At 42.6% G+C, this 144179-nt stretch overlaps 1 protein-coding gene across 1 annotated transcript; it reads right to left on the minus strand.

Moving 5' to 3' along the window:
* Nucleotides 1-6823: 6823 nt before the first annotated feature.
* Nucleotides 6824-119202, minus strand: LOC124789150 (cytochrome P450 4C1-like). The gene is made up of 6 exons (XM_047256444.1): nucleotides 118985-119202; nucleotides 82460-82661; nucleotides 58367-58579; nucleotides 45527-45748; nucleotides 24455-24655; nucleotides 6824-10636 (listed from the first exon to the last, which is right to left on the minus strand). The coding sequence occupies exons 1-6, from the start codon at nucleotides 119200-119202 to the stop codon at nucleotides 10199-10201; spliced, it is 1494 nt and encodes a 497-aa protein (XP_047112400.1). The 3' UTR covers nucleotides 6824-10198.
* Between the last annotated feature and the right edge of the window lie 24977 nt (nucleotides 119203-144179).

Consider the following 144179-nt stretch of genomic DNA (forward strand, 5'->3'; position numbering starts at 1 on the left):
AAGAGGGCATCTCAGATTGTCTCCTAAGTCGCTTATATAGATTAGAAACACCAGAGGGCCTATAAAGCATCCACGTTTAGTGGCGTCAGAATGGTCAATGTCTATGGGCCATCTGGTTTGGGTCGCTGAGTTGAAAGTTTCACCTTCTTTTCAGAGACAGTCACGCCTCTTTTTCATTGATGATGGGAGGCGATTTAAACAGCACAAAGGCACCCAAAGACCAACTACCAAGTCACTCTCCATGCGCAGCGCTAGTGACAATTTTCCTGCACTTTTTAGCAATGTGGATTCTTACAAGGGAACCTCCCCATCGCAACCCCCTCAGATTTAGTTATAAGTTGGCACAGTGGATAGGCCTTGAAAAACTGAACACAGATCATTCGAGAAAACAGGAAGAAGTTGTGTGGAACTATGAAAAAATAAGCAAAATATACAAACTGATTAGTCCATGTGTAAGATATGCAACATCAAGGATAACCTGTGCTGAGAAGTGCCGTGGTCCCGTGGTTAGCGTGAGCAACTGCGGAGTAAGAGGTCCTGGGTTCAAACCTCCCCTCATCTGAAAATGTTTCTTCCTTTATTTTCGCAAAGTTATGATACGTCCTTTCTTTCATTGACGTCTCTGTTCACTGTAATAAGTTTAGTGTGTATGTTTTGCAACCGCACCGCAAACATACAGTTCGGAAAACATTCATTGACCTTGTTATTGAAGTCGCGAGCTATATTTGCTGGATTCATATTGCCCACGGAATACGTCTCACGTATTTAATGCACTCCCGTCCAAAGTAGCGAACAGTCAACTGCCAGCCAGGGAGCCTCGTTAGCAGGAATACTCCTCTTCCGTGCGCTGTTGTCGACTGACGTCGTGTGTTTCGATGTTTCGCAGTTATCTCGCATCGGACGGACGGAGGGCCAGATAATAATTGTCTGAAAATAAACTCTTCCCTCGAGGGTAGATTTGAACCAAGGACCTCTTGAACCGCAGCTGCTCACGCTGACCACCGGACCACGACGCTCCTGAGCTCACTTCCTCCTTGATGTTGCCTATCTTGCACAGGGACTACTCAGTTTGTATATTTTGCTATTTTTTTCATAGTTCCACACAACTTCTTCGTGTTTTCTCGATTGATCTGTGTTCAGTTTTTCAAGGCCTATCCACTGTGCCAACTTATAACTAAATCTGAGGCGGGTGCGATGGGGAGGTTCCCTTGTTAGTAGCAAGTTCATGGGGATCATCCTGGGTTTACACATTTCACTAGCCACTCTTCAAGCCACATCGATCGTGTTTACTTATCCCATGATATTGTCAGTGGGGTACAGGCTGCTGAAGTCTGGCTCATTGCGTTCTCTGACCATTACACATACATCCGCCCCACCAATCTCTGCGGTCAAGGGTGTGGCGCGGCCGTGGACCGTGGATACTGAACACGATCCGTCTTATTTCAATCGACTGCTGGCAGCTCATTGAGACCACGTGGACAGCTTGTCGTCGGCGCTGTGATGACCATCGGTCTGCCCTGTCTTGGTGGGTGCTCTGTGCAAAGCCTGCCCTCTGCAAGGCCTTGATTGGTTCTGGAAGCCCACATCTCTCTCTCGCCGCCTCCTTGAAGTAGCTATGGTCAGTGCGCGCACACACTATGGGCTAGTGCAGGAGTGTCCAGCTATGTATCATGTCATAGTGGAACGGCGCCACTGTCGGAAGACATTGATTAATGTTCTTGCGACAGATGATGGGCGGCGTTTTGATACCCAACTGCATATAGGGTTTGCCCTCCATGCACATTATGTTATGCTGTACTCTGAACAGTGTCACCATTCTGCCAACATCACAACGCTTTCCAGACTATCCTTTCTCTCTGTTCCTGTGGATGCAAGCATGAAGTCCATCTTGCTATCGAGGCGGATTCTACAAACACGTCGCCTGGCACTGACGGCTTCCCAATGGAGTTTTAACGGACATTTCGTTCCCTTCTGGCGCCAGTGTGGAAGGAAATTTGTCAGGACCTTACGTCACCTTTCGGACCGATACCAGACAGTTTTCTTGATGGTTTTTGTTGTGGCTTGGCAAGACAGCCAAGCCACTATGAGGAAGCCGAAAGGCACGCGTTAAAGCTCACGCAGGCTGGCGTGAGGTCTGGAACAGGACAAGGTAATTAATATAGCCAATAACGTACGTAGCTGCTGGAATACTTAACTTTAATCCACAATTGGTGAACATCGCTCGTGATGGTACATGTTTTACAGCATCAGTAGTAACTGGTAATGGCGCCTTGCTAGGTCGTAGCAAATGACGTAGCTGAAGGCTATGCTAACTATCGTCTCGGCAAATGAGAGCGTAATTTGTCAGTGAACCATCGCTACCAAAGTCGGCTGTACAACTGGGGCGAGTGCTAGGAAGTCTCTCTAGACCTACCGTGTGGCGGCGCTCGGTCTGCAATCACTGATAGTGGCGACATGCGGGTCCGACGTATACTAACGGACCGCGGCCGATTTAAAGGCTACCACCTAGCAAGTGTTGTGTCTGCCGGTGACACCACAGTTTTCTCATCTCAGCTTTTGACTTCTGCCAGGCGTTCGATAGGGTCGATCACGAATCCCTGGGAGGGGTGCTCCGCAGTATGGGACACCGTTATACTACCGCTGACGTCGTAATGCGTCTCCTTCGTGGAACTACGTCTCGTGTACTCTACAATGGCCGTCTCACTCCTCCCATTTCGATCTGTCGATCTGCGCGTCAGGCTGCCCACTCTCTACACTGTTGTATGCTTTCGCCACAGAACTATTGCTCCACGGCCCCCGTCCTTGCCCCTCTGGGATGTCTCTCGGTGACCATGTATTTAGCTGTAAAGCTTATTCAGACGATACCGTCATTGTTCTTCGCAGCGGTGCTGAGGGCAGGGTGTCAAACTGGCGTGGGTTACCACCTACAGCGAAGTCTGTGGTAGCTGCCTTAATGTCCATGGCTGTAGGTATAAGACTTCCTGCGTACAGCGGTGCTCCTTTGCGTGTAGCTGATTTTATTCGATTTCGCAAATGAGATGTGTTGCACAGTTGCTCTCAAATACCGACGCCTACTTTCCCAACTACGAGCTGGGTTCTTAGATGACCTTTTACGAGCAATCGATCTTCTGCAACGGACACAATATGTAAATTTATATTTGGCATCACGTGTCCCCCATATGGCACAGACATTTCCCGTTCCACCTTCCATGGCCCGCAGCATGCTAGTGGCATTGGGTTCATTTATTTAACATGGCTTGATGTTCAGGATACGGTATGAGACCCTCATTCTCCCACGGTGCAGGCGAAGTTTAGGTCTGTATCAAGTGCCTGACAGAGCGATAGCCCTTTTTATTGGCTCTTACATAGCGTTGTGGCACCGTTGCTCTACGTGCTTTATCAGCCTATTGCTGGAGGCCCTTGTACCACTTTCTCTCTCAGCTCCTATTCCACCGCCCTTCTTTTACTCCCGCCACTTTTTCCTCGACCTGAGCTACGTCCATACTGCACTAATGTCAGCGCACTTGTCACCCACGAAGGCGATCTATAGCTTTCTTCAGCAGCACATGTTACCGAATGTGGTTCAGGGAAAGCATTGGTTCAGGGGAAGCTTCCCCAATTCGACTGGCGTGCCGTTTCGCGATCGGTGTGCGCTCCTTATCTTAACACTGTCGTCAAATCTGCATGCTACCTTACTGGGAAGCAAGTATGCCAGTCACGCATTCATGAGCTTCACTTCACAGACACCCCGTTGTGTGTCGCCTGTGATGTTTTGGACACAGACGAGCGTGGCGTGGTGTGCAGATTGGCAAGAGGTGTCTGCCACACCAATAATCAAACACCCATGCGACTCCTCATCACATGCCTATCCAACTGCTCCTCTTTCCGCATTGGTACTTCCCAGAAGGGAAGACGAACTCTGTAAGCGGATTTGTAAACACGCAGCTAATTACTTATTTGCTGATGGTGGGAAAAGTATCCTTGATTTTTGGCAGTTCCTTAATGAACGTCATTGTGCAGTTGTCCACAATCCAAATTACAAACAAGTTTTCTCTAATTACCTTTGCAGTCCAGAATGAGAGTCACTCTACAGTGGAGTGGGCGCTGATATGAAACTTCCTGGCAGATAAAAACTGCGTGCTGGGCTTTGATACGAACTCGGTACCTTCGCCTTTCGCAGGCAAGTGTTCTACCAACAAAACTACCCAACCACGACTCACGATCGGTCCTCAGTACATCGTCTCCTTGCAGAGACATGGCTTAGCCACAGCCTGGGGGATGTTTCCAGAATGAGATTTTCACTTTGCAGCGGAATGTGCACTGATATGAAACTTCCTGGTAGTTTAAAACTGAGAGCCACACCCAGACTCTAACTTGGGACCTTTGCCTTTCGCGTCCTCACAGCTTCAGTTCTGCCAGTACCTCGTCTTCTACCTTCCAAACTTCATGGAAGCTCTTCTGTGAACTTGCAGAGCTAGCTCTCCTGGAAGAAAGGAAGTTTTAATCTGCGAGGAAGTTTCATACCTTTGCAGTGTCTTCCTTAATCCCCCCCCCCCCTCCCCCTCCAGAGCTGGAGTGATTCCTGTCATGCAGAGTTGATCCCCACCTCTTCCACACTTATAACCGATATATTCTCTGGTCATCAGAATGTTCTTCTTGGAAGAATTATACATCCATAGTATCAATAAGTCGGATGTCTTGCTGCTCCCTTCCGCTTGCGACTCCGGTTTCCTGTTATTCTCAGTGTTATTGCTGTTAATTTAAAAATAAATAAGTGAATCATTTATACTCATTGGAGTTCTACTCCACGTTCCCTATGCTTTCCTTGGTTCCTGGAGAGTACGAATGGGACATGGTGCCTCGGGTTGCGACCTCTGCCCATTTTTTCCCCGCCTCTCTCACTTTGGGCGTAGGAAGACTCCTATATAAAAGAAGCCCAGTCAGTAGTGTGTTTGAAAGTCATACGGCCTATCTGTTTTAAAAATTGATGTTGTATGGTCTCACTTTGGATTTTTAATTGTTTTAAAAATTATGACAACTTTTAAATAAATGCCTACGGTACCATCCTCACGTGATAGGCATCACTGGATGTGTATATGGAGGCGTATGTGATCAGCCCATAGCTCTCACGGCTGTTATTGTTTCTTGTGACTGGAGTCAGTATCCCTCAATCAAGTAGCTTTACTTCTATCATTACCAGCCAGTAGAGCCAGTCCACTAATCAACGAGGCCACTGGGCAGTAGTTATGACATTACGTCAAACACCTCAGCCAGACATGTTTGTGTCACTGGGGTCATGGGAAGAGCGTAGCACAGCTAGGGCTGCAACACAGTGCGACCAAGAGAGAAGTAACATCTTATAACTCTGAGCACCTGCGTGCAACCAAAAGGTCACATGTTGTAAGTATGACTGCACCAAGAACCAACGCTTGATGTGGAGCCAGGAGCAAGCCGGGGAATGTGGAAAGATGCACTCATCCCCCCCCCCCCCCCTCACTCAATCCCACAGTACATCAAAAGCGTTGCAGTGAGTGCATAAATAATCGAGCCTAGATGCTCAGAGTATTAAAGTCTGCCGCCATTCTGTCTGCATCTTGAATTGGAGAGAACGATGCTCTGCTGAGTTTCAGAGAAACTGCGACTAACCCTTTGGTGATGAAGGTATGCTGGCTGGCTGTCTACTTATCAACTTGTCAAGTTCCAGCTCAAGGCATGCCACAGTCGTGGCGTAAAGCTGCTGAACTTGGAAACTTCACTACTGCAATAAGCTGGTGTGAGGCCAGCATATGCTCTCTGAGGGACTTCGGTTGATGGAATTCATGCTGCCTACATTCCCTTAGGGAAGACATGCCCTCGTGGCTTCGTAGTCAACTAGACGTCGTCAGTACCACGTGGTCGTTTTCAAGCTGGTCACTGGGGCCATTGCTGCTTGGCATCGAACGTCTAGTGCTGGGTACCACACCAAAGTGCACAAAATGGGGACCACAAGTATGCCCATCGCTGCATAGCCAGCTGAACGCCAGATCCTCTGAGAAGATGTCGCTCATTTCCATGTGGGGGCCCTGCTGACATCAGCACATTGCACAACCGGTAGCATTTGCACATGCCCTGACGGCCTAGAGGAAATTTGTGATGCTGTACATTCTCCTGGGTAGAAACACTTGTTAATGCTACCTCTGTTTCACTGTGCACCCTGGAGGACAGATGCTAAGGGCACTCTCTTGCCCTTCGGTTGGAAAACGGCGCCCAAAAGTGGAAGAATCAGCAACAATCAACGACATGATGATGCAGAAGGCAATGGAAACCACTGCATTAAAGACACACATGTGGCCTGTAATTGAAAAAGTGTCATGATGATCTCCCTACTGACAAATGAAGATTAAAGGACCAGAAATCTTTGACTTCTTTTCATTTCACTTCACTAACCCAAAATATACCTAGATAGAACATTAGCATTTCCGTTTTCAGATTTTCTAGCTTCCCTAACACGTTCAGACTTCTGACAGTCCGTGCACCGACTCGTAGAATATTATCCTTTCGTTGGTTATTCGATCATGGTGACCTCTACCACTGGTAGTCCCGCTCCAAAGATCCGAATCGGGGACTTGTCCATAACTGTGTGTGTGTGTAATAGTTTGAACCATGTCTGCCACCTCCAGTAGATACTCAGGTCTAGATGGTGGTTGATGTGATTAATTTCGTATTGAAACGTCAGATGTGTACTATGTTCATAGGACCTGAAAGGATATATTGTGATAGATTACAAAAATTGTTAATGATCTGTTTATTACATTATGATAAAAACCTTAATATAATGTACAACGAAATGTTGTTCAAGAATTACAAAAAATGGTTCAAATGGTTCTGAGCACTATGCGACTTAACTTCTGAGGTCATCAGTCGCCTAGAACTTAGAACTAATTAAACCTAACTAACCTAAGGACATCACACACATCCATGCCCGAGGCAGGATTCGAACCTGCGACCGTAGCGGTCGCTCGGTTCCAGACTGTAGCGCCTAGAACCGCACGGCCACTCCGGATGGCTCAAGAATTACAAATAAATTATCAAAAGATAATGTGCATAGGGTATGCCATAATAGTTTATGGTGGATACTCGTAACTCAAGTGTCAACCAAGGCATTGATGCAAATAAGAGGTATTTTTAAAGGAATGATATGTTTTATTTTAACAATTTTCGAAACATTTTGAAAAGACAAGTACTGTGATATCAAGACAATGAAATTCTTCAGAAAATAATCTGACAAATGTGCTAAATTGAGAGGCAAAGTGCTCAGAATCCTCTACAGCATTGTAAACACCACCAAGCGAGGCTGTTGTGCAAGGCACCATCATCATGTGCTGCAAGATGAGAAATGTTTACTTCACAAAAGCGGCTTACCAGGCTTCTCCATCTTGGCGGAGAATGATTTCAAGAAGAACAATGAGATGTGGTCATACTGTCATTGGTGAACATGCAGAGCTCTAAGAGTACTACAGCTTTCTGACAAATGTTATGACCACAAACATAAAGTGGTGTTGACCAGACGATGGAATTCTGCCCTGTGCAAGCAACAAGTACATATGGACCGAATGGTTGTGACTAACAAGCCTGACAAATGAATGGCTCTGAGCACTATGGGACTTAACATCTATGGTCATCAGTCCCCTAGAACTTAGAACTACTTAAACCTAACTAACCTAAGGACAGCACACAACACCCAGTCATCACGAGGCAGAGAAAATCCCTGACCCCGCCGGGAATCGAACCCGGGAACCCGTGCGTGGGAAGCGAGAACGCTACCGCACGACCGCGAGCTGCGGACTAACAAGCCTGACATAGCATGTTAGCCAGATAAAAGGTCATGCCTGTCAATCAACATCTTAGTCTAGGTGACTGAATCTATAACGTTTAGGTGGCTCAGAATAAACTGAAATACGAGGATCTGACTTTCGAGTTCAGTGGAATTTGGAATATGAAACCTGATCATATCATTATACTTTGTGCTCTGCTATCAACACTACGTAATCTGAAGAGCACTCATCTGTTTCCTAGGATTTACTAAACACAGTCAAATAAAAATTATTGTTCAGAAATAGCGTAAAATATTGTGTGAAGTACTGTAAAACTCTGAGTTACCAGAGATACTCCTGAGGAAGCTGGACGTAACCTGGGCAACTCCTACAATGCAATCTCTGTTGTTAAAATAAAAAAGAACAATTATTGTTTTTACTATGGTTGTAATTATTCATCTTACAAAAAGCTTTTGAAAAGCACTAAGAAAGTGTATTGTTTGATTTTAAAACACTAGTTACTTCAATATTTCAGTTCATACAGTAACTATGAAACTAAGCACACAGTTGTTCAGATGTAGCATTGTCCTTGAATATTTATAGTTATGCGCTTGCATTGATGAGTGTAGTGGGGCATCTACGCCGCATTTCTTGCTTTTTCGCTGACTATGCTCTAGCGATGAAGGTAAGAGATAGTGAGCGCATATGTGTTGCAAGCAAACAGCTGTAGCATACAGGCACGGTGACGTTACTGTTAAGTATTTTAATGTGGTTTCCAACACTGTAAAGCATCTGACTTATTTCACAAAAGTGCTCTTTTATAATGTCTGATAAATAGAATGTGAGAGATATATACATGCACCAATGTGATACTGCCAGATCGACAATGTGAAATATGTTCGTAATATGATCACACAGAGAAAGTGTGTCCAACTGGGTCGGGTCTGAATTAGACATTAAGATTTTCGTAACAAAAAATAGAACCTTTCATACATATCACAGAATATTCCGGGCTTATACCTACAGTAATGGTCAGTCAATAGTCTGCTGTGACCACTAGTAAATCAATGTGCATGCAACTGTGTGAAGTGTAGGTGAGTACTTTGCATAAAGCACTTTAAAAATATGTGCAAGTGTGTTCGTAAAATGAAGAATGTTATGTAGCATGCTGTGCACCTATGGAGTGTAGTCAAATCGCAGGTGCTGTGCAGAAGAGGAGTTGCACGTTGCTGTAATCTGACTCGACGCAAAAGTGAGTGACATTCACGAACACTAATGTATTTGTTTGAGTGGCCATTTTCCGCAGCAGCTGTTAAAATCAGTTGTTATTGGTTTTTCCGCCTTAAGCTTACTGAAATTTAACTGAAGAGAATTTTAGACCAGACGCGTTTCGCTTGTATTTATAAAACATGTTCTGTGCTTATTCTGAAAATTGGATATATAAGTTTGTATATTTTTCGTTGTTTTAGATTAAAAACAGGGTTTTGTCTATAAGGTTGGAGCGCAAATTACTTACAGTGTTGCAGCCTGTTATTTACACATTCTGTATTTGTGTTATTTACACTTCACCTCGCTTTTGCAGATCAAACTGAAGTTATGTGTGTTCTCACTCAGCACAAGAAAAAGTGCAAAGGGAAAAAATTGCCGAGTGTGCATGTGAAACGTAGTCTTTCGATATCAACTGCTGCTAATGAAAGGGAGTAAGCAGTGGTTTGAAGAATGTGTAAAGAAGAGGCTGGAACACTGTAAGTAATTTCCACTGTAACTTTATAAACAAAACGCTGTTTTTAATGTAAAGCAACTAAAAATGTACAAACATATGTATACAATTTGCAGAATGAACACAGAAGATGTTTTATAAATAAGAGTAAAAGGCGTCTGGAGTAAAATTCTCTTTGATCAAATTGCAGTAAGCTTAAGTCGGAAAAACCAATAACAAATGATTTTACCGATCTCTGAATGATGTTATCACCCTCTAGACTATCTGTAGGTCCACATGAGATTGAGGCACACGGTCCACATACCGCCCAAGTGAGGACAGGAAATGCTGAACTCGTGCATTTGTAAACGGTTATAGGCGCTTCAGTCTGGAACCGCGCGACGGCTACGGTCGCAGATTCGAATCCTGCCTCGGGCAGGAATGTGTGTGGTGTCCTTAGGTTAGTTAGGTTTAAGTAGTTCTAAGTTCTAGGGGACTGATGACCGCATCAGTTAAGTCCCATAGTGCTCAGAGCCATTTGAACCATTTTTTGTAAACGGTTAGGGAACATACACGACTATATAGCATTACAATCCCTCTTCGTACTCTAATTTGGCGAAACCTCGTTTCGGTATTTTGAACAGTTCAGGAAATGCAAGGGTTCTTCATACTCATCCTGTTCATACGTTCAGTTTTAGACGGCAAGCTAGGAAGCTACTGGTACATTATCCCGTGGAACAAAAGAAACACGATAGCCGGTGAGTGGGTGTGCTGTGATGGAGTAAGGAATCTGCTCCAGCTGCTGCCTGGTGGAGCCGGGTCGGATGCGGAACCTGCGCAGCACTGCAGCCAGCGCAACCCGCATCTCCAGGTCGGCGAAGCGCGCGCCCACGCACTTGCGAGGTCCTGTGCCAAACGGCAGGTAGCTGCCCGGCTGCCTGCTGGTCGCGCTGCCTCCGGGCAGGAAGCGGCCGGGGTCGAACAGGTCGGGCTCAGGGAACAGGTCTGGTCGGCGGTGCATCAGCAGGAACGACACAAGCACGCAGCAGCCCCTCGGCGCCAAGTAACGACCATCGCACAGCGGCGTGTCCTCGGTCACCAGGTGCGCAATGTTGGGGGCTGTCGGAAACAGCCGCAGCGACTCCTGCAACAGCCGTACACGCACATGTGAACCGTATCGTATTGTAAGGAATTTCCTGAACAGATCTTGCACGGGACGCTGAAGTCCAGCACACAATATGTATCCCATAATTGATCTTATTCGTGTAACTCATTTGTCGAAACTACATCAGTGCTACACATGTACAGAACCTGGGCAAAGTATATGGTAACACCCAAACTCAGGACACTACTATGGATTATACGATGTAGGGAAACATCTTGAAGTCGTCTCAGAATGGATCATACAGGTCCTTTACGGTTTCCGAGGGCATCATATACCACTCTTCCTGTAAAATAGGGGCCAGTTCAGGTAATGATGATGGAGGTGGATAGTGACCATACACCCTCCTCTTCAAAGCAGTTCACAAAGGCTCGATAACATTGAGATCTGGTGACTGTGCTGGCCAGGTGGGATGTTACCATTAATCCTCGTGCTCACGAAACCAGTGCTGAACGATGCCAGCTTCGTGAACAGAGGCCCTACAGCCTTGGTACAACACTTCACCTTTGAGGAACAAGCGTTCTGCCATAGGATGGACCTGATACGCCAAAGTGGTCACATAACATGTGGCAATAATGCGACCTTGCAGAGTAGCTGTGAAGCCCATTGTATACCACAATACAGCTGCCCAAACCATCACTAAACCCCAGAAACGTTTCACTTCTGAGATGTATACTTGGCCAGAAAGGTTTAAACAGCGTGAAACAAGACCCATCTGAGCAAATTATTTTCTTCCAGCACCCCATAGTGCAGATTTTATAGGTTTGGCCCCACGTTTTCCTGTTAAGGGTATCTCCATCAGTGATGAGCAGTACAGTACAGCTGCCCAAACCATCACTGAACTCCACAAACGTTTCACTTCTGAGGTGCATATTTGGCCAGAAAGGTTTAAACAGCGTGAAACAAGACCCATCCGACCAAATTATTTTCTTCCAGCACCCCATAGTCCAGATTTTATAGGTTTGGCCCCACGTTTTCCTATTAAGGGTATCTGCATCACTGATGAGTGGTTTTGGAACTCCAGCTCACTCTACAATTCCCTGCTTGTGGAGCTTCCTCCATGTTGTTTTGGCACTGACAGGGTTAGCCAGTGTGATGTTCCACTCTGCAGTGACTTTCGCAGCTGTTATCCCACTACTATTCTTCAATGACAGTCTGTCACGATCACTCAACCCACACTTTCGTCCACATTATGACATAGTGGATCAGGGTTTTCTGCTTTCCCTGTACACAGTTTAAATTTTCCGTAAGTTATCTCCTGAAACACCAAACATTTCGGCTCCCTGGGTTTTGGGTGCACTTACCATGAAAGCATCAACAATTACCCCACCCTCGAATTCAGTTAGCTTTGATATAACTGACTCACAGCTACACATAACACTGTTCTGACCACGACTGACAATTGCAGTATGTTGAGCACATTGCATAGGTGCTTTTCATACTGAAATTCAGCAGTTTAGTCAGTAGGCCTCTACAGCATCTTCGTTTATGCTGAAGCATACATTTTCGTGGTGTTTCCATGTTTTCGTTCAAACACTGCATGTTGCGATTAGTACACTGAGGTATGAATTAGTCTTGCAACACACTTGTAGATTTGAGCAGGAGAAAATTACACTTTGAGACGTGGCATAAGCCCCCTCTCATATTTCTATCTTACTCTGAGTAATTCGATTTGGGGAAGGACAGCCGAGTATGGTCATTACAAGGGTAGTATTGAGAACTCAGAAGATATGAATATTTTCCTCTCTAAATGCACACAGAGAAAAGTTGCTATTCCTTCACACGTGGACTTCCCACGTAGCGTCTCTCGTCACCCGGGTGGTCCGGTGACAGGTGGGTTCTGCTGATCTTGAAAGGGTTCTGCCGGCGGGTGTGAGGGAGTCGAGTGGATGCTGTCCAGACGCCGACATTGTCATAAGAGCGGGGGCGACACGCCCACAGGGGCCTGAAGGAGCACGGCTGGGGCTACAGATTCCATTACTTCGCAGAAACTTAGTAAAAACACTTTCTGACGGGCTACCAGCAAGGTGTGGGAATGACTTGTGTTACCAGGCAGTCTTGGCGGGCAAATTCCCGCGTTTTCTGCAAAATCATAACTGTGATTGGCTTGCTCAGGGGATAGCTCCGTGACGTAGCAAAATCGGCGCAGAAATTGGCGCTAAGTATCTCCATTGGTGGAATAGTAGCGCTTCGGCAATAGAGTGGAATTTTCCGCTGGTTTTCGATTTGCTGATTGGAACGTTTTAACCATGGCCACTGTTGTGGGGGCGGGAATGTTCTGTGTTCGGCTTGCATGGGTGCTCTTGAGAAAGTCGCCTCTCGCCTTTCGGTCAGAGTAGGTTACAAGACTGAGCTCTCGCTGCTCTGGACAGCCTGCCTTCCGTTGGCTGTCTAATATACTTTCATTTAATTGTAACTGTTTGACGAATTTGCTGAAGTTCCGACTTCAGCGTAACTTTCCAAGTACAGTTGGCAATTGAGCGTTCTGCGTACAAGCGACCTATGTTGTCCTTCTTGAACAGTTTTGGCTAAAGTTGACTATCAGAGTTACCGTGTGACTTCGCTTGTTAAAATCAACAATCACTGTACTGTCTGTGATTGTGTAGCGAGCCTTCTTCGTCTCCCTCAGAGACGCATTTGTGTTGCTAGGAAGTGTTTAGTCTGGAACAACCAGACCAGGATAATTTGTTTTGGGCTATACTCGCGACATTATCATCACCACGACGGGACGCCGAAGCAACCAGGCATCGCCTCCGGTATGCCAGCCAGATTGTGTCCTTACAGTTAAGAAGACAGATTGGTAATGTATGTCTGCAGCACCGACAAATTAGGGAATTTTGCTACGTGACAATCAGAGCTCAGCAGAACGCACCTGTTCCCGTCTTTCCTAACGTGGTTCTGTCTTGGGTGTTCATTGTCTGAGTTGTCACTACTGTAGCAGCAATTAATGTTGGGTTGGCTGGGTGTTTCTGTTAAGATTTGAGTTGCAAGGAATTGGCTCCACATACCACTTGGTCGTAAATGTCACAATCTAGTTTATGCTACAGCATCTTTGTTTATGTTGAAGCATACATGTTCATGATGTTTCCATATTTTCGTTCAAACAAGCACTGCATATTGTGATTAGTACACTGAGGCATGAATTAGTCTTGTAACACACTTGTAGGTTTGAACAGGAGAAAATTACATTTTTAAATTAAATGTTGATTGCATCTCTATAGACCGCATAACAAACACAAAATTTGTGGCAATGCATATTGATTTTTAGTTTAAGTGATGTGAACATGCAAAGATATTGTCCTCGCAAATTTAATGTGATCAGCATGTTTTGTACGTAGAGTCCTGTCATCAGTGTGTGATGGCCAATGTTGTTTAGTTACATACTCTTCATATGTACACTCGCTTCTTAGTTTTGAATACTTTTCTTGAGCACTAGGGTGCAAAATCTGAACAAAAACTTTTAATTGAGCTCATTGCAAACATATGTTTCAAAACACTGGGAATTTTGAATACACCATGTGAGAACGTTTGCCAATCAGCCATGCACATCAAAAGTAACATTGATCATTACTGTCTATGATACAAGTTCTGCAAGATTTGGACTGAATTTACATTTACCATAAAAAAGTAAATAAGACTCAAAACACCATTTCGAACTAAGAAATCAAAGAAATTACTAAAACAAATTTATTTAAAAAGGCAGTCAGAAGTACCTTCACAATTTAGTCATATTTCATAAAAATTACCTATTAAGCAAAACATTCTATCATACTATGCAGCGAAGGATTACGTATCTTACATGGAGTAGCTGCTTGGTAAAAAAAAGTAGGACAAATAAATACTACAAAACATCCATCATTTCACATAACATTTTCACACTATATTTTTCCTTCTTTTTTATCTTTTCTGGAAGAACTTAGTCCCAAAGCTAAGCAACGTATGACACTAAAACTTCGTTTTCTTTCTAAACTCAACATCTCACTGTTAATAGAGGCATGCTCACTCAGTCTTTCAGACTAGCAAATAAGAAGTCGAAGAAAACAGAAAGGAAACCAAACACAGTCGCTATAGCCTTGACATCGACTAACGGCGTGTGTAGTGTCACATTATGAAACAACATGCGTATAGTGTGTGTAGCGTGTGACTGGGGATCAGAAATGAATGAACGGTGCAGAACTATACTTTGACAATATTGTAATGATCTAATAGTGAAAGGTTGCCAGCCGAGAAAAGAAGAATCATGTAAATATGAATATTAGTTGTAAGCCGTTAACAGTGCAAGCCGCTTTCGTCAGTACATTAAGAGGTCATACGAGTCAAAAAACCGCTGATTGGGAATTAGAGGTAAAAAGCGATGCAGTCATGTCCCATATATAAGCAAACAGCTCAAGATGCCGTACATAGAAGACCTGAAACGTCAAGCAAGGCAGAGTTCCAGAGATCAGCAGCAGCAGAGTTCCACACTGGCAAGAGTTCCAGATCGAGCAGCCTCGGATGACGAAGAGCCAGCAGCAAATTCTACGTAGGTGAGCATTATCTTTAGTTTAGCTTGTACACCAAGGACACCTTGCTTGCCTGAACATACCTCTGAACTAGGGCTATTGGTTTCCATCGTACATTTGTCTACATGTACCTATGTTTATACGTGACTTTCTTTGCAGCGAGTACTTGAACCTAAGGATCCGATTGGAGCAATAGAATCTGACACTTCCATGGTCCGTGATCTGTAGCACCATATGTTGGTGTGTATTCCCGACTCTTGACAAGGTTATTGGCTATGGTGGATACTTTTTGATTAACTTGAGATTGTAGTAGGCCTCATCTGTGTTTTTATAAACTACCGTCTGTGCTCTTCTGCATTTTTATTGCAGACACACGAAGAAGCAATAAAAAACAGAACAGGAAGCCAAGCCAGAATCTCACTTCCTTTCATCACCATGTGCATCTTTAACACTATTAACGATACGGCCTATATAACTTATATAACTTCTCTGTTTTTTTCCACAATGTGACTTCTGTATCACCAAGCTGGTTCGTGTAACATCTGTGTAAATGTTTTATTCGTTATTTATGACCATTTATGTAACCGTAATAATCTAAGGATGTGTTTTCAAAAGTATTATGGTGTAAAAGAATGGAAATGTTGAATCTTTACTTGCCATACTGGCTCATGAATAGAGCTGTCGCTTCGTAATCATGTACGAGGGCAGTTCAATAAGTAATGCAACACATTTTTTTCTGAAACAGGGGTTGTTTTATTCAGCATTGAAATACCCCAGGTTATTCTCCAATCTTTTAGTTACACAATACTATTTTTCAACGTAATCTCCATTCAATGCTACGGCCTTACGCCACCTTGAAATGAGGGCCTGTATGCCTGCACGGTACCATTCCACTGGTCGATGTCGGAGCCAACGTCGTACTGCATCAATAACTTCTTCATCATCCGCGTAGTGCCTCCCACGGATTGCGTCCTTCATTGGGCCAAACATATGGAAATCCGACGATGCGAGATCGGGGCTGTAGGGTGCATGAGGAAGAACAGTCCACTGAAGTTTTGTGAGCTCCTCTCGGGTGCGAAGACTTGTGTGAGGTCTTGCGTTGTCATGAAGAAGGAGAAGTTCGTTCATATTTTTGTGCCTACGAACATGCTGAAGTCGTTTCTTCAATTTCTGAAGAGTAGCACAATACACTTCAGAGTTGATCGTTTGACCATGGGGAAGCACATCGAACAGAATAACCCCTTCAGCGTCCCAGAAGACTGTAACCATGACTTTACCGGCTGAGGGTATGGCTTTAAACTTTTTCTTGGTAGGGGAGTGGGTGTGGCGCCACTCCATTGATTGCCGTTTTGTTTCAGGTTCGAAGTGATGAACCCATGTTTGATCGCCTGTAACAATCTTTGACAAGAAATTGTCACCCTCAGCCACATGACGAGCAAGCAATTCCGCACAGATGGTTCTCCTTTGCTCTTTATGGTGTTCGGATAGACAACGAGGGACCCAGCGGGAACAAACCTTTGAATATCCCAACTGGTGAACAATTGTGACAGCACTACCAACAGAGATGTCAAGTTGAGCATTGAGTTGTTTGATGGTGATCCGTCGATCATCTCGAACGAGTGTGTTCGCACGCTCCACCATTGCAGGAGTCACAGCTGTGCACGGCCGGCCCGCACGCGGGAGATCAGACAGTCTTGCTTGACCTTGCGGCGATGATGACACACGGTTTGCCCAACGACTCAACGTGCTTTTGTCCACTGCCAAATCACCGTAGACATTCTGCAAGCGCCTATGAATATCTGAGTTGCCCTGGTTTTCCGCCAAAAGAAACTCGATCACTGCCTGTTGCTTGCAACGCACATCCGTTACAGACGCCATTTTAACAGCTCCGTACAGCGCTGCCACCTGTCGGAAGTCAATGAAACTATACAAGACGAAGCGGGAATGTTTGAAAATATTCCACAAGAAATTTCCGGTTTTTTCAACCAAAATTGGTCGAGAAAAAAAATGTGTTGCTTTACTTATTGAACTGCCCTCGTAGAACACGGAGGGAAGCCCCTCTGCAAAGACACTGGCTTGGCAGGAACAGAAAAGGTGGACCTGGCGGTCGAATTGCAAATTTCTTTTGCGATAAGAGTCAGTCGGTGGCTAGCAGGTAAAGTATTCCCATCTCTTGAACTGAACAAGGCAAGAAGAACTGCAAGATTATACACTATGAGATCAAAAGTATCCGGACACCTAGCTGAAAATAACTTACAAGTTCGTGGCACCCTCCATCGGTAATTCTGGAATTCAATATGATGTTGCCCTACCCTTAGCTTTAATGAAAGCTTCCACTCTCGCAGGCATACGGTCAGTCAGGTGGTGGAACATTTCTTGGGGAATTGTAACCGATTCTTCACGAAGTGCTTCACTGAGGAGAGGTATCGATGTCGGTCAGTGAGGACTGGCACGAAGTCGGCGCTCAAAAATATCCCCAAGGTGTTCTATAGGATTCAGATCAGCCCTCTGTGCAGGCCAGTTTATTACAGGGATGTTATCATCGTGTAACCACTCCACCATTGGCATTATGAACAGGTGCTCGATCGTGTTGAAAGAGGCAATCGACATCCTAGAATTGCTCTTCATCAATGGGAAGCAAGAAAAAAGTGCTTCAAACAACAATGTAGGTTTGTGCTGTGATAGTGCCACTTAAAAAAAAAAAACAAGCAGTGCAAGCCCAGTCCATGAAAAACACGACCACACCATAACACCACCGCCTCCGAATTTCACTGTTGGCACTACACACGCTGGCAGATGTTCACCGGGCATTCACCATACCCACACCCGGCCATTGGATCGTCTCATTATGTACCGTGATTCGTCACTCCACGCAACGTTTTTCCACTGCTCAGTCGTCCAATGTTTACGCTCCACCAAGCGAGGCCTCGTTTGGTATTTCCTGGCGTGATGTTTGGCTTATGAGCAGCCGCTCGAACGTGAAATGCAACCTTTCTCACCTCCTGCCTGTCATAGTACTTGCAGCAGATCCTGATGCAGTCTGGAATTCCTGTGTGATGTTCTGGATAGATGACTGCCTATTACAAATTAAGACCGTCTTCAACTGTCGACGGTCTCTGTCAGTCAACAGACGAGATCGGCCTGTACGCTTTTGTGCTGTACGTGTCCCTTCACGTTTCCACCTCTTTATCACATCGGAAGCAGTGGACCTAGGCGTGTTGAGGAGTGTGAAAATCTCGCGTACAGACACATGACACAAGTGACGCCTTATCATCTGACCACGTTCGAAGTCCGTGAGATCCGCGGGGGGCCCCATTCCGCTCTCTCACTATGTCTAATGACTACTGAGGTCGCTGATATGGAATATCTGGCAGCAGGTGGCAGCACAGTGCACCTAATATGAGAAACGTATGTGATAGGGGGGGGTGTCCGGATACGTTTGATCATAGAGCGTATAATACAGCTTCAGATGTGGATGTAATTTGGCTTATTATTCATGGCATACTCTTGCTAAAAAGAGAATTTCCAGAGCTAGTTAAACAGCAAGAGCCACAGATACTTTTGCCGCCTTTTATGGACGGTAAAGAAGACCGAATTTGCCATTATCTTCATCTCCAGTTGAGTATTAGGTAATTGTATGGTCTATTTATGCGGTTTCTTTTTCAATTTTAAGTTTGTGCCCTATACCTTTGTGTTTATCAGTCATATTTTATCATTAGTCGTTTACCTAGACAGGGTCGTATACCAAGTGCTACCATATTCCCGATTATCCTATTTTATTGAGCTGAAAAGCCATTTCATTAAACTTTCACTACAGTTAATAAACTCTGTGGAGTAGCAGATTTCATTATTATTCACTGAGCATGATTCTTAAAGGACTCCACGTATTTTTCATACAAAAATAATTAAAGTTTCAGCATAGTTCAGCTCCCTGGATAAATTTATAATATTCAGCTAAAAATTGATCTTATTGAAATCTCTGTACAGTATTACTGTTGCATGCAAAAACGGCGGTGGTCATGAATAGATACTGCCTAGTAGACTTTGAGGGGCCAACATAAGAATTAATTATTGTGCAGATGTACAGGTGTTTTTTTTCTCATATTGTATTGTGAATAAAATATTCAGCTTTGATGTAAATCCTGGGGCACATTAGTTTCTGGTCCTCATTGCTAATTGTTGAGCCAGATGTAAGTTTCATATTACAATTACAGCATTAATGAAGTGCACATGTCAGCTAGCTGACTTTTGTGTGCTGTAATGAGAAACGGGCTCAACTATACTAGATCCAGGTACCACATGTTCTATTTGAGCTAACTAGATAAGGAAGAAAATGCGCCTTCAGAATGCAAATAGTAACAGGAATAGAGAATATAATTATCTGACAGCCATTTCAAGGACTTCTTTTTTCGAATAATTAAGCTGATAAAAGAACCTCTTGTCCAAACTTATGTTGCTCCACAATTACTAATTATTTATCTATAATAATGAGATGCTTTCTTCCTTAATATGCAGAAAGTAAGTGTTATTGAGAGCCAGTTGCTGCAAAAAAGGGTAATATTCCTTCTGTGTCGTTCATGAGAAACTAATTCTACCTTGCTTGATAAATTGCGGCAGTGCTTAGTATCTTATCTGCAAAAAGTATGGTCAATCCCAATAGTAAACTTTTTCATGAACAGAGATAGTATTTGGTACAACTTTGCCTAATTAGGCTGGAGACCATTTCTTTTCAAGTAATTACAGTTTATCTGATAACTAATGGATCACTGGTTCGATTCCCGTTTGTTCTGCTATTACTCCCTTTCAGTAGAAATCTTCAGAGAAACAAAATCAGTCGGATACCTTTCCATTACGCATGATCATGATCAAATAAGTATACATTCCCAGGAATAACATTGTCGGTGGTTGGCAGTTCAGTAGTAGCTGATAGTGTTGTACGCATCCTAACATCCCAGACTTTCTGTACTGTCTCCAGTGACAGAGACTTGATAAATCTCAGTGTGACCCCGTCGTCGTTTCACTTCTGTACACAGCCGCTCGTGCACTAAGAAACGAGTGGCCAAAAATTCCGCGTCACCTCTGGTCTGAGAGTGAGGTTCTAGGAAATTATGTTGCGGTTCATACAGGCTTACAATATTATTAAACAACTTCTTTGAAAAAGCGCATGTGTATAGGCATAAGGCGAGTGAGGTAACACTGTTTTAAGCAGACTGACCTTGTATGCGGGAAGGTAGAGGCTACATTTTTCATTTGGCCATCCTTATTTAGGATTTTCATGGACTTCCTAAATTACTTCAGGCAAATTCTGGTGAAGATCCTACTATAAGGACACAGCAGACTATATGTCCCATCCATGCCAAACTAGCACTGCAAGTAGGTAATGTCTGTATCCATGAATCATGTTATTTTTGCTGGTCTTAAATTTTAATATCAATTCTTGTAAAAGTGATCCACGGATAAACGAAATTACTACAAATGCTAATACTACGATACTGTAAATCACACTACTTATTTGTTACTAAACAGTGGAGATGCCTCATTTAAGCTGCAGTCTAAGTCTATTGTCAGAGTAACTTAAATAAGACAGTCTACGCATCAGTAAATAATAATTTGAAGTTTGAAAAGTTGCTTTATTTAAACAACTGTTCTAACTGCTGCTCGAACAGATGGCAGTTACGTGTAGACGATAGCCTTCTATTGTTAACAGTCGACATTCGATGTTGTTTGATTGGACTAATACAATTAACATCACGTAGTAATGTCTAATTGTTCTCATAAGTGAGTTAAACGCCTATGTGTTTCTTTAGAAAGACGGGAAAATTAATAAAATATTTTACACTAAGCTAATTGTGCATGTCTTTTGCTTAGTAAAATTACAGCTCATAGGGGTAAATTTTCTTCAGTTATCACTGGTGTCCGTTATTAGGTTGTAGAATTTGGCAACTTTAGTCGTACCAAACTTATCGACTTGTACTCTTTTGCTTATTAATATTTTCTTTAAATTATAAAGTTGATAGTCAGTCAAAAGAACTTGTGTCGACGGGATTACCGTCTCCTGAAACTCTAAAACTTACAGAAGAAATGAAATAAAACAGGAAGCAAAGAGACGCCCAGAACTAGTACGTAAAACGGATTGTAGTCGTAGTGGTACAAGCACATGGAATGAAGGCAATAATACGAAGGGAGTAAGCCAGGGCTGTAAGCCATCTACTACGTTATTCAGTCGGAACGTAGAGCATGCACTAAAATAAACCAAGGAGATATTTGGAAAAGAATTAAGGATCAGGGCAAATATGTAAAAACTTTAAGGTTTGCTGGTAACGGATAACATGGATCACACCGCCAACCAGTTGCTTGTTAACAATCTACTCAAACCTTTACTTAGGTTTCGACAGATATAAACCTATCTCCTCAGAAGATGTAATGACACCTAAAAAAGTATACATTGTAGCCAGTACATGGAAGTTATATGTGCAGCAAAAAGGAACATCAAAATTATATAAAATAAACTTACGTGTTACACAATGTGTGAAAAGAGAAACGAAGTCACACGGCTTAATCAACGGTAAAATGATCCACATAAATGTTATAGCATAGGGTTTCGTCATAAGTAAAAATGATCCATGTACAATCTAAGGCTACATTCTAGCGTCTATAAAGTAAGGTCTAATAATCGTCCTTGTTTCTATAAAGGGCAGACAGGAAGAACTGTCAAAGTTAGAGTTAAAGAACATTTATTGGGTAAAGAGGACGGTAGCGTTCATAGGTCAACTTATGACGAATATCTCGTACAATGTGTACAATCCCCTATGAATCTGGAAGACGTGGTTCTTCTGTGTAGGGAGGAGAAGGGTTTTAGATTGCACTTGCTGGAGGAACTGCAAATTTTTAAGCACAATTTCAGTTATAAGGATTTTATTCAATCAATGATCGATTTCAGCTTAAAAACAAACTTTTTCGATTGGATTCGGCTTGTTCCTAAATTGACATAGCAACTATAATGGCTCTTCCGCACTGTTTCAACATTTTTTTTTTCAAATACGTAATCTGTCATTATCCTACTTTTTGTTCACAATTTGCATAGGTTTATATCCTTTTTTGTAATTTTTGTTACATTTCTGTTTCTGTAACATTATTTTAATGTGCACTGAACAGCCAAAGAAAGTGGGACACCTGCCTAAAATCGTGTAGGGCTCCCGAGAGCACGCAGAAGTGCCGCAACACGACGTGGTATGGAGTTTACTAATGTCTGAAGTAGTGCTGGAGGGAACTGACACCATGAATCCCGCAGGGCTGTCCATAAATCCGTAAGAATACCATGGCGTGGAGATCTCTTCTGAACAGCACGTTGGAATGCATCACACATATGCTCAGTGTCATGTCTTGGGAGTTTGGTGGCCAGAGAAAGTGCTTAAACTCCGAAGAGTGTTCCTGGAGCCACTCTGTAGCAATTCTGGACATGTGGGGTGTCGCATTGCCCTGCTGGAATTGCCCAAGTCCGTTGGAATGCACAGTGGACATGAATGGGTGCAGGTGAACAGACTGGATGATTACCTCTAAGAGTCGTTTCTATACGTGTCAGGGGTCCCATCTTACTCCCACTGCACACGCCCTGCACCATTACAGAGCCTCCACCAGCTTGAACAGTCCCCTGCTGACATGTAGTGTCTACGAATACATGAGGCTGTCTTCATACCCGTACACGTCCATCCTCTCGATACAATTCAAAACGAGACTAGTCCGACCAACATGTTTTCAGTCATAAACAGTCCACTGTCGGTGTTGACGGGCACAGGCCAGGCGTAAAGCTTTGTGTCGTGCAGTCATCAAGGGTACAAGAGTGGGCCTTCGAGTCAAGAAAGGCCATATCGATGATGTTTCGTTGAATGGTTTGCAAGCTGAGACTTGTTGATGGCCCACTACTGAAATCTGCAGCAGTTTGCGGAAGGGTTGCTCTTCTGCCACGATGAAGGATTCTCTTTAGTCGTCGTTGGCCCCCATTGGTTCAAATGGCTCTGAGCACTATGGGACTTAACATCTATGGTCATCAATCCCCTACAACTTAGAACTACTTAAACCTAACTAACCTAAGGACATCACACAACACCCAGTCATCACGAGGCAGAGAAAGGCCCCCATTCTCGCAGGATTTCTTCCCTTTTGCAGCGATGTCGGAGATTTAATGTTTTACCGGATTCCTGATATTCACGGTACACTCGTGAAATGGTCGTATGGTAAAATCCACACTTCATCGCTACCTCGGATATGCTGTGTCCCATAGCTCGTTCGCCGACTATAACACCACGATGAAGACCACTTAAATCTTGATAATTTGCCATTGTAGTAGCAGTAACAGTTCTAACAACTGCCCCAGACACTTGTTATCCTATACAGGCGTTGCCGACCGCAGCGCTGTATTCTGCCTGTTCAGATTTCTCTGTATTTCAATACGCATTTCTCTACAGTTTGCTAGGCGCTCCAGTGTAATTTTATTGACATGTAAGGCGAATGCCACCGCTTCTTATGTGAGCTCCACCTAGGCGTAAGATTCGTGCTGGCTTGTTGCTTCTGGCCTATTAGTTGTCTGTTTGTGTGTATGGTGCACGATGCATTTTTACTGTTGACTACGCCATATGACTTCATTTCTCTTTTCACACAATATGTCGCACGTCGTTTTATTTTATATTTCCATTGCATGTAGTCCGCAGCTCGTGGTCTGCGGTAGCGTTCTCTCTTCGTGCGCACGGGGTCCCGGGTTCGATTCCCGGCGGGATCAGGAATTTTTCCTGCCCCGAGATGACTGGATGTTGTTGTGTTGTCTTCATTCTCATCATTCGTCCCCATTACGGTCGGAGGAAGGCAATGGCAAACCCCCCCCCCCCCCCTACGACCTTGCCTAGTCGGCAGGTGCGGGTCTCCCGCATCGTCCCCTACGCTCCTCGGAGTATGGGACCTCATCATCATCATCATCGTATGTAATTTTCATGTTTCTTTTTGCTGCACGCTGTACTGGTTGAAAAACATCCTGTTTGTGGGGATGAGGGTTTAGATTTGTCGAAACCTAGCTAAAGTTTTGAATAAACGTTTGACATGCAACTGGTTCGCTGTATGACTACCCTTATATCCGTAATTCTACACTTGCTGACTACTGCCATGTTTAAGATTTTACCGAAAACAGTGTAAATCTGTCAGACAGCTCAGGGCGTGGTGCTGCCTGCGTGGTATCACAGTAAATGCCTGCAAAACGAAATAAAAGCTACAACTGCGTGCTATCCAGAGATGCTGTAGTATTCCATACCTTTACAATAGCGTCTATGACCGTGAGCCGGGAGAGATCGGCCGCAGTGGCTGGCCTGAGGTAGTCGCCTCCAGAGCCGAACACGTCGTCCAGCTGCCTCTGCGCCGCGTCCTGCCACTCTGGGTGCAGCCCGAGCAGCGCCAGTGTGAAGCCTATGGAGGCTGCCGTCGTCTCCACGCCGGCCACAATGAGGGTGCGTATCTGAAACAAAAAAAAAGGAGGCCACGGTTAGTGTTCTATCGGCTTCATAGGACAGGCAAGGGTGTGGGCGTCTCAATTTTCCAATGAACGAATTAGTTAAAAATTAAAAGCTCAGTGTATTCACTGTGTCGGGTATACTGGTGAGAAAAATAATGAGACTGACAGCACTGCGACCGAGCTGGTAACGCCCTGTGTGTAGACCTGTGTGTTCAGCCCTTCCAGATGCCCAGCAAGAGCTTCAGCTTCGTACTACCATTACGTGATTTTGAGAGCGCCATTATCGGAGCTGTGTTTTTGTTATGTGTTACGAAAATCGAACAGCAGAGCTTAGAAAAACGTTACGCTATCAAGTTTCGTGTTAAACTTGAGGAATCCGAGGGTGTGATTCTTGAAAAGTTGAAACAAGCCTATGGGGGATATGGAAGCACAAGTTTATAGCTGGTGGCACAAATCATTTTTGGAAGTTCGAGAAGACGTTGAAGACAATAAGGATGACGGGTGATATGTTACACACTTTCAGCGAACATCAAATTTTGACCGGATACTTGCATATGATAAAGGTTTGCGCCAAAATAGTGCCGAAAATCTTCACAACTGAACAGAAGGGCAATCGTAGAAACGTGTGTGTTGCTGTCCTTGAGAGGACTGCCAGTGACCACGAATGGTTCAAGAATGAAATTTTCACTCTACAGCGGAGTGTGCGCTGATATGAAACTCCCTGGCAGATTAAAAGTGTGTGCCGGACCGAGACTCGAACTCGGGACCTTTGCCTTTCTGGTGAAGTGCTCTACCAACTGAGCCAACCAAGCACGACTCACGCCGCCTCCTCACAGCTTTAATTCTGCCAGTACCTTGTCTCCTACCTTACAAACTTCACACAAGCTTTCCTGCGAACCTTGCAGAACTAGCACTCCTGGAAGAAAGGATATTGCGGAGACATGGCTTAGCCACAGCCTGGGTGTTGTTTCTAGAATGAAATTTTCACTCTACAGCGGAGTGTGCGCTGATATGAAACTTCCTGCCAGATTAAAATTGTGTGACGGACCGAGACTTGAACTCGGGACCTTTGCCTTTCGCGGGCGAGTGCTCTACCAACGAATAGTTCAGTCAGGTGATCACAAGTGATGAATCCTGGATTTATGAGTACGATCCTCAGACAAAGTGGCAGAGTGAAGAGTGACACACAGATATATCTCCTCAACCGGAAAAGGCTCGAATGAGCTGATCAAAGAGCAAACCAATGCTTGTTTGCTTTTTTGACATTAGGTGTGTCGTGCATAAAGAATCTGGTCCTCCAGGAAAAATTGTCAACATAGTGTTTTACAAAGATGTACTTTAAAGGCTCAGTAAGAAAGATTAATTGAGTGAGATCAGATATTGCAGACAAGTGGATGTTGTTTCATGACAACGCCCCATGGGACACGGCCACTTCTGTCACGGAATTTTTGACCTCATAAGGCGCTCCTGCAGCTCTACAGCCTGATCTGGGTCCTTGTGACTTTTGTATTTCCCCAGAATGTTTTGTAAAGAAATAGAGTAAATGATGATTTACATCTGTGTGATATTCTGTATAATGCAGGAGGCACAATACCTTATAATTTCGAAAAGACTCAAGAGAAAGGCAGAAAAGCACACATGCAAACATCACCAAACACATTCGTGTAAGCAAATGCACAAATGCACTTGAAAATACGAATACGTTCTCGAAACGCGTTGTGCAAAGCAGCGAAAAATGAGTAACATGTGCTGTTTTCATTATTTAAAACAGACATATGTCTATTAATTCCCATTATTACAAGGTAGTTCATCTTTCTCTATTTATGGACGTGATGTAAGACTTCATGTTGCACTTTATTGCTATGGCCTTCCTTAAGCAGACGATCTGCAAAATCTGAGTCTCCTTTCCTAAGTTTCCAACGGCTACGCTGTCACTTCAAGTGTATGCATATAGCCCTACCAGACTGACCAATTTAAAATTTGCCACAATTGCAAGCGATTTTGCATGTTACGCTCTTTTCCAAAGTTACCTTTGCGCAAAAAGTGACCAAAACTGTTGTACTCACAAAATCATGTTTCAAAGTTCGTGGATTTAAGCTTTGTGGCTACGTTCAGAGAGACTTTTCCTAATATGGAATTCCACATTACTTACTGAGTTCTAGGGATGGTGGATTGAGAACCGGGTGAAGAAGAATGCGCCTGTCTCTGTTTTCTGTGTGTCATGGAGTCCATCAAGGCAGGAGAGTAGCCACAGTTTGATGATATTCGTTTGATTGTATTTAATTCAATTTGTAAGTTGTCATCAATCATGGTGATGGATATCAGATGGTGTATAATTGATTGGAAGGCAGCATGTTTACGGTCACCGGGAGTTGGGAATTGGCAGGTATTGCAATGTATGTGACGGCGGTTTCCTATGGATCTTGAAAGTATGTAAATGATCGCTGATGTCCACAGATAGATTAAAATAATTTATGCAATTAACCCCAAATGCCAATGTGAGTTTTTTTATTGTTGTGTTTAGAATTTAGGTGCTTGAGGAATGTTTGAAGTTGTCTGGTAGTACCCGTTCGCAAGCTCAACACCTTATCGACGCGCTACACCAGTATCCAACCTTGGAAGGGAGTGTGTTATTTTCCAAGAAATGTTTTTCAAAACCCTCCAAGAAGATTTAAGCAAGGACAGGACTGAAGGGGAATTCCGTATCCAGACCGTCCAACTGTTTTTATATCTTGCCGTTGAAACAGAAATAATTCTGAGTTAGGCAATTGCTTGTAGCTAAAATTATTTCATCTGTGACAACTGGGTTAACACTTGATTTATCAGGTGCGATTCCATATGGAATGGATTTGCTCAGCGACTGTGTTTATTCGAAGTTGGGAAAATGTATAGCAGTCAGTTCCTAGTAATCTGTTGATTGCAGACCTACAATGCCAAAAAAAAAGTGGCAACGACAAGAAGAAGTTGTGCGACATAAAGGAAAGTTCGTAGGCTTGTTTCTAATTCTGAACGATGATGTCTACTCAGATTTCGTACCAGTTGCATAAGAAAATTTGGAAATTTGTGGTAAGATCTTATGGGACCAAACTGCTGACGTCATAAAAAAAATGGTTCATATGGCTCTGAGCACTATGGGACCTACCATTTGAGCTCATCAGTCCCCTACAACTTAGAACTACTTAACCCAACTAACCTAAGGACATCACACACATCCACTCCCGAGGCAGGATTCGAACCTGCGACCGTAGCAGTCGCGTGGTTCCGGACTGAAGCGCCTAGAACCGCTGGGCTGAGGTCATCAGTCCCTGAGCTTACACAATACTTAGTCCAACTGAAACTAACTTACGCTAAGGATAACACACACACACACACACACACACACACACACACACACACACGAAGAGGAATCGAACCTCCGGCGGGGGGAGCCGCGCGAACCGTGACAGAACGCCCAAGACCGTGCGGCTACCCCGCGCGGCCAGTTGAATAAGAGTGGCTTTAATAGCGCCACTACGAGGATGCAAATCAGGTTGGCTTTAAATCCGCACTGTATTGGCTGTGAGCGTTAGTTACATTTAAGACTGGACGTGTTGGTGAGTTGATGTTAGTCAAGAATGTCTTTAAGGTGAAAAGGATGCCTTTATCATCACTTCACTGAGTTTGAATGAGGTCGTTTAAGACGGCTACGAGAAGCTGCATATTCCTTCTGCGATATTGCAGAAAGACTTGGCAGGGGTGTAGCCACTGTACATGATTCCTTGGACGGTGGTCACGAGAACGTACAGACGCGAGAAGACCGTGCTCCGGACGGCCACATGGTAGTACTTACACCATCGTGTTCAGTGTATGACTCTGGCGCATCATACTGTATCTAAAGCAGTAATTTGAGCAGCAACAGGCACCACAGTGACACAATGAACTTTTACAAATCGGTTACCTCGAGGACAGTTCAGAGCCATACGCCCTGAAGCGTGCGCTCCACTGACGCCAAACCACCACCATTTATTATTATTTATTTATTTATTTATTGTTCCGTGGGACCAAATTAAGGAGAAGTCTCCATGGTCATGGAACGAGTCAGTACATGAAATTATAACACGATAGTAGAAACAGATAAAATGAAATATAAGAAACATATTCAGGCGACAATTCGTAAGTTTAAATAAAGAAAATCAACAATGTAACACTGGAATTTGCTTAATTTTTCAGCTCTTCCAGGAGATCCTCGACAGAATAGAAGGAGTGAGCCATGAGGAAACTCTTCAGTTTCGACTTAAAAGTGTTTGGGCTACTGCTAAGATTTTTGAGTTCTTGTGGTAGCTTATTGAAAATGGATGCAGCAGAATACTGCACTCCTTTCTGAACAAGAGTCGAGGAAGTGCATTCCACACGCAGATTTGATTTCTGCCTAGTATTAACTGAGTGAAAGCTGCTAACTCTTGGGAATAAGCTAATATTGCTAACAACAAACGACATTAAAGAAAATATATACTGTGAGGGCAATGTCACAATTACCAGACTATTGAATAGGGGTCGACAGGAGGTTCTCGAACTTACACCACAAATAGCTCGAACACCCCGTTTTTGAGCCAAAAATACCCTTTTTGAATCAGAATTACCCCAAAAAATAATACCATACGACATAAGCGTATGAAAATATGCGAAGTAGACTACTTTTCGTGTTGAACTGTCACTTATTTCAGATACTGTTCTAATGGTGAATAAAGCAGCATTTAGTTTCTCAAGAAGATCCTGAACATGGGCGTTCCACAACAGCTTACTATCTATCCGAACGCCTAGGAACTTGAACTGTTCCATCTCGCTTATAATATGCCCATTCTGTCTGATCAAAATATCGGTTCTTGTTGAATTGTGAGTTAGAAACTATAAAAACTGAGTCTTACTGTGATTTAGCATCAAATTATTTTCCACAAGCCACGAACTTATTTCATGAACTACATTATCTGATACTGTTTCAATATTACAAGCAAGATCCTTCACCACCAAGCTGGTATCAACAGTAAACAGAAATATTTCTGAATCACCAGTAATACTAGAAGGCATATCATTTATATAAATAAGAAACAGCAGTGGCCCCAGCACTGACCCTTGGGGAACGCCCCTCTTAACAGTGCCCAATTGGGACAGAACTTCAGTGGTATCAAGCGAGAGTTCATTTCAGGACAGAGTCGAGATATGTTGTGTTTCCTGATGAAACCTATTTTGCCTTGGTGCTGTGTGTTGATTAGAAGGAGCCCAGCTGAGGACCTGCACCCAGCCAGTCTGCATCCTAGGCACACTGTACCTACACCTGGAGTGTGGATGTGATTTCGTATGACAGAAGGAGCACTCTCCTGGTGATCGCACGCCCCTTGACTGCAAAACTGCACGTCAGTTTGGTGATTCGACTAGTTGTGCTGCAATTCATGAACAGCATTCCAGGGAGTGTTTTCCAACAGGATAACGCTCGATCATATACGGCAGTTGTATCCCAAAACGCTCTATAGAGTGTCAACATACTGCCTTGGCTTTCTCGATCACCAAATCTGTCTGCAATCAAATGTATGTGGGACATCATCGGATGACAACTCCAGCGTCATCCACAAACTGCATTAACCTGCCTGTATTGACTGACCACGTGCAAATAGGCATGGAAATGCATCCCACTAACTGACATACGGCACCTGTACAACACAATAAATGCATGTTTGCATGCTTTCATTCAACATTCTGTCGGTTACATCGGTTATTAGTGTACATGCATTTCAGATTTGCAATGGCTTATCTCGTGCTTACATTAACCTGTGATCCTGCAATATTAATCACTTAAATATGTTACCTACACAAATGTACTTCCGAAATTTAATTAGTCCATGTTAATTATTTTTTGTATTGCGGCTTTTTTTCTTGACAATGTGGATTTCAACCACTGTGTAGCTACTATCAATGCTAAAGAAATAAGAATATATTACAATTACACACAAGCATGAATGGAAACATACTATAGTTCTATAGGCTTTGCAGAAGAATAGACGATAAAGTAACATACCACAAAGATTTAACTCAGATCGTTATCGCTTGCCCCTACAAACAGCCCCTACTATACTATCCATTTCAATAATTCAGCTCACACCAAGGCCGCTGTTTTCAATTATTACACGGATAACCTGAGTTATACTTGTAATTCTGTAATCTAAACTAATCTTACATCTCATTTTCCCTGAAATAATTCCTCTCGTCTTAGTCTTAAAACAAGCATTAACACTGACATCTTTGGAAAATGACAGACTCTGTAGATGTACTAGTTTAAAATCTTTTATCCTAAAAAAATTTCTCTGCTAAACATTCTTATCTTTGGACCTGATGATGGCAGAACATCCAGAAAGAGGTTTGTATAATAAATAGTAAATATTGTAGAATGGTAAGTAATGGCTCTAAGCACTGTGGGACTTAACTTATGAGACCATCAGTCCCCTAGAACTTAGAACTACTTAAACCTAACTAACCTAAGAACATCACACACATCCATGCCCGAGGCAGGATTCGAACAGTAGCGATCGCGCCTAGAACCGCTCGGGCACTCCGGCCGGCTATTGTAGAATATTATGTCAATGTTGTGGGCGTTTTCGGTCAGTTTAAAAAGATCACTCACCTTGACCGAAGGAAACCAGTAACCCAAACCATGGATGTGAATACCAAGCCAACTTTGTGTTTCAGCTGATTGCAAGATGTCAGAGGCATTCTACTACAGGAAGCCATAAAGGTATCAATTGTGGAAGTGGCAAACAGAAGTGGAAATCCGTCCACATATGAAGGGAAAGTTGGTGCGCAGTCCAATATAGATGTCACAACAGTTAACGAACATTCAGTCAGGAACATCCGAACCTGAAAATTGAAAGAGACTTCATCTTGAGTGAGCACAATGTCATAATCTTTTTAGTTGACTCCTGGAGAAATGAACTCAGAGATAACGCTGCACTAAATACATTAACAACACGATAAAACATAAGGGAAGCCGAGTGGTCATTTGAGGAGTATTTTCCGTTGTCAGTGCCTGGTGGAAGAATGTGACAATGTGGACACAAAAGCTCAAGAGCTCGTGACCGTAATACAAGAGGCCAAGAAATGTGGAATACCAGTCATAATACGAACAGGCTGGATTTCAAGAAGAGTCTTACAGAAATGCCACATCGCAGAAGACGGAGCTCGCAGACTGGGAAGATATAGAACTTAAGCGGCAATGTTAAGGCCACCTGCGGCAGGAAAGAATAGAGAGCTGGAGTCTATTCGTTGCACGGAACCTTCTTGAACCATGGGGTACGCCATATAAAATCGTCTGTCAAAAGATTAAGTCTCCGAGAATGTTACCAATTCTAGAACGAGCAGACGGCTGCACGACAGAAAACTGGCAACAACCTGCGTGATTACTGATGGACACACTCTTTCCAGATGACACGGCAGAAGATGAATTTGATGAACATCGAATTAAGGAACAAAAGTATGGAAGCATACTGTGGCGGCGGGATAGTTCGTCCTGTTTCGGAAGAGGAAGTGAGGGAAGGAATCCTGAAACCGAAAAGGAAGAAATCATCTTGTCCTAAAGACATCCCTGCTGATGTTCTATATGCCCTTCATACGCACATAAGTTTATATAAGTGCCGACTCTACAACGCACGTTTACTGCAGAGAAGAATACCGGGTAGACGAAAGCACACAATATTACCTAGAAAAACGGTGAAGACAAGATACTCTAGCTCCAAGTCCTACAGACCAATTTGTCTTCTCGGTACCTTAGAGAAAATTCTGGAGAAACTTCTACGTGTTGGACTTCAAGAGAAAAGATTTCTTCATGGAACTAACTGCCCACAATATGGTTTCAGAAGGGAAAAGTCAACAGAAGACTGTAAATGAGGCTGCAACAGTTGCAAAATACGCTCCGTACAAATTTGTTGTAGCCTTAATAATGGTCGTGGCCGACGCCGATGCCGACCTTCAGTGGCCAGCACTCAGGGATTTGAACTGCACACGAGCGCTGTACAACTGTTCTAACAACTACTGCCAAAACAGGAGCACCTCTGCCGTGACAAGGAGAAACCCTTACAAAATACGAGGGTTGTCCAGAATGTAAGTTCCGATCGGTCGCGAAATGGAAACCACTGGGAAAATCCTGTAAAGCTTTGCACAGATGTGTTGGACAGTGTCTCTAGTATGCCCGTAGATCGTGTCGCGTCGCTCTTTTCAGTTTTGTGTAAACAGTTAGCACGTAAAGATGCGTAGGGTTCAAATGGTTCAAATGGCTCTGAGCACTATGGGACTTAACTTCTGAGGTCATCAGTCCCCAAGAACTTAGAACTAATTAAACCTAACTGACCTAAGGACATCACATACATCCATGCCCGAGACAGGATTCGAACCTGCGACCGTAGCGGTCGCGCGGTTCCAGACTGTAGCACCTACAACTGCTCTGCCACCGCGGCCGGCTCTGTTTTTGAATACGCATGGCTATACCAGTTTCTTTGGCTCTTCAGTGTATATGACCATTTTTCACTAGATACTATCACTATTTCCAGCCGTTCAGAGACTTACGGAGACGTTTCCTGTTCCGAAATCCTTCTTCCTGTCACCCTCCCCCCTCGCCGCTTCCCCGCGCCTCCACAAAGGAAAAAAGACGCTAGTGGCCCTCAGCAATTTTTTTATGGTCTCCATCAATTAGATAAATGTAGGACATATCCGGTCTTTTATTGGCATTTTCCATAATTATACCAGCCACTCTGTTATTTTATTTATGTACTACATTCCCTTCATGATGCTCTTCGACATAGAAAAGTTGACGATTTTATGTCTTTGAGGGTGAAAGAAAGATTAGTTCAGATGGCAAATGATGGTTATTCATCTAAGGCGAGAGAGATTAAGTGCCATGTTCTGAGTATCTGAACACATGAATATACTTGTTTTAATTAGGGCTACAATATCCATCACCCCAAGTCCATCACTATCATCCCTTCTGCCTTCCTCGCCATCTTAACTTTGGTGTCACCTTCACCTAAATATCTTCATTAAAATCTAAAATTGTGTTCACCGAAATAACCTCCTCTAGTCAAATCACAAAATGAACTGAGAGGTACAAATGAAATCCATTAGAAGAAAACACTACAAATTATTTGTAAAATAACGAAGTTTTTAACTATCTTCAATTTTTAACTTTATTTCAAATACAATAAAGGGATGCGAGGTGTATCAAGTTTACAGTAGAGGGCAGTAACAGCAGAACGGCTCGGTAAGCAGAGTTCATTGACTTGGAACGCGGGCTGGTCACTGAAACACAACAAAACCGTCTGGCATTTCAGCTCTTCTAAAACTGCCGAGTCAGTTGTTGCTGCTGTGATCGGGAAGTAGAAACCTGAAGGAACAACCACATATAAGCGAAGACCAGGTAGACGTCTTGCGCTCTGAGGGTTACAAACTTCATTAAGTGGTGACAAATAAGAACTGATATTATAACAGTAGTGGACATAGGACTTTGTAGTAGGTTTAGTTTATATTAGTGGCAAAATTAGTTACGGTGATGGGAAGTGCTTGGCCCAAGTGCTACTACTCACTGCCTGGCAGCAAAACGTGGTAGATATGCTAATGTCTTAATGCAGAACCGACTTACACTAGAAAAAATTAATTCCAGTTTTGGCCACTGGGTCGAAAGCTGCCGCTGCACACAGTTTGTATGGTTGTATGACATTCACACTGTCCCTTGATAAGCTGTAACATGAGTGAACAGTATGGGTATCAATAAGACAGACCATATACTGTTAGTAAAACTGTTTTACATGGACAGCGGCAATTGCACTGCTGTGGTGAGAGAATATCGCGAACTGAAAGGTCTGAGGAGTGTCATCACGTCAAATGGCTTAAAAAATATTGTACTGAAATTCGGAAACATAGGTGAGCTTGGTGTGGCACCTGTAACAACAAGGCGTTCTATTCACGAGGTTGCTGTTGCTGTAACTGACCGTGCAGTATGTGGTCCGGATAGAGCTAGTGCTCATGCAGAGTCACGGGAATTGGCCTACCCATGGTCAACAGTGCGGAAAGTTTTGTGGTCTATTTTACACTGGTACTTGTACAAGATCCAGACGGTGCAACAATTGAAACCTCATGATATGCAACTACGTTTTGAATTTGCTCTTCGGTTCGTCGCACTTATCGAAGTTGATGACTTAGAGGTAGGACAATATTCTATGGAGTGACGAGGCATCTTCTGCATTATAGTGTGCAGTGAACATACAGGACTGCCTAATTTGGGACACCGATAAACTGCATATTGTGCACGAAGAGGCATTGCACTCATCGTTTGGGACTGTGTGTGGATTCACAAGCACCTTTATTATCGGTCTGTTCTTCGTTGAAGAGAATACACCCAGAGGTCCTGTCAGGTGTTCCGTGATGTCCGCACATTATCGAGACCTCCTTGTACGGTATGTGTTTTTTGCTTTGGGAGAGACCAACTGCATGGAAACCTCTGTTTTCATGCAACATGGGGCAACACCTTATGTCGCTCACCCAATGACAGATTTGCTAATGCAACCTTCCACGAACGTGTTACCTCCAGAGGTTCACCAGATGCAATATCAGTTGATACAAAAACATACGAATTTTGGCCCTGGGGATATCTAAAAACGCGTTTGCCAGTGACATGTTTAGTCTCTACCTGATCTACGGGGCAATATACACGAACCCGTAGTTCAGATTCCACTTGAATAGCTGCGAACAACTGCTAATCATGTCACTGCATGGATACAGCATCTCGTTAATGTCTCCAGTGCTCAAATTGAACAAATCGTGTTAGCAACTGTTAATAATAACATCGACTTTATGCCATCCTCACATGTTTGCCTTTTTCTGTCCATGTCCCATCCCTAATCCATTACATTTGGAAACTTTTCTATACGTCTTTCTTGCATTCACAGCGCCAGATTTGTACCTGGTGGTCAAAATGGGAACTAAGTATTTTTCCAGCTTCCGCATTAACGCATTAGAATATGTACCAAGTTTCGCTGCTGTACGACAGTTACTGCTGGCAATGGATCTCTGTGAGTGGCTGCACTTTTATTTGTAACAACCTGGTATTATGTTGGATGTAATGATGTACAGAAAAAATTGTTGGATGTACTAATTTGTGTAAGAATGAAGACACTCTGTATTTGAATAATAGGTAACAGGCATGCAGGCACTAATGTTATACATAGATTAATAATAATAGTAGTATGGACACTGTTGCGTTGGTCACTTAGTACTTACATTTGTAACATATCGTTCCTTTATGTACTGTGGGGTAGTCCGCATGGCAGCTAGAAACGCCAGAGCATCTGATGGTAGGGGGGCTCTGTCTACCGTGGAACAGATGAACTGGTCTTTTCATATGTTGACAGCGGTTTGCGTTTCAGGCTTACTAGGGTGGCCCAAGGCCTCGTGACTATCCCATGATGGCATGTCATTTGCAGCATATGTTGGAAATAAGCTAGCAAAACGTCGTGGCATGATACAAACTTTCCAGAGGAAAGGTATTAGCAAGAGTAAGAAATGACTCTTGAGAATGCCTTCGTTCCGTTTCTGAGGTAGGCTGCTTGGAAGGCCAAGTGTTAAAACAATTTACGTGGAGAATCAACGAGTTGATTTTCGCGTATGGTATGATGTAGATTCTCAGTGGCTGGACGTCAAGTATGTACATAAGCTATAATGTATGTGGTTCTCCCACATTCATGATAAACATTCTGCCCCAAGCCCGTCTTGGCAGCCGCGCGGTCAGCGAGACCCATTGCTAACCAAAGGGGTCCGAGTTCAGTTCCCAGCCATGCAGGGATTTTGACACTTCTGCGACTGGTTGTAGTGTCGCCCTTACGTTTTTATCGACATAACCGGCACTGTATGGGGGCTTTAGTAAGGCCAGTAAACTGAAAGGAAAAAAGAAAAAAAACATTGGCTTGTGGCGAAACGAGCGTTGTATCATTGTGAGAGATACAGCTAGGCGAGTGAGTGTGCCGTGACTTATCCCAGCGCCACGTCATTATAACGAGCCGGTGGTTAGCATAAAAAGGATTGCACCTTAAGCTAAGAGTGAAATTAGAAAGTAAAATAAATTTTCCAAACACTGTCAGTGAATGCTTCAGTATATTAATGTTAACACTGTGAAATCTCAGAATGATATAATGAATATCGTTCCCTAAATAAATTATTTTAAGAAGAAACCAAGCGGCGCTATATAATGAAGCTTATGCGTAATACACCACTGGCCATTAAAATTGCTACACCAAGAAGAAATGCAGATGATAAACGGGTATTCATTGGACAGATATGTTATACTAGAACTGACATGTGATTACATTTTTACGCAATTTGGGCGCATAGATCCTGAGAAATCAGAACCCAAAACAACCACCTCTGGCCCTAATAACGCCCTTGATACGCCTGGGCATTGAGTCAAACAGAGCTTGGATGCCGTGTACAGGTACAGCTGCCCATGCAGCTTCATCACGATACCACAGTTAATCAAGAGTAGTGACTGGCATAATGTGACGAGCCAGTTGCTCGACCACCATTGAGCAGGCGTTTTCAGTTGGTTAGAGATCTGGAGAATGTGCTGGCCATGGCAGCAGTCGAACGTTTTCTGTATCCAGAAAGGCCCGTACAGGACCTGCAACATGCAGTCGTACATTATCCTGCTGAAATGTAGGGTTTCGCGGGGATCGAATGAAGGGTAGAGCCACGGGTCGTAACACATCTGAAATGTAGCGTCCACTGTTGAAAGTGCCATCAATGCGAACAAGAGGTGATCGAGACGTGTAACCACAGGCACCCCATACCATCACGCCGGGTGATACGCCAGTATGGCGATGACGAATACACGCTTCCAGTGTGCGTTCACCGCGATGTCGCCAAACACGAATGCGACGACCATCATGATGCTTTAAACAGAACCTGGATTCATCTGAAAAAATGACGTCTTGCCATTCGTGCACCCAGGTTCTTCGTTGAGTACACCATCGCAGGCGCTCCTGTCTGTGATGCAGCGTCAAGGGTAACCGCAGCCACGGTCTCCGAGCTGATAGTTCATGCTGCTACAAACGTCGTCGAACTGTTCGTGCAGATGGTTGTTGTCTTGCAAACGTCCCCATCTGTTGACTCAGGGATCGAGACGTGGCTGCACGATCCGTTACAGTCATGCGGATAAAATGCCTGTCATCTCGACTGCTAGTGATACGAGGCCTTTGGCATCCAGCACGGCGTTCCGTATTACCCTCCTGAACCCACCGATTCAATATTCTGCTAACAGTCATTGGATCTCGACCAACGCGAACAGCAATGTCGCGATACGATAAACCGCAATCGCGATAGGCTACAATCCGACCTTTATCGAAATCGGAAACGTGATCGTACGCATTTCTCCTCCTTACACAAGGCATCACAACAACGTTTCACCGGGCAACGCCGGTTGACTGCTGTTTGTGTATGAAAAATCGGTTGGAAACTTTTCTTATGTCAGTACGTTGTAGGTGTCGCCACCGGCGCCAACCTTTTGTGAATGCTCTGAAAAGCTAATCATTTGCATATCACAGCATCTTCTTCCTGTCGGTTAAATTTCGCGTCTGTAGCACGTCATTTTCGTGTTGTAGCAATTTTAATGGCCAGTAATGTAGATTAAATATCATTTCGGTTCGTAATAGAAAGTTCTAGTTACAGCACTCAATTACAATAATGACTTAATACATCTGCACCAATTTTCAAGAATTTATTATAAATAACTGTGAATACAAGGACTCTTAAAGAGGCAGTTCAGAGGTCATATTCTACTGTCGGTTGCATTCTAGAAATTCTAGCTGCTAAAGTCTAAATACAGCCGAGCTAAAGCAGTTTCAGTAACTAAAGCAAACTTAACTCCATTCATATAAACATTAAGAAGATTGTAAATTGTTTAACGACAAAGGTATTAAGTAATACGTGCACGAGTAAGGAGCCATTTAGATTCTGCTACCTGTGGCTAGAGCGATCGATAGCAGATGTTCCGTTCAGCAGTCCACCGCACCCATATACACAATGTGATCAAAAGTATCCCGACACCAGGCTGAAAATGACATACAAGTTCGTGGTTCTCTCCATCGGTCATGCTGGAATTCAGTATGGTGTTGGTCCACCCTTAGCCTTGATGTCAGCTTCCACTTTCGCTGGCTGAAAGATTTCTTGGGGAATGGCAGCCGATTCTTCACGGAGCGCTGCACAGAGGAGAGTTGTCGATGTCGGTCAGTGAGGCCTGGCACGAATTCGGCGTTCCAAAACATCCCACAGGTGTTCAGCATGTTGAGGTCAGGAGTCTGTGCAGGCCAGTCCATTACAGGGATGTTATTACCGTGTAACCAATCCGCCACAGGCATTGCATTATGAACAGATGCTCGATCGTGTTGAACACCTCTACCACGTACAAAATACAAATATTATCATCATGCAATAGTTTACAAGTCTTCCTTGTTCTAACACACAATGGTTTATCAATAAAAAAAATTGTCGATGTTTCTCCAACACCACGAACATGAGACATAGTGATCATGAACGTCCGGTAACCGAGAACATCACGAGGAGGTATCTGCTCCAATGACGTAGCTGTAGACTTAGTAGTAGTATCAATACGAATTATGGCAACAGTCAACCAACATTGACCGACTGGATTTTCAGTAACAGAAAAAGTAAAATCAAAACTACCTCCTCGAAAAGCAGTCTGTCCTTTCAAGACATCAATCAAAACGGACGAACTCTGCTCTTCAACAGTGGTAAGCCATAAGGTGATTAAAACATCGTTGTAGGTCTGTGCTGTGATAGTGCCACGCAAAACAACAAGGTGTTCAAGCCCCCTCCATGAAAAACACGTCCACACCGTAACACCACCGCCTCCAAATTTTACTGTTGGCACTACTCACGCTGGCAGATGTCGTTTACCGGCATTCACCATACTCACACCCTGCCATCGGATCGCCACATTGTGTACCGTGATTCGTCACACCACACAACGTCTTTTCACTGTTCAGTCGTCCAACGTTTACGCTCCTTAGACCCACCGAGGCAAAGTTTGGCAAACTTACAATCATTTTCTGATGGTGATGTAATTGAAGCTGGAGTCAAAAAGGAAAATGCAGAATTAATAGAATTAATGAAACTGACTTCAATATATCTAGCCGGCCGCGGTGGCCGAGCAATTTTAGGCGCTTCAGTCCGGAACCGTGCGACTGCTACGGTCGCAGGTTCGAATCCTGCCTTGGGCATGGATGTGTGTGATGCCCTTAGGTTAGTTAGATTTAAGTAATTCTAAGTTCTAGGGGACTGATGACCTCAGATGTTAAGTCCCATAGTGCTCAGAGCCATTTGAACCATTTGTATCAATATATCTGAAATACAGCCAAGTTAGGAAATGCTAGAAACTACTTTGAAACCGGCTGAAATGCCAAGTGGCAAGGTAGACGCAAATTAGATGCAATTGCCATTTTCTAAACTTGAATTGCATCATAAAGAACTGAAAAATAAGATGAACTCAAATAATAAACACTTATATAGTAAGATTGAGTCTATTAGTAAAGAACTAAAGAACAGTAGTAAAGTACTAAAGGATGAAATGATCTCAAAACTGAATAGCTTAAATTAAATAATTGATTCTAACACCATGACTTGCAAGACAAAGTAGGAAAACAGCTAACTAAAAATTGGAAATTTATGGTCAGTTTCTATGGGACCAAACTGCTGAGGTCATCGGTCCTAGGCTTACACACTCTTTAATCTAACTTATGCAATCTTATGCAGAGAGAACACACATACTCATGCCCGAGGGAGGAGTCGAACCTCCGACGGAGGGACCCTCGCAAACCGTGACAAGACGGCCAAGACCACGCAGCTACCTCGCGGGGCAACAGCTAACTAAATTGTATAACCGAAATTAGTGAAGTGCGGAAACATTTCAAAGAAGCACATGATCTTCTGGGATGGAGGTTATCGGAAAGAAGAGGTAATGAATCCAAACTTTGTTCTAATCGATTTGAGGAAGTAAGTAATATGGTTGAAATGGTTCAAATGGCTCTGAGCACTATGGGACTTAACTTCTGAGGTCATCAGTCCCCTAGAACTTAGAACTACTTAAACATAACTAATCTAAGGACGTCACACACATCCATGCCTGAGGCAGGATTAGAACCTGCGACCGCAGCGGTCACGCTGTTCCTGACTGTAGCGCCTAGAACCGCTCGGCCACTCCAGCCGGCAGTAAATAATAAAGTAAATGCCTGTGGAGAAGGATATTAAGGAAGTGAAATCGGATCGTGCGAAATTATTTGAGGATGCTGATAAAAATTATTCTAACAGACTGGAGGCAGTAGAACTACACGTAGAAGAACTAAATACTCGTATTACTAACATAGAAAATAGAGTAACCTCTGGTAGCTCTTGTAACACTTCTGCGCAGCATGTCGCTTCAGCTGACGCCGCTTCCATCGGATGTTGTCAATTTTCGAGTTTTGATGCAGACAGACAAATTCACCCATTAGAATTATGTGATAATTTTGAGGATTTTGCATGCTCAGAACGTGAGAAAATTTCTTTCATAAGAAGTCATTTATGCTTTGCGATGCTCAGTTGACGCAATTATGAGATGTAAGACTCTTTCTGAATTTAAAACTGCATTTATTAATGAGCACCGGTCACACAATAAACAAAACGATATTTTGAGGAGTTTTCGAGTGGTAAAATGTTTACTGCAGGTCGTGAATCAGTTAAAGAGAGCTCTAGAAAGTGGGTTTCACAGGTGTCACATCTGACAGAAAAAGATGAAGCAGGGAATGATTGTTATTAGATTAGAACGTAAGCTGCCTTGGTACTGGCAGAAGAGAACCTTTTTCGCACCAAGAGACAATGTGGATAGATTCACTGTGTATCTGCAGCGAGTAGAAAGAGTACACTTCTGTTGAGGAACAGGTGTAAAGTAATAATAGGTCTTCTAACAATCATGAAAAGAAGAGAAATAATGACAGTGTAAACATGAATGTTAGACGTATTGAGGTTCAGAAAACTCTACCTAATTATCGCGATCAAGGCCGTCGTACAGGAAGAGGAGGTAGACAGCCACCGCGCTTTCGCATCAATTATTATGCCAGAGGCTGAAATGTAGATAATTTGCCGTTAAGACGAGATGGAGAGCCGAATGCTGCCCAATCTGATTCTGAATTGAATGAACATAGCAGACCGCGTTTGGGAAACAAAATCCCGTCCACGAAGGAACTGGCGCTTACCAGGTGAAAATAGTAATACAACCAGTAAAAAAACACATACTAGCCAGTCAGTCAGCACTCGCAAACCGATAGTAGGGATGATAAAATAGGAACATACAGTACCAATAGTATGCTGAACCACTCTGATTATGTAGTTGACATCACTTTGGACACATTAGAGAAATGGGCCAAGAAGGAAAAAGAAAACGCTACGGATAATAGGGAGGAACAAATTAACATGTTTGAATGAGACAATAATGGCAACCTGAAGGCTAAAGTTTCGGTAGAGGAAGTAGAGTTAGTTTTGCAAGGTTCTGAGGAGGAGGAGTTGTTAGACAACGGGTGTAGCAGTAATAAAGAGGTCATGGAACCTGTCAGCTGTATTGACTTGCCACAAGTTGTAAAAGCCGACAACGGTATTGTAGATAGCAATGCAGGGATACAGTTGCTCAGAGGCAGAGAGCAGTTTAGCTGATGTGCAGCAAACGAAAGTAGAGGTAGTCGTCAGGTGCTTTGATATAAAATTGATGGACAGGTTGGAAAAGCCAACTGAAAATGTAGAGGTTGATGACCCCGTGAATCTGAGTGTGAATGTATTTCCAACTGAACAAAATTATTTTAGCTGGAAACAGATTGAAATGGGTTTATTAGAAGGCTTTATGAGGAATCTGTTCAAACTAGAATAACTAACCTTATTATAAAAACTAGCATCTCAGGAGTAACAGTGCGTTGTCTTCTTGATAGTGGCAGCAAAGCAAGTGCTTTGTCCCAAGTATCCTTTGATTCTATTCGTAATAAGAATGAGCTGTCATGAAAGAAGGGGTTTAAGAGCAATAGGTGCTACTGGAGAAGTTTCTAGACCCGTACAGCACGAGGCTTTGATACTGACTGGTATAGGTAACGTAATAATAGATCATCCCTTTTTAATCATTCTCAGTTTGTGTTGAAATGTTAATTGGTGCAGAACTTTTAACGAAATATCAAAAAAAGACTGACTTTGATCAGAGCCACTTGGTATTAACTTTAACAGATGTTCTTGTGATTACAGAGCCTATCATTGAAAATTATGTAGACAGTAATAATGAAGCATGGGTTCTGCCTATTAGAGTAATGAGGAATAAGGGATACTTGCAGGAGGGTATCGAATTTGGGAATAATGTGCAAGATGCTTATGAGGAGAAGAACTATATCTTCGAAGAAATAGAGCCTAAGGGACAGTGAATAGATCAAATTTCTGATAAGAGAGCCTTGGACAGAAAAAGATGACACGAAGCAAAATCTTTCCCCACTAGTTTTAACGTTGGTTAACTAGTACTCGTCAAAACTGAAGAAAAATCTAAGAAAAATTCATCGGAAACAAAGTAGCTTATGCACGTTTATCAAGGGCCATTCAGGATAAGAAGTAAGCCTCATGCAAATGTATACTGTTTGGAATACCCGAAAAGTAAGAGAGAACCAGATCTGGGAAACATTTTACGTCTGAAGCCTTTCAAAACTGACAGTAATAGGTTTCTGTAGGTAGTCTGCCACTCTTTGGCGGATACACAGTTTGGCGTACTGCGTGGTTCCAGCTGGATGAAACTTTATTTCCCTTTCAAATTTTTTCTGTTCTGTCTAATGTAGGCAAGGAATATATACCTTCTTGTTGTACATATGCTATTAGTTTGTTATCTCTACCTAGTAAGTAAGAATGATTCACAAAAATGACTATACCCAAATGATGACTTACTTGCAATAGTAAATTATAAATGCTAAAATAACAATGGATAACTTTCGAGCACCAATGACAGAAAAATAAAGCTAAAGTAAAGAAATGACAAATTAGGTTCATAAACAGGATTAGTAACAGTAAAGTACAGAGACTTTGCTTTAACACCGGATTGCCACCCCTTTGCATGATTGCCTAGAGTGCTGAATTTCTGTGACTTTTTATGAAATAAGGTAAATAGGCGATTATACTTAATTTTAGATATAATGGGGAAACAATATAATAGAAATATGAAGATTCACCTAGAACCGCGGACGGGTCATTCCTGATCCCTCTTTTGCAGCCGCTATAACAATCACATTTTTCGTATACTTTCATGGTTATCGTTCGATTGCGTTTGGTCAACAATCACAATACTCCTTCTTATCTCACTGATTGATGACTTTGAAGTTTTACAGCAGGGGAAGAGAGGGAGAGCAGGTTGAAACATGTATGACTGCGTACGCAACAGTGCTTTGTTTCACGAAATACGGTCTTAGTAGTGCATTCTGACTGTATAAATAGTGCGTGCGACATATAAATTTATTATGGCCAAACTTCTACGAACAGAAGAGGACATTATAAATGTCCTAAATGAGATTTTGGATCATGAACCTGACGGCGAGCCGCTGGAGTCTTGTTCTGAGAAAGAATTACTGCCAATTGTAGTTCCAGATTTTTCATCAGAAAATGATGTTACTGCTCAGGATGTTCTACTGAATACTGATGAGGAAGGTGTGCATGTTTATGTGTGTGTCCTTATAATCATTAATGTTTATATATGTGCTGCATAGACACAGATTTCAATTGCAACACTTATGTTGTTGTTTTCTTGAGTTTTTACAATTCTTACATTGCATTTATGAAACTGTGGTTTTTGCTCGAATATTTCACAACATACTGAAACCAGTATGTGCTGTATGTTGTAATAATAATTAGTACTATTACAGGAACAGCTCCCAAAAAGGCCAGGTCAGCTCGTGGTTGCAGGCGTCGTGAACAACGAAATGACCAAGGTTGTGGACTATATCAGTTTCCTTCAGGTAGACATGTCGTAACACCAGACGGAACGACCTGGAAAGTGAAATTTATGGCTGGAAGATATGGACAACAGAATATTTTCAAAGACTGTGCAGGACCATTTCTGCATGCACAACGAAAAGTGCTTGACATCTTATGATAACGGATAAAATTTTGAAACACGTTGCAAAATGCACTGGGACCGAAGCACGTCGAGTATTGGGTTTAATGATTGGAGCATGAACGTAGAAGACCTGGTAGCTATAGACAGCTAGAGACAGGTAGAGACCGTCAGTCAGTAGCGAGCCAGTGTGTGAATCAGACATTCAACAAAGCTACGATCCCCCTTGAAAATGTCCTCCTCAGATGGGGACGAAATGTCGGATTTTAAAGTGGAATCCCTCCGACCACGGCATAATAGCCCGGAATACTTTATAAATTATGAAACTCGCTGTATGGTTTAATTGAAGGAGGAGAGAGGAGAAAGGAACTGAAAGCGAAGGGACTGGTGATATCAACTGTATCAGGACTGTGTGGAGCATTAGCGGCGACGAGCGAAAATGTCTGCCAGAGCGGAATTCGAAGTCGCGATCACCTGTTAGTAGGCAGTTGCGTAAACCGGACTCTTTTTTTTTTATCACAAACGCGCAGAGTATCTCTGTACGCCTCACAGCCGACCCACACTCCCCCTTGGGCGTCGCCTATCCCAATGTATCTGAACACTGTTAGCAAAATTTCATTTTATTCCACTGAAACTCATGGAAACCAGCCCATAGGTAAAGATATTCGTTAAAGTTTTTAAACACGAATACTCACTTCATTGTATATTTCTTCTTCAGTCAAGTGCTGCCCTTGCTTCTGCTCCGAAAGAAAGTGGACCAAAGGAGTTGAACCGTCAGCCTTCATGTCTTCTCTTGCAATGGCGAGGCCGCGCTTCACTAGGCTTCTGAACTCCGCAATATTCCTCTTCACTGCCCGACCTTCTGCACTCAGCCACATGATGCCATTAATTGCCTTCCAGGGCCGGACAATTATTGCCTAAGGAATACACATGATCAGTTGCAACAGCTCAGTGTATTTATCATATGTGTAAAGCAAACTTAGAGTTACATTATGGCTTAAGGTGACCACATCGTGGTTCAGGTCGAAAAAAATCGAGTTTTGGTTTTCATCATCTTTCGATAGATTAAGGTTTTATTTAAGTACTCTGAAAAAGATTTTGCTGAAAAAAATTTTTTTCGAGCATTTAAAGAGCATTTTCCTACCACGTATGTTTAGGTGCCACGCCCACTTTTCTGTCACCCACTTTCCAGCATATATTTTAGATCTTTATATCCCCTACATTGCACGTTGGCAGTGCAAGAAAATGATGGATGTTAGGATGTTGCAGTTGCACTTAATGGAAGTTGGCAGAAAAGAGGACATACTTACTTCTCTGAATGGAGTAGTGACTGCCACGAGTGTAGGCACCGGTAAAGTGTTAGATGTGCAGATAATGTCTGAATATTGCAAATGTTGTAAAGTCAATGAACATACAGAACACAACTGTGTGGCTAATTTTAGAGGAACAAGTGGTGGTATGGAAGTTCATGGAGTACAACAAATATTTCATCGCTCCGTAGAAACAAGATGCGTACGGTATGCCAAATATTTGGGCGATGGCGATAGTAAAGCATACAACAATGTGGTCAACTCAAATTATTAGCAAAATAGAATGTGTAGGCCATGTTCAAAAACGTATGGGAACAAGGCTGATAAAGCTAACTGTTAATATGAGAGGAAAAAATAAGAAGATGGAAAATTGTTGACCAGACAGGGTCGGTTAACTAAAACTGAAATAGAAAACTTGCAGGTATACTATGGGCAGGCAATTAGGAGAAATAAAGAAAATCTGGAGGCAATGAAGAGAGATCTTTGGGCCATATTCTTCTCTAAGTCCTCTACTGATGATAAGCCATGTCGTGGATTGTGTGCATCAGGAGAAAATTCGAGGTGCAAATACAATAGGGCTCGGGCAACTGGAGAATCTTATTCTCACCAGCATTCTCTTCCTGCTGCTGTTATTACAGCAATTAAACCTATTTTCAGAGACTTGGCTCATCCTGACCTTCTAAGGAATTGTCTGCATGGGCAGACACAGAACCCAAATGAATGTTTCAACAGCATAATATGGAACCGCCTTATTAAAACTATATTTGTAGGCATCCATACAATGAAACTAGGAGTTCATGATGCTGTTATTACATTCAGTTGTGGTAATATTGAAAAGTGTTGGGTACTGAAAAACCTGGGAATTAATCCTGGTGAAAATATGATCACTGGGCTGCAACATTGCGATACAATGAGGATAGCCGATGGAGACAGGTCTGCATCTAATATGGCCAAGAAAGCAAGGCAAACATCCAAGAAGGTGAAAAAGAAGCTGGAAGACCTGCTACAGGCCAAAGAAGGGCCATCATACGCAGCAGGACAGTTTTAAATAACTGTAAGTAACAAATTTCAAAAGTTTGTTCTTTAAAGTCAATTTCCCGCAAACTAAAATTATCAGTACATATGCCCCATTCTATCAGAAACTATCATATATAAATGAATGAAATTTTCAGAGACTATGCATAACATAAAAAGCCACCTCTGATACTACATTCATTACTATTCCCCCATTAGGAAGTTCACAAAAAATATTTTCTGCAAAAAAAAAAACTTAATATTTTTTGTTAATACATTTAAAAAATTATTTCTTAAAAACTATAAAATGGATAAAGTATATTTTAGTACAGTTGACTCTATTAGCATCACGTAACATACAGTAAAAATATTAACGTCCTGCATCAAATAGTTTTTTCAGAAATTGGTCAAATATTTGCCTAAATTAACATGGGTTAGATAGGCGGAGGGTGGTCCCCTTAACACATAATTTCTTCCGATCTTTTTGTACTGCAGACACAATAGTCTCTGTTAGTAGTTTCCACACCAACAATACACTGAGATGACAGCAGTCATGGGATGCCTCCTGATAACCTGTCGGACATATCAAGTTGAAATATATGTCGCTTACTAAGATCCAGTGTTCCATTACGGCGTAAAAAATTGAAACTTCTAAGCCAGCGCAATCAAAAGATACGGCCATATGTGTCACATATTTTGGTACTCGCAAAATCACTCACCAAAATACCTATGGGGTACTTCCCGTTTGCCTAGAATCATGAAATTTGGCAAGAAGCAGGGTGTAAGAGTACAACCAAAAGAAAAAAATTCCGAAAACTGTAAATTCGTAATTATATCACACACAAAAATCTGTCATTTGTTATCAGACTGGCTGACTCTCCGTGCGTCTGTTAAGATCCCTTTATGTCACATACTAAGCTCTAGGGTCCCTTGGCAGTATAATAAACAGTAGCTTCTAAGTCGGTGCAGACCAAAAGGCACAGCCATTTACGTCACATATTCTGACACTCGCAAACTCACTCATCAAACCCTGTAGGGTACTTCCGATTGATCTATAATGATGAAATTTGGCAAGAAGTAAGGTTTCACAACATAAGTAAAGAAAAAAATCCGAAAATTGTTAATTTGTAATTGTATCACACGAAAAAACTATTTCTTTTGTCATTTGTTATCTCATGTCAAACTTGAAATTGCAGCCCTCAATAGTTTTGCATTCAGGCTGACTCGGTCGCAATGGTAAAAGGCAAAAGCTCTTATGACGCGATTTGGAATTCATTTATCATCAGATATCAGGAGCTATTACTGCACGTAGGTATGGAGTTTTAAGCTGCAAATGTCTCTGGGCGTTCAACAAGGTTTAAGCCAAAGTATGACTATGCGTATCCCGCATGAAAACGCGTGGTTTGCATCGCTTGGAGGTCACTTTGAACATCTATTGTGACGTGGATTCGATGCAGCTCTGTACTGTGTTCCGGGAGGATTTGCTGTTATTTCCAGTCAGGAATCCGTCCGTGCAGTCTGTCGGTTTTGTTAACATTCACCCTGTAGGAATGTCACAGGACGGAGATGAAGATGGGATAGGAAATATGATACTGCGAGAAGAATTCCACAGAGCACTGAAAGACCTACATCGAAGAAAGGCCCCAGGACTGGACGACATTCCGTCAGAACTACTAATTGCCTTGGGAGAGCCAGCCATCACAGAACTCTTGTACCTGGTGAGCTAGATGTATGAGACAGGCGAGAAACCGCGGACTTCAAGAAGAATATAAACATTACAATTCCAAAGAAAGCTGGTGCTGATAAGTGCGTCTATTACCAAACGATCAGTTTAATAAGTCATGGCTGCAAAATACTATCACGAATTATTTACAGAAGAATGGAAAAACTGGTGGAATCCGACCTCGAGAGAAGTTCAGTTTAGATTCTGGAGAAATGTAGGAACATGCCAGGCAATACTGACCCTTCGACTTGTCTTAGAAGACAGGTTAAGGAGAGGCAACTCTACGTTTACAGCATTTGTAGATATAGGGTAAGCTTTTGACAACTTTGAATGAAATACTCTTTTGAAATCCTGAAGGTAATAGGAGCAAAATACAGGGAGCGACAGGCTTGTACAAAAGCCTTACGGAAGTTTTAAGAGACGAGGTTCATGAAAGGAAAGAAGTAGTTGAGAAGGGAGTTACGCAGGGTTGTAGCCAACGCCGATGTTATTCAATGTGTATATTGGGCAAGCAGTACAGGAAACAAAACAAAAATTTGGAGTAGGAATTAAAATCGATAGAGAAGAAATAAAAACGTTGAGGTTTGCAGCTCACTTTGTAATTCTGTCAAAGATAGCAAAGGACTTGGAAGAGCAGTTGAACAGAATGGACAGTGTCTTGAGAGGAAGATGTAAGTTGAACATGAACAAAAGCAAAACGAGGTTAATAGAATGTAGTCGAAGTAAATCGGGTGACGCCGAGGGAATTAGATAAGGAAATGAGACACTTAAAGCAGTATATGAGTTTTGCTATTTGTGCAACAAAATAATTGATGACGGACAAAGTAGAGAGGGTACAAAATGTACACTGACAATAGCAAGGAAAGCGTTTCTGAAGAAGAGAAATTTATTGTCATCGAATAGAAATGTAAGTTACTTTTGAATACATTATGGGAGTGACAGTGATCAGCGTGTTACAAATATTTACTATCAAAAACAGTCTTGATCACAATTTATTTAATACGGTGCCCGGTTTCGACCACTACTGTGGTCATCTTCAGAACTACAAGTCGTATACAAAGCTTTAATTAGAGGGCTACATACATTAAAGAAAATATATGAAGTTATAAAGATATAAAACGATGAATTACCCATGAGTAAGAACCTCCTTCTGCTGGCGAATCACTACTGGAGAAGCCAGTGCATGTCTTACTATATATAATGGAGGCTCCACCCACTTATGACGGAATCTATGTTATTACTAACCAATGGGTTATAGGTCGAATAACGATGTAAAATTTCTTAGTTAAAAGAACAATGTCAAGAAATAAAAATAAACACACACTAAACTTAGCTTTTTTAACAGCTATTGTCAATTAAGAAGCGTTACAAATATTCATCATGCAGGATTAACGAACTTCGTTTTGACAGTACATGGGTTGCCCACTCAAGGCCTGTTAGTGAACCATTTGGAACCTCTGGTTCCCATGGTGAAGTTGGACGCCGTTCCAAAGATGAGGCAACAGGCTTCTTTCCACTGAAGTTGTTGTAAAGTCGATAGGCAAACTAGTGGTTGCCATGGTGAAGATAAACGCCAGTGCAAAGATGTGACAGCAGGTTTCTTTCTAACGCAGTTGTTGCGAAAGTGGAATGGCAAAGACTGCCACGTCAGACGATGTACTATTGAGCAGCAACATGTCTTTATTGAAACGATTTTCAATGAGTAGGCTGCAATAATCGTTAACTGACATGTGTAGTACATGCTGTACAGGTACGATTTACCGGTGTAATAAGAGACTTTCATTCACATAGATTACATAATAATTCTTACAGATCAATACTAAGAGAAAAAAATAGAGAGGGAACAGTAGTTGTGCATATTTATGAAATATTGTTTATGAAGTTCGTACGTAGATTCCAATTTTTTTAATTACATTTAATTAGTCATTACTGTTACTTATGTTGCATGCCAGTCTTATAAACAAATAAAAATAATGAAAATGGAAGGAATTTAGAATTATAATACTGTGAGACGTAGTTTCAAATTTAAAGGGATGTGAAATAGCACTATACAGTCTAAAAGCATATAAGCAAATATTCTAAAAATAGATAATCAGTCATAAAACAATGTTTGCTGAAATAAAATTACAAAGTAAAGATAAAATATTTCCTAAAAGTCTTAATAATTTTAAAAACGAAGGGTAGAAGAGTGAACATTCTGAAGCAGATCATCGAAAAGATCAAAGAAATGTTTGTCTTTGAATTGAAGTTGCTCGTTTAAAACAAATAACGGATTACTTTTGTGAAGTGAAAAGATTTCAATTTCTTCTAAAGTATTTAGCAGTATGTAATATTTTCAAATTGTTAGAAGTGCAACCCTCAAAATGATTGTATCCACCAAGATGTTGACCAAATATTGATTTGGTACGGGCAGTACCAGTAGTATGTTTCTTAAAACGTGTTAGAAAGTTACGGCCAGTTTGGCCAATATACTATTTCTCGCAGTTATTACATAGTATCTTGTAAATGCCTGACTTTTGGTGTATATTTGATTCCCCAATTGTGTTTCAGTTTTTATGTGTAGTGGGTTATTGGTTTTAATTTCTATTGTCACGCTTGTATTCTTAAATAATTTATTTATTTTATCTGAAATAGCTTCCATTTGTGTCATTTTTGTAAATCTCTTCTTGGAATTTATAACAGCATCATTTGTTTCTTGTAATTTTTTAACATATCAACCTATTTAACTCAGCATGTACTACACGTGTCAGTTAGCGATTATTGCAGCCTACTCATTGAAAATCGATTCAATAAAGACATGTTGCTGCTCAATAGTACATCGTCTGACGTGACAGTCTTTGCCATTCCACTTTCGCAACAACTGCGTTAGAAAGAAGCCTGTTGTCACATCTTTGCACTGGCGTTTATCTTCACCATGGCAAACACTAGTTTGCCTATCGACTATACAACAACTTCAGTGGAAAGAAGCCTGCTGCCTCATCTTTGGAACGGCGTCCAACTTCACCATGGGAACCAGAGGTTCCAAATGGTTCACGAACAGGCCTGCAGTGGTTAGCACACTGCACTCGCATTCGGGAGGACGACGGTTCAATCCCGTCTCCAGCCAGCCTGATTTAGGTTTTCCGTGATTTCCCTAAATCGTTCCAGGCAAATGCCGGGATGGTTCCTTTGAAAGGGCACGGCCGATTTCCTTCCCAATCCTTCCCTAACCCGAGCTTGCGCTCCGTCTCCAATGACCTCGTTGTCGACGGGACGTTAAACACTAACCACCACCAACCACCACCACTAACAGGCCTTGAGAATATTTTTAATGCTTCTTAATTGACAATAGCTGTTAAAAAAGCTAAGTTTAGTGTGTGTTTATTTTTATTTCTTGACGGTGTTCTTGTAACTAAGAATTTTTACATTGTTATTCGACCTATTACCCATTGCTTAGTAATAACATCATTCCGTCAGAAGTGGGCGGAGCCTCCATTATATATAGTAAGATGTGCACTGTTTTCTCCAGTAGTGATTCTCCAGCAGAAGGAGGTTCTTACTCATTGGTAATTCATCGTTTTATATCTTTATAACTCCATGTATTTTCTTTAATGTATGTAGCCCTCTAATTAAAGCTTTGTATACGACTTGTAGGTCTGAAGATGACCACAGTAGTGGTCGAAACCGGGCACCGTATTAAATAAATTGTGATCAAGACTGTTTTTGATAGTATATAAATGTAAGTGCTACGAAGTCTTTTCTAATTGTGTTTGTATCGAGTGCAGCCAAGCATGGAAGTGAAACTCGGACGATAAACAATTTAGGCAAGAGGTGAGCTTTTGAAATGTGGTGCTACAGAATAATGCTTACGATTAGATCGGTAGTTTACTTATCTCTGAGGAGGTACTGAATGTATTTGGGAATAAAAGAAATGTGTGGCAGAACCTAATTAGAAGAAGGGATCCGTTGGAAGAGCAAATTCTGAGACGTCAAGGGATCACCATTTTAGTACTATAGAGAAGTGTGGGGAGGTAAACATGACAGAGGAAGGCCAAGAGATGAATACACTAAACAGATTCAGAAGGATGTAAGTTGCAGTAGTTACTCAGAGATGAAGAGGCTTCCACAGGACAGAGCAGCATGGACAGCTGCATCAAACCAGTCTTCAGACTGAAGACCGCAAACAATATTCGAAGGGGTTAAGTGAGACGTAGACGCGTTGGAAATACGACAGTGTAGGATGTTTCTGTGGTGAATGAGAGCCGACCCCTACCAACACCGATTCAAAGGAAGGCCTCAGCGCTTATTCGTGGCGTCACGTCAGCTAGGCACGGCGAACGCCAGGTCTGTTGCAGGCATACTCATAATGGTGGTGTCTCCCTCTGTGACACAGGAAAATGTGAAACTATTGGCGGTAGTTGACCAACACACATTGTTCGGAGAGATTTCTGCAATGAATTAATTGTGCAATTCATTACACTTCTTAACAAATAGTGTACTCCTGAACTCAAATTTCCACCTGTTTTAAGGATTGACATGCAAAAACAACTTCATGGTCCAGAAGCAACAGAATTCGTGGTTCTTTACCTTATTTGTAAATCTGAGGAAGTTATATTTGTACTGGGTTGGTTTTACAAGAAACTGTGAATATATTGGTGCTCTTTTTTAGGTATGTTGGTGGACTATGGGGTGAGGAGCACTGAATGTTAATAAAATATCTTGCGATTGTACACGTTGGGGGAGGGGGTGGGGGACAGAAGGAGAGGCAAAAGAGAGATACTTGTTTTATCAAATAATTTTTTTTATCTTATAAAGTTTCTTCTTTCGGTTGCAAGAGGGGAATATTTATCTTTTCTAATGTGCTTGTTTAAAAAAGTTTAAGCTCAGCAGTATTTCCGATGTATGAAGCTATTTTGTGTCCTCTTTAGAATTCCATTCGTTGAAAACGACTGTAATCTAATGATGGGCAACAGTTGGACATTTACACATGTAAATTAGTTCACATTTCCAGTGACAATGTCAAACGAAAATAAATAAATAAATAAAAGAAACGAGTTCATTGTAAGGGGGTTGGGATATGGTTCGATAGCAAAATGGATCAAGTAAATATTGTTACGTGAATGTAAAATTTCCGTAGCTTGCAATGGGGCAAAGCATCTTCTCATATTGATCTACGTTTGTTTTGACAGGATTCGGTAATACAGAACTATGATCTTCATTTGTAGCTTTACGATAGTGAGAAAATCTTTCATCTAAATAAAACTGCAGAATCCAAAACAATACCAAACATTTTGTCCTAAAATAAGAAATTTATAGTGAAAAGCACGCCCAGGCATTTCTGCCTGCAACAGACGTGGCGTTCGCCGTGCCTAGCTGACGTGACGTCACCAACAAGCGCCGAGGCCTTCCTTTGAGTCGGTGTTGCCCCTACGCAGTGCGCGCCTGAAAGCGCGTGTTAGGCGTCCGAGGGGGCGGTCGCGTCGACGTCTTGTCTGCAACGCCTGGCAGAGCTCCCCGGTTTCAGTGCTGCTAATCTGCCCGCCTTCTCCGCCAGAATGTTGTGTCTGCTGGGTGTCATCTTAGTTAGACCAGTGCTGATTCTGAAGCCTTCCTCAGACTTTTGACCGAGTCCCAGTTGATGAGACTGCTCCTGATGGGTATTTCGATGACTTCTCTACCGTCGCTGTCTCAGTATTTGGAAGCTTATGCCGAAATCCTCGCACAGCCGTATTCCGTTACGTTAGTCATTGCATGTGCCATTACAGAGCAAAGAGGAATGGGGTACTGAAAACACTGGTACATATAGTGCTCACCATCGCAGATGTTGAGCGTCTGCCTCGGGAATTGGAGTACTTCAGAGTTGTGTCCCGAAAAAACGGTTAGTCGTAATGGCATATTACGCGCGTTCTGTGCCTCACAATTACAGTTCAACCTGTGCAGGCGGACGAAGACATGAAGGAAGAGGCAGCAATTGCCTTTTTACTGTGACTGGACACAAGACCGTTAGTTCGTTAATCGTTAACTGACGAAGTTAAATTTTCGAGTAACAGATTAACTTTTAATTAATTTGAAAATACGTTACTTGTTAATTACGTACCTAGTACTTATGACAAAAGACAAAAATGATGCCGGTTCGCATGGCATGTGGTCAGAGGGACTCCTATTCGCCTGTGCCATCTACCGTGGCAACGAAGCGTTTCCCGACACAAATTCGTATGACCTTTTCCCCCATTTTCCTGTCGCGAATCCGTCCCTGCGGTTTGTCGGTTTCATTGACGTTCATCCTGTGAATCTGAAACAATAATTTTGATCTCACAGAACGATTATACACTATCAGTAACTTTGTCACAAGAGATTCGTTGTCTTTAAAAAATGTAAAAGTGCTAAGGCAACCAAACTTGTCTTTACTGTATGCTGCTAATAAAATTGCAAACGACCTGTTTCATGTTAGCTACAATGCAAGAGAACATAGACAATTGGTTACGCAAAGCTGTATCATCATTAGATCTATATCGTCGTGCGACTTATTACACAATTCACTGTACAGTAGTGAGATATAGCACGACACAAGCCGTAATTGTGATTATACAAAGTGATAATGACTGCAGAATAAAAGAACTGATAACAGCAAGCTGGGCTTAATTTTATACATGTGTGTACAATAAAGGGACAGATGGCAAAACTTCTAAAAGGCTGCACTGACGTAGATGACTAAAACGCTCAGTAATCAATTGCAAATATGAACCAACTGCACACAAACGCTAAATGTGCTCACACAAAATGACGGTGAGTGATTATGCAATTTACTTATATTTTTTTCTTTAAAATGACATCTTATTGTTGTTGTGGTCTTCAGTCCTGAGACTGGTTTGATGCAGCTCTCCATGCTACTCTATCCTGTGCAAGCTTCTTCATCTCCCAGTATCTACTGCAACCTACATCCTTCTGAATCTGCTTAGTGTATTCATCTCCTGGTCTCCCTCTACGGTTTTTACTCTCCACGCTGCCCTCCAATACTAAATTGGTCGACCGGTGTGGCCGTGAGGTTCTAGGCGCTTCAATTTGGAACCGCGTGACCGCTACGGTCACAGGTTCGACTCCTGCCTCGGGCATGGACGTGTGTGATGTCCTTCAGTTGGGAACCGCGTGACCGCTACGGTCGCAGGTTCGACTCCTGCCTCGGGCATGGATGTGTGTGATGTCCTTACGTTAGTTAGGTTTAAGTAGTTCTAAGTTCTAGGGGACTGATGACCTCAGATGTTGACTCCCATAGGGCTTAGAGCCATTTGAACCATTTGAACCAATACTAAATTGGTGATTCCTTGATGCCTCAGAACATGTCCTACCAACTTCTAGTCAAGTTGTGCCACAAACTCCTCTTCTCCCCAATTCTTTTCAGTACCTCCTCATTATCGGATGTTTGTGTCGCTCTGGCAGTAGACCCGATTATTTTACATGTGAAGATCTCGCCGGGAAAGCCTGAAGAGTTACACCTCCTCATTAGTTATGTGGCCTACCCATCTAATCTTCAGCGTTTTTCTGTAGCACCACACTTCGAAAGCTTCAGAATAGAAGCTTTAGACAAGAAGACAATACTTCTTGTCCAAACTATTTATCGTCCATGTTTCACTTCGATACATGGCTACACTCCACACAGATACTTTCAGAAACGACTTTCTGACATCTAAATCTATACTCGATGTTAACAAATTTCTCTTCTTCAGAAACGCTTTCCCTGCCATTGCCAGTCTAAATGACATAGTTTAATCGTAATTTCCTGTTTTGTTTAACTGCAGGCAACCTGAAGATTTTCAAAGAAACACAATAAGTGTGTAAAAATACAGCTGAGTCGCTTTTCATTATTCATTGAAATTAATGTCAGCTGAAGGCCCAACATAACAAATATTGTTAAAGTCTCATTAACCAGAACTGCACCTGTAATCTCAGCAAGGCTTGCGAACGAACATGCCTCTAATTAAGAAGACACTGGGGAAACACAACGTTATTGCGGCCATGGCGGACGGAGCAAAACCGCGCTACCGTGCCGCGCGTCGCATGCTACAGACACCGACGCAATCAACTCCTCGCTCGCCGACAGGCATTCTCAGGCGCGGACCGTGTAGAGAACAGCTCCTGGGGAGGAGGGATATACACCGGGATACCTTCTAACATCGTGTCTCATGTCCTCTCGCCCGGCCTACTACAGCAACTCGACGTAGCAGGCGCTCAAAAACTCGTTGGAAGTCCCCAGCAGAAATATTGAACCATGCTGCCTCAATAACCACCCATAAATGCGAAAGTGTTACTGGTGCGCGATTGTGTGCACGAACTGACCTCTCGATTATGTCCCATAAATGCTCGACAGGATTCTTATCGGGTGACTTAGGTGGCCAAATCATTCGCTCGAATTGTCCGCAATATTGTTCAATTCAATTTCGAACAATTGTGACCTGGTGACATAGCGCATCCTCATACATAAAAAAACTACCGTTGTCTGGAAACATCAAGACGACGAGCAGCCGAACATAACCATTTCCAGTCAATGATCGGTTCAGTTGGACCAGAGTGCCCACCCCATGTCATGTAAACACAGTCACAGCATTATGGAATCACCACCAGTTTGCGCATTGCCCTGTTGACAAGTTGAGTCCATGTCCTTCCGGCTTCTGCATGACACTCGAACCCTACCATCAGCTCTTACGAGCTGAAATCGAGACTCATCTGACAAAGCCATGGTTTTCCAGCGGTCTGAAATCCAACCGATAGGGTCTGCAGGCGATGTTGTGCTGTTATAAAATGCACTCGCGCCTGTCCTCTGCTGCCATAGCCCATTAACGTCAAATTTCGCCACACTACCCTAACGTATACGTTCGTCGTACGTCCCAGATTGATTTCTGTGGTTATTTCAAGCAGTGTTGCTTCTCTTTTAGCACTGACAATTCCACGCAAATGCTGCTGCTCTCGGTCGTTAAGTGAAGGCTGTTGGCCACTGTGTCATCCGTGGTGAGAGGTAATATTCGTGGCACATTCTTGACACTGTGGATATCGGAATATGGAGTTGCCAAACGATTTCCGAAATGGAATGTCCCATGCGTCTAGCTACAACTACCATTCCCCATTCAAAGTCCGTTAATTCTCGTCATATGACCATAATAACGTTGGAAACTTTTTTATATGAACCACCGGAGTACTAATGACAGTCCCTCTAACTCACTGCCCTTTCATAGCTTCTGTAAGCATTATTACCGCCACATGTATATGTGCATATCGCTACCCAGCAACTTCTTTCACCTCAGTGTAAGTTGGCCATCCTCGTCAGCGCAGCGCACCTGACGATATCGACACATTTGACTGCCGACATATTGTAACTGTTGCACAATATAAAACAGCTGTACATCTACGGGCTGTCGCTCAAAAAATTACAGATTTAAATTGTATGTTTAGTACTTTATATTCGGTATATGAGTTTCAGTAAAAGTAAACACCTTTGATGCATTTTGTGGACTCACCGACATTTTCCTGATGGCCGCTATACGGGAATGCTTGCTTCGGTCTGGCTCCAGACGATCCAGCTCGACACCAAAGATGACCTTCACCATGGTGCGCAGCGCACATTCCATCAGCATGGGGTAAACGTCCATCGTCGCCCCAGCAGACTCCGCCAGCTTCTCGCACAGATAGCGCCCGCTCTCGTTGAATGTTCCAGTGAACTTCGCGAGTACCTGTTACATGGCAACAGCAGTCTTGATTAATACATGTAACGTTTAAGAACCCCGAGAGCGACGTAGACGAAGTTAGGGAAGTAATTTAATTTGAGACTCATGGGACCGCAAATGTCGGATTAGTACGTTTAAACGACCTTCATCACACTCCAAGGACTTCCTGAACATGGAGAGTCACTAATGTCAAAATGATCATCCTTAGAATGAGAAAACAATTTTCTTGCCGTGGAATTATCCCTATACGTGGCACAAATGTTTCTGGCTGCTTCCTCTGCTGTCACCCTTTTACTGAACTCAAACAGAAGAATATGTCGGAAATATTGAGATTTCTCCATTTAACACTCCATTTTCTAGCGTCCACAGCTCCATTCACTATCTCCAGATGATCAAATGAGAATGTGAAAACTTAAATAGCAACAGTGAAGTACAAATAAAAAATGGCAATCGATAAATAAACGCACAGCAACCGCAATACCATCACGCAAAACAAAAACAGTACAATCTTATGCATCAAACCACACTTTGACAAAAATGAACGCATGTTTTCGTCCCTTAACGTGCTATCGAAAAAGAAGGCAAAGTTAGTATGAAATTCTCGCCGAATGGAATTTTCAGTCCTAACTAAAAGCATTAGCTTTTGACGCAACGGCATTAACACCTTTGGAGCCGTATTTGTTTTAATTGAAAACTTTTTGGGAAAATCATGCCTTGCAGGCATCACATTCATGGAATCATTTCTACACCAGACTTTAAAAAATGCAGAACATTTGGTCAGGAATCGCTGTTAATTGATTCCAAACTGGAGCCCAGCAACTAAGAGTCAAGGAACACTTAGATCAAGTCGATACATGTCGATTCCTGGATTTTGTTCGAGTTAAGTAGCACATTAACGGCAAATTCAGACCAATTAGCAGTTAACTGTGGTAGTGAACTTTGCGATACCACCGATCTCCTGTGCATTTGCTACATGCACAGGTAATCACAATCCAAGATGGCAGCAAGCCCTGCTCCCTCTGAAGCCAGTATCAGCGTAGATCAACCAACCACAGCATAATATTTTAGCAGGCAATAAAATGAAGTCGCAATGTAGTCCCAGAGTCGATACTATGGCTGTACTCCAAAGTAGCTTATCAATCTGAATTTTTTGTGTATTGTTCAGAAGTATTTATCCAATAAATTACTTAAAGGTTGTAGCGTGCAGTATTACCAGACCCAAAACGCGTCAGAGAACACACACTCGTACACTGACACACACACTCATCTGGTATGACTTTAGGTCTCGTCTGGAATTGATTAAAGGGCCTTTGAATTGTATTATAAGTATCTAACATACCCAGTGCCTGACACCCACACACACCCAGTATCTGAAACCCCCAGTAGCTGACACCCTCAGTGGCCACATACACAGCTTCTGCTGGGAACAAGTCTTGATAAGTTTCAGTTTGCTGACTAATCTCGTTTGCTTGTTGGAATAAGTCTCACATTGTCAGAATAAGTACCAACTTGTTTAGTCTAGATCATAAATATACTGAATGACCTCTGCACATATGAATTGGTGCACTCCCCAAGTGGTTGACACCTGGAGTAGCTCATACCCCAGTAGCTGTCACCTACTGTATATCCAGTAGTTACCACCAACTGCACATGTACACTGTCAGCTTCTTGTTATAGAATACTATTTAAGATGGAGTAGCTAACATCTAGTTCACACAAACACTCTCAGCTTTTGGTGTTAGTCTACTGTTTAAGTTCAGAATGTGTATTTGGCTGGTATCGACAGCTGTCACTACCTTGCTTGCTCAGATAATCAGCATAAGACGACAAATGTTTTGTTCTACAAGATAAAATTAATTGACATGTAATCACTATAATGTTTGGGCGACTTTGAAACCGTAGGAACCCTCGTATATTACCTATATGAATGTGTATTACTACTATTCAGTATCGATGGTAGGCTGATTCGGGGGAGGGGACCTGACAGCGAGGTCATCGGTCCCATCGGAAGAAAGTTGATCATGCCCTTTTAAAGGAACCATCCTGGCATTTTCCTGAAGAGACGTAGGGAAATCACGGAATGGATGGGCGAATGCAGGTTTGGACCATCGTCCTCCCGAATGCGAGTCCAGAGTGCTAGTCACTGCGCCCCCTCGCTTGGTACTGTTCAGTATGTTCTTTAGATGAAGTGTCATGTAGTCTCTACCGTGTGACTGCACATGTTAGCATTACCAACAGAAGATGAGAAACTTGTACTGCAAGAGAAAATTAATTCTCCAGCATGTGGGTTACTGTAATGATTGACATTACCAGTAGCTGTTACCATTCGTTTTTTATTGCAATATGAAATTATCTCGTAGCATAGTGATTCTGAAAGCAAAGCAACACTTGTTTCTTACCTATACGATTGTACGTTATTACTATTCAGTATGCTATTTCGTCGAAGTGTCATGTACTGTCCACAGTGCGACAGAAGATTAAAGCTATTTGAACTACAAGATGATGTCAATACTCTAGCATGGGGCACTCTAACGCTTGGCTGACTGAGACATTCGTTTTAGGGACGAATTTTTGAAGAACTTCAGTGCGGGGAACAACGTTGTTTGCTCCGGTGATACCCATTAACAAGTGCATTGTAAATTAAGTTAGATCAACAATAATACTCACGTGTGTTTTGCAATGTTGTAGAACCAAGTGTTATGTGTTGTGATAAATGTATGTGTGCTATTAATAAGTGGCACAAAGAGTGAACTACAATCGTCTACTTATCTATATTTTATTTCAGCATTGCTAATATGTCAGCTGTGTGTATTATACTAAGTTGTGAAATTCAGATGTGTAAATATTTCATTTTAGGGTCCAGTATGCTTCCAAAATTTGATTTAAAGCAATGTTTGGTCACTGCCATGTAGGGAGAGAAAGACTTCTGATGATGTTTTTGTATCTTGCATTCACAGTTTTATTTGCCGTTGAGGCCCCCTACTATGGAAATAGCTCAAGAGTAGATTAGGAAAAATTACTTGCTTCTGCTTTTTAAACTGAATAAAACACCTGCGCTATTTTCTTTCCAAGTGACAGAGTTATGAATGGAGTCTATTTTAGCCCTCTTCCATTTTTCTCTACTTATCTTTCCTGATTATGAGTTACACAGATGTTTTCTGTGCTATTTGATAAAGTTATTGGAAATGGATTACGCATAGAGTGAGGATTTAGAATTCATTTTGATAACCAGTAACCTGTTGCCATCCTCACATGTCCATGAATGGTACTTGTAAGTACGAATGTGTGAGTGAATGAGTTTGAGATTGCTGATTATGGGACAGAGAGTTTATTGTGGAGTAATGCCAACATATTAGAGCGCTTCCAAAGTTGTCTGGCAAAGTACAACCTGTCTATCCTGAGCCTTTCTGTATCTTTCACCAATATAGTCAGTTGGAGGATCACTCACACTCCGCTGAAAAAACAAAGCTAGTCCTGAAGGCAACGGTCGCTGGCTTTCGCTTTTTTAACTCACCCTGAGATCCGCCGCCGAGCTGGAATACGTGTTTATTCGCCCGAACATGGTTTAAGTATGATTTGGGTTACCTGACTTTAACAATTATTTTGTGTTAGGGATTCATTAAGGTATTTCAGTTACATGTTTGGATACGTTTTTCATTTTATTCACATAGTAATTCCCCAGCATTTACTGTGAAATGAGTGAACGTATCATTGGCTTTTGTTCTGATCGGACACAGCCATGCCTATTCAGAATTCGTGCCTATTAACTTGAGTTTCTTCATGTGTATCTAAGACTTAATACCTATCAAATTGTGAGCGTAATATTTCGTTCGATCAAGTACTTTATATAAAATTTTCGTGATGTAAATAATGTTAGTGGTCTTCAGCGATAAATTTCATTGTCGGCTTGTGTTGCGTACAGTTTCTAAATGTTCAGTTGAGTAATCATCTTTAGTGGTTACCCATGGTTCTCGAGTCTGCTTCCATCAGTTTTACCACAGATTTAGTAATAGTTCCTTGCGCGTCAATGATTCAACCTTTGTTTCCACATATGATAAAAATAACTATTTGGTAGTCAGAGGCATCACCAAGCAATAAACCAAAGTATTCTACACAGAAAGAAACGTTCTCTGAGTGGCAGGAACCCAGTTTGAAGGAAGTCATTGAACTTACCGACTTTATTGGGAAAGCTATGGTGTCGCATTATATCCCACTTTAGTTCACCCCCACTTTTTCTTTTGTCTGTATAGTTTCATGGTATTCGATAAGGTGCTGCAGTTCTTAGATCCTCTATGGTATACCCGATTATGTTAACACAAGACAGAATTATTCTTCCTTTTGTGAAATTTCGTGGTAGTCATATTCATACCGTGACAAGTCATCTATGCCAGTACTTCCAGCTCTGTTGCAGAGAGTTGGCAGAGAGCAGATATTACCTGTACACGCGAACATTGCTCTTTCACTATTGATTCAACAATATTTGATGTGCTTCATGTGAGTATTCAGATTATTGTAATAAACTCGTGATTTTAATTGATTTGCAAATGTTCAAATGTGTCATACATTCCCATATTCTGCAAAATACCGCACGTCACTAGGAGTTTATACTTTTCAAGAGAAAGTAATAGATTATCAGACATTTCTCACCACGAGGAAAACAGATTACGTGATGTGCATTTATCATACGTGTGTTCATACAATATCTGTGGTATACCTCTGTTAAACTATCTGATTTGAGAGCTTAATAAGGGATGTACATAATCAGGAACAGAGGGATTCGCAGGCACTGTAGATGAGAGTGATATGCATGAAATATGTAAATTACTAGCCCTCCCCTCTAGTCCAGGGAGAGGGGAAAGTCCAAAAAGTAGGTCTACTGAGGTAACGGCAAATTAGGCAGCTATAACTGGTAGAATATCTAATCAGAGAAAGGAGTAAGTAGCTTTCATTTACCGACATCTCCCAGGATTACTTGAAATAAAAGCTAATAGATTGTTTTTATCAAAACTAGACGTGATTGTCTTAATGGGATTTCCGCGATCGTTCTTTAAATAAAAATGTGGCATTTCAGTCTTTGATCGCTATTTTTTATTTTCAATGACCGCTTTCAGGCTAGCTGCCCATCTTCAGATCTGTCAGACAAAGTTAATAATATAATTAACAGGAGAGATACATTTACTGATAAAAATATCGTAGTTTACAAAAAGAAGAAATTTTGGAATGCATAAATGCCAACATACCATATATTGCAGTTTGTGATGTTACAAAATAGAAGTGATGTTGCTATTCGATGGAAAGTTGGAAATTGAGATTTAACTAACTGTTTTATCAATCACAATTGGCGTAAGAATCATGGATTGACCATTGTCATAAAATATTGCATTATGAGATGTGAATAGTTTTTACTTGCAGTTTCGCGTGGCTTGAGGCAGTCACAACTAGCGTGCTGTTGAATAAGAAATTGCGTTATCGTCTTTCTAATTACTTCATGATCGTAGATACGATCATACCCGGTTGTGAAGTTATTGTTATGACAAAAAAAATTTCCTAAGGGACCAGAAAGTTCTTAAGGGCACAAAAACAACTGTAACATCACACAAAGAGAAATTCAATATTAAAGCTGATGCAAGAAGACGATAAAACAGTTTTCTTTTTATCAATGTAACACGCACATTGGACTGCTGATCTTGGAGTCTGTAATATTAGCAAAATGCATAATTAAAATGAAAATAATACTGAGGAGATAATAGGAATGAGCACTGCTAAATGATTCAGTATTCCCAGAACAAATATTTATTATAACTAAAACATGTATCGTACCTTAAGCTTAATACTACAATGACGGTAGATTTTTTATGTCCGTATCATGTCCATTGAGCGCTCTTTTATATAGCCATTGTCCTCTTGAGTCGCTCGTGCTTCGTCACGGTAAGTTACAACAGTTCTTCTTCCTACACTTCACTCAAAACTTAGACGGAACACGTTTTTATTTATTTAGTAAAAATAATTAGATCAGACCGCCACAAATCTGCGTCCGTCTTACTCGAGAAAAACAGTAAAAGTCTTCTTAGCGCTCCAGGCTTCATTTGTTCTCCAGCGAACAAAATAGTGAAGGATCGTATATTTTTCTGTCTTTATTGCCGCCCAAAGACGACAAATTACATCATTAGAAAATTCCACCGTCGCTATACGACGCCTCATTATACATTAATCATTATTTACAAACAAGTATTTGCCTTCTGGCTGAAAGTATTAACTACTCGTATTTGTTGTTTTAATTAAGCCAAAAATAGCGAATATCACAAGTTACAAAGTAACTTGTCAGTAAAGAACTATCGGTTCACTGTCATAAATAAAGTAAATTTTAATCTGTTAAAAGCTTATATCGCAGTTTTGGAGAAACCTGATTGGAGACAGTAAAAAGTGCCCTCTACCTATAAGAATTGTGCATATGTTATTTTTTAACCGTACATATTAATGGCGAATATACTTTTTAATAAAAACAATTTTTTTTAATGGGCCATGAACCGAAATAATTTACACTAATGTAAATTTTTTTATAAGGAAACTTAAAAATATAATTAAAATGTAGATATTCTTTCGAAAATGTGCGTTTCCTCTTCTTTGTATTGATTGGTGGTGGAGAGGGCTTCCCTACGTCAGAATGTATACAACGCCACGCCAAGTCCTCTTCCGCCGCGCCCAATTCACCTCGCCGCCAGTACGCTGAAGGCCGTTCCGCTGCAGCTGGTTCTTACTGGAGCGTGCTGTTGCATTCAAGAGTAAGCCTAAAAAAGGGCTTTAAAAATCTCTCAATTTGGAGCACATGTAAAAGATAGTAAACATGATGTGAGTAATATAAATGAACAAATGGAGGTGCTACATAAAGCTCCAAAAAGTCTCTATCTTAACGTGCTCGAAGAGATTGAAATATACGCTAATCAAAGAAAAAACCCAGATCTACTACTTAATGAACAAATTGATTTTATGCACAGAAGTTATTATGAGATTTTTAAGGACCTATTTTAGGCTTACTCTTGAATGCAACAGCACGCTCCAGTAAGAACCAGCTGCAGCGGAACGGCCTTCAGCGTACTGGCGGCGAGGTGAATTGGGCGCGGTGGAAGAGGACTTGGCGTGGCGTTGTATACATTCTGACGTAGGGAAGCCCTCTCCACCACCAATCAATACAAAGAAGAGGAAACGCACATTTTCGAAAGAATATCTACATTTTAATTATATTTTTAAGTTTCCTTATAAAAAAATTTACATTAGTGTAAATTATTTCGGTTCATGGCCATTCAAAAAAAATTGTTTTTATTAAAAAGTATATTCGCCATTAATATGTACGGTTAAAAAATAACATATGCACAATTCTTATAGGTAGAGGGCACTTTTTACTGTCTCCAATCAGGTTTCTCCAAAACTGCGATATAAGCTTTTAACAGATTAAAATTTACTTTATTTATGACAGCGAACCGATAGTTCTTTACTGACAAGTTACTCTGTAACTGCAATATATGGTATGTTGGCATTTAAGCATTCCAAAATTTCTTCTTTTTGTAAACTACGATATTTTTATCAGTAAATGTATCTCTCTTGTTAATTATATTTTTAACTTTGACTAACAGACCTGAAGATGGGCAGCTAGCCTGAAAGCGGTCATTGAAAATAAAAAATAGCGATCAAAAACTGAAATGCCATATTTTTATTTTAACTAATACATTGCTCTTAAGAGGACAAATTAATTGTGATGCATAGTGTTTGCAGTGGACGGAAGAAATTTGTGCTAGGTTTTGAATGATTAACGGAGAGGGAAAAAGAGTGGTATTACGGAGAGAGTTCTCCATAAATTTGGAACACGAAAAAGATGAGAACTGCAAATGAAAGAGAGGAAAGTAACTGAGGACGACAGGGTAGAGCACTTTGGAAAATAATGAATAAGCTAGAAGGAGTAACTGATGTCCAAAAGGAAAACTTACTGACTGTTATCAGGGTACAATAAAAGGTTTTCTGACAGTCCTGTATAAGTAAGGGAGTATGAGTGGAAATTCATCATCAAACCACATGCAACATTTACTGTGAAACCCAACCCAGTTCCTATTACTAAGGAGAAGACCCTATCAAAAGAGTTAAACAAGATGGGGGAATGGGGTGGCGCAAAACAGAGTTGAAGAGAATAATAACCCACTGGTGAATGTAGGGAAGCCAGATGAAAGTGTGTGGTTAGTAATCGATGCCAGAACTCTAATCTGTGATTAATAATCAAAACTTCATGGGCTCTGGTTTCGAACCTAGCTTCTGCTTAATTTCTAAATAAATATCATTAACAATGGTGGACAAAGACTTTCAGAGTAAGAAATCACCCTCATTCTGCCAAAGGACTTGTCGAAGAGGGTGAAGGAGAGGACAGAGTTTGAGGCATTCTCTTGCCCTTGGGCTGGGACACTGGCCATAAAAGGCGCAAGAATCAGCAATATCAAAAGCTTGAGGATGCAGAAGGCAATGTAAACCAGTGCATTAAGGAGTATCATGAAGTGTATGCACAGGTCACGTGTCTTGTAACTGAAAAGTGTCGTGATGACCGCTTCTGGTTTCGAACCTAGCTTCTGCTTAATTTCTAAATAAATATCATCAGCAATGGTGGACAAAGACTTTCAGAGTAAGAAATCACCCTCATTCTGCCAAAGGACTTGTCGAAGAGGGTGAAGGAGAGGACAGAGTTTGAGGCATTCTCTTGCCCTTGGGCTGGGACACTGGCCATAAAAGGCGCAAGAATCAGCAATATCAAAAGCTTGAGGATGCAGAAGGCAATGTAAACCAGTGCATTAAGGAGTATCATGAAGTGTATGCACAGGTCGCGTGTCTTGTAACTGAAAAGTGTCGTGATGACCCCTTCATTGGCAAAAGATTTCGGATCTCTGGGAGAGTACTGCCAAGGGGGAGGCGACCAAGACGAAAAGATGGAATTTCCAACGAAAGGTTAATATTCTGAATTACATTACATTAATACTTGTTCCACAGATCATGAAAGCGACATTTCGTCATGATGTTGAATGTGTCAGTTTTACGTAAGTTTTCTTTAGACAATAGAATTGATTTTTTTATAGTTACAACTTCATATCTAAAAAATCAACACTGAATACCAGGAGTTGTCATTCAGAAAGTCTTTTAATCTATTTTTAAATGTTGGATGGCTTTCTGTCAGACTTCTGATGCTATTTCGCAAATGACCAATGTGATTTTTGTTGCAGCGTAATTCACTACTTTCTGTGCCAAGGTCAGATTTAACAAAGAATAGTGAAGATCTTCCCTTCTTCTAGTGTTGTAGCTATGCACTTCGCTATTATTTTTGAACAGAGATGGGTTATTAATAAAAAATTTCGTTAGTGAGTACATGTATTGCAAAGCTACTGTGAATATCCTGAGTTCCTACAATAAATGTCTGCAAAGTGGTCTCGGGTGGGCTCCAGGTGTCATTATGACAAAATGCTTTTGTGAAATAAATACCTTTTCCCTTAATGATGAATTGCCCCAAAATGTCATGTCACAAGAAACAATGAGTGAAAATAGGCATAATAGACCATTTTACTTATATGTTTATCATCAAAATTTGCAATAGCCTTAATAGCATAAGCAGCTGAACCTTACCATTTCAGCAGGTCATCAACGTGTTTCTTCCAATTCAATTTCTCATCAATGCATACTCATAAATTTTGAATATTCTGCCTTAGCAACAAACTTCTGTTCAAAGTCTAACTATGTGATCAAAAGTATGCGTACACTTGTCTGAAAATGACTTAAATGTTCGTGGCGCCCTCCAGCGGTAATGCTGCAATTCAGTATGGTGTTGGCCTAGCCTTAGCCTTGATGACAGCTTCCACTGGTGCAAGCATATGTTCAGTCAAGTGCTGGAACGTTTCTTGGGGAATGGCAGCCCATTCTTCATGGTGTGCTGCACTAAGGAGAGGTACTGATGTCGGTCGGTGAGGCCTGGCACGAAGTCGGCGATTCAAAACATGCCAAATGTGTTCAGTATGATTCAGGTCTGGACTCTGTGCAGGCCAGTCCATTACAGGGATGTTATTGTCCTGTAACCACTACCCCACAGGTGCTCGATCGTTTTGAAAGATACAATCGCCATCTCCGAATTACTCTTCAACTGCGGGAAGCAAGAAGGTGACTAAAACATCAATGTAGGCCTGTGCGATAATAGTGCCACGCAAAACAACATCGGTGCAAGCCACTTCCATTAAAAAAAACGACCACATCGTAACACCACCGCCTCCGAATCTTACTGTTGGCACTACACACGATGGCAGATGGCATTCACTGGGCATTCGTCATACCCACAAATTGCCATCGGATCGCCACATTGTGTACCGTGATTCGTCACTCCACACAACGTTTTTCCAATGTTTATGCTCCTTACACCAAGCGAGGCGTCGCTTGGCATTTACCAAAGTGATGTGTGGCTTATGAGCAGCTGCTCGACCATGTAATCCAAGTCTTCTCATATCCCACCTAACTGTCAAAGTACTTGCAGTGGATCCTAATGCTGCTTGGAATTCCTGTGTGATGGTCTGGATAGATGTCTGCCTATTACACATTACGAGCCTCTTCAACTGTCGGCAGTCTCTGTCAGTCAATAGACAAGGTCGGCCCGTACGCTTTTGTGCTCTACGTGTCCCTTCACGTTTCCACTTCACTACCACATCGGAGACAGTGGACCGAGCTATGTTTAGCAGTGTGGAAATATCGCGTACACCGAGCTATGTTTAGCAGTGTGGAAATATCGCGTACAAACGTGTGTCACAATTGACACTCAATCACCTGACCACGTTCGAGGTCCGTGAGTTCCGCAGAGCGCCCCATTCTGCTCTCTCACAATGTCTAATGACTACTGAGGTCGCAGATATGGAGTATCCAGCAGTAGGTGGCAGCATAATGCATGTAATATGAAAAACGTATGTTTTTGGGGACGTCTGGATACATTTGATCACATAGTGTCTATTTAGCGAATGTGTTATGGCATTTATTGTACGTGATTGTATGTACTGTGTTTTCTCAAAATTTAGTCAGTGTCCATTAGCAGAGAACCACATAATAGAAGTTTGGAAGGTAGGAGACGAGGTACTGGCAGAACTGAAGCTGTGAGGACGGGTCGTGAGATGTGCTTGGGTAGCTCAGTTGGTAGAGTACTTGCCCACGAAAGGCAAAGGTCCCGAGTTCGAGTCTCGGTCTGGCACACAGTTTTAACCCGTCAGGAAGTTTCAATCACTTAATAATTTTCTGAAAGACATCACTTATAATTTCCTTAGCTGATTCCTGTCTGTTGGTTGTGATGACTATACTTGTATCATCAGCAAAAAAAAAAAAAAAAAAAAAAAAAAAAAAAAAAAAAAAAAAAAAAACTAGCTTTGCATCTTCATGAATATAGAGTGACAAGTCATTCATATATATTAAGAACAATAAGAGATCCAGGATTGAACCCTCTGGGACACTATTCTTGATACCTCCCCAGTTAGAGGACTGTGCTGATTTTTGCAGACTCTCTGTACTGTTAATTTCAATCTGCTGCGTTATTCCAGTTAAATATGAATTAAAGCATTTATGCACTGTCTCACTCATACCACAATACTTACACTTAACTAGACAAATTTCATGAGTCACACAGTCAAACGTTTTAGAGAGTTCACAAAATATCCCAGTGGATGATGTTCAGTTATTCAGAGCATTTAACATTTGATCAGTGGAAGTATACATAGCATTTCCTGTTAAAAAGCCTTTCGGGGAAAACCAAAATCACATTTTGTTAGTACTTCATTTTTACAAATATGTTATGCTACTCTTTAATATATTTCTTTTTCAGGAATTTTGGATAAAGCTGTGAGAAGTGAAGTTGGTGGGTAGTTGTCATCATCAGACCTAACCCCTTTTTGATGCAATGGTGTAACAATACCATATTTCAGTCTATCTAGAAAAATGACCTGTTTTAGTGAGCTACTGCATATGTGGCTGGGATTCCTACTTATCTATCAGGAACAAGCTTTTAGCACTGTATTGGACATGGCACAATTCCATGCAAGCTTTTACTTTTGAGTGAATTTATTATTTTACTAGTTTCAGTAGGAGGTGTGGGTTGAATTTCAGTCTTATCAAAATGCTTAGGTATTGTCTTTTTCATATACTGCCTCGCATTTTCTAATGAACCGCTGGATCGTCTTTTATCTACAACACTGAAAAATGTTAATTAAAAATATTTTTCTATTTCTGACATTTTGATAACAAACTTTTTATTGAGTTTTATAGAAATACTGTGTTCCTGTGCTCTTGTTGCCCTGTTTCCCTTTTAACAGTACTCCAAATTGTTTTAATTTTATTATCATTTGTGCTAATCTCAGACAAGATCCATATACTTCTGGACTTTTAAATAACTTTTCTTGATGAAGTGCAGTAGATTTTAGTGTTTCACTGTTTACTCCTTCTAGATATAAGATACATTTCCCTTTTATGTTCACACAATATTTTTATCCCTTTTAGATGCTTTCTTACAGTTATTTTCGCTGTTTTCTTAGAAAAAGTTTTTAAATATACTCACAAAGGTGTCATGAAATAGGTTAGTGCAAGCTTTCTATAATATTTGCAATTGTTAAATTGGACTATTTTGGAGGACTTTTTGCATTTTTGTATGGAGCTATGTCATATACTATAACTAGCTGAGCATTATGATCAGACAGACTATTCTTAACAAGAAAAGTTTGTATTTGATTAAATTTATCTTGGTCTATAAAAACATTATCTATCATTGTGCTGCTTTCCTGTACCATCCAAGTAGGGAAGTCAATAACTGACACCAAATTGAAAGAACCAAGTAATACTTCAAGGTCAAGGTCTCTATCGGACTCTTTCAGAAAATCTACATTGAAATCTCCACACACAATAATTTTCTTCCCGCTATCCAACAGACAGCATGACAAAGAGTCCAAATTTTTCCACATAGCTGAAAATTTCCCAATGGGGTTCTATATGCAGATGCAATTGTAAAAGTACCATTATTTACTTTGAGCTCACACACACATGCTTCTGTATGTTGCTCTACACAATTTTTTTAGTGTCTACATTTTTCACACTATGATACATTTTAATACTTATGGCAATTCCTCTCTTCATTGTGTCTCTTCTTACATGTGCTGAAAGCTTATATCCACCTACATTTACCTTCTCCATATCTGTGACTATATGATGTCCAGACAGGGATAGTATATCTACTCCGCCCTCAGTTTCTTAATATTCTAAAGAAACAGAAATTTCATATACTTTGTTTTCTAATCCCTTGATATTCTGATGCAATATGCTAACATTATTTTTCACTGTGCCTCTATGAGAATCTTGTGACATACTAGCATTAGTTTTCACTGTAGTTTTATGAGAATCTTGTGATATTTTAACATCTCCAGTAACGTTCTGTCTAAGCTTCTCATTGTGCTTAATTTCAGTCAGTGATGAATCATTGGGCACTGATTTTAGCCCAAAAAAGAGACACTCCCATGAGTTTCAGTGCTATCCCCCCTTAAACATTTTACTATCCTCTCCGCCAATTTACCTTTCCCTTTCCTACTTAGATGCAGGCCACATCTAGTGAAGTCCTATCTACCAATCCCATCCACAGGAACCAAACCTGTGCCTAACGAGAACCTCTACCTAGCTATATATTGACCCTCCTGACAAAGCTGAACAACTGGAAATGGTCATACCATATGAAAGTAAGAACCAAGACATTTGTACGGTTTGTTTCAGATGCTAGTTTTACTGGGTCACACCCAATATTTAACCTTTATCCCTATCAATAGTGTTTCCCACTCCACCCATTATCACAACAGGATCCTGATTTGTAAAACCTTTGCATTCGAATTCCACTGTTTAACGCAGAGGAGAAATTGGATAAGAGAAAAGAGTACATTGAAGGTCTCTATGAGGGGGAGAAAGTGTCTGACAACGTGATAGAACCTGTAATTAAATAAAGCAGAAGGTATGGATAATACTGCATTAAAATTTCTGGGGAGGGGGGGGGGGCGTGAGGAGGGGGTTAGTTGCAAGGAAACGACCATTCAAGTTAGTATGTAGAATCTATGAGACTAGTAAAGTACCATCAGACTTTCAGAAAAGTATCATCCATCAGTTCTGGAAATAGGAAGAGCAGCTAAGTCTGAGAACTATCACACAGTCAACTTAACAGCTCATGGATCCAGGTGACTGAAAAGAATACACTGAGCTGACAAAAGCCATGGGAGGCCTCCTAATGCCTTCTAATGCCTCCTAATATCGTTCGAGCCTCCTTTTGTCCGACCTAGTGCAGCAGCTCGATGTGCTGTGGAGTCAACAAGTCGCTGGAAGACCCTTGGAGAAATACTGAGATATGCTGCCTCTATAGCTATACAGAGCTACGAAAGTGTAATGTAACTACTATCAACTTGCACAGTCCCTTGTTGACAACTCAGGTCGTAGCTTTGTTTGGCCGGCACCACACTCGAACCCTACCATCAGCTGTTACAAAGTGAAATCGGGACTCATGTAAGCAGGCCACGGTTTTCCAGTCGTCTAGGGTCCAACCCATGTGTTCGCGAGCCCTGTAGAGGCGTTGAAGGTGATGTCATGTCCTCAGCAAAGGAGCTCGCGTCGGTCGTCTGTTGCCCTAGCCCATCAATGACAAATTTCGTTGCACTGTTCTAACATTCGTTGTATGTCCCACATTGATGTCTGAGGTTATTTCACGCAGCGCCGGCAACTCTATGCAAACCATCAATGAGTCACTGGGCCCCATTGGCCTGCGTACTGACCCCTGGAGTATTCAACACATAAGAATGAGAAAACTTAGATGACGGTAGGTCTGGCTTTAGGAAAGGTAAAGGCAATTGAGTGGCAGTTCTGAAAATGGAAATTTGTGGTAAGGTCTTATGGGACCAAATTGTATAGGTCATCGGTCCCTAAGCTTACACACTCTGAATCTAACTTAAACTAACTTACGCTAGGATAAACACAAACACCCATGCCCGAGGGGGAAACCGCGCGGACCGGGAGAAGGCTCCCCAGAGCGTGCGGCTACACCACACGGCGGCAGTTCTGACTGCTTATGGAAGCAAGCTAGAAGAAAAATCATGCCACAGTGGGATCGTATGATTTATCGACCGAAAAAAGCGTTCGAAAATGCAGAATTGTACAAGATGTTCGAAGTTCGGGAAAAAAGTACGGAAAATATTGGGAAAGATGAACAATGTGCAATATGTGTAATAATCAAGAGGGAACAATGAGACTGGAAGACCAAGAACGATGTGCTCAGACAAAAAAGGTATAAGACAAGGACGCAGTCTTCTGCTTCAACTATTCAGTCTATACAATGATGGAACAATGACGAAAATAAAAGAAAGGTTCAAGACTGGTTCTAATTCAGGGTAAAAGAAATGAGGTTGGTTGATGAAATTGCTGTGCTCAGTAAAGGTGTAGAAGAACTAAAAGATCTGTTGATGGAATGAACAGTGTAATGGGTACAGAATATGGATTGCGAATAAACCCAACAAAAATGAAACTCATGCGTAGTAGCAGAAATGAGAACAATGAGAAACTTAACATCAGGATTGGTGATCACAAGGTAGACAAAGCAAACGAATTCTCCTACATTGGAAGCAAAATAAATCATGATGGATGGAGCAAGGAGGACATAAAAAGCATATTACAAAAGGCAAAAACGGCATTCCTGGCCAAAAAAAGTCTACTAGTATCAAACTTACGCCTTAATTTGAGAAAGCTGTTTGACAGAGGAAGACCGCACTGCAGATCCTTCTCTAAATCCTCGCACGAACGAAAAGATGGCTGACATCGAAATAAGTGTCCAAGGAATAGAAAAGCAACTGGAATCACTCAACAGAGGAAAGTCCACTGGACCTGACAGGATACCAGTTCGATTCTACACAGAGTACGCGAAAGAACTTGCCCCCCTTCCAACAGCCGTGTACCGCAAGTCTCTAGAGGAACGGAAGGTTCCAAATGATTGGAAAAGAGCACAGGTAGCTCCAGTTTTCAAGAAGGGTCGTCGAGCAGATGTGCAAAACTATAGTCCTATATCTCTGACATCGATCTGTTGTAGAATTTTAGAACATGTTTTTTGCTCGCGTATCACGTCATTTCTGGAAACCCAGAATCTACTCTGTAGGAATCAACATGGATTCCGGAAACAGCGATCGTGTGAGACCCAACTCGCTTTATTTGTTCAAAGGACCCAGAAAATATTAGATACAGGCTCCCAGGTAGATGTCATTTTCCTTGACTTCCGGAAGGCGTTCGATACAGTTCCGCACTGTCGCCTGATAAATAAAGTAAGAGCCTACGGAATATCAGACCAGCTGTTTGGCTGGATTGAAGAGTTTTTAGCAAATAGAACACAGCATATTGTTGTCATTGGAGAGACGTCTACAGACGTTAAAGTAACCTCTGGTGTGCCACAGGGGAGTGTTACGGGACCATTGCTTTTCACAATATATATAAATGACCTAGTAGATAGTGTCGGATGTTCCATGCGGCTTTTCGCGGATGATGCTGTAGTAAACAGAGAAGTTGCAGCATTAGAAAATTGTAGCGAAATGCAGGAAGATCTGCAGCGGATAGGCACTTGGTGCAGGGAGTGGCAACTGACCCTTAACATAGACAAATGTAATGTATTGCGAATACATAGAAAGAAGGATCCTTTATTGTATGATTATATGATAGCGGAACATACACTGGTAGCAGTTACTTCTGTAAAATATCTGGGAGTATGAGTACGGAACAATTTGAAGTGGAATGATCACATAAAATTAATTGTTGGTAAGGCGGGTGCCAGGTTGAGATTCATTCGGAGAGTCCTTAGAAAATGTAGTCCATCAACAAAGGAGGTGGCTTACAATACAATCGTTCGACCTATACTTGAGTATTGCTCATCAGTGTGGGATCCGTGCCAGGTCGGTTTAACGGAGGGGATAGAGAAGATCCAAAGAAGAGCGGCGCGTTTCGTTACAGGGTTATTTGGTAAGCGTGATAGCGTTACGGAGATGTTTAGCAAGCTAAAGTGGCAGACTGTGCAAGAGAGGCGCTCTGCATCACAGTGTAGCTTGCTGTCCAGGTTTCGAGAGAGTGCGCTTCTGGATGAGGTATCGAATATATTGCTTCCGCCTACTTATACCTCCCGAGGAGATCACGAATGTAAAATTAGAGAAATTAGAGCGCGCACGGAGGCTTCCCGGCAGTCGTTCTTCCCGCGAACCGTACGCGACTGGAACAGGAAAGGAAGGTGATGCAATGGCACGTGAAGTGCCCTCCGCCACACACCAATGGGTGGCTTGCGGAGTATAAATGTAGATGTAGATGTAGATGTAGAAAGAAATTTCTGAGAACGTATGTTTGAAGCACAATATTGTATGTTAGTGAATCACGGACAGTGGGAAAACTGAAGTAGATGAGAATCGAAGAGTTTGAGGTGTGGTGTATCTTTGAAGCACAATATTGTATGTTAGTGAATCACGGACAGTGGGAAAACTGAAGTAGATGAGAATCGAAGAGTTTGAGGTGTGGTGCTACAGAAAATATTGAAAATTAGATGGACTGATAAAGAAATGAATGAGAGGGTTCGCCTCAGAATCGGCTAAGAAAGGAAAATATGGAAAACACTGACAATAAGATGGGATAGAATGATGAGACTTGTGTTACAGACATCAGGGAATATCTTCCATGGTACTAGAGGGGCCTGTAGAGGGTAAAATCTATAGAAGAAGCCAGAGATTGGAATATATCCAACAAATAATTGAGGACGTAGGTTGCTGAGATGAAGAAGTTGGTTCTTGAGAGGAATTTGTGGCGGGCCGCGTCAAACCAGTGAGAAGGATGGACGCCAAATATCTAAAACTCCAAAAGAGCCTCTAAACACCATCGTAAATCGAGAGAATGATAGGCCAGGAAATATGGACGAGATGATGCAAATATCTGATGGAGCAAAATATATATGTGACCAGCTTAGATCTGGTCCCATGGCCAAAGATGTTAGAAAGATGTACATTATTCCTGTTTGGGGCAAGGGCTTTCAGTACAAAACTGTACCGTCTGGATTAAATGATTCAGTATTTTCATCTATTAAAGCACTAGATCAGGTATTAGATAAAGAGCTGACTTCTGGAATTACAGTATGTGTGAACGAAACACTTACTGTAACGCAATAAAGAATACTGTGAGTTACTGGACTTAACTCTGATAAGAGGACGAATGATTCTGAATTAGGGAGCAATTATTTTTTCTGGGGCATATCTTTTCAGTGAAAGTGACCAAAAACGATCCTGAGAAAGTAACAGCCATTAAAAAATGTAGAGCATCCTTGAATAAAAAAATAAAGAAAGCTACTTTTAAGGCATGACAAATTCTTCCACACATTTTTATCAAATCAAGTTTTCAAAGTGCAGTGGTTCTCAGAACTTTTGAAAGGAAATCCCATCTTTATTTGGACTGATATTTGTCAAATCGCCTTTGAAAGATTATAAGAGAAACTATCAAAGCATAGTTGTGTCACCCAAATTTGAGCTTGCCGTTCTGCATGGGTCTGAACAGTAGTGGATATGGAATTATGGTTCACCTAGTGGAGGTGGAAGAAAGAGAGGAACGTGGAACTACTGTCTTTGCAAGTCAAATAGTAACTAAACATGGGAAAAAATATAGTGTATCAGAAAGAGCTGTAATATGGGGTTCTCAAAAATTATTGAACCACATACTGGGGCAGGAAACTATAGTATATTATAGTATATATTGATCATAAGGTACAGACCTTTTTATATTATTATCTTTTTTGAGCTTTCCTCATTACAGAGGCTTATCTCCAACATAATAATTTACTTGGAAATTACAATACAAACAATAAACGTTCTTAAACTATACTCTCAAAATATTTCTCCAGGTGTTTCGATCTTGTGTGTCCTCTTCCTCTGCGCCCATTCTCCTCATTGTGTGCTGTACAGTTTGGAGCCAGCTGGTCATAGGTCGTCCTCTTCTTCTTCTCCCCTCCGGTTCCCACTCCAGTATCAGTTTTGGTATTCTGGTTTTCTCCATTCGTCGTACATGCCCGTACCACTGTAATTTCTTCCTATCCATTACGTCGTATATTCTTTCTTTTATTTCCATTCTCATTATCTCGGTGTTCCTTATCTTTTATTTCCTGGAGATTCTTGCCGATCTTCTCCAAAAGTCCATCTCTAGAGCTTGTAATTTTTTAATGTGCTTCATGTTAATTGTCCAGGTCTCCGTTCCATACAGAACCACACTCTCTAATATGGATTTGTATATTAATTTTTTAGTTATGCTCATTACATTCCTGCTCCATAAGACTGAGTTAAGCATCCCAATGACCCTCCGTCTGCTACTAATTCTTTTATTGATTTCTGACTCTGATTTTCCCTCGATTTCTAAAATGGATCCCAAATAACAGAAAGTGTTTATCTTTTTGATTTTCTTTCCTTCAATGTATAACTCATCTGAATCATTAGTCAAGTATTCTGTTTTTTGGTAATTAATCTTCAAACCCCAAGTTTTGTATGCTACCGCTAGTTGATTGCACATATAGTTAGCATCCTCCCCATCTTGTGCTACGACTTCTTGATCATCAGCAAATAATAAATGATGTGGGTACACTCCATCTCTTATTTCTAATCCCATACTATTACATTTACGAGACCATGTTCTAAGGCTAATATCTATATACTGTAGATTTTAAATAATGATGGTGACATGGGACAGCCCTGTAAAAGGCCTTTGCTTGTTCTAAATTTCTGTTAAAGTTTATTACCAACTTTAACTTGGCAAATGTTATCTTTATACATCTGTTGTATTATTTTAATCAAGGAAGGGTTTATGTTTGCCATATGTAGTGCTCTCCAAAGTAATTTTCTTGGAACAGTATCATACGCTTTTTCTAGATCTATGAAAATTAATCCTATATTTTTTGATTTTTCTCTATGTTTCTCCAAAAACTGTCGTAATGTGAAAATATGGTCTACACATGATCTCCCAGCCGTGAATCCACATTGTTCTTCTTTTTCTTTTTGAAAAATTATTAATTATTGCATAGTCAGCTGACAGTGCGGTAACTGTTTCTGCAGCAATTTAAGTTTACAGTGAAACACATTCCTGGCACACAAGATTAAGTATCAGATACCCTGTCGAGGTTACTGCTGATGATTTTAGAAGCGCAGTTTTACGTCCTCATATTGGTCTGGTGCGGCATTTGTTTTGTCGATATGAATTAACAGGACAGTAAAACACGAAGAATAGCCAGTACTGCAGCAGCGACTGAACGGCGCGCAGAGGCATGTCGGCGGTAACCGTCAGAGGCCAGGAAGATACGGTTGCTGTTGAAGTACTGGTTACATTACAGTCCCTTTTAATACATATAAAACGAACTAATCTGGGACAGCTCTTTCGAATGGACACGTAACATTCAGATTTAAAAATCATTTTGTTCGTAACAGGAAGCAAACTGGCGACTTCCGTCGACACGGGTTGTCGCATGGAAGACTTGATGAACAGTACTTGTTTGGGTTGGCTCCAGCTACACACGGCAAAAAGGAAATGGCAGGTATCAGCAGAAACACTACGTAAACATAGTGCTTGGGGATTTCTTAATAGAAAGTCTTAGTGGCTTTTGCGTCATAAACTGATGCTGGGAGGGGTGGGCGTCCCCGAAAACGAATCAGAAATTTGTGATTGGTAGAGAAATAGCATGGCAAATTCAAAGAGCAACTTTTTGTACTAAAACATGATACTTCATAATGTTAAATTTAAGACTGAAAAAGAGTGAAATGTTGACATTAACCACGAATTGTGCATACTAGCTTCATATGATTTTTCAACTCATGTAGGTGTATGAAATGTTAAGGTAATAATTTGGCTGAAAACCCGACAATGGGGACGAACTGGGGGGGGGGGGGGGGCGAGTTGGGGGGCAGGAGTGAAGGAGGGAAAGTGACGCAGCATCGGGTCCCTATTGAGTCGGAAGCAGGTCGGTACTAAAGGATCCATGCCGACTTTTCCCCGAGAGAGGAACGCGCCCACGTTCAACGTAAGGGACACCTAGTGGGAGTGATGTAGCTTTCTTACGATGCACCACTGCCAGTATACTGTAAACCTCGCTCTGTCACACTGACGATGCAACACAGAAATTGCGTCGCTATTCAATACTCAAGGATCCATGCCGACTTTTCCCCGAGCGAGTTACACGTCTACGTTCGACGTATGGAACACTTCCTGGGAGTCATGTAGTTATTTTCCGATGCACCACTGCCAGTTTAGTGTAACCCTCACATAGACGACTGAACACAGAAATTGTGACGCTATTCAATATTCAAGGATCCATGCCGACTTTTCCCTGACTGAGTAACGTGCCTACGTTCGACGTATGCAACACTTCCTGGGAGTCATGCAGATATTTTGCGATGAGATGATAGCACGACATGAGGGGAGCCATTTGATGTAGCAGCGGACCCACCAGGAGGGCGCCAAAATACATCTCGGCCCCTGACGATGTGGTCTACAATGCCTTCTTAAGCTTCCATCGCTGGTGAGACCTCTGCCACCAGTCCGTGAGACTCCGTCTTTAAATTCGAGATAAGTCGACTCATAGCAAGCAGGCTGATTGGAGAAGAGTCCCATCTGCAAAGTTGGTGGCAATTCGATTCACCATGGAGAAGGGAGGCATTGCTACCACACGTGGGAACAGACTGTAAATTTGCAGGTTTGCTGAGAAACAATTTAGTAGCGGTCATTAACAATGTAGTGCTCGTTCAGAACTGTTTCTGAAGCTTACTCGGAGTATGAAGTTCAGAACTTGTATTTTTCTGCTATTTTTACTTTACTGTTTGCATCGAGAGCAGCATTCTGAAGACCTTGAGTAAGTGTACACTGTAAATATTTACAACTGTAATATTAGTCATACACTTGAACAGTTATGTCTCCGTTGTGACGTGTAGCTGTAGCCATAGATACTCTTAGTAGAATTTCTTTAAGTAGCAATTTTATCAGGAATTTCTGTAAAAAGATGTATTATCGCTGTCATTATTATATAAGTGTGGGCTCTTTATGTCCCAGGAAGCCGAGAGTTCTCCTATGGCGTTGTCATTCAGTGAACTGCGCACAGAGCGTGGGTTATACGGAAGGAGTGGGTGTAGGGTATTGAGTATTTTACGTAATGAAGAATTAGCCATGACCGAAGATGCGGTGTGGGGCAGCTGTGGAAAGAAAACTACCAGCCGTTGGTTCTGGTTGTTGGTATCAGTGAGGATCTATCTTCTGGTACTCTTTTATGACTGACGGTCAGGAAATAAGAAACGACTAACTGGCTCTATAAAGTGCGTGGTTTCCACATCATAATATTTTATGGGGAACAGGTAGATATAAAGGTCACAGTCCTTGGTGAAGCTGAGAATAATACGAAATTTGAAAGTCTTACTATTTTTGCAACTGACAGAAAACGTCAGAAGGCAATTTGTGACAGACATCATTTGGTGCAGTAGAGGAGGCCAGAAAGCAAGGTCGACCGATAGGTTGGGTCGCCAGTAGTGACCGTGAACGGAAGGTGAACCAAAGCATTCAAATTAAAGAACTAGATCAAGTAGGGAAACTGTAAAAGTTCGTGACGAGACGATGCGGCATCGAGAACTTAATACGCATCGAGATAAAACTCAGTGTCCTAGTTGGTACGGTGACGGAATCTTGGCTTAACTAAACTGTATACAAAGAATTAACGATGTCCGATAGCGAAAGTCACGGCATCCATCGCAACAAGTCTCATACTGAAAATAACCGAAACAATTTCACCTCCTGAGCCGGTTGGTATGTCAAAAATGACTTCTCTGATTGTGATTCGGTGATCATTCATAATCATTTGCTTCACTTCTTCCACGATTTTCTCGGGTCACTGTGTAGTGATGCACCCAGGGCGTTTTATACCTTCAATGTCTTTACGAACTTCTTGGAAACAACTACACCATTCACAAACTCTTTTTATTCACAACCGACTAACAAAAAGTAATACTTGGCATTTCTAAAACTTTGCTGCACTTTATTCTGTTCTTATATCAAAATTATTTAATACAGATTCTCTGATTCAGTTTCATACAAAGTAAGTAATCACCAACACTGCAGAAACACGTGTTATCTTTTTGAGAGCTGACAACATACTAAAATCCGATACGGATAATGCTGTACAGAATTTTTTCATAAATGTTTAACAACACAGAAACGAAAATTCGGACTAATACTCCAGGCGAAAGTAAATGATTACCACTACTGTTTGAAAATATCTCGAACACAGCGTCCTATTGACGATGATACTTTCGAAATCATACTCGATAATCAGTGTGTAAACTCAACGTGATGTGGTTATGTTGAGTGCCTGAAGAACGACAGGGGATACGAGATGACATGTAAGAAAAAGTAGTTGACGGTCTTGGTTCTTCGATTGTTCAGAAACGGACTCCTCATGCAGGGGTCCGTTGGAACAAGTGAAATGGTTCCAATGGCTCTAAGTACCATCTGAGGTCATCAGTCTCCTAGACTTAGGACTACTTAAAACTAACTAACATAAGGACATCACACACATCCATGCCCGAGGCAGGATTCGAACCTGCGACCGTAGCAGCAGCGCGGTTCCGGACTTAAGCACCTAGAACCGCTCGGTCACAGAAGCCGGCCGGAACAAGTGAAACCAGTGTTCTGACGCACGAATATTCGCGGATCTGTACGTTCGTCCTCTAAAATTCGGTGCAGTAAACAGAAAACAATTTTAAAAAGTAATGTGGGTTGCTAACGAAATTGTCCTACCTCAGCATGGAAAGCTGGTTCGATGGCCTTGCGGTGCCTCTTCCAGGTATCGCCCGTGCTGGTAATGAGTCCGTCACTCATAAGAGTCCGGAGGATGTGCATGAAGACAGGGTCCCGCTCGCGCGTCTTGGTCGACGCCAGGACCTTCCGCACGTCTTCTGGTCGCGATATCACAATGAACAGCTTGGGACCCACGTAGTACCTGCAACGCAGAGCAGTGCTTTTTCTTGACATGTTAATTACTTAGAGTACTGCAACTATACAGTAAAGTTGACATATCCGCCGACTGGGCTTAGAACAACTGAAGCAATCGGGAGCATCGGTCATTAAGATTCTAGAATTCCGAAGCAACTTGTTGCCACATTGTTATACACTAAACAAGTAACGATATAGCAGGCGCCTGCCGTTGTGGCCGAGGGGTTCTAGGCGCTACAGTCTGGAACCGTGCGACCGTTACGGTCGCAGGTTCGAATCCTGCCTCGGGCGTGGATGTGTGTGATGTCATTAGGTTAGTTAGGTTTAATTACTTCTAAGTTCTAGCGGACTGATGACCTCAGAAGTTAATTCCCATAGTGCTCAGAGCCACTTGAACCATTTTGATATTGCAGGCAGGTAACGTACAACGAAAAGAACAGACCGCTTCTCCAATGAAGGCAACGTACTGTACCTTTCGATTAACTGCTGCACTTCGAATTTCATTTTTAAGATTCCGGGAATCAGTCTGGAAGTACGGAACTTTTGTAATTTCGTTTTGTTGTCCGTCGCTTCCGTCGGTCTGTCTGTCTCTCTGATTGAGTGTTAAGAACTCTTTTTCTCCGGAAGGGTGGACTTATCAGGTACAAATTTCGTATCGTATTATGGTCTATGGACCCTTGGAGGTGAAAGAACTTTAAGCTAAGCCACTTCAATCAAAAGATAGAGCCTTTTATATTACATATTTTAATACTTCAAAACCCACCCATCAAAAGTGTAAAGTGCTTCTCGTTGACATATAACCTGAAATTCGTTAAGAAGCGAGGTTTCACAGTATAAGTAAAGGAAAAATCCGAAAACTTTTATTTCCTAATTATACACACACCACAAAAAATGTTTTGCATCAGCCCGGTTCCCAAAACTCCTGAAGACAGACGTTGACTGTGGATATTGTATCACAGACACAGTCCCTTTGACTGTTCAAAGATGTCTCTGAACTCGACAAAAAATGTAAACAACTATGCATGAGCAGCCCTATTAGACGGAGGGAGTCCGACAGCCGATCAGTTCCAGTCATCCCACCAGGAAGGAGGTACACGGCTCGTGTTGTGGAGTTCAGCCATGCCAAGACGGTCAATACCGCGGTTCGATCGCGTCCGCATTTTTACTTTGTGCCAGGAAGGGCTCTCAACAAGGGAAGCGTCCAGGCGTCTCAGGCCGAACCAAAATGATGTTGTTCGGACATGGAGGACATACACAGAGACAGGGACCGTTGACATACCTCGCTCAAGCCGCCCAAGGGATACTACTGCAGTGGATTATTGCTACCCATGGATTATTGCTCGGAGGTACCCTAACACCAACACCACCGTGTTCAATAATGCTTTTTGTGCAGCGACAGTACGTCGTGTTACCACTCAAACTGTGCGCAATAGGTTGCATGATGCACAACTTGACTCATGAAGTCCATGGCGAGGGCCATCTTTGCAACAACGAAACCATGCAGCGCGATACAGATGGGCCCAACAACATGCTGAATGGACCACTCAGGACTGGCATCACGTTTTCTTCACTGATGAGTGTCGCATATACCTTCAACCAGACAATCGTCGGAGACGTATTTGGAAGCAACCCGTTCAGGCTGAAAGCATTACACACACTGTCCAGTGAGTGCAGCAAGGTGTACGTTCCCCACTGTTTTGGGGTAACATTGTGTGGGCGAGACGTACGCCGCTGGTGGTCATGGAAGGCGCCGAAACGGCTGTACGATACGTGAATGCCATCCTCGCACTGATAGTGCAACCATATCGGCAGCATATTGGCGAGGTATTCGTCTTCATTGGACGATAATTCGCGCCCCCAACGTGCACATTCTGTCAATGACTTCGTTCAGCATAACGACATCGCTGGACTAGAGTGGCCAGCTTGTTCTCCAGACATGAACCCTATCCAACATGCCGGGAGTAGATTGGAAAGGGCTGTTTATGGACGACGTGAGCCGCCAACCACTCTGAGAGATCTACGCCGAATCACCGTTGAGGAGTGGGACAATCTGGACCAACAGCGCCTTGAACTTGTGGATAGTATGCCACGACGAATACAGGCATGCATCAGTGCAAAAGGACGTGCTACTGCGTATTAGAGGTACCGATGTGTATAGCAATCAGGACCACCACCTCTGAAGGTCTCGCTGTATGGTGGTACAACAAGCTATGTGTGCTTTTCATGAGCAGTAAAAAGGGCGGAATGATGTTTAAGTTGATCTCTATTCCAATTTTCTGTGCAGGTTCCGGAACTCTCGGAACCGAGGTGATGCAAACCCTTTTTTGATGTGTGTGTAACACAAAGACGATGTAGTCTGTTTTTATCGGTCTGTTTGTCTGTTAAGACCCTTTTTCTCTGGATACGTTTAGCGTATCAATTTCAAATTTCCTTTGTCATCGTAAATGTTATAAGCTTCTAAGTGAATACACTCAAAAGATATGGTCATTTATGTCGCATATTTTGATACTCGAAAACTTATGAAAATCTATAGGGTGCTTCCCGTTGGCTGAGAATCATAAAATCTGACGACAAACCAGTTGGCAGAAAAGGAAAAAATTCTAAAACTGTTAATTAGTAATTATATGATACGGAAAAATGTACTTCGTCGTTATTTATCCACCTGTGTGTCCGTCTTTTAAGACCAGTTTCTCTCTGGAGCAGGTGGGCCTAGCAAGTTCAAATTTATGTCACGTCCTAAAGTCTGTGCTTCCTTAACGCCGTAAAAAATGTGGGCTTGTAAGTCAATGCAGTCGAAGGATACAGTCATTTATGTCCCATATTTTGATACTCGCAAACTCACTCATGAAGACCAGTAGGGTAGTTCCCGTTGACACAGAACCATAAAATTGAGTAAGAAGCAAGTTTCACAGTACTTCTTAAGCTGTAACTAAACCGCATGAAAGATATCTTATGCCGTTTGAACATAAATTTCATTTACTACCCATCATAAGCGTAATAGAGGAACATTACTGCATGCAAACATAAAATGTAAGTTGTAGTTATGTTTTCGTACGCAAAAAATTTTCACTAAATCTTCTCCCTCCCCTGTTCGCTTCTTTTTGCATCTCCGGGCTAGTCTTAGAGCTACACTTTTGTAGATAAGAAATTAAGCAGTAAATTTTGAAACTATTTTCATTATAAAAGTGATTTCACTTTGTTCAGATCTTTTAAAAATTATGTTTTGTTGTAAATCAGTACAGTGAAGCCTCGTGAAACTGTCTTCGGTAATCCTTAATATTATTTTTCTTTTTTGTTTTCTATTCTCTATCCTCTTAAGTGAAATGCTGGGCTGGCAGTGATATTGACATTGATATCCCACCAAATGGGTAAGCTATGTGGATCACTGAGGGACTGGCCATCAAAGCCAACTGGTCATGCAGCACAGTCAACGAAAAACAGAAAAAATGTCGAAGAGGGGCAAAAAATCATGTAATCGAAAAATTTTCTACAGTGGTAAGAGGGAGTGTCATGAGCGAGTGTAATGAACAACATATTAAAAATCACCACAAGTTGGGGGTTGAGAGTGGGAGGCGACTGGCTTTAAAGCTAACTTCTTAATGTCTTTCCTGTATAATTCGAGAACCGCGGTTTCTAGCGATGACTTTTACCAGTATAAAATCAAACTAAATTAAATTTCCTGCATGAGATGTCCCATTCATTCTTCCTCTAGGGAATGGAAATTTCACAAATTATTAAAAATGTCGGTTTAATGTTGTGAGAATACTTTTGCTGTTAAATCAAGTGGCTCAAAGATAAACATTGGATGTGAGTATCACAGCTAGGTGTAATAGAGCCGTATTAAGCAACAAATTGTGTTCTGAGTATGTAACATGGTGGAGGGGGCGGGGGTGGTGGGTAGAAGTTTCCAGAAAGGCAGGTCACTGGATCGTGCTCATGCATTTCCCGCCTTCATAGGTCGGCAAACTGAAGAGCGAACATGTGATACCAACGCCATCTACCTCAAAGTTTCACATGAAGAAACTACAAGCTGTTACAGAAAGGAGTAACGGCCGTTTGCTGTATGAATCACAGGCGACGCAGTACACATTTGTGCCCTGGGGGGTGTTAATTTGCCACAGTGTGCATGAACTCCACATAGAATGAGAGATAATTAATAATAATAACAATAGTGCAGGAATGCATACGGACAGAACTACTTATAGTCCAGGACCTTTATGCAATGAATAGGAAAAATAGTGGGGATCTGAAACCTTTTGCAACACTCTCAGTTTGATGTCCTAGTTAACATATTAAAAATCCCTGAAGCTCCGGTCAGTGGAATCAGGGTTATGACGTCATCGTTATGGCCACCATAAGAATTTCTAGAACAATTTTTAAACGCCTATACACTCTCACATAACTGACACAAAAAGATCGTCTTTGCACCAAACACAGGAATAGTTGAAAACTATGTATGTAGTAATATCTTACATATATTTAACATTTCATCTGAGTTATATAACCAGAATTGAGAAAAAGTCATGTTGTCAACCATTTTTTGATGTGTCTCCCTGAATCACCAGGTAGTTATGAAACAGTGCTTTTTTCATTAGTTACATGGCACATTTTTAGAGCTGTAACACAATATGAGTATTTTTCCCTTATCATTAATAATGAGATTGTTATCTGAATATATCTACCGTAATGTGTCATTATTCACTAGACAGACTGCACATTAGAATTTTAAGGAGACATTTTTTAAAACCTTGCTCATGACTTGCAAGAACATGTGGTATTCTCAAATGATAGTGAAACGTCTATTTTTCTAAACATGGTTCACCACACAACGTTTATTTTTACATAAATAAATCAAATATATGTAGATAATATAAAGCGGTGATTTGTATTAAAAAATTACGTGAATAATAGAGATGCATTCTATAGGTATACATATATATTTTTGTCTTACCAGTTCCAGTTTTAAGTTTGTTGTTAAAGTTATGAATCACACTTTAAACATCAGAGTCATCATTCTATCATTCTCACTAATAGATAACAGAGACTCCAGCAAAGAAGGTATATCATCATCCTAATCAGCACCAGAATCAGGAAGACTGGAGTTGCTACACTCACTATCGTTGCAATATCCACACCAAACAGAACACTGTAAACTAATATTAGGACAACTAAAGCAGTGGGTTTAGGCGATTTCTGGGACAGCTTGCATTCTTGCCAGATGTATTCAAGATGGTGGATGCAAGATGGTGGCTATAGATGTGGCAACATTGCACAGACATCATGGAGGGAAATTCAAATTTTGACAAGAAAATAGCTCAATTGCGCTACCTCTGGTAACCTAATTGCTCCACCCCTCTCCCCATCCTATAATGTCACCCACCATCCCATCACAGTGTGCCCCAGGAAATGATGGGAAATTTCTAACTGCTGGAGAGAAAGATTCGGTTAATATACTCTATTTATTATTAGTTTTTGAGGGAAACTGACTGCTAGACTGTCTTACACACTCCACTGCCTGCTGCCCCTACTATCCATTGTTCCCAACCCATTTTATGTCCCCCCCCCCCAATTCACACACTTCTTCCAATCATGTTTGTGTATACGTTCACCACAATTTTAAAGACTGACTGCTCTAGTTAACACTACAAACATTAGAGGGTACTCTACACTGTCTTACAAATGCGTTACCCCCATCCGCCACTCTGCCACAACCTGCCCCCACTTTCTGCCGACTCCATCCCCACTTCTGGTGATATCATATGTGAATTGTCACCTCGAAGTCTGAAGACAAACTGCCCTAACTTACAGCCTCCTCTGCACACCACCAACCTTTACTCCCAATTTCTGCCACACCACCCTCACTCTTTGTTGATCGCCTGTGTGACTTACGTAGCAATACCACTCAAAACTGTTCTACAACTGCCCTATAACACTATTCAATCATTCATCTAAATTTATAAAATTTTTTTACATTTAAAATTTGTCATAATATAACAGTGACATTCAAAATCTCTCTGATAAGTATGATATATGTTATGTTTGATTGCTTTGCTAATGCATATTTGTAGCTTATGTAAAGAAATATGTGAAATGTATAATTTACTTAATAATATTATGTCATTATACAAACAGTACAAGTATAATAGTAGAATTACCTTTGTTTTTGGTCATCAGTCTTCTGACTGGCTTGATTTTGCCCACCACAAATTCCTCTCCTGTGTTAACCTCTTCATTTCATAGCAGCACTTGCAACTTATGTCCTCAATTATCTGCTGGATGTATTCCAATATCTGTCTTCCTCTACAGTTTCTGCCCTCTACACTCCATGTAGTACCATGGTAGTCATTCCCTCATCTCTTAACAGATGTCCTATTATTGTGTCCTTTCTTCTTATCAGTGTTTTCCACATATTCCTTTCCTCTCCGATTCTGCACAGAACCTCCTTATTCCTTACCTTATCAGTCCACATAATTTTCAACATTCTTATATAGCACCACATCTCAAATGCATCGATTCTCTTCTCATCCGGTTTTCCCAGAGTCTGTGTTTCACTGATATATGATATCAGTAGATTCCTCTTGGCCAGGTATGCCCTTTTCGCCATTGCTAGTATGCTTTTATGTCCTCCTTGCTCCGTCTGTCACTGGATATTTTGCTGCCTAGGTAGCAGAATTACTTAGCCTCACCTACTTCGTGACCATCAATCCTGATGTTAAGTTTCACGCTGTTCTCATTTGTACGATTTCTCATTACCTTCACCTTTCTTCGATTTACTCTCAATCCATACTCTGTACTCAAACAGACTGTTCATTCCGTTCAGCAGATCATGTAATTCTTCTTCTCTTTCACTCAAGACAGTAATGTCATAAGCGAATCATATCATTGATATCCTTTCATCCTGAATTTTGATTCCACTCCTGAACCTTTCTTTTATTTCCATCATTGCTTCCTCGATGTACAGATTGAACACTAGGGGGCGAAAGGCTACATCCCTGTCTTACACCCTTTTTAATACGAGCACTTCGTTCTTGATCGTCCACTCTTATTATTCCCTCTTGGCTGATGTACGTATTGTATATGACCTGTTTCTCCATATAGCTTACTCCTACTTTCTTAAGAATTTCGAACATCTTGCTCCATTTTGCAATGTTGAACGCTTTTTCCAGGTCGACAAATCCTATGAACATGTCTTGATTTTTCTTTAGCCTTGCTTCCATTATTAACCGCAACATCAGAATTGCCTCTCTCGTGCCTTATTCCTTTCCTAAAGCCAACCTGATCGACATCTAGCGCATTGCCAATTTTCTTTCCCATTCTTCTGTATGTTATCTTTGTAATCAACTTGGATTCATGAGCTGTTAAGCTGACTGTGCGATAATTGTCGCACTTGTCAGTTCTTGCCATCTTCGGATTTGGGTGGATGATGCTTTTCTGAAAGTCAGATGGTATGTCGGCAGGCTCGTACATTCTACACGCCAACGTGAATAGTCGTTTTGTTGCCACTTCCCCCAATGATTTTAGAAATCCTGATGGAATGTTAACTATCCTTTCTGCCTTATTTGACTGTAAGACCTCCAAAGCTCTTTTAAATTCTGATTCTAATACCGGATCCTCTATCTCTTCTAAATCGACTCCTGTTTCTTCTTCTATCACAGCAGACAAATCTTCCCCCTCATAGAGGCTTTCAATGTATTCTTTCCACCTATCCGCTCTCTCCTCTGCATTTAATAGTGGAATTCCTTTTGCACTCTTAATGTTACCACCGTTGCTTTTAATGTCACCGAAGGTTGTTTTGACTTTCCTGAATGCTGAGTCTGTCCTTCCGACAATCATTTATTTTTCGATGTCTTCACATTTTTCCTGCAGCCATTTCATTTTAGCATCCCTGCACTTCCTATTCATATCATTCCTCAGCGACTTGTATTTCTGTATTTCTGAGTTTTCTGGAATATTTCTTTTTGTACTTCCTCCTTTCATCAGTCAAGTGAAGTATTTCTCCTGTTACCCATGGTTTCTTCGCAGCTACCTTCTTCGTACCTATGTTTTCCTTCCCAACTTCTGTGATGGCCCTTTTTAGAAATGTCCATTCCTCTTCCATTGTATTGCCCACTGAGCTATTCCTTAATTCTGTATCTATAGCCTTAGAGAACTTCAACCATATCTCGTCATCCCTTAGTACTTTGTCTTAAACTTCAGCCTGCTCTTCATCTATATTGTGATCTGAGTCTATATCTGCTCCTGAGTACGCCTTACAATCCAGTATCTGATTTTGGAATCTCATTCTGACTATGATGTAATCTAATCGAAATCTTCCCGTATCATCCGGCCTTTACCAAGTATACATCCTCCTCTTGTGATTCTTGAACAGAGTATTCGCTATTACGAGCTGAAACTTGTTACAGGACTCAATTGGTCATTCTCCTCTCTCAGTCTCTGTTCCAAGCCCATATCCTCCTGTAACCTTTCCTTCCACTTCTTCCCCTACAACTGCATTCCAGTCCCCCATGACTACCTGATTTTCAAAATGTTCAAATGTGTGTGAAATCTTATGGGACTTGAATTCTAAGGTCATCAGTCCCTAAGCTTATACACTACTTAACCTAAATTATCCTAAGGACAAACACGCACACCCATGCCCGAGGGAGGACTCGAACCTCATCGAGGTCCAGCAGCACAGTCCATGACTGCAGCGCCCCAGACCGCTCGGCTAATCCCGCGCGGCACCTGATTTTCATCTCCCTTTACATGCTGTATTACCCTTTCAATATCCTCATACACTTTCTCTATCTCTTCATCTTCAAATTGCGACGTCTGCAGGTATACCTGAACTATCGTTGCCAGAGTTGGTTTGCTGTCGATTCCCAATAAAATGGACCCTGTCACTGAACTGTTCACAATAACACACTCTCTGCCCTACCTTCCTATTCATTACGAATCCTACTCCTGTTTACTATTTTCTGTTGCTGTTGATATTATTGGTAGTCATCTGACCACAAATCCTTGTCTTCTTTCCACTGCACTTCACTGACCCCTACTATGTCCAGATTAAGGCTTTGCATTTCCATTTTCAGATTTTCTACTTTCCCTCCCATGTTCAAGCTTCTGACATTCCACGCCCCGACTCGTACAACGTTATACTTCCGTTGATTATTCAATTGTTTTCTCACGGTAACCTCCGCCTTGGCAGTCCCATCCCGGAGATCCGAATGGGGGACTATTCCGGAATCTTTTGCCAATGGAGAGATCATCATGACACTTTTTCAGTTACAGGCCACATGTCCTGTGGATACACGTTACGTGTCTTTAATGCAGTGGTTTCCATTGTCTTCTGCATCCTCATGTCGTTGATCATTGCTGATTCTTCCACCTTCAGGGGCAGTTTCCCACCCCTAGGACAAGAGAGTGCCCTGAACCTCTGTCCGCTCCTCCGCCCTCTTTGACAAGGCCGTTGGCAGAATGAGGGTGATTTCCTATGCCGGAAGTCTTCGGCCGCCAATGCTGACTATTAATCAAAATTTAAGCAGTGGTGGGATTCGAACCTGGGACCGAAGACGTTTTGATTATGAATCAAAGACGCTACCCCTAGATTCCTAGACCACAGGTCACTATTGTAGAAGTGTGAACCATTAAATAAAAATTTACTGTTTTCGAATAATTATTGTGTTAAAACGTAAAATATGGGTTACCCTGTTAATTATTCCTTACCTTTCACCTACATAGGGTCCCTACCTGGCGTTTGATTACTCCAAGTAAACCTGTTATAAAAACATTTGAAGTGTTTTATTCAATATCTACAAGTACTAATTTTCGTCTGTGAATAAATATCTGAAAATTTTAAAGTGAAAGTGAGTAAATAAGTTTTGAGAGAAGTACAGATAAAATTCTTTCAGCGGTAAATGAAATTCTGTAAAGTGCAAAGAGTTATGAAAAGAAAATTTCTTATGTGCTCAGTGACACTGAAACATTGAAGTGGGGTTGCATATAAATACTGAATGACAATGTAGAGTGGCCATACCCACCTTACCTTTGGTTTTGATAGATCACTTGTTAAGAGAAAGATATAAACAAAGTGCCTTAACAAATTTAAATGTGTGTGTTATGCTATTAGAATAATTAAGTATTCAATTTGTAGGTTATACAAAATGCAAACATAGTAGTCCCCTCTCGCCACATTTTTTAGCACATAGTAATGATTCCATTGTTGATGCATTTCTTTCTAATAGCTAGAAACTCTTAGGAAAAGGAACTAATGTCTGATTTCCAAATCCATTAGTCATACAACACAACCAAATCCTGAAAAAAGGGTAATATTATGCTGCATGCACAATTACCCATATAATAGTGTTATGTATGGCTTTTCCATTATCAGTGCTATTTGTTCTGTCAAAATATAGTTTTATAACCCCACTGTTGGTGCATGTATTACTAAATGCCATAATTACAAAATTACAGTGCTTTAGATTGGTGGGACACGCTCTGTGTGTGCTCGCCAGAGATTCGGCCCCTAAAATTTTTGCGTTCAGTTGACTCATTTGCTGTACTGTATTACACGCCTTGCATGCTAATATCATTCAGGGCACATAGTATGAAAGAATGGGACAGCAAACTATCACAGAAGTACAGGAAGAGTTGTCTCCTGTGGTTCTACATGTGAACAGCTGCTAGGGATGAGATATCTTCATAATTTCAGACACTCCTACGCCGTTCAGAGCACTTGTCATGAAAGGGAAGGATAGCAATTGACTGGAAACTACACTCCTGGAAATGGAAAAAAGAACACATTGACACCGGTGTGTCAGACCCACCATACTTGCTCCGGACACTGCGAGAGGGCTGTACAAGCAATGATCACACGCACGGCACAGCGGACACACCAGGAACCGCGGTGTTGGCCGTCGAATGGCGCTAGCTGCGCAGCATTTGTGCACCGCCGCCGTCAGTGTCAGCCAGTTTGCCGTGGCATACGGAGCTCCATCGCAGTCTTTAACACTGGTAGCATGCCGCGACAGCGTGGACGTGAACCGTATGTGCAGTTGACGGACTTTGAGCGAGGGCGTATAGTGGGCATGCGGGAGGCCGGGTGGACGTACCGCCGAATTGCTCAACACGTGGGGCGTGAGGTCTCCACAGTACATCGATGTTGTCGCCAGTGGTCGGCGGAAGGTGCACGTGCCCGTCGACCTGGGACCGGACCGCAGCGACGCACGGATGCACGCCAAGACCGTAGGATCCTACGCAGTGCCGTAGGGGACCGCACCGCCACTTCCCAGCAAATTAGGGACACTGTTGCTCCTGGGGTATCGGCGAGGACCATTCGCAACCGTCTCCATGAAGCTGGGCTACGGTCCCGCACACCGTTAGGCCGTCTTCCGCTCACGCCCCAACATCGTGCAGCCCGCCTCCAGTGGTGTCGCGACAGGCGTGAATGGAGGGACGAATGGAGACGTGTCGTCTTCAGCGATGAGAGTCGCTTCTGCCTTGGTGCCAATGATGGTCGTATGCGTGTTTGGCGCCGTGCAGGTGAGCGCCACAATCAGGACTGCATACGACCGAGGCACACAGGGCCAACACCCGGCATCATGGTGTGGGGAGCGATCTCCTACACTGGCTGTACACCACTGGTGATCGTCGAGGGGACACTGAATAGTGCACGGTACATCCAAACCGTCATCGAACCCATCGTTCTACCATTCCTAGACCGGCAAGGGAACTTGCTGTTCCAACAGGACAATGCACGTCCGCATGTATCCCGTGCCACCCAACGTGCTCTAGAAGGTGTAAGTCAACTACCCTGGCCAGCAAGATCTCCGGATCTGTCCCCCATTGAGCATGTTTGGGACTGGATGAAGCATCGTCTCACGCGGTCTGCACGTCCAGCACGAACGCTGGTCCAACTGAGGCGCCAGGTGGAAATGGCATGGCAAGCCGTTCCACAGGACTACATCCAGCATCTCTACGATCGTCTCCATGGGAGAATAGCAATCTGCATTGCTGCGAAAGGTGGATATACACTGTACTAGTGCCGACATTGTGCATGCTCTGTTGCCTGTGTCTATGTGCCTGTGGTTCTGTCAGTGTGATCATGTGATGTATCTGACCCCAGGAATGTGTCAATAAAGTTTCCCCTTCCTGGGACAATGAATTCACGGTGTTCTTATTTCAATTTCCAGGAGTGTATTCTACTGCCACCCTCACTTGGAAGAAAGTGCAGCCAAATAAAAGTTAGCAGTCATGGTATCATCAGCAGAGGCTCCAGAGGTTTATCTAGGCTTGCCTGCATGCCACTGAGAAAGAGACGCTTATAGATCTACTAGAAGAAGATTAACTGAAAGATTCATCAATTAAAAAAGCGTATAATCCAACAATTGAACACCATTCAAACCCAAACAGCATTTTTGCTTCAAACACACACACACACACACACACAAACAGGTTCACACATACAGGCCATGCTAAATGAAATGCACATTGAAATTAGCGCGAAAAACCACCACCCGCCCAGTTCCAATCATAAACAACGAACCATAATGCAATATACATCAGAAATTCACGAAAACGCATTATAACAACGTCATATAGCTATTGAAAATAATTCCCTCGCCTCCACAATTATATATCCTTCCCGGCATGTGCTTGCAGACTAAGAACACCAGAACCACCCCTACCTACCTCCCTCCTCCTACTCCCTCTCCTCCTCCCCTCCCATAACCATCGCAGAAATAGAAGGGGTTTTCTGACCTGTTCTTAGAATGTTTCGCCGATGATACACAAAGACTTCCACCTCCAGACAGTTGGAACATTGTTCAGTGAACGTATTTTCAGCCGCCTGGAACAACAACGAAATTCCAGAGAACTCTCCAGAATACAGACAGTAGATACAAAGCGGTATGGTTTGAGATCATTACTCATGTTCAAGTTATAAATTGTCATGATCGAGGGTATTAGATTCTTTTCAGACGATATAATTATCAAAACAGAAACGCCATCTATACTGGTGGCTTTGGAGTCTTTCGTGGATGTTGAAAGGAAGCAATGACGAATGCTTGACACTTCTACAGAGGTGACAGTTACAAACGTGCCGCTGGACCCTCGCACCACATCATGTCACTCGGTCCTGCGTCGTGCTGAAGCTCCTATGAGTTGCTCACTCACCTTCCATGCATGCATCGTTTTAGCCCCTCTGATTGTTGCCAGAGGCTGAATCATGGCTATACAAGCGGAAAGTAAAGCCATCCCCGGAGGTTAGTGGTTTTACTCCTGACGACGATGGCAGAAATGGCCATCGAAAGCTTGAGAACTTTATTTGAATTGACGTGGCTTAAAAACAGAGAAGATTTTATTCAGACATGCCGCCGCAAAACCCTCTGAGGACACAAATTTTTCCTTTATGGTGAGGAGTATACAACATTCCATCAGAATTGCAGATAGCCTTGGAAAAACCATCCATGAGAAAACTATTCCATCTGGTGAGCAAGATGTATGAGACAGGGGAAATACCCTCAGACTTCAGGAAGACTATAATACTTCCAATTACAAGGAAAGCTGGTGTTGACAGATGTCAAAAATTACCGAACTATCAGTTTAATAAGACGTGGTTGCAAAACACTAACACGAATTCTTTACAGACGGATGGAGAAACTGGTAGACGCCAACCTCGAGGAAGATCAGTTTGGATTCCGTAGAAATGTTGGAACACGCGAGGATATACTGACAGTACGACTTATCTTAGAAGATAGGTTAAGGAAAGGCAAACCTACGTTTATAGCATTCGTAGACTTACAGAAAGCTTTTGACAATTGTGACTGAAATACTCTATTCCAAATTCTGAAGGAGGCAGGGGTAAAATACAGGAAGCGAAAATCTATTTACAATTTGTACAGAAACCAGATGGCAGTTATCAGAGTCGAGGGGCATGAAAGGGAAGCAGTGGTTGGGAATGGAGTGAGACAGGGTTGTAGTCTAACCCCAATGTTATTCAAACTGTATATTGAGCAAGCAGTAAAGGAAACAAAAGAAAATTTGGAGCAGGAATTAAAATCCATGGAGAAGAGATGAAAATTTTGAGGTTTGCCGACGACATTGTCATTCTGTCAGAGACATCAAAGGACCTGGAAGAGCAGTTGAACGGAATGGACAGTGACCTGAAAGGAGGATATAACATGACTTCAACAGAAACAAAACGAGGATAATGGAATGTAGTCGAATTAAATCAGGTAATGCTGAGGAAATTGGATTAGGAAATGAAAAACTTTAGTAGTTGAGTTTTACTATTTGGGAAGAAAAATAACTGATGATGGTCTAAGTAGAGAGGATATAAAATGTAAACTGGGTATGGTGAGGAAAGCGTTTCTGCAGAAGAGAAATTTATTAACGCCGATATAGCATTGTGAGAAAATCTTTTCTGAAAGTATTTGTATGGAGTGTAGCCATCTACGGTAGTGAAATATGGATGATAAATAGTTTAGACACTATGAGAATAGAAGCTATCGGAATGTGGTACTGCAAAAGAATGCTGAAGATTAGACGGGTAGATCACTTAATTAATGAGGAGGTACTGAACAAAATTGAGGGGAAGAGGGATTTGTGGCACAGCCTGACTAGAAGAAGGGATCAGTTGGCAGGGTATGACCTAAGGCATAAAGGGAAGCTTGAGGGTAAAATCGTACAGGGAGACCAAGAGATGAGTACACTATGCAGATTAAGAAGGATGTAGGTTTCAGTAGTTACTCGGAGATGAAGAAGCTTGCACAGTGTAAAGTAGCATGGAGAGCTATACAAAACCAGTCTCTGGACTGAATGCCAAAACAACAACAACAACAACAATGCTGCCAGAACAAGGAGGTAAATCTTTGGTTTGCTGTAGTTAAGCACTGCATCTGAACTGCTGCAGTGAATAGAACTTTGAAGAGGACAAGTCAGGCCATAGTGAGACAGTGGATACGGGAGATATGGTATGAGCTTGATCTTAATGCTAGGAAGCTACCTGACTGTCATCAGTTTTTGTCACCAACCTAGTCGCCATTCAATTGGGAGTGGGTGAACGTAGTCACGTCAGCACAACAGTGTGCAAGTTTGAGCAAGACAACGTGTAAGCAATGTAATAAGTCTAGTACCTCACGCTGCGGAAGTCGAACACGCGCCAGAACAAATGGACGTGGTCAGCCCATAGTGGGATCCGCGTCCGCGGCGGCTATTCCGCGCAGCGGCACCCGCACAGCGAGGGCGCCACCGCTACGCCACGTGCAGACAGCGGCCAATAGCCGATCCCTCCGGTTTCGTATATAGGGACCCGCTCTGCCCTAGTTCAGTCCTTCCGCCTCCATGATTTTTACCTCACCATTTATGGCCGTCCTATCCACCTCACTCCTACCCTCAAATACCTTGGCCTCACACTCGACCGCCACCTCACCTGGACTCCCCATCTTCTTACCATCCAAAACAAAGCTCACAACCGCCTCCGCCTCCTGAAACTCCTGTCCGGCCGGACGTGGGGTCTGCATCCTTCCACCATCCTTCACACCTACAAATCCTTGATCTGCCCCATCCTCTGTTATGCCAGCGTCGCTTGGATTTCCGCCCCTCCCCGTTTCTATAAGGCCCTCCAAATCCTCGAACGCCATGCGCTTCGCCTCGCCTTCTGCATCTGCCTTCCGTCCCCCACGCGCATCCTCCACGACCTCGTCACCTTCCCCCACCTTCTCCTTTTCCTTGAACACATCCGCACACTCTCCACATCCTCCACCTCCTTTCCCAACACAACTTCCACTGTCTACCCCTCCCGGATGATGAGCTTTGCCCTGACATCTACCCTTCCTACCAACTCTAACCCCATCTTCCTGCCTCCTCCTCAGGGCTCCCCCTCCTCCCCCTCCCTCCTCCTGAGCGGCTTCCCCCTCCTACTCCCCCTCCATCTCGTGTGCCTCCTTTTAGTGTCTCTGCGCTCCCTCCTGCCCTGTCTACCCTCTTCCTCTCCCATCCCACGTGTCTCCTGCCTCTTTGTGAACCCACTGATGCCCCTCTTCTCTTCATCCCGCCGCTTCCCCTGCTGCCCCATGCTCTCCCCTCCTTTTCTATCCTCTCTGCCCTTTCCCTCGGCAGGTCCCACCTGGCAGTTTTATTCTTCGTCGTGTGTGCTCCAAGTGGGTTTTAAGTGTGTTGTTCCGGAGTGTTTTTACTACTCTGGCCGACTTTTAACGTGTGCATGTCCATTCGGTGTCTTCTCTGAGTTTTGAAGACTCGCCAACTGTGTTTTTTAACTTTCTAGTGACTTTTAACTGTCCTCCATGAAAGTCTCCGTGTTAGTCTATTTTTTACCTCCATTTTCTCTCATTATTCTGTTTTCAGTTCTCCTTTCTCGCCTAATGTATGTAACATTTTATTCTTATTTTAAGTTGTTATGTCACTCGGCTGAAGAGCGGCGGATTGTACCACTGACAGCCCGCCCCTGCCCATATGGGACAGGGGAATGAAATCACAATAAAGAAAAAAAACCTAGTCCAGCCAGTCTGGTACTCACTCTGGATTGAGATTCTATCTCGGCGGTACTGCGTTCTTGTCGTTGCTCGTTGTTGACTTTTGCCTGGCTCTGGTTCCGAGTGGATTTACTGTATGTATTTGGTGTTGTGGTTTCTACAAACCTCCGTTGTTTATCTCTTCCTTGTTGTGTCGGTCATAGTCGGTCGTGGTCGGTTGTCATTGGTTGTCGTTGGTCTGTTGTCCGACTCGTCCTGTGTTTACCCGGTGGTGCATGCTCCACCGCCGGCGGCTTCCCTGCCTGGCGGCTCCGATCCGCAGCCCAAGGCGTTCCCGCAGTTGGTTGTGGTTACTACAATAAGCTTGACCATTTATCTCATGGAAGAACTGATGTGGGTAATAACAAGGCCCATTGAACGGTTGTTAATCTCTCCAATCAAGAACCAGAGGACGGCTCTGTGACAGCGCTGAGAAAAAGCCTTAATTTTTCACCAATCCCCCTATGTCTGCAAAATTTAGATATCCAGTGGAAAGAGCAGTGCATTCAGCATCTCTTGAACAATGAAGTTGATGAAGTCAGACTAACGACCAGCTTATGCTTACTGCGTGAGAACGAGGACTAGGTTGTCCTACCAGACGACAAAGCAAATGCCACTGTGGTTCTGAACACTGAAGACTACCACCTGAAGGTGTTACATTTATTGGAAGACATTGTGTACCGGACGGTTAGCCACGATCCAACACAGGCTATCGTCAGGAAGACAGGGAAGCTATTAAAGGACTCTGAATTACCAGACAAAGCGGTGAAGAAATTAATGCCTCATGCCAGCAAACATGCCAGGCTTTATGGATTGCTGAAGGATACATAAGAAAAATATCCCTCTTAGGTCCAATTTGTGGCCGAGCGGTTCTAGGCGCTTCAGTCTGGAACCACGCGACCGCTACGGTCGAAGGTTCGAATCCTGCCTCGGGCATGGATGTGTGTGATGTCCTTAGGTTAGGTTAGGTTTAAGTAGTTTTAAGTTCTAGGGGACTGATGACCTCAGATGCTAAGTCCCATAGTGCTCAGAGCCATTTGAACAATTTTTTGGTCCATTGTGAGTGCAATCATCTCGCCCACCTACAGACTGGCAAAACACCTCGCTGGACTGTTAACATCAAAACTGGTACATTGTGAACACCCTGTTGTAAACTCGCAGACATTCGTTGAAAATTGAAGAAAATGAAAACAGGTTGAAACCGCGCAAAGGTTAGTCTCCACATTGTGTCACTTCTTTCAAGGGTGCCAATGGAAGACACGGTGGATATTTTGTCCCAACAATTTCCACCTGAAATCGTCAAATTGTTTTGCATTGTGCTAATGACAATATACCTATTGTAGCGGGATGAATATTATGAAATAATGGATGGCACAGCGATGGGCTCACCACTGTCTCCGGCAGTCGAGAATTTATTCATGGAGGACTTTGACGACCAGGCTCTGAACTTGGCAGCATTACTTCCATTTGCTTCCTAATGTTAGTTGATGACACCTTCCTGATATGGGCTCTCAGTGAAAACACTCTGCCGGCCGGAGTGGCCGAGCGGTTAAAGGCGCTACAGTCTGGAACCGCACGACCGCTACGGTCGCAGGTTCGAATCCTGCCTCGGGCATGGATGTGTGTGATGTCCTTAGGTTAGTTAGGTTTAACTAGTTCTAAGTTCTAGGGGACTTATGACCACAGTAGTTGAGTCCCATAGTGCTCAGAGCCATTTGGATCATTTGAACCATTTGAAAACACTCTACAGCAACTCGTCGATCACATGAACGGTGTCAATTCCAACATTAAATTTACCATCGAGATGGAAAAGGACGGCAATCTACCATTCTTGGATGTTTTTGTTTGGCGGAAGGCAGGAGGCCGACTTGATCATTGTTTTCACCACCCTGTACACAAGAAGAGGTCCTGAACGCGTTAACATACAAAGCAAATGTTATTTCTGATGACGACCATCTACATTCTGAACTGCAGCACTTGAGACACGTTTTCAGAGGGAATGGTTATAGCAAGCGAGGCATTACGACGCTTTCAGGTGCCAAGGACGTCCTGTGAATCAGTTGTACAGGCCAAACTGGCTGCTTTGGGGCAACGAGCAGCAAGTTAGGACGTGCGCTACAGAGACATGGACTGAACGATGTTTGGCCCGCCTCCAAGATACATGTTGCGCCCAATTACAAAAGACTTAGTTTTTCGAGTGCCCGGTTTGTGTCGTGTACCTTGCGAATGCAGCAGCATCTATAAGTGTCAGACAATTTGCGCAGTTGCAGAGCATTGTACCGAACACAGATGGCTCATTAAACAAAGGGAACTTGACCATACGGCCTTGAAAATACGAGAGTCTTGGCTCATGCGTCAACATACTGGGATTCCGTTCTAAAAGAGTGCCTGAGATCACAATGAACAGCAACAATTTTAACAGAGACCAGGGGTGCACACACAGTAGGGTGTGCGGGCGGGCTTTCGATGTCTAAAGGAAGCAATGACGAATGATTGACGCTGGTAGGAAAATGGGATTGGCAGTTAACAAAGGTGGCGCCAAATGAAGGCACTCGGTCCTGCGACAGACGAGAGCTGCTATGAGCTGCGCAACCTCATTCCGCGCACACGTCGTTTCGGCCCTCTCTGATTAATGCCAGAGGCCGAATCGTGGCTAATAAGTAGCAAGTCAGTGATTTTACTCTTGACGACGATGGCGCAAATGGCCATCGAAACCCCCAGAAATTTATTCGAGTTGACGTGGCTTCAAAACCGAGAATATTTTATTCACGAATATATATAATTAGTCTTTTATATTAGAGAGCATTCCTCCTGGTTATTTTGTAACATCCAGAATCCTAAAACACCAATGAATTCTTCGCACCCAAAACCTTAAGCTGCCATGCCATACCTGGTAAGAGAACCTCCTCCTAACGCCACGTAGTAGAGTAGTAGAGATCCCTATACCATTTTGCCGCGTCTCTCGTCTCATATACTGAAAACACATACCGTCTTCGTGGTGACATCGAACATACGGTAGTGATCTCTAGAAATTATTTTGTGAAATCATATAAGATGAAAATTACCAAACAGGTCGGCTCACGTTGGGCGCCAGAATAGAAGCCAACTAAAAATTCTCTGCTATAGGACACGAAATGATGAGCAGATGACTAGTGAGATTGCGCAATGTTAAGAGAAAACAATTTATGGATATCAATAATTAAATGAAATCAAACACAAAGGCTACAAAATTAATGGATTCGTGTATGAATGCAAAAGACTTCTTATATGATCAAACCATGAAAGAAATGTATTTATATTTGTGCTGTTTACACAAACCAAAACAAAATTACAAATCACAGGACTGATTTGACTGGGCGTGGACACTACTCAGTTATTAAGTGGAGGAGGGGGGATGAATCGTCTCACCATTATTCGTTATCATTCGTGGTGTATTGCTGTCGGCGGCAGGCGCTGCGTCGGTACGGCGCTTCGCCTCGGAGCTATGCCGAGCGAGTCGTTTGCCCTCATGAGCAATTGCGGCTTTGCGCCGGGGCCCAGGTACGATCTCCGCCTTGCTTGCCCGTTGCCGGTTACGTGATCGAAGCTGTGATATCGTAGTGTCGGAAGGAGGATGTCAGCAGTGGACGTACGAGGTGCATTCAAGTTCTAAGGCCTCCGATTTTTTTTCTCCGGACTGGAAAGAGATAGAAACATGCGCATTGTTTTAAAATGAGGCCGCGTTCATTATCAATACGTCCCAGAGATGGCAGCACCGTACGGCAGATGGAATTTTACCGCCAGCAGCGAGAATGACAACTGTTTTAAATACTTAAAATGGCGACGTTTTCCTTACTTGAATAGCGTGCAATCATTCGTTTTCTGAATTTGCGTGGTGTGAAACCAATTGAAATTCATCGACAGTTGAAGGAGACATGTGGTGATGGAGTTATGGGTGTGTCGAAAGTGCGTTCGTGGGTGCGACAGTTTAATGAAGGCAGAACATCGTGTGACAACAAACCGAAACAACCTCGGGCTCGCACAAGCCGGTCTGACGACATGATCGAGAAAGTGGAGAGGATTGTTTTGTGGGATCGCCGAATGAGTGTTGAACAGATCGCCCCCAAAGTTGGCATTTCTGTGGGTTCTGTGCACACAATCCTGCATGACGACCTGAAAATGCGAAAAGTCTCATCCAGGTGGGTGCCGCGAATGCTGACGGACGACCACACGGCTGCCCGTGTGGCACGTTGCCAAGCAATGTTGACGCACAACGACAGCACGAATGGGACCTTCTTTTCGCCGGTTGTGACAATGGATGAGACGTGGATGCCATTTTTCAATCCAGAAACAAAGCGCCAGTCAGCTCAATGGAAGCACACAGATTCACCGCCACCAAGAAAATTTCGGGTAACCGCCAGTGCTGAAAAAATGATGGTGTCCATGTTCTGGGACAGCGAGGGCGTAATCCTTACCCATTGCGTTCCAAAGGGCACTACGGTAACAGGTGCATCGTACGAAAATGTTTTGAAGAACAAATTCCTTCCTGCACTGCAACAAAAACGTCCGGGAAGGGCTGCGCGTGTGCTGTTTCACCAAGACTACGCACCCACACATCGAGCTAACGTTATGCAACAGTTTCTTCGTGATAACAACTTTGAAGTGATTCCTCATGCTCCCTACTCACCTGACCTGGCTCCTAGTGACTTTTGGCTTTTTCCAACAATGAAAGACACCCGCCCTGGCAGCACATTCACCAGCCGTGCTGCTACTGCCTCAGCGATTTTCCAGTGGTCAAAACAGACTCCTAAAGAAGCCTTCGCCGCTGCCATGGAATCATGGCGTCAGCGTTGTCAAAAATGTGTGCGTCTGCAGGGCGATTACGTCGAGAAGTAACGCCAGTTTCATCGATTTCGGGTGAGTAGTTAATCAGAAAAAAAAAATCGGAGGCCTGAGAACTTGAATGCACCTCGTAAGAGACCTCATGTCCTCTCGCTCCATCGCCGTCTCCACGACTCGCCGTTATCTCTTCTCATCCATCTTTCACACGCCGTGAAAGAAGTTCGCGCTTTTAATAAGATGTTTTTCTCGACATTACTCGTAAATCAAGGACGCCGGCATACTCTGAGACCAAGCCCAAACACGAGTCTGTCCAGATCTCACGCAGAGAGAGAGAGCTGTTACAAAGAAGCGTTGTGTAGGTGTTCTCACAACAGCCTCGGAATGTAGGAAAACAGCGTAAGAATGTGAAATCGTGAGGAAGGTGCCGATTCACGAGGCACATGCCAGTCCGCGCCAAATAGGAAAATTGCACCCTGCTTGGAGAGGCGTGGCTGTCATTGGGCTGCACTGAAAATTTTGCCCGTCAGTGACAACGCCAAAAGGAAGAAAATTTCGAAGAGGAGTTGAGCTGGGAGACGGATGAGAAGAGATAATGGGGATTCGTGGAGACGGCGCCAGAGCGAGAGGACATGAGGTCTCTTACATCCACTGCTGACATCCTCCTTCCGACACTACGATATCACAGCTTCGGTGCCGTAACCGACAACGAGCAAGCAAGGCGGAGATGGTACCTGGGCCCCGCCGCAAAGCCCCGATTGCACATGAGGGTAAACGACTCGCGCCGCACAGCTCCGAGGCGACGCGCCGTACCGACGCGGCGCCTGCCGCCGACAGCAGTACACGACGAACGATAACGAAAAATGGCGAGACGATTCTTCCCCCACTCGTTACCCTCAATAACTGAGTCGTGTCCACGCCCAGTCAAATTGGCTCTGAGATTCGTATTTTTTTTGTTTTGTTTCTGTAAACAGCACGAATATAAATACATTTCTTGCATAGTTGGATCATATAAGCAATCTTTTGCATTCGTACACGAATCCCTTAATTCTGTAGTCTTTGTGTTTGATTTCATTTAATTATTCCTGTCAGTTAATTGTTGGCTCCTAACATGAGGCAATCTCATTAGTCATCTGCTTGTCATTTTATGTCCGATAGCAGAGAAGAATTCTCAGTTCACTACATTTCTCACACCTAAAGTGGGGCGACCTGATTGGTAATTTTCATGTTATGTGATGTCACAAAACAATTTCTCCAGATCACTACAATATTTTTCCCCAAAATGTCGCTTATGCGCCACGCAATCTACTCACGTGACGGGAAAAAAAACACTATCATTTTTAAGTTCCAGAACGAGCTATAATTCAAATGATGCCTACTTTATAATTAGAGGCTCTGAAGTATGAAATAACGCGTGACTTGTGGTAATACATTTTTTAAATACACAATTGTGACTATAACAAAACAGTCATGACTCCATAAGAATAGATACACTCCATTTCTGTTAGTTTTATGAGCAAAATCCGTATAGTTTGAGACCATTTCTCGTGTTGAAATTGTAATGCACGACGCATTACATTCATTTCAGATGTATGAGATAGCGGTACTGATCAGCATCTGTACTGTCATTTATTACGTTCGGGAGCAATCGTCTTCGTTGTTTTTTTAACATTCAGAGCAGGTATACGAACTACGAACTACCTGCATCCAAACTTTAACCTGCCAAATCACTCCTTCTAATGGAGCCTCCTAACGTCACCCTTTCAAATTCTAAAGGTGGCAAGGGTAAAATACAGGGAGCGAAAGGCTATTTACAATTTGTACAGAAACCAGATGGCACTTATAAGAGTCGAGGGACATGAAAGGGAAGCAGTGGTTGGGAAGGGAGTAAGACAGGGTTGTAGCCTCTCCCCGATGTTATTCAATCTGTATATTGAGCAAGCAGTAAAGGAAACAAAAGAAAAATTCGGAGTAGGTATTAAAATCCATGGAGAAGAAATAAAAACTTTGAGGTTCGCCGATGACGTTGTAATTCTGCCAGAGACAGCAAAGGACTTGGAAGAGCAGTTGAACGGAATGGATGGTGTCTTGAAGGGAGGATATAAGATGAACATCAACAAAAGCAAAAAGAGGATAATGGAATGTAGTCGAATTAATTCGGGTGATGCTGAGGGAATTAGATTAGGAAATGAGACGCTTGAAGTAGTAAAGGAGTTTTGCTATTTGGGGAGCAAAATAACTGATGATGGTCGAAGTAGAGAGGATATAAAACGTAGACTGGCAATGGCAAGGAAAGCGTTTCTGAAGAAGAGAAATTTGTTAACATCGAGTATAGATTTAAGTGTCGGGAAGTCATTTCTGAAAGTATTTGTATGGAGTGTAGCCATGTATGGAAGTGAAACATGGACGGTAAATAGTTTAGACAAGAAGAGAATAGAAGCTTTCGAAATGTGGTGCTACAGAAGAATGCTGAAGATTAGATGGGTAGATCACATAACTAATGAGGAAGTATTGAATAGGATGGGGAGAAGAGAAGTTTGTGGCATAACTTGACCAGAAGAAGGGATCGGTTGATAGGACATGTTCTGAGGCATCAAGGGATCACCAATTTAGTATTGGAGGGCAGCGTGGAGGGTAAAAATCGTAGGGGGAGACCAAGAGATGAATACACTAAGCACATTCAGAAGGATGTAGGTTGCAGTAGGTACTGGGAGATGAAGCTTGCACTGGATAGAGTAGCATGGAGAGCTGCATCAAACCAGTGTCAGGACTGAAGACCACAACAACAAAACGTCACCCTGTAACATTTTACCATGTCTCTTCAGATATATCGGAAAATAAATACCGTAGCGTGCTGAAATCAACCATATTTGCTCCATAACTTCCTTTCGCAGACTTACGTGCGTGTAAAGTTTTGTCACCAGCGCAGGAAAGAAGGTCCTATCAAACGACAGGTAATATACATTCCAGAGTTCCGTCTCGAAGAGCACTGAGTTCTCATATTATAGACATGTAGATGACATTACTCTGGTGTTGACCGTCCCTGTAAGGTGCTGCCCATAACACATGCAGAGCAGTAGGAATAAAAAGGTGACAGATATCACAGAATATGGAAACAGGACGAGTTTGCAGCATTGAATAACATCTCCAAACAGCTGTCTAAAGGTAACAACCTCTACATTTAGTCCCATGTTCCTGAGTGACAGGTAGCAGATATCCAGTGTCCCATTTCAAAGATATCAGGAGCATTTATTCCTCAAATTGCCGTCATGTTCATCATAACTAATTCAGTGTTAGTCGTCCTCAGACGGTGTTGCTCCCACGAAGAGTCTCTCCATCTCAAACAAGTGGTGTCAGTCAGTCATTATGTGGTAATCAACAGCATACCAGTGGATGAATGGGATGGAAAAGGCTTCGTCGACATGGGACAATGTACTGTAATAAGCACCGCAGTTAATAGCACGGTAAGTTTTAGAAATTCTACAAGTTTTTCCATAATTTCATCGTGAGCCAATGACACAGCAGCATGCTTCCTCGTTTCCTCCTCACTTCAACGACACCAAATGCGCTTTCTGTGATGGCAGCTCTGCGGTGCAGCCTCTGATGTGCTTACATGGAGTGGAATCCACTTGTATTATGACCAGGATATCGATAACGCTGGATCCACAGTGCACTACGTCCAGGAATATTATTAGATATGTGTCTAGCATGCGTCACTACAGGGGCGGATCCACCCGCACAGAGACATGTTTAGCGGTGTGATGGATCCATCGATCTAATAATTCCTGGATAATGTTCAGAATAGATCCAGCCTAAGTGCGATCCTACGCAGTGTCCGAAAGGTGGATCTGTCTGCAATAACTCTGAGAATACCGTTCAGGATGGATCCAGCATGTTGTACTTCCGGGAAATGTTCACGCTGGATCGAACACCAGGTAATATTTTTCGCAACGGATCCAGTAAAACCAAGTTTGGGGTATGGGTTGGGGTGGATCCATCTGCATAACGATTCCTGAATAAGGTTTAGTATGAATCTGCCCCACTGCTAACCTGTAAGTTAGATTCTCCTATGTTAGGTTCGGCTGTCCCACGACAGGCAGCGCATTCGGAGTCTATGGAGTGAGGGGAGGGGGGGGGGGGGGGGGGGAAGACGTAGAGTTCCAGCATGAGAATCCTGCACATGAAGTAGCCTAATTGTGTTGTGTGTTTCCAACAGAAAAATGTCGGCCGTTTAACCCCAAACATCGACACCCGCACATGTTTTTTATCTACGGATTGTCCAAACCTCAGTTTGGTTATGGGACATGTATGAGTGTTGGATGGAATAAAGAGAAGTAGCGGACCACACATGGTAGGTAGCAGGAGCGTATACCAATTGAAAATCGAGGCAGCAGCAGCAGAAATCAGTTTTGTGCCCAGTTCATCTCCCTGTTGCAACTACCTAAAAGTGGGAGTCGGAATCAAGTCAACATGCAAAACTGTTTCCAGACTCTGAGTTTCCATCAACTGCATCACTACACGAGTCTTCACAAACGTTCTCTCATGCACCGGTGTGAACACTGAATTGTTTCCAGACTTAGAATTCCCACTATATAATATGCATGCTGCACTTGTAGAGTCTCAAATAGCTACGAAACGATGATCATTATACTTTTCAACCATCTAGCTGGATTACTTTCCTGCTCATCCCATCTGAAATTCGTTGATGGATGTTACACGTATAAAATCAAACAACGTCTGGAGCTGCTGTATGGCTTTTATAACAGCATTCTGCAGTCTGTCTACTGAGGTGGTAGGAGTAGCTAGAAGTTGACTGCTGTTTGGATGATTTCCTAGGAAGTTGCTTCATCGGTTCACGGGCGTCGCCTCGGATAATGTGGAAGCTGCACAATATTTCGACGAGACAGCTACTCGTCATCTCCATGTGCGTACTGAGGCGTTGCTGCAATGACTTGCTAGAAAAGCGCAGGCGCCAGTGTTTGAGGCTATAACATCATCGTAAATGAATCAAAGAGCACGGTGACATCCAGTGCCCCCTGCCGGACAAACGGGCTAAGGGCTTCTCGTTCCAGAGGCGGGGAAAGCACGGCCGAAAATAGCGACACGGCTCGTATGCGGGCGGATTGTTGGCGCTCGGTTTAAATGTGTTGACTCGGATTCGTTTGTCTGCGGCCGACAATGCTTTAGTACCGCCATTGCTGATTCCCATGCCTTGCTGAATTCAAATTCCATGCCTCTATTGATCAGATCGTTACTCATACGTATTTTGATTGCTCCCTTAATGATGAAATCCCAATACGTGGAAGTCTGGTGTGACGTCTATTGTGCAGGTACATGGTGAAACACCCCCCCCCCCCCCCCCCGATATGGTAAAATGAAAATATATTAGAAAATGAAACAGTGATGATGACAGAATCAAAGACCGACCATAAGCTTTGGCAAAGACATTAATTATGAATGCGCAGTAGGGCACAGACAAATGAGCAAAACAGATTATTCACTTTTTTCTACATGATTTTGTTTCATTCTCTCGTGTGTAGAAGGATGGTTAAGATGTATTGGTCGGAGTATGACGTGCTGCGAGTGTTTTATGTTATATGTCATTCTGAATAAGAGAAGACTTAAAAACAGTATTAAGTATTTTTATTGAAGTGAAGTGGAGCGAAGCTGTGAGGAATTTCCTTCATGTTTTATATCATCTTGAGAGGGACTGGCGTCCATGGAGTCGGCTGCCTGCATCTACAAATGAAATGTACGAGAGGAAGTCCAGGGTCATATTTTAGCAAGATTAACAAAAAAGAGAAGCTTTCAGAAGACGACAAATTTAATTAAAATATACATAGTGTTGGACACACAAAGAAAAAAAGAAGCGACGCAAAGTAAAGTGAATGAAGAATAATAATGCAATTGTACTATCGCTTAATTTATCCATTTTAATTATATCTATAACCACCCACTTTTTCATTTTTATAAAACAACTGGCGACCCAAGTGCCACGACTTCAGGACACCGGTTATAAGTAGGGTTTGTTAACTATTGTTATAGCAAGAAATTTCTGGGACATTGTTATTAGTCATAAAAACTAATTGTCTGTATTTTCTGTTTGCATGAATCACAACGGGGAGCAGGTAAAGCAAATAGGCAAAAATTGAGGAGAAATTTTTGGAAAGAAATAGGAGTTGGTCCCAAGTCACGTAAAAATTTCCAAAGTAAACTGTTTTGTTCGGCACAGCAAAGGTAGGGTAGCTACGAAAGTTGCTTGCATGGTTACGTTTGTAGCGCCTTTTTTATGTAGATAGAAACCTTTTCCTTCCTTGAATTTTATTGTAGAAAATTTACAGCAATTTTTCAGTCTGATATGCGTTATCAGTAAAACATAAAGAACTGCAACACAGTAGTTTCCGTGTCATAGTAGACGTAAAACAGGCTTTGGCATCGCGTAAATTATAATTATCAAGTGTAATAAATAACATACGAAATTTTTCCATTTTTGTGAAATTTTTATTTTAACGTATTCATACAACGTGGCAGAAAAATATATCTCCGTTGTTGATAACAATAGCGGAAACTTAATCAGACAAAGTGGCATAGAACTGTGCGATCGAACAACTGAAGTTCAGGTGCCATTTATGCCTACAGCAGAAAGTTTAAGTAGGTCAGAGATGAGTGTCACAGGTGTGACAAATGATAGCCACGCTCCACAGCAGATAACTTTGACAACAGAATGTTTACAATTGATGAGACAATGTCACTCATCTCCCAGACCGATATACCGCTCATGAGTGAAACATTGGACAGCGATAGAAATTTGAACCTTGACAACACGTTACAAACACCACTTGTTCACTAAACAAACATTAAGTTGGAAAGTACAGCTGACAGCAGCCACAGTAGTACAACTGATGCACGCTATGGCAGTTATTATCTCTCATAAACACGAAATTATAGATAACATGAATACTAATTTCAGTGATAAGAAACAAGATATGAATACCAAAACATAATTTGACACAGAATCTGAACACCGTCACACAAGATATGAACACAGTAAAACAGCAACAAAACACTATTACACAAGATCTAAATACAATGAAACAAGAACAAAAACAAGTATTCAAGGATTTGCAAGACATGGTCTCACAGAAGTTCAATGACTTAGCCAAAGATTTTTGGTACTGTAATCGACGACAAATTGAATGATACGAAAAAAAGTAAAGCATGAAGTACTTTCTGAAGTTAACGATAACATTACGGAGTTAAAGCAGAAGGTAGATTCTTTTAACGACCTCATCATCTAGTAGAGCAACAGATAAAGAAAATCAATGACGCGAACACAGACATTGAAGCCATGCAGAACCAATTGTGTTGGACAGTAAAGAAGATAACCACTGTCGTTAACAAACTAAACAAAGACTTCGAAGGAGTACCTCTAGCTGTAGAAGAGCTTACTTTAAGGATAGCAACGTTAGAAGTTGACTCTGCATCTACTAAGAAGGAGAGAGAGAAGATCAATGAAAACCCAAGTGAGATCATTAGTCAAGCTGAAGCAGGTGAGGCGTGGCGCCTTGATATCGCTCCAGTCAGGAGAATGACTCATGCGTTCACAGTGACAGAGGGTCTGAAACAGGTTCAGTCGAGTACGTAGTTCTAATTTTCACCCATCAGGGTCCAGTAGAGGACAGAAACATTCAAGAAACAGGTCAAAAGAATGTTTTTGTGAATTGTTCTGTTCGTCATATCAGAACGTTAATTATTTATTTCGGGAAAAAGTACAATTCGAAAGTATTTTACTATTGGCCTTAAAGAAAACTTATCAATCCGAACGGAGTATTCTTCGCGCGTCTTTTCTCTTGGAGACGGGGACTGACGACCTCAGAAGTTAAGTCCCATAGTGCTCAGAGCCTTTTGAACCATTTTAATTTGAACTAAAGTCTATGGTCCCCTGATGTAAACATTTTAAGCTTTTACTTCAATTCAGACGGAAGATTCAGCCATTTATATCTTTTATTTTGAACTTGTAGACCCACTCATAAGAACCTATGGTGAAGTTCACATTGAAGCAAGGTATCACAGTAAAAGTAAAGGACAAAATCCTAAAATAGTTTCTGCTCATAACTTTCGACTCGTTCGTTTCCGGAAAAAAACCATTAGCTCATGTTGATATATTTATCCTTTTCCTTCATCCTCGAAAGTTGGTAACATCATTACGGAATCATCTTGCATTTACATACGAGGGTTGGCACTTTAATAGCAGCAACTATTTATTTACAGCTCGTACAAAATAGATAGAATAAGAAAAAGATTGAATAATCAACGAAAGGATAACGTTCTACGAGTCGGGGCGTGGAATGTCAGAATCTTGAACGTGGTAGGGAAACTAGAAAATCTGAAAAGGGAAATGCAAAGGCTCAATCTAGATATAGTAGGGGTCAGTGAAGTGAAGTGGAAGGAAGACAAGGATTTCTGGTCAGATGAGTATCGGGTAATATCAACAGCAGCAGAAAATGGTATAACAGGTGTAGGATTCGTTATGAATAGGAAGGTTGAGCAGTGGATGTGTTACTGTGAACAGTTCAGTGACCGGGTTGTTCTAATCAGAATTGATAGCAGACCAACACCGACAACGATAGTTCAGGTATACATGCCGACGTCGCAAGCTGAAGATGAACAGATAGAGAAAGTGTATGAGGATATTGAAAGGGTAATGCAGTATGTAAAGGGGGACGAAAATCTAGTAGTCATGGGCGACTGGAATGCAGTTGTAGGGGAAGGAATAGAAGAAAAGGTTACAGGAGAATATGGGCTTGGGAGAAGGAATGAAAGAGGAGAAAGACTAATTGAGTTCTGTAACAAGTTTCAGCTAGTAATAGCGAATACCCTGTTCAAGAATCACAAGAGGAGGAGATATACTTGGAAAAGGCCGGGAGATATGGGAAGATTTCAATTAGATTACATCATGGTCAGACAGAGATTTCGAAATCAGATACTGGATTGTAAGGCGTACCCAGGAGCAGATATAGACTCAGATCACAATATAGTAGTGATGAAGAGTAGGCTGAAGTTCAAGACATTAGTCAGGAAGAATCAATACGCAAAGAAGTGGGATACGGAAGTACTAATGAATGACGAGATACGTTTGAAGTTCTCTAACGCTATAGATACAGCAATAAGGAATAGCGCAGTAAGCAGTACAGTTGAAGAGGAATGGACATCTCTAAAAAGGGCCATCACAGAAGTTGGGAAGGAAAACATAGGTACAAAGAAGGTGGCTGCGAAGAAACCATGGGTAACAAGAAATACTTCAGTTGATTGATGAAAGGAGGAAGTACAAACACGTTCCGGGAAAATCAGGAATACAGAAATACAAGTCGCTGAGGAATGAAATAAATAGGAAGTGCAGGGAAGCTAAGACGAAATGGCTGCAGGAAAAATGTGAAGACATCGAAAAAGATATGATTGTCGGAAGGACAGACTCAGCATACAGGAAAGTCAGAACAACCTTTGGTGACATTAAAAGCAACGGTGGTAACATTAAGAGTGCAACGGGAATTCCACTGTTAAATGCAGAGGAGAGAGCAGATAGGTGGAAAGAATACATTGAAAGCCTCTATGAGGGTGAAGATTTGTCTGATGTGATAGAAGAAGAAACAGAAGTCGATTTAGAAGAGATAGGGGATCCAGTATTAGAATCGGAACTTAAAAGAGCTTTGGAGGACTTACGGTCAAATAAGGCAGAAAGGATGGATAACATTCCATCAGAATTTCTAAAATCATTGGGGGAAGTGGCAGCAAAACGACTGTTCACGTTGGTGTGTAGAATATATGAGTCTGGCGATATACCATCTGACTTTCGGAAAAGCATCATCCACACAATTCCGAAGACGGCAAGAACTGACAAGTGCGAGAATTATCGGACAATCAGCTTAACATCTCATGCATCGAAGCTGCTTACAAGAATAATATACAGAAGAATGGAAAAGAAAATTGAGAATGCGCTAGGTGACGATCAGTTTGGCTTTAGGAAAAGTAAAGGGACGAGAGAGGCAATTCTGACGTTACGGCTAATAATGGAAGCAAGGCTAAAGAAAAATCAAGACACTTTCATAGGATTTGTCGACCTGGAAAAAGCGTTCGACAATATAAAATGGTGCAAGCTGTTCGAGATTCTGAAAAAAATGGGGTAAGCTATAGGGAGAGACGGCTCATATACAATATGTACAACAACCAAGAGGGAATAATAAGAGTGGACGATCAAGAACGAAGTGCTCCTATTAAGAAGGGTGTAAGACAAGGCTGTAGCCTTTCGCCCCTACTCTTCAATCTGTACATCGAGGAAGCAATGATGGAAATAAAAGAAAGGTTCAGGAGTGGAATTAAAATACAAGGTGAAAAGATATCAATGATACGATTCGCTGATGACATTGCTATCCTGAGTGAAAGTGAAGAAGATTTAAATGATCTGCTGAACGGAGTGAACAGTCTAATGAGTACAGAGTATGGTTTGAGAGTAAATCGGAGAAAGACGAAGGTAATGAGAAGTAGTAGAAATGAGAACAGCGAGAAACTTAACATCAGGATTGATGGTCACGAAGTCAATGAAGGAATTCTGCTACGTAGGCAGTAAAATAACCAATGACGGACGGAGCAAGGAGGACATCAAAAGCAGACTCGCTATGGCAAAAAAGGCATTTCTGGCCAAGAGAAGTCTACTAATATCAAATACCGGCCTTAATTTGAGGAAGAAATTTCTGAGGATGTACGTCTGGAGTACAGCATTGTATGGTAGTGAAACATGGACTGTGAGAAAACCGGAACAGAAGAGAATCGAAGCATTTGAGATGTGGTGCTATAGACGAATGTTGAAAATTAGGTGGACTGATAAGGTAAGGAATGAGGAGGTTCTATGCAGAACCGGAGAGAAAAGGAATATGTGGAAAACACTGATAAGGAGAAGGGACAGGATGATAGGACATCTGCTAAGACATGAGGGAATGACTTCCATGGTACTAGAGGGAGCTGTAGAGGGCAAAAACTGTAGAGGAAGACAGAGATTGGAATACGTTAAGCAAATAATTGAGGACGTAGGTTGCAAGTGCTACTCTGAGATGAAGAGGTTAGTACAGGAAAGGAATTCGTGGTGGGCCGCATCAAACCAGTCAGTAGACTGGCGACAAAAAAAAAAAAAAATAATAATAATAATAATAAAAATAGATACGTGTTTCAAAGTTTTACTGACCTTCAAAGTAGTCACCAACATTGTGTACAACCCGTTACCAGCGATGTGGAAGCCGGAGGATACTCTTAGCAGTGCGAGTTGTGTTGACAGTTCGATCGGCGCGGTCTATTGCCCGACGATTTTGTAGCAGTTCTGAACCGAATGCCGTGGAGTGTTTCCTTCAGTTTAGAAATCGAGTTGAACTCACGAGGGCTTAAGTAAGGTGAGTGCATTAGGTGGTAAAGCACTTAGCAGCTCCATCAGTCAAAAAAATCAATAACAGCTTTCACTGTACGTGCTTGAGCATTGTCCTGTAGAAATTGTCATCACTTCTATCTCTAAGCCGGTCGTAGGTTGTGTTCCAAAAATGAACAGCATAGAGACAGAAGTGATGACACTTACTGCAGGACCTGACCATCATTTTGCATTACAGTGCTCAAGTACGTACAGTGCAAGGTGTTACTGATTTGTTTGACTGATGGGGCTGCTAAGTGCTATGCCACCTACTGCACTCCCCTGATTTAGACCCTCGTGAGTTCAACTCGATTTCTAAACTGAAAGAAACACTTCACGGTATTGGCTTCAGAACTGCTACAAATTCGTAGGGCAATAGACCGCACGATCGAACTTCCACATCGCTGGCAACGGGTTACACACAATGCTGGTGGCTACTTTGAAGGTCAATATAACTTCGAAACACGTATCTGTTTTGTAAGAGCTGTAAATAAATAGTTGCCACTCTTAAAGTTCCAACCCTTGTACAATTATAGGCGCCAGTGCTTGTAACTTTGACGCTCTGTAGCGTCGTTGGAGGACGTTTCCAGACATGCGTTCCAATATAAAACTTGGTATGCTGTGACCACTAGAAGTGTGTCACATGAATTGTGAAACGCCCTGAATATGATTACGTTTGCACAGAATCCTCGTTACGCGAGTTCTACTTGCATTTAGCCAGTTTTAATTTATTTAGATATCTTTCCGTGTAAGAAATTATTATGGACCAACATAAGTTACCAACTAATCGCCAGAAAAGAAAGAGGAGTTTATAAGCGAAAATTCTTTCCATTTTCTGATCACGCCAATTCAGTCAACCACAAATTCTACGGTAAAATTTTATACCGCAGTATAAGGTTTTTCTTCTAAATTTGCCCTAAAATGCTATTTTTTCCTCGTTAGTTATCAGAAAATTTTCCACGACTCCACTGCTGGGTTTTTAGTTCCTTAACCCTTTATAGGTTCGTAGTCGATCTCTGTAATATGATGTCTGTAAACGACTTTATTGCATGCAGATACTGAATGGGAAAAATCTGTTCTCAACGAAACAACCACAATGAACTTACACCGTTTCGTCAACAGATGGTATCACTCGTTGTACTTTGTGATCGATAAACTAACGACAAAGCAGTTTCAGTTTTCAAAGCGCGAACTGCGTCGTACTTTTGCTGGTTTACGTTTACAGAATTAAGTCGATTTATTATGATTTTATAGTGTAATATACATATGATGACAGTAATATATCTCCAGTATCAATGTATTTATTGCATATCGCTGTGAAATGAATGTTTTTTTTTCTTGTCTCGTGTGTGTAAGAAGATGTACATAATCTCAGTTTTCGTCGAGTTCACATTATATTTCAGTTTTCAGTTGTGCACCCAAACAAATATTGCTCTAGAAGCTATGTTACTATGGTGCCTCAGTATTTACTTGACACTTTTATCACACAGTTTCTAAAAGATAAAAGTGTGCTCAATTGTTACAGGCAGTCTTCATAGATGCTGACTTCCACGTCAGTACAAAAGGGTCAACTTTTTGCGAACAGTGAACAGCATAGAGCTTGGGAAGTCGAGGAAGAAGTTTAGAGTGCACAGATTAATAGAATTTTGCTGTTTAAGTTTGTACTTTCACAGAATTAAATCGATTTATTATACAACTATAGCGCAATATAGATATATTAACAATAATCTGACTCTCTTTTCACTGTGTGTAGTGCAAATCAGGCTTGAACCAATCTGAAACAGAACAGCTGCTCATGGGAGATACGTTTGATGACATCGGCACCAATTCTGAGTATGTAGGAGACACAGATGTAGAGCATATTCTAGTAGGAAGTTCCAGAGGCAATAGTGACCACCAGACAGAACTGGGATTTTACAAAGTTCACTTAAATAGTGAAGAAATATTAGAGTATATTTCTAGTTCACAATCAGATCCTGAAATTTCTAATATGCCTGTCGTTACTCCACATCAGCTAAGTTTCCTGAACAGGGAGTGGATCCATGTCAACATAACACTAAAACATTTTACTACTATTTGATCCAAGAGTTCCTGTGAATTTTCACTCCCCTCTAGGCGTGTATGAAAATTTTTTATTAGTTCACTGATGCAGCAACGTAAAATTCCTGTATACTTTATAAGGAGACTAGCTTTCCCGCCAGTTACACTAAACCTCTGTCACATCTAAAATTTAGAAATATTTTGGCCAATGAGCAAATTAAAAATTTCTCCTCAAAACTGAAAATGGAACCAACACCCAGCCCAGCAGATCAAATTTTCAAAAATGCCCTACAGGATTCCAAGGGATGGAATGGACTGAGCGTATGGCTACAGCAGGTACAGCAAGAAGGTGCACATTTTGCAGCTAATGAAAGAAACCTTAACGTAGAAAGTTAGAATGCAATGCTTGCAACGTAGCTTTGTACAGACAATGACTTGGACCATTCCTCCACCAGAACTAAGCAATGGAACAAAGCTGATTTACGGGTGCATATTTTATGTGTATTTTTATTCATGCAAACAAAAGAAAACGACCAGTAAAGCTTTGGTTTCTTTTCTTTACCGCTATTTTAGAAAAAGACCCCATTTTCAGAATGTGGTTCAAGTATTGACTATGTTGTGACTTGGCAAGACAGCCAAGCCACTAGGAGGTGAAGCCGAAAGGCACGCGTTTAAGCTCACGCAGGCTGGCGTGAGGTCTGGAATAGTTAAAGGATTTGAGTCTAGCAAATAAAGTACGTAGCTGTTGGAATACTTAACTTTGATCCATAATTGGTGAACATCGGTCTGACGGTACATGCATCACAAGATAAATAGCAATTGATAATGGCGCCTTGCTAGGTCGTAGCAAATGACGTAGCTGAAGGCTATGCTAAGTATCGTCTCGGCAAATGAGAGCGTAATTTGTCAGTGAACCATCGCTAGCAAAGTCGGCTGTACAACTGGGGCCAGTGCTAGGACGTCTCTCTAGACCTGCCGTGTGGCGGCGCTCGGTCTGCAATCACTGATAGAGGGCCGGCCGAAGTGGCCGTGCGGTTAAAGGCGCTGCAGTCTGGAACCGCGCGACCGCTACGGTCGCAGGTTCGAATCCTGCCTCGGGCATGGATGTTTGTGATGTCCTTAGGTTGGTTAGGTTTAACTAGTTCTAAGTTCTAGGGGACTAATGACCTCAGCAGTTGAGTCCCATAGTGCTCAGAGCCATTTGAACCATTTGAACCACTGATAGTGGCGACACGCGGGTCCGACGTATACTACCGGACCGCGGCCGATTTAAAAGCTACCACCTAGCAAGTGTGGTGTCTTGCGGTGACACCACAGACTACGAAAATAGGTGTTCCGAAAAATGGATTGTGGTGGATATTTAATAATTGTTGCCACAAGATTTTTCACTTATAAATATTTTTTATCTATCTAGGTGTGAGAAGTACTGTAACAAATTACATTTCAACGCCCTCATTTAAAAAGAAAGTTTTGCCCTATAAATTTTCAACAAGTGAGTAGATGTACACTCACCTGAAGATGTCTCCGTAGCGCTGGTGAATGTCTCTGAGGCTGTGCACGAGTGCGGGGAGCCTGAAGGGGAGCCTCGTGTTGCCCAGCAGTGGCACGGTCGGGGGACCAGGGGCCGAGGTGCGCAGCCGGCTGACCCACAGCCACGCGAGAACTGACGCCAGCGCCGCGGCCAGCGATGTGGCCACGGCGCAAACGACGGTGCAGAGAAACGCAGCCATACTGCGGAACTAGTTGCCTAGCGCGCCTTTATTAACGCCGCACTTTGTGGGATATTCTGACCTTACCACCGACACGGGATCTTCCCAGCACACTTGTACGTGCATCCTTAATCTAGATCTACATCTACATCTGTGTGAGTGCTCTGCAAATTCCCAGTAAAGTGCCTGGCAGAGATTTCGTAGGACGACCTTCCAATCTCGGACAGCACGCGGGAAAGAGGGACAGTTAAACCTTTCCGGGCGAGCTTTGATTCCTCTCTTTTTTTATTATGATGATAATTTCTGCTCTCTCACTATGATTTTTTTTTAAGAGTTGGAGCCCCTCGACGCCCACACCGGCGTGATGGCTAACTCAGAAGGTCTATTGCCATCTCTGCCTAAGGGTTAGTTTTCACTAAAGTGAGGTCTCGCAGGATGTGGGTACTGCGATGTTAGCGTACGTCTGGTTGAGGTTAACCATTAACACGCGATCATCTGGGGATAGATTTGGCCGAGAGTTCAACGAAGGGTAGCGATTTTAAGGGCGGAGGGAAAAAATGCCAAGGCAAAAGACAAGGGAAAAAAAACACCCCTGCGGTAGTTGGGTCGGGTTGTAAGAGCAGCAGCGGTTTTCTTGCGCCTGCGACAGGTCATGCAAGGGTAGGCTTCGTCAGTAGTGAGTATCCTTTGACGTTGAGCGGTGCTGTTAGTCGGCGGCTGCTGCTGGGTGCCGACGTTGGTTCCTCGGTCAGCGTCAGCATACCTGTAACAGGTTCATCATCGTTTTGTGTCCGATAGGTCACATATCGGATTCACAATGTAGAGTAGTGTTGGCGGTTTGTTTGTCAGTTAGTGTGCGAGCTCGTCGTTTTCCCTGTTGTAGCCCGTTGGTCGGCTTTAATAGCATCTGGTACATCCAGTCAATGTTGCTGGTATGCAGGGGGTTGCCGATGTTGTCGCTTGTGGGTGTATGTTACCTTGCCATAGGTGTTTATGAGGCCGAAATGCACGCGTTTTAGCTCACACAGGCTGGCGTGAAGAGGGAAGAACTATACTGACGTGAAGTCTGGAACATGACAAGGAATGAGAATTCAGAAATCGGACGTAATTAGTTTCATACTTAACTTTAATCCATTAATGGCGAACGTCGCTCTTGACGGTACATGATTCACAATATTATCTGTTCAGAATACATTCTTGAAGTAATTATAGTAACTGAATATGGCGCCTTGCTAGGTCGTAGCAAATGACGTAGCTGAAGGCTATGCTAAACTGTCGTCTCTGCAAATAAGAGCGTATGTAGACAGTGAACCATCGCTAGCAAAGTCGGCTGTACAACTGGGGCGAGTGCTAGGGAGTCTCTCTAGACTAGACCTGCCGTGTGGCGGCGCTCGGTCTGCAATCACTGATAGTGGCGACACGCGGATCCGAAGTATACTAACAGACCGCGGCCGATTTAAAGGCTACCACCTAGCAAGTGTGGTGTCTGGCGGTGACACCACAGTTGTGATCATAGTTCTCCAGAGAAGGGATGAAAGGATTGTTCGAGTGTCTCGAGTTCCTATATAGTCGTGCGGCGTGTTTAATAAATACTTACTTGAGGGTTTCAAGGCGGTGTTCATTGTGAAGATCCATGGTGCGTGTGTAGCGTGGACCGTTGCTAATGATGCGTAGTTCTGTATGATACGCAGGTGTGTAGGAGCTACGTGTCCCCAGACGGAAGCCGCGTATGTCTTCAGATATATGCATATTCTCACTATGGCGAGAAAGTTGTAAATTGAAATTTTATGCAGAGATCCTGAGGCAATGAAAAATGCCATTGTTTTGAGGACCGCCACCACAATTCGCGTATCATATCCGGGGCACTCTCTCCCCTATCTCGAGATAGTACTAAACGAGCTGCACGTCTTCCAACTTTTACGATGTCCTACGTCAATCGTGTCTGATGCGAATCCTACGCCGGACAGCAATACTCCAGAAGAGGGTGGAGAAAAGTAGTGTAAGCAGTCTCTTTAGTACACCTTACATTTTCTAAGTGTTCTGCTCGTAAATTGCAGTCTTTTGTTTGCTTTGCCCCCAACATTATCTGAGGATGTTTCACAATTCGTGTTACATACTTCTAGAGGTTGTAGGGGACGCTTAGTAGATCAAATTTTACACAGGAATCCATGCTGGAAACGTCATCCAAAGACGCTACAGAGCGTAGAAGTTATAGGCGCCGGCGCCTGTAAATATATGTATATACAGGGTGATGCCGTGATGATGTTACAAGCTTTCAAGGAATTTGAAGTAACGGTCCCTGTACCGGAAACGAACGAGTCAAAAGTTATAAGCAAAAACCGTTCTGATACCTCTGACAGCGGAATACGTGTATCGGTACTGTTGTTGCTAAGATTGTAGTGCAGGCAACTTTCAGAAGTGGTAGTATGGACGAAGACAAGAAAAAATGTGCAATAAATATGAGTTCTAAAACTCTTACCATAAGAGCTATGAGCACTGGTGTTTTACACTAGCGAATATCAACCAGTGCTCATTGCACTTCAGGTGTTCATTTGGAGCCCATATGTACTTGTCTTGATCCACACTACCACCCCTGAAAGTAGCATGCCCTATATTCTTAGCAACGACAGTACTGGTACATGTATTCGATATCACAGGTTTTTTCTTTTTCTTTTGTTTTCCATCAGTCTTCTGACTGGTTTGATGCGGCCCGCCACGAATTCCTCTCCTGTGCCAACCTCTTCATCTCAGAGTGCCACTTGCAACCTAAGTCCTCAATTATTTGCTGGACGCATTCCAATATCTGTCTTCCTCTACAGCTTTTTCCCTCTATAGCTTCCTCTAGTACCATTGAAGTCATTCACTCATCTCTAAACTGATATCCTATCATCCTGTCCCTTCTCCTTGTCAGTGTTTTCCACATATTCCTTTCCTCTCCGATTCTGCGCAGAACCTCCTCATTCCTTACCTTATCAGTCCACCTAATTGTCAATATTCGTCTGTAGCAACACATCTCAAATGCTTCGATTCTCTTCTCTTCCGGTTTTCACACAGTCCATGTTTCGCTACCAACCAATGCTGTGCTCCAGACGTTCATTCTCAGAAATTTCTTCTTCAAATTAGGACCGATATTTGATATTAGTAGATTCCTCTTGGTCAGGAATGCCCTTTTTGCATTTGCTAGTCTGCTTTTGATGTCCTCCTTGCTCCGTCCGTCATTGGTTATTTTACTGCCTAGGTAGCAGAATTCCTTAGCTTCATCTAGTCCGTGACTGATGTTAAGCTTCTCGCTGTTCTCATTTCTGCTATTTCTCATTACCTTTGTCTTTCTTCGATTTACTCTCAATCCATACTATGTACCCATTAGACTGTTCATTCCGTTCAGCAGATCATGTACCTTAATCTACTTTTCTACATAATTTCCGTCAATATTGAGGCACTTTCATAATGTTGTACCAGTTTCTGAATACCCTCCTCATAGAAGTCTGCCGACAGACTTGTTAACCACTGCATCACCAATGTTTTCACTTCGTCATCGTCTTGAAGACGCTGACTGTCCAGGTGTTTCTTCAAGTGTAGGAACAGATGGTAGTCACTGGGCGCAAGATCGGGGCTGTACGAGGGTGATCTAGAGTCTCCCACCGAAAAATGTGATGAGTTCTTTGGCCACATGCGGACAGGCATTGTCTTGCAGCAAAACGATGCCCTTGCTCAACTTCCATGGACTGTTGCTTTCATTCTGGTGTGACGTAGACCACCCATGTTTCATCCCCCGTAACAATTTGACTTAAGTAATCATCACCGTCGTTGTGGTACCGCTCAAGGAAAGTCAATGCACTGTCTAAACGTTTGGTTTTGAGCACATCCGTCAACATTTTCGGTACCCAACGTGCACAAAATTTTCGGTAATTCAAGTGCTCGGTCACAATGCCATACAAAACACTACGAGAAACATTAGGAAAGTCATCCCGCAAGGAGGAAATCGTAAAGCGTTTGTTTTCTCTCACCTTATTGTCCACTTCCTGCACCAAACTTTCATTAACGACCGAAGTACGCCCACTCCGTTGTTCATCATGCACATTTGTGCGGCCGTCTTTAAATGCTCTCACCCACTTTATTACTATACCATCACTCATAATGTTTTCTCCGTAAACTGCACAGATCTCAAGATGAATATCGATCGCTTTTAGGCTTTTAGCACTAACAAATCTTATAACAGCCCGTACTTCACCGTCGGCGGGACTCACGATTATCGGAGGCATCTTAAACACTCAGTAGACAAGGTAAACAATGAAGAATCAGATTGCAATGGCGTCAGTGCGTTGATTAAGGCACAGGATTTCATGTACAAATAAAGTTATTGAGGTATCTTAGTATGTCTTTTTTTAAATTTCAAAACGATACTTACTTAAAAAACACGCCTCATAATTCTTCTTCACTTTGGCTCAAGATAGCAATGTCATCAGCGAATCGTATCACTGATACCGTTTCATCTTGAATTTTAATCCCACTCGTGAACCTTTCTTTTATTTCCATCATTGCTTCCTCGATGTGCCGATTGAACAGTAGCGGCGAAATGCTACATCCTTGTCTTTTAATACGAATACTTCGTTCTTGGTCGTCCACTCTTATTATTATATCTTGGCTGTTGCACATATTGTATATGAGCCGTCTCTCCCTATAGCTTAACCCTACTTTCTTAAGAATTTCGAACATTTTGCACCATTTGTCGAACGCTTTTTCCAGATCGACAAATCCTATGAAAGTCTCTCGATTTTTCTTTAGTCTTGCTTCCATTATTAACCGCAACGTCAGAATTGCCCCTCTCCTGCCTTTACTTTTCCTAAAGCCAAACTGGTCGTCATCTAGCGTATCTTCAATTTTCTTTTCCATTCTTCTGTATAGTGTTTTTATAATCAGCTTGGATCCATGAGCTGTAGAGCTGATTGTGCGATGATTCTCGCACTTGTCAGCTCTTGCAGTCTTCGGAATTGTATGGATGATGCTTTTCCGAAAGTCAGATGGTATGTTCCCAGACTCATACATTGTACACATCAACATGAATAGTCGTTTTGTTGCCACTTCCCCCAATGAATTTCTGGTGGAATGTTATCTATCCCTGCCTTATTCGATCTTAACTTCTCCAAAGCTCTTTTAAATTCTGATTCTAATACTGGATCCCCTATCTCTTCTAAATCGAATCCTGTTTCTTCTTCTATCACATCACATAAATCTTCCCCCTCATAGAGGTTTTCAATGTATTCTTACCACCTATGCCGGCCGGAGTGGCCGAGCAGTTCTAGGCGCTACGGTCTGGAACCGCGCGACCGCTACGGTCGCAGGTTCGAATCCTGCCTCGGGCATGGATGTGTGTGATGTCCTTAGGTTAGTTAGGTTTAAGTAGTTCTAAGTTCTAGGGGACTGATGACCACAGCAGTTAAGTCCCATAGTGCTCAGAGCCATTTGAACCATTTTACCAACTATACGCTCTCTCCTCTGCATTTGACAGTGGAATTCCCGTTGCATTCTTAATGTTATCACCCCTGCGTTTAATGTCACCGAAGGTTGTTTTGACTTTCTTGTACGCTGAGTCTGTCCTTCCGCAATCATTTCTTTTCCGATGTCTTCACATTTTTTCTGCAGCCATTTCGTCTTAGGTGCCCTGCACTGCCTTATTATTTCATTCCAGCGACCTGTATTTCTGTATTCCTGAGCTTCCCGGAACATTATTGTACTTCCTCCTTTCATCGATCAATTGAAGGAATCAGGATGGCCTCGCTGAGTGGTTGCGCGGTTTGAGGCGTCATAACACGGTCTGCGCGGCCCCTCCTGTCTGAGGTTCGAGTCCTGCCTCGGGCATGGTTGTGTGTGTTGTTGTTAGCATAAGTTAGATTAATTAGTGTGTAAGTCTAGGGACCGATGACCTTAGCAGTTTTGCCCCTTAGGAGTTCACACGCACTTGAACATTTTAATCAGGATGATTTTCACTTGTAACTTTCGACTCCTTCGTTTCCGAACCAGGTACCTTTACCTTCAATTAACACATTTATCCGTCTCCATCACCTCTGAAGGTCTGTAACATCATCATGGAATCACCATTGTATACATACATTTACAGGGGCCGGCGCATATAACTTTGACACTGTGTATCGTCGTTTGATGACGTTTCTGGACAAGTGTTTCTCTATAAAACTTGATCTACTAAATCCCCTCTACAACTGCTACAAGTGTTTAACATGAATTGTGAAACACTCTGTATGTGAATGTTCCAATTTGTCATTCGTAACTGTAATCAAATGGTTCAAATGGCTCTGAGCACTATGGGACATAACATCTGAGGTCATCAGTCCCCTAGAACTGCGAACTACTTAAACCTGACTAACCTATGGACATCACACACATCCGTGCCCGAAGCAGGATTCGAACCTTCGACTGTAGCGGTCGCGTGGTTCCAAACGGAAGTGCCTAGAACAGCTCGGCCATAGCGGCCGGCGAACTGTAATCCCAAACTATTTTGTTATATTTACGGTTTTTATATTAGCATGTGTTATACTGTTACCGAAATTTAGCGGATTCCTTTGAGAGTTGGCAATACTCTCTTAGGATTTAAAGGTTGGCTACAGCGCGCATACACAAGCTCTGGATATTGTTGTCGCGCTTCGCAGCGCACGGATTAATGAGTGGCAGTTCGGAAGCCAGTGTAGGACCCCGCCTGCTGTGGTGCGCACGTGTGTTGGTCGAGGGGTCGTCGCCGAGCTGCCGTACTGCCGTGTCCGCCAGCAGCGACACAGGATTTGGTAGTGAGCTGATATTTTTTATAATTTGCAGCGCGCTTATCAATTTAAAGAAAAGGGTTTGTGTATGTGCGTAGCAGCAAACGGTAATTTTGATAATGATAGGAGTTGAATTCTTAAGGGAAACCATTGTTAAGGCGAATAGATTAGGTATTGATTTTTGTCATTGATTTCTTTTGTAATTGTCAGGGAATTGTTTCACTATGTATTTAATTGAGAACTATTTCAGTCTGCCTCAAGAGTTTGCTTAATTTCTAATATTACTTTAATGCCACTGGAGGCAGATTTACATACGAAGCGATAGTTCAAAGAGCTTCTAGCGTTTAGTTAATTAAATGAGAAAGAATCGCTTTCAGAATATAGTTTTTGCAAAAAGGAATTACTTGTTTGGGTTATCATTTATCTAGTTTAGATTTGACCAAACCCTTTCTCTTGAATTATATGTAGTTGTAGTAAGCAGCAGCAGCCGCAGCAACAGCAGGAGCCGCCATACAGAACATGCATTCCTCTCATCATGAATAATAGGTTTTTTATGTTTTTGTTAAATAATGGAATGCAGCAGATCAAGCAGTGGCAGCAGAAAGACCAAGTAAGTTATCTGTTGCGCACAGGACCAATTATACACTCCTGGAAATTGAAATAAGAACACCGTGAATTCATTGTCCCAGGTAGGGGAAACTTTATTGACACATTCCTGGGGTCAGATACATCACATGATCACACTGACAGAACCACAGGCACATAGACACAGGCAACAGAGCATGCACAATGTCGGCACTAGTACAGTGTATATCCACCTTTCGCAGCAATGCAGGCTGCTATTCTCCCATGGAGACGATCGTAGAGATGCTGGATGTAGTCCTGTGGAACGGCTTGCCATGCCATTTCCACCTGGCGCCTCAGTTGGACCAGCGTTCGTGCTGGACGTGCAGACCGCGTGAGACGACGCTTCATCCAGTCCCAAACATACTCAATGGGGGACAGATCCGGAGATCTTGCTGGCCAGGGTAGTTGACTTACACCTTCTAGAGCACGTTGGGTGGCACGGGATACATGCGGACGTGCATTGTCCTGTTGGAACAGCAAGTTCCCTTGCCGGTCTAGGAATGGTAGAACGATGGGTTCGATGACGGTTTGGATGTACCGTGCACTATTCAGTGTCCCCTCGACGATCACCAGTGGTGTACGGCCAGTGTAGGAGATCGCTCCCCACACCATGATGCCGGTTCAAATGGTTCAAATGGCTCTGAGCACTATGAGACTCAACTGCTGAGGTCATTAGTCCCCTAGAACTTAGAACTAGTTAAACCTAACAAACCTAAGGACATCACAAACGTCCATGCCCGAGGCAGGATTCGAACCTGCGACCGTAGCGGTCCTGCGGTTCCAGACTGCAGCGCCTTTAACCGCACGGCCACTTCGGCCGGCCCATGATGCCGGGTGTTGGCCCTGTGTGCCTCGGTCGTATGCAGTCCTGATTGTGGCGCTCACCTGCACGGCGCCAAACACGCATACGACCATCATTGGCACCAAGGCAGAAGCGACTCTCATCGCTGAAGACGACACGTCTCCATTCGTCCCTCCATTCACGCCTGTCGCGACACCACTGGAGGCGGGCTGCACGATGTTGGGGCGTGAGCGGAAGACGGCCTAACGGTGTGCGGGACCGTAGCCCAGCTTCATGGAGACGGTTGCGAATGGTCCTCGCCGATACCCCAGGAGAAACAGTGTCCCTAATTTGCTGGGAAGTGGCGGTGCGGTCCCCTACGGCACTGCGTAGAATCCTACGGTCTTGGCGTGCATCCGTGCGTCGCTGCGGTCCGGTCCCAGGTCGACGGGCACGTGCACCTTCCGCCGACCACTGGCGACAACATCGATGTACTGTGGAGACCTCACGCCCCACGTGTTGAGCAATTCGGCGGTACGTCCACCCGGCCTCCCGCATGCCCACTATACGCCCTCGCTCAAAGTCCGTCAACTGCACATACGGTTCACGTCCACGCTGTCGCGGCATGCTACCAGTGTTAAAGACTGCGATGGAGCTCCGTATGCCACGGCAAACTGGCTGATACTGACGGCGGCGGTGCACAAATGCTGCGCAGCTAGCGCCATTCGACGGCCAACACCGCGGTTCCTGGTGTGTCCGCTGTGCTGTGCGTGTGATCATTGCTTGTACAGCCCTCTCGCAGTGTCAGGAGCAAGTATGGTGGGTCTGACACACCGGTGTCAATGTGTTCTTTTTTCCATTTCCAGGAGTGTGTATATATATATATATATATATATATATATATATATATATATATATATATATATATATATATATTGTTTAGGCGATCTCTGTAATAGTAAAGTTAACAAGAGTACAAGCACGAGATTTTCAGTAGAAAACACGAGATAAGAAAAAAGAGCTCGCGACTTTCACCTTTTCGTAGTCATGTGGCTGACTTTACACTTTTCATTATTTAGAGTCAGTTGCCACTGTTGCCAGAATACAAATGTCCTGTCTATGTCATTTTCGAAATGATTTTGATCATCTAATGACTTTAAAAGAAGGTTGATGACAGCATCATATGCAAACAATGTAAGTGGGCTGCTCAAATAGTTTTCTAAATCGTTTAGACCAGAAATAGCAAAGGCCCTGTAACATATCCTTTTGGAATTCTTTTTTACTCGATGACTTTTGGTCAGTTATTACGAACTGTGGGCCTTCTGAAAGGAAACCACGAATCCAGTCACAACCGGGACGATACCCCATAGGTAATTTGAAGGCGCTTGTAAGGAACGGTGTCAAAAGTCTTCTGTAAATCGTAAATTACGGAATCAATTCGAAATCCCCTAACACTCATTACTTTGTGCAAATAAAGAGCTAGTTGTTTTTCACGAGAACGACATTTTCTGAATTAGTGTTGGCTGTTTGTTGATAAATCATTTTCTTCGAGTTAACTCGTAATGTTCGAACACATTATACATTCCAGAAAGTTACTGTAAATCGACGTTAGCGATATGGCTCTGTAATTCAGCGGTTTACTCTATTTTCCAAACTTGGGTATTGGTGTGACTTCCCAACTTTCCTTAGGTACAGATCTTCCGACGAGCAGGCGGATGTATATAACTATTAAGTATGGATCTACCTTGTCAGCATACTCTGAAAGAAACCTTTGCTACACCGAGGATATCTACTTCTTAGCTGCTCATGGGGGCAATTATTTTAGATTCGAATTCTGGAATATTTACTTCGTCTTCTTTGGTGAAGAAATTTCGGAAAACTAGTAACTCTGCTTTAGTGACACTGTCATCCGTAACATCGCCATTGTTATCGTGCAGTGAAGGTACTGATTGTGTCTTTCCGCTGGTGTGTTTTACGTATGACCAGAATCTCTTTGGATTTTCTGCCAGATCTCTAGATATAGTTTCGTTGTGGAAACTATTAGAAGCATCTCACATTTTACAGCTAAAGTTTTCGCTGGTAATACAGTCATTCCCATGTTTGCGCTTCCTTTATTCTCCAACGACTGCTGTAATTCCTCTTTTAATCTTTTAGGTGACGGGTGTTTATGTTGTCCTGTATCTCTGTTCTGACCCATAGACATACACTCCTGGAAATGGAAAAAAGAACACATTGACACCGGTGTGTCAGACCCACCATACTTGCTCCGGACACTACGAGAGGGCTGTACAAGCAATGATCACACACACGGCACAGCGGACACACCAGGAACCGCGGTGTTGGCCGTCGAATGGCGCTAGCTGCGCAGCATTTGTGCACTGCCGCCGTCAGTGTCAGCCAGTTTGCCGTGGCATACGGAGCTCCATCGCAGTCTTTAACACTGGTAGCATGCCGCGACAGCGTGGACGTGAACCGTATGTGCAGTTGACGGACTTTGAGCGAGGGCGTATAGTGGGACATGCGGGAGGCCGGGTGGACGTACCGCCGAATTGCTCAACACGTGGGGCGTGAGGTCTCCACAGTACATCGATGTTGTCGCCAGTGGTCGGCGGAAGGTGCACGTGCCCGTCGACCTGGGACCGGACCGCAGCGACGCACGGATGCACGCCAAGACCGTAGGATCCTACGCAGTGCCATAGGGGACCGCACCGCCACTTCCCAGCAAATTAGGGACACTGTTGCTCCTGGGGTATCGGCGAGGACCATTCGCAACCGTCTCCATGAAGCTGGGCTACGGTCCCGCACACCGTTAGGCCGTCTTCCGCTCACGCCCCAACATCGTGCAGCCCGCCTCCAGTGGTGTCGCGACAGGCGTGAATGGAGGGACGAATGGAGACGTGTCGTCTTCAGCGATGAGAGTCGCTTCTGCCTTGGTGCCAATGATGGTCGTATGCGTGTTTGGCGCCGTGCAGGTGAGCGCCACAATCAGGACTGCACACGACCGAGGCACACAGGGCCAACACCCGGCATCATGGTGTGGGGAGCGATCTCCTACACTGGCCGTACACCACTGGTGATCGTCGAGGGGACACTGAATAGTGCACGGTACATCCAAACCGTCATCGAACCCATCGTTCTACCATTCCTAGACCGGCAAGGGAACTTGCTGTTCCAACAGGACAATGCACGTCCGCATGTATCCCGTGCCACCCAACGTGCTCTAGAAGGTGTAAGTCAACTACCCTGGCCAGCAAGATCTCCGGATCTGTCCCCCATTGAGTATGTTTGGGACTGGATGAAGCGTCGTCTCACGCGGTCTACACGTCCAGCACGAACGCTGGTCCAACTGAGGCGCCAGGTGGAAATGGCATGGCAAGCCGTTCCACAGGACTACATCCAGCATCTCTACGATCGTCTCCATGGGAGAATAGCAGCCTGCATTGCTGCGAAAGGTGGATATACACTGTACTAGTGCCGACATTGTGCATGCTCTGTTGCCTGTGTCTATGTGCCTGTGGTTCTGTCAGTGTGATCATGTGATGTATCTGACCCCAGGAATGTGTCAATAAAGTTTCCCCTTCCTGGGACAATGAATTCACGGTGTTCTTATTTCAATTTCCAGGAGTGTATATGGATATTTTCAGCAGCATACTTCAGCACTAGTGGGTCAGGTCGACGCTTATGAGATTTGACTTCCCCAGTCTTTAGAAATGGTCAATAACTACATTAAAAAAAAAGTTCAGCACGTATACCGCTACAGTCTGGAACTCCGCGCCCGCTACGGTCGCAGGTTCGAATCCTGCCTCGGGCATGGATGTGTGTGATGTCCTTACGTTAGTTAGGTTTAAGTAGTTCTAAGTTCTAGGGGACTGATGACCACATCGTTAAGTCTCATAGTGCTCAGAGCCATTTTGTAAGTATGAAATGCCGTGCTTCCTCATCCGTCGAGTTGTGTTCCCAGGCAAGCGAAGCATGATATACATCAAAATGTTCCCGTTATGCTCTGTAGTAAGTCTAGTTCATCTCCAGACATCGTGTGAGTTACGCCTCAGAAAATGTTTTTGGTATGTCGATAAAATTTTTGGAGCTAAATTTTCAAAAATATGCCAAACTGAATGTCGCTACAAATATTTTAGCGTAAAACCACTATTATTACGAACATAATCCAAAGTAACACATTTCGAGAGTGAAGCATCCATCATCTGGTTCTCTAAGTTAATCCTACATAAAATGCATTTCAACAGCACTCAGCGTCAGAATACAAAAACAAATAAAATTATTTGGGTATGAAGTCCTCGTCTTCCTTTACAAACGGCAACACCAAAATCCTGCTCCGCTTATCCATAGTAGCGCATCTCCTCCAAAGCGTTGCTTCCTTAAGACAGTAAACACCGGTCGCATCAGCTGTTTGTCAGTGCACACTAGTTTGTAAACATATGTACAGCTCTGACACATTGTACTGAGGCATCAGCCGTTCCATAACATTCCAAAGACGTTACGAATGACATGGTAAGACGCCATGCTAATGCTTATCTGTGCAAAATCATTTACATTTATCGTACTAATGCAGAACTTAAAAAAGATCTAGGAAGCCACTGAAGACGGAATTACCAGTTTGTATGTTCAGTACAGTATCATGCAGGTCGAATTTCTTGACTTTCTTGTCCACATGTAGCACCTCTAGGTCCTCTTAAGTTCTCTTTAAAAGCTTTCCGGGGCCTGCATAGACTTATATATACGTTTCGCAGCTACTGATCTGCCATTATTCCCTGGTCTAAAAGCACCTGCATGCTCGTTATACTGAAACGAGAGAAGTCATGGGATGACTCTTAACACGGTGTCGGACCTCCTTTTGCCCGGCGTTTTACAGCAGCTAAACGTGGTATGCACTCAACAAGTCGTTGGAAGTCCAGAAATACTGTGTCATGGTGCTTCTACAGCTAGCAGTAAAAGAAAATGTGTTGTCAGCATAGGACGTTGTGCACCATCTGACCTTCGATTATGTCCTTTATGTGATCAATGCGACTTACGTTGGGCGATGTGGATGGCCAAATAATTGGCTCGAACTGTCAAGAATGTTCTTAAAACCAATCGCCAACAATTATGGCCCAGTGACACGCCGCGCTGCCATGCTTAAATTTCCGTCATTGTCTGGGATCATTAAGTGCTGAACAGCTGCAAATGGTCTCCACGTAGGCGAACATAACCCATTCCAGTCAATTTATTTTAGTTTAGTTCAGTTCAAAAAATGGTTCAAATGGCTCTGAGCACTATGGGACTTAACATCTGAGGTCATCAGTCCCTTAGAACTTAGAACTACTTAAACCTAACTAACCTAAGGACATCACACACATACATGCCCGAGGCAGGATTCGAACCTGCGACCGTAGCGGTCGCGCGGTTCCAGACTGAAGCGCCTAGAGCCGCACGGCCACACCGGCCGGCTTTAGTTCGGTTATGTCATGTTCCGTAGATCATTTTTCACGATGGTTTTATTGATATGATGTGGAAAAAGTCAGATTAGAAGATATATATACATACACATGGATAGTGCTAATATTAATATTACTGTAATCTTTAGTTCTACACATGCAGCTACATTTAGAGGTACAACTTTTATTTTTTACCAGTTCTGAAACAGAAACTCGTCCATGGCATAGAAGGAGTTGTCCAAAAGAAATGATTTTAAGCTAGATTTTAAACTTGATGTGCTACCTGCTAGACACTTTATGTTGTTGAGCAAATGATCAAAGATTTTTGTTGCTGAATAATGTACTCTTTTTTGAGCCACTGACAGCTTCAATAACGGATAGGAAAGGTCAATTTCCCTCTAGTCAGTAATCGATTCAATTGGAGCAGAGGATCCAGTCCATTCCAAGTAAACACAACCCACACCGTTATGGAGCCACCACCAGCTTGCAACTTGTTGACAACTTGGGTCTATGGCCTCCTGGTGGTTGCTCACGAGCCCAGGAAAGATGCTGCAGGCGATGTCGTGCTGCTAGTAAAGACACTCGCGCCGGTCGTCTGCACTGTCCTAACGTGCTCCCCACACGATTTCTGGGGCTATTTCACGCAGTGTTGCTTGTCTGGCAGCACCGACAACTCTGCGGAAACGCCGCTGATGAAGGTCGAAAAGTGATGGCCGTCAGTCACTGCATTGTCCATGGTGAGAGGTCACGTCTCAGATTTGGTACTCTCGGAACACTCTTGACACTGTGGATCTCGGAATACTGCACTGCCTAACGATTTCCGAAATGGAACGTCCCGTACGGCTAGTTCGAACTATCACTCTGCCTTTCGTCATGCGATCACAATCACGTCGGACACCTTTTCACATGAGTCAGCTGAGTGCAAATGATAGTTCCGTCAATGCACCGCCCTTTTATACTTTGTGTAAGCGATACGGCCGTCATCTGTATATGTCCACATCGCCATTCGATGAGTTTTGTCACCGCAGTGTATACCTTGTCGAGATTTCCTACCTGTTTGTCCTATATATATCGGTTCACACGTTGCTCACTGTATTTTGTAAACATCTGCCTATTCAGATTTACTTTTAGAGTTACCTGCTTGACGCAGAGGAATCTGGCATCGCCATTTGAAAAGTGAGTCGAGGGTTTTCACGCCCGAATAGTTTTTTTTTGTGTATATTTTACCATGAATGCTTTTTAAGTGCATTTTATGAAGGATTAACTTAGACAGCCAGAAGATGGGAGCTGACTATTTGCTGTCGATTACGTTCCTCATAATAGTGGTTGTATGATAAAATATTTATTACATTAACAAACGCTACCTCCTGTCCTTAAGATGGAGAGTATCAGTGATAGTTGGCGAATGACACAACAAGCCACAAATGCTTTCAAAACAGTTTGTTTTAGTTCCATAATCGGTTTCGCGCTACATGTCCATCACCGACGACTAGTATTTTAGTTATATGCTGCTGATGGAAACATCTATGTAACTCAAAATATTAGCCATCTGAAAATTGGCGTGGTAGCCCGGAACCGGTTATGGCATTGAAATAAAGCAAAGTTGCAGCATTCACCAACTATACAATAATTATTTTAAATGTTCAGTAACGATTAAAACAATGCAGTTTACTAAGTGAAAGAGTAGCACATCGTTAAGTAGTGCTTATTTTTTGGCTGTGGATGCAGTTGGTTCTGTTGAGAAGTCCAAGATGGCATGTCGGTCAGTATGGAATACCTGGCATTCCACAAAACACACTCCGCCTATGCAGGTGCTGAGAACGAAGATTAGACCTGGGACTTATTCAAATAGATGTAAAACAAATAACCTCTATTTCATAGAAACAGTTGTTTCATAGCTTTGATTTGAAATTAATAAACGTAGCAGATTTGTAATTATTATTATTTTCTGTTACTGATGAGTAATTATTTAAAGAGTTCAAACTAAGAGCAATTTCAGTTGTATTTTATACACATCAAATACTTTCTTTATTTATCTAAATGTACATCGTAATCTGCATTCTGACAATCATATGTAACAATTGGTTCCTTTAACCGACCGCGAGACTCAGACGATACAATTCCTGAACAGTTCAAAGAAAATGTGACTGTCATTTGAGATACGTACCCTACTCACACAGTTATGGTTGATGGTGACTTCAACGTATCCTCGATATGTTCGCCAAAATACATGTTTAAAGTCGATGGTAGACATAAAACGTCGTCCGAAGTCGTATTGAATGCTTTTCAGAAAATTATTTTGAACAACTGGTTAAGGAGCCTACTCGAAGTGTAAATGGTAGCGAAAACATACTTGATCTCTTAGCAATAAATAATGCAGACCAAATAAGGAGCATCATGACAGATACATGTATTAGTGACCACAAGGTTGTCGTAGCTACACTGAATACTGTAACATAAAAACCTATCAAAAATAAATGCAAAATACATCTAGTTATAGAAGAAGATAAAAATTCGTTTGACGACTTCCTAAGGGATAATTTCCACTCCTTTCAATCTGACTATTTAAACCTAGAACAGATGTGGTTTAAATTCAAAGAAATAATATCGACGGCAAAAAAACGGCTCTGAGCACTATGGGACTCAACTGCTGTGGTTATCAGTCCCCTAGAACTTAGAACTACTTAAACCTAACTAACCTAAGGACATCACACACATCCATGCCCGAGGCAGGATTCGCACCTGCGACCGTAGCAGTCGCACGGTTCCGGACTGCGCGCCTAGAACCGCGAGACCACCGCGGCCGGCTATCGACGGCAGTTGAGAGATGTATGTATCAGATAAATTAATAAGAAATGATACTGATCATTTCCCGAGTGTACCGTGAAGATCAGGAATTCGGTAAAACATCAAATCTCCGATATCGCTGCGGCTGGAAAAAGATCTTGCAAGGATGGGACCACCTACAACTTGTAAGTAGGCTGTTTATGTTTTCTTATTGGCAACGTTACGTAGCGATCTGTGTGAAAATCACTGGCTGTGCTGTGTGCAGTCTGTGGCTAGTTTGCATTGTTGTCTGCCATTGTAGTGTTGGGCAGCGGCAGCTGGATGTGAACAGCGCGTAGCGTTGCGCAGTTGGAGGTGAGTCGCCAGCAGTGGCGGATGTGGGGAGAGAGATGGCGGAGTTTTGTAATTTGTCATGAACTGCTATATATATTATGACTATTAAGGTAAATACATTGTTTGTTCTCTATTAAAATCTTTCATTTGCTAACTATGCCTATCAGTAGTTAGTGCCTTCCGTAGTTCGAATCTTTTATTTAGCTGGCAGTAGTGGTGCTCGCTGTATTGCAGTAGTTCGAGTAACCAAGATTTTTGTGAGGTAAGCGATTTGTGAAATGCATAGGTTAATGTTAGTCAGGGCCATTCTTTTGTAGGGATTTCTGAAAGTCAGATTGCGTTGCGCTAAAAATATTGTGTGTCAGGTTAAGTACAGTCTTAATTAATTGTTCAAAGGGGACGTTTCAAACTGTAGAGAATCCTTCAACGTGACAGAAGTGCAACCCCTCCGCAAACTGCTGCAGATTTCAATTCTGGGCCATCAACAAGTGTCAGCGTGTAAACCATTCAACGAAAGACCATCGATATAGGCTTTCGGAGCCGAAGGCCTACTTATGTACCCTTGATGACTACACAACACAATGCTTTACGCCTCGCCTCGGCCCATCAACACCGACATTGGACTGCTGATGACTGGAAACATGTTGCCTGGTCGGACGAGTCTCGTTTCAAATTGTACCGAGCGGACTGACGTGTACGGGCATGGAGACAACACCATGAATACACGTACCTTGCACGTCAGCGGGGGACTGTACAAGCTGGTGAAGGTTCTGTGATGGTGTGGGGCGTGTGCAGTAATAGTGACGTGGGACCCCTGATACGTCTAGTTACAACTCTGATAGGTGACAAATGGTTCAAATGGCTCTGAGCACTGTGGGACTTAACTACTGAGGTCATCAGTCCCCTAGAACTTAGAACTACTTAAACCTAACTAATCTAAGGACATCATATACATCCATGCCCGAGGCAGGATTCGAACCTGCGACCGTAGCGGTCACGCGGTTCCAAACTGACGCGCTTAGAACCGCACGGCCACACCGGCCGGCCGACAGGTGACACGTACGTAAGAATCTTGTCTGATCACCTGCATCCATTCATGTCCATTGCGCGTTCCGACGGACGTGGGCAATTCCAGCAGGACAATGCGATACCCTACACGTCCAGAGTGGCTCCAGGAACACTCTTCTGAGTTCAAACGCTTCCGCAAGCCATCACACTCCCCAAACATAAACATTATTGAGCATATCTGGGATGCTTTGCAAGCGCCGTTCAGAAGAGATCTCCATCCCTCGTACTCTTACGGATTTACGAACAGCCCTGCTGTATTCATGGTGTCAGTTCCCTCCAGCACTACTTCAGACATCAGTCAAGTCCATGCGACGTCGTGTTGTGGCACTTCTGCGTGCTCGCTGGGGACCTACACGAATTAGGCATGTGTACCAGTTTCTTTTGCTCTTCAGTGTATGTTCGCGTAGAAATATTTCGCAGTGTAGGAGGCGCTGAAACATCCATATACATTTTAAGACGTAGCATAGAAACAAGTCACCAAAGAGATCACTCAAAAATGGGTCTACTAATAATAATAAGTGTATGTAATGCACTGAAGCGTAATTTCATTCCAGTGTACAAAGTTTACGAAATTAGCTCATTCCTATTACCATGATGTGACTGTGCAATTGTTTTATTCATTGAATAAAATGCTTTAACATGAAGTGAGTAACAGTCGGCTACCAATTTACAGCGCTTGATTCAATCCCCAGAGGATCCTACGATTCTTTTTCTGCAACTACCGCTTATTTCACCTTTGACAATGATTTACGCTTGCAAAAAATGCTTTTTGGAGTCCACGTCCAGTTGAATGTCCCCTTATAAATGCCTGAATAAGGCACTTTAGAATAAGTCGAGGTTACACCACATCCAATAGAGTGAAGGACCGTTGTGCTCCAACAAGCAGACGGCCTAAGGATGTCGCCATCTTGGCACTACATTTGCAGTCACCTGTGACGGCTAGAAAAACCATCATTATGTCACAGAATAGCTGTGATATCAGCTCTCACAGGGTGTACAATAGGCGTACGATGAATCATATGGCTAATTTTGAATGAGATGAGGCGAACATTCCGTCTTACAAGGGGGGGGCTACGACGTTGGCATCACGAAATTACTTCAAACTTTGTAGATCTTTAGTAGGCCATTAAAACAACATAATGTGCAAGTAGAAAGGTGCAGTACTCTGACAACACCAAGAAAATTGCAAGAGGAGTTTTACTTGTCTATTATGTAACTGCTGTATCTGTGCAAAGGCACCGGGAGTAAGAAGTACTTGTGGTCGCTTGGTTACCCGCCACGGTAGCGCAGCGTGTTCGGTCGGAGGACTGGCTATCCTGCGTGACAAAAAAGCTGAGTAAAGGCCTCAATGATGATCTCCAACGGGGTCACGTTAAGTACACCCAAATCTAATGCAACGAACAAAATTAACTAAAAAAAAAAAGTGGTCAGCGTCTGCACAATGCCAGAGGGTCGTGGTCGAGGCGACGGTTCGAATCCCGCTAACACTTATTTTTTAATCTATTCTTTTTCAGCACTGGTCTAATTATTTAACTTATATCACATTTTAAAGGTAATATAATCTTTCAACGTGAAGTGGATCCATAAATTTCACGTAAAACACGCAACCGTCCGAATCAAAATAAGCGGTGAGGACCTGATCAGAGTTCACATGAATTGTTTAGACAAACCAATCGTGCATTTCTAGAGACATGGTCTGCCCGTGTCGCGTTGTTTTATCGAAACTGAAGCTCACAGTACCTTTTCATGTAACACACGTAGAAACCATGGCAGCCATAGCGGAGCGGCCGACGCCGCTGCAAGTAGACGAGCACAAACAGACAGTAAGGCTGAGCGGGGGCGTCCGCAGCTCGTGGTCGTGTGGTAGCGTTCTCGCTTCCCACGCCCGGGTTCCCGTGTTCGATTCCCGGCGGGGTCAGGGATTTTCTCTGCCTCGTGATGACTGGGTGTTCTGTGCTGTCCTTAGGTTAGTTAGGTTTAAGTAGTTGTAAGTTCTAGGGGACTGACGACCATGGATGTCAAGTCCCATAGTACTCAGGCGCTGCGACTCACTCGGCTGACAGAACAACACTAACGAGGAAAACTTCACACAAGCGACGCAGCGGCAAGTGAAATAAACAAGAACCTTCCCGCTCGGCGCTCGAAGCGGAACTGTTGGCTGTCTGTGAACGACTGACAACAAAAAAGCTGAGTAAAATGTTCAAATGTGTATGAATTTTTAAGGGTCCAAACTGCTTAGGTCATTGGTCCCTAGACTTACACACTACTTAAACTAACTTATGCTAAGAACAACACACACACATACCCATGCCCGAGGGAGGACTCGAACCTCCGGCGGGAGGGACCGCGCAGTCCGTGACATCACGCCTCAAACCGCGCGTCCAAAACTGAGTAAAGGACTCAACGATGAACTTCAGTGGGTGGCACGTAACGTCCATCCAGATCAAATGCAACGAAGGAAATGAACTAAAAAGAATGTGGTTTGCATTCGCACAATGCCAGAGGGTCGTGGCCGCGCAGGGTAGCCGAGCGGTCTCAGGCGCCTTGCCACGGTCCGGGCAGCTGCCCCTGTCGGCCGAGTCCTCCCTCGGTCATGGGTGTGTGTGTTGTCCATATCGTAAGTTAGCTTAGGTTAGATTAAGTAGTGTGTAGGCTTAGGGACCGATGGCCTCAGCAGTTTGGTTCCATAAGACCTTACCAAATGGTTCAAATGGCTCTGAGCACTATGGGACTTAACATCTGTGGTCATCAGTCCCCTAGAACTTAGAACTACTTAAACCTAACTAACCTAAGGACATCACACACATCCATGCCCGAGGCAGGATTCGAACCTGCGACCGTAGCGGTCACACGGTTCCAGACTGAAGCGCCTAGAACCGCACAGCCACACCCACCGGCAAGACCTTACCACAAATTTCCAATGTCCAGAGGGTCGTGGTCGAAGCGACGGTTCGGATCCCGCTACGACTTATTTTTTAATCTATTTTTTTTTCACCACTGGTCACATTACTTAATTTATATGTGATTTTAGAGGTAATATAATGAAGAAACTCACGTGCATTTTCATCAAGTTTTACTGAATTTCATATGTTACTTGATATTTACTGTTTTTAATTAAATTTTCAGGGACGAGGGACAGGCTTGGAAAGCCCAAGTCAAACCTCGATAAATAATTATGCGAATGACGTTATTCACAATGAGTAATATGGTAGTTCACAAAGTGTCAGATCACAAGAATAATGTACAATTACTCGTTGGATGTGCTCTGGACGTCACACGTTGCAGGATGGTGTTTGTCAAAAAACATGGAAAACATAAATTGTAACTTCTTGATGCAATAATTTACTAACAGCCGTATGTATTATAGAAATTTATTCTATTTTATGAGCTTCTATGTGTTATCAGTTTCGGCATTACATTGATGTCGCCTGGCCGCCAAGAGCTGTTACAGGACGAATAGATTCGCGGATCCAGTTATATGGCTCCTTCCGTGTGTAGTGATTTTACTGCTGTGACGAGTGGGGCCTGAAGATGGCATCAATATAATGCCGAAACTGGTAGCACATAGAAATGCATAAAATAGAATAAATTTCTACAATACATATGGCTGTTGGTAAATTATTGCATCAAGAAGTTTATGCCAGCCGCCGTCCCACAATCCATAATTGATCAACGAAGAATAAATTGAAAAGGCGTCTACTACATCAAATGACTGCAGGTTTCCCGTATTTACAAGAAATGTTCAGAGTTTCTAAGGGAAAACACACCTCGATGACATTTTGAAAATTAAATAATATGACCAGTTAAGAAAAAAAATGGATTACTAATTAAGTCTGAGCAGGAGTCGAACCGTCGCCTCATACACGTTTGTCTTATGATGCTTGATAGCTAATTACTTGACCACTATGAACTCTTAAAGTCCAGCACCTAAGCACAGATACATAGTCCACATCATAGACGCGTGAAACTTCTCTTGCGATTTTCCCGGAATTGCCAGAATGGTGCACATTACTGCTTGCACATTATGTTGTTTTAGTGGCCTACTAAGAGTTTACAAAGCCCAAAATAAATCTGTGATCCCAACATCGTGGCGTCCCCTTGTTAGTGTTGAATTATGCAACTTCTTGTTGAATGATTTCGGCGATTTTATGAATATAGAGTTCTATGTTCATTATAGTGTCTGGCAGACAGCCAGTGCATCACGAAAATTTGTTCTGGATGAACTGCACATTTTTTAAATTTGGTATATGCATCTAACGAAAGAATTTCGGAGCCACTTAAAGAATAAATGCTGTGAAGATTATCGGTTTAGTCCTGATCTTGAGTGCATAGCCCTTTATTGCTGGGAGTAACGGATATAACAGCGTGTTAGCTTTGTTGCAGATGTATTCATTGTGTACGATTACGAATGTGGCCGTTCTTATGTCGGTCAAACAGTACACACTGTAGAACAACGGATGAAACAGCTTGAGAGGTTTTATCGCCTACGCTCTGCCGAGTAATCCACTGAGCAAGCTTTAGAAATGGCTCAAATGGCTCTAAGCACTATGGGACTTACTAGACTTAGAACTACTTAAACCTAACTAACCTAAGGACACCACGTACATCCATGCCCGAAGCAGGATTCAAACCTGCGACCGTAGCGGTCGCGCGGTTCCGGACTGTAGCGCCTAGAACCGCTCGGCCACTTCGGCCGGCGCAAGCTTTAGAAAACGCTCACTGGATCAGACTTGACGAAACCTCAGTCATGGCTCTCACATCGTAATTAAAGAAGCGATCGAAGTGACTGATAACACCCTTAATGGAGATGTCGACCTACAGCTCGGCGCGGCGTGGGATCCAGCGATCGCGAAGATACAGCAGGAACTTCGCACGCCGAGTTAATGTACGCCCATGTATGGCGATACAGCGAGCGGCAGTGACGTCACGGCCGGCAGCAAGTGTATGTAAGGGGCGTACCAGCAGCTCACTGGCAACAGTATCACTTGACGACGGTGAAGGAGCGCTTGGTCGAAAACTCGTGGAATTTTAACCACTTGACGCATCTAACAGTCCAAGAATTTTTTTGCTCAGTGCATTCTGTTTTCTGAATGTAATTTGGAGTCAATAAGCATTTCCTGTTATTATCTGCAGGTTTTCCAAGGTAGCACTGTCCAGGTAGTAATGCTTTCTGTATCTTGTTTAACTCCTTTACTGGTGAACAGAATAGCTTTAGTTCAGTTGAAGTTCATCGTAATTTTGTGCGCAGTGTGAATGGTTGCGAAGAATGGGACAACGTTACCAGAGCACTTTAGATAGTTTTAAACAGGCTTTATTCTGGTTCTTCATGTGGCCAGCCGGTCGTACTGTGCAATATCTAGCCACGAGGGGCCCTTGGATGTGTGAGTTGCCAGTGTCGGACTGATGAAGAACATGAAGGAAAGCAGCACATGGTCAAACTTCCGGTCGAGCAAGTTTGACCACAACACCGTCACTTCTTCGTATCTGCACCTGTCCGTTGAGTAGTACATTTAACCAGATTTTATAATCGCTGAAATAAAACCATACAGCCTTTCGCCTCCTAAATGTTTTGGCAATAGGTGCATTTTGAGTCAACCATTCGGGAGGAGACTTTACCGTGAACCAACTGATTATCCTGAGTTGCCCGCTCACTGATCGATCCAGTCTTGGACTTGATAGGAGAAGGAATGAAATCTCTCCATAGTGTCAAATTGAACTTCGTATAATTGACCAAATTATATACTAGATTATTTCATAAATTCTGTATAATATTAATATAACAAAAAACTTGATTGTACTCAATATTCTTTGTTTGAAATGAATTATTGGTTAAGGCTCTTGAGCAAGAAATATAAAGCTGCCCGTGGGAGAAACATGGCGGTATCAGAACCCCTCCGAGGCACTTAATAGACTAACATCGTGAGCATAAGATAATACCTATACAAATACATATAACAAAGAGAAAGAAACCTATGGTATCTCACTGTAAGATGTAAATTTGTTGAGCACGTCAAGTCGTATATTAATGGGTAATCCAGCACAGGAACAAGCTCAGCATCGGTCGTAATGTCATCTGCCTTTTTTATTGCATTGGGGATGTAGATTTCAACTGACAGCGCAACTATCATCAGTGCGTTGTAGGTAGTCATGTAGACTGAACGTAATTGTAACGAAACATATTCCAATCTAACTCAGGCATGTACAAGCATTAGTCCAAGTTGCCTGTATTTGCCTGAGTTATACTGGAATAAGTTTCGTTATAATTATGTTCAGTCTACGTGACTACTTGCAACGCACTGATGATACTTGCATTGTCAGTTGAAATCTAGATTTGCAATGGAATGAAAATGAGATCACATTAAGACTGATGATGACCCTGTTTCTCTTCTGGATGACATCACGGCCGTGGGGCACAATCATTTCCATGGAATCAAAAAAAAAAAAAAAATGGCTCTGAGCAGTATGGGACTTAACTACTGTGGTCATCAGTCCCCTAGAACTTAGAACTACTTAAACCTAACTAACCTAAGGACATCACACACATCCATGCCCGAGGCAGGATTCGAACCTGCGACCGTAGCAGTCGCGCGGTTCCGGACTGCGCGCCTAGAACCGCTAGACCACCGCGGCCGGCTTCCATGGAATCGAACATGATTTATGGGTAATACTGAGAAGTGGGAAATGGGGCGATTACGTAAAACCGGGGTTAGGGGAGGTGAAAGGAAATCCCTGGGAAGAAGATGAAGTGATTATTTCTTAAGTATTCATCCAAGGTTTGTAATTCATATCAAGTAAGCGTAACAACAGACATCGAACGACTTCATATATGCACTACTTTACATAGGTCTGCGACATAAAAATTGTTTCAAATTTATTAAGTGATTTTTATAGTGTTTTTAACGCAGATTTCGGGAAATATAGTGAAAAAAGTCCATCACGTACAGTTGTTTGACAAACTGCTTGTCTAGTTTGAGCTTTTTTCGATTTTTCAGCACTCTAGTGAGTTTGAATTTTGGGTTTTAGAATCTCCATAAACTATTATTTAGGCGTATTTACCAGATATACGTAAAATAAAGAGTAATTAGGAGAAACCAGCGGTATTTTCATGTCAGTGCCTGTCTGTCGCGCTGCCCCTTCACCCGACATCACAAAGCAGTGAGCTTCTGCTACTGTCCTTCAGTTCACAGTACGTCCTCA

Source organism: Schistocerca piceifrons, chromosome 3, assembly GCF_021461385.2.
Source record: "Schistocerca piceifrons isolate TAMUIC-IGC-003096 chromosome 3, iqSchPice1.1, whole genome shotgun sequence".
Classification (NCBI taxonomy): domain Eukaryota; kingdom Metazoa; phylum Arthropoda; class Insecta; order Orthoptera; family Acrididae; genus Schistocerca; species Schistocerca piceifrons.

What these genes read in the sequence shown, in the direction of transcription:
- LOC124789150 (XM_047256444.1), bottom strand. Translation starts at nt 119,202, where the DNA reads ATGGCTGCGTTTCTCTGCACCGTCGTTTGCGCCGTGGCCACATCGCTG. An exon ending in CGGCCATCAGGAAAATGTCG is followed by an intron (nt 45,749 to 58,366) that starts GTGAGTCCACAA and finishes TGTATTCCTTAG; the next exon opens with GCAATAATTGTCCGGCCCTG. An exon ending in AAGAAGAAATATACAATGAA is followed by an intron (nt 24,656 to 45,526) that starts GTGAGTATTCGT and finishes TTTTTGTTTCAG; the next exon opens with ATACGCACCCTCATTGTGGC.